Below are 142,053 nucleotides of genomic sequence, written 5' to 3' on the forward strand. Positions count from 1 at the left end.
GATCCGTATTACTAAGCAATATTTGCTATGCTCATAATAAATTATTATCATATAATAATAAGCCATTACTTTGAATAAACTTATAAAACACCCTGTAGCTATGTGTTAGCGATTGGTTAAAGCTTTAGATTTTTTTTAATGCTATAAAAGTATTTTTTTTGTTTAATATTTTAATTATCCTATATGACTGAATCAGGAAAATAATTATGAAAATGTGTCTTTGCATAAAATGTATTATTCAATATTACAAAAAATTTTGAAGCATTTTCTTTATTATAGCCTTATTTTGCAAAATTTTCCGTCTCAAGTCTGAACTATACATATAGAAAATTGAGTTCTAACCTACAACTTTTATAAATTTTTTTTATTTAAAAAATATCCAGCTATGTTTTATAGATTATTTTTACGTCAAATCAGATATTTCAGCTTTCCAAGACTGAAAGTACAATTTGACTATTAAGTTTTCTTTACACTTTTACAATTGTATGCATCGGAAAATCTCGAACGCCTTTCTTACATGAGGCAACGTAAATCTTGGAAACCCACAATTTTTGTCGCTAAACGACTTACTCAATGGACGTTCGGATACAGGCACGCGTCTCCGACATTTTGTTTAATCGAAAAAACTTGTCGCTTGTAACCTATTTGTCAAAATCGTCGCGAAAAAACGTTGTAAATTTGAAAAAGTCGGAGCAAATGTGTATAGTTGGAATGCAGTCACTACTGCCTTTACTGATCGAATAGACTCGCGTCGACGATTCAACATAGTGTCTACGGAGCGCGCGCAACGCGATACTCGCGACTGCAAGGATACTATTTTAGTATCGAAGATTTACGTTGCCTTTTGTATGAAGAGGCTAACTCAATTTTAGTACATGTCTAGAAATGATAGTTATACTTAAAGATTTTGTATTACAAGGTACTTATTTTAATTGCAAATTATATTATGGTGCTTTAAGATTGTGTGTAGTGTAAGTAGATTAATTGTTCGGATTTATACTAATGTAATAATAGCTTATTTAAATTCAAACTTTCGTGAGACATTATAATAAACTTATATAAAAACGGCTAAACACTGACGTACCGTGGCGGCACCGAATAGTTTCGAGCCCATCGGGGGCCCTTCATCAGGGTGGGTGGGACTGGTATTATTTCGCGGACGCGGCCCGTCGCTCATTGCGCGCCTGGGCTTTTAGGGCGGGGGCGGGGGGTGCGCCGGCGTCAGCGACGATGTTGATACCAAAGCGGAGGTGGTGTTGCTGTTCAAGTTTCTTGAACGTCCGCGAAATAATACCAGTTCCACTCGCTCTGATGAAGGATCGCCTATGGGCTAGAAACTAGTCGGTGACGCCACCGGACGAATATACGTGTGTGCTTAGCCGTTTTTGTATAAATAGCTTATTTACCCAAATATTTGCGTAAAACTTTCTTTAAGAAAAATTACGAATGCATCTGATTTTTTTTCGAATACATCATTGAATGTCCGGAGTTTTTTTCTGGCAGTATTCAAACAAAATCGTACTAAAGAAGTATTAGTTAAAAACATTTTTAGCGAACTTTATAGTTTTAAGTACTAATTGGCTTTCTCTTTGATTTGGACTTCTGTTGATACGATCCGGACCAAATCGATTTTTTTAACTATGTATTATAGCGCTGTGATACATATACTTATATCTGAAGTTAGACAAATTTATTTATTATTAATAAAATTTTACATTATTATTATTTATTATTCAAAAACTCAAGATAAATAAATGTGTGTTTTTGGCTTTATTATAAGTACAATTATGATTATAAAGTAAAAAAAAACATGAATATGGTAACCTGTTTTCTGTCCTAAAGAAATTTTATATTTATTAGGCAAAGAGATAAAGTTCCCGTTTATTTAACTCAATAGAGATAAGATAAAAAGCCATACAAATAGTATTTATTATGGTAATGGAAATTATAAGTGAAAAAAAATTATTGTGACATTTTTTCGTCATATCTACGATTGTTGCAGTTTATATCAGTATTATTAAAACTATTCAATAAATTGTATTTAATTTGTAAAAAAAAATTGTTGATAAAAAAATTGATAAGCAAAAAATAATATCTGAAAAGGGTTAAAAAATGTGGGAACTTTTTAAAAAGTAATTCACCAAAGTCTCATTTTAATTCTATTTTTGTCCAAAATATAAAAAAAATAAAAATATTGAATGTGTTAGATAATTTAGTGCTAATGAAACCATATTCATGCATAAAAATAAATGTTACTCATTAATTTAAAATAATAATGAATAATTCGAAGTATAATTTGTGGCGGCTGTAAATCAATATGATTGTGTAATTTTGTGATATGATTTGTGATGTGTTTGCAAGCAACAAGAATTTATTGCCTATATTTATTAATTTAAGGTAATTGTCACTATAATGAATGACGTTCCTAATTTTGCCAGTTTTTGTCACAATGTCGCCAGTTTTTAATAGAATTCATACTTAAAGTTAAAAAAAATATTTTTTAATCTTTCACCTGATCGCATAAGGTTCTGTTCAGAACGGGGTAAGACCAGAGCGGATATAATCACAAATAAAATTGACCCTTATGCAGTTGAAATAAGGTTTAATTTTACTTTGAATAAGCGTAAAAGAGACGTGTATAGTAAAATTAAAGCTTGTTACAATTGCGTAAAGTTCAATTTTATTTGCGATAAAAATTTGTTCTGCTCTTCGCCTTTCGGTCTGTGTGAATGGGTCCTTATTTAGATAAATTTTGATTATTTAATTTGATGATGGCTTTATATGTGATACCTTTATGCAGGACATACTTATTTTGCTTAACTATATTTAATAAGAAAAACCTTCGTATGTATGTATCGATGTAGGTTTACATGATTTATAATAAAACTAATGTACTTAACAAATATGTTTTATTTTTTACATTAACGCTTCGATAAAAATATTGTAGGTTTTCACGATATAACGGGTGACGTTTACCATCTTTGTAATAACATAATTTAGGCGGTAAAATACAAGGGCAAAGTACTATTAGTAAAATATGATAAATTTTATATCATATTTCAAGTATTATTTTATCAAATTTTTACTAACTTCACCTAAACTTTCATAAAAATTTACAGCTAATTTTAAAACCAAAATGTGAGTATGAATACTCAATTAAAAAAAAATGCACAATATAATACGCTTCATTTTGCCTAATTTGCAATCAGATGATGATGTAATACGCAAAAAGTGGAACTTGATAACTATGGCGTTATAAAATTACATATATTTACAGTACAAAACATTTAACCTATTTACAATTGACCAGTATGTTCCTATATCTTTGTATAAAAACAAAATTAGAATTTAAAATCGTTTAGATGTTAAAATTCATTCTACGATAAAGAAGGCAATTTTAGAGAGCAAAATTGTCCTAAATAAATAAATGTAAACACTTTTTCTAACGTTGACTTCATTTAATTACTTCTATAAAACATTAGTTACAAAAAATAGAGTTTGCCTTAATAAAATAATAAAAAACAAGAGCACTTACAACTAAACGACTGATATACATATATATCTCATACAGAATCCGATTGTATTATCAAAATTTGGTCTATATCACTTTTACAGCCGCGCAAAAATAACACAATTGTGCGCACATATCAATAGGTATCCAAAAAACAAGAGTTAATATGTAATAAACACTTTTGTCAAAAATTTTGACGCATGTAAGGAGAAAACTGGAACGGAGGTAAACATATAAGAAACGTTGGTTCATATATCCGTAGTTTCCTTTACTACTAGAAAAACATAATTATCCCTCCCGCATAATCTCCTTAAACAAACTAAGATAACAGTAGTTTCCGTACGTCTGCTTCGACTCCAAACTCAAAGTAATAAAACTATAACGAACATACGGCACAAAACAGAGAGCAGACCGTAAATTATATTAACGACCAATCATGAGATTAGTGAGTTGACTACCTCAATAGCTTTTTCACAACACCGCGCCCTACAAGGAACTTTGCTGGATACCTTCCCTTTGGTATTTAGTGAACTGCAGGAATATCTGCTCTAGTGTGGTCTGCGATATGCTGTAGTCTTCCACTTCCAGCTCTCGCTTGGCTCGCTCGATGACGCCGAACATTCTAGACCACGCCATACTTCTATCCGGTAAGTAGTATGTCAATAGACCTTGATACTCTTCCCTGGGAATAAAAAAAGATATGATGATACAGACAGACAAAAAAGTTATGCCTAATGACAAAAATGTTTTTTTTTTAATGGACAACTTACATGAGTTTTGGATCGGTGAAATTACAATTGATGAAATTCTTCACAGACACAACTGTGTTCTCATTTGGTGTTCCATCTTCATCCATTTTCATTTTTATTGTCAGAGTGAAACCTGGAAATAAACATTTTATAGAACACTTTGTAAATAAATCGCAGCTAATTTGTACAATTTTTTGATAAAGGCAGATAATAAAATTTATTATTCTGAAAAAAGATTTTGCAATTAAAAAATTCTTTGACACATTACCTACTTTTAAAGCAGACCAAGGCTGCACACTTAAGATTCTTTCTTAGTTAATCTAGGTAAATACATGGCCCTGCATGCCGCAATAGATAACGTTTGATACTATGTCGTAGTTTTTCTATTAATTTTTAAATACTTTCAGAAAACATATTAAAATGTGTATCTCATAAGAACCATACTTATTCCGGATCCTATTATATTATAATACAACATGGAATTGTCTTTATTTCGAAAAGACCGGTCATATGTTAGATAAAATTAAATAAGCTATTAATAATACCTTCAGAGAACTTATTCTTGAGATGTTGAGGCGTGCCCAGGCACTTGAAGCGTCCGTTGACCATGATAGTGAGCCTGGAGCAGAGCGCCTCGCACTCCTCCATGCTGTGGGAGGTGAGCAACACGCCGCGGCCCGCTCGCCGCGCCGCCTGCACCGCGCGCCACACCTGCCGCTTGGCCGCCGGGTCCACGCCGCTCGTCGGCTCGTCCACGAACACCAGCCGCGTGCGTCCCAGCAGCGCCACCGCCGTGCTCAGCTTGCGCTTGTTGCCGCCCGAGTACTGCTCCACCTACAGCGACAATCATATTTCCGGTGACTAAGATATGAAATGAGCGGCGTATAATTCAACCTTTTTGGTTCCGCCCGCTTCGCAAACAAGGGGATGTTTGTGGTAGAATTACATCTCACAGCGAATCAGTTACTTAAGTGTTTCATATAAGACTTGCAAAATATTAATTAAGAAAGTAATAAATAAACACTTTCTAACATTCGGTGTTTTATATTATAAAATAAAACAGTTTTCTTATCTGAGTCTTTGTTTCAATCCGAACGTGTAATATTAAATTATACAAGTTACCCTTTTATCTAAATGTTTTGTAAAGCCGAGCGACGCCGCAAGCAACTCGGCTCGTACGTCAGAGTTCTTGTAAGGAAGACCGCGGAACAGAGAGAAGAGCAACAATGTTTCTCGACCTGTCAGCTCTCCAAACACAGCGTCAAACTGAGGACAGTATCCTGCGAATAATTTCAAAGATAATTAGACCTTCGAACTACAACAAACAATTTTCAACCACATAATATCGACCATCCATACAAATTTTAAGTGCCACTTTCGCAAACTGTTAATCTGCACCGTGAATCGTATTATAGTTGAAGCTCTTACCAATATTCTCGTAGACTTTGGTGATGTCTTTCTTAACCGAATAACCACTGACGTACGCTTCGCCGCTGGAGATAGTCTCATCGCCCATCAACATCTTGAACGTACTGGTTTTGCCAGCACCGTTTACACCAAGCAGACCGAAACATTCACCATCGCTTACACCTAAAGAAAAATGACGTAATATATATTTAAAGATTTTGTTACTTGAATAATAATTAAAAATCATTTAAACATGGCTTTACTCATGCATTCATATATGCAGATTAAATATATTTAAATAGATTTTACAAAATTACTTTATACAAAATGATTAATTAATGAATAATGAGAAAGTTAAGTTCATGACACAATTTATTAGAATGAATGAACTACATCGTATGACCAAATTCATCGTTCATTCATTCAAATAAGTACGTGATTATAATTACGTATGCTTACTGAAGGACACTTGATCAACAGCCAGATGCTTCCCGTAGTATTTAGAGAGGTTCCTCGCTACAAGTCCGTGCTGGGCGAGCGAGGAGCCGCCGATGCGTTGCACATGACGACCCTCATCCGCCACGTCTTCGTCCAAATCACCCTCGGCCACAGCAGGCGGTGCTTTCTCACGAGTAAATATCTACACAATAAAGAATTGACTGTCACACTCACAGTGGCTGTATCACTAAGAGACACCATAGGGTCGAACAGTTTGCCGTCGTGAAGAATTAAATCCATAAACAGAAAAATACAAAAGTTATAAAGAAATTTAGGTACTTACTACATTTTAGTGTGTAATTCAGTGAATATGGTTTACCTTTTGAATCAATTTGTATTCGATCATCATCAGCAGAAGCCAAAAGACAATACCCGAGATTATCATGAACACGAGATATCGGAGAATACCCGGCTCCTCCCAATCAAAGTACGGGTTTTCACGGACTGCAAAAAAATTGATTACACAATTAACAAGTTTGGTGCAAATTAACTTTGGTAATTGAAAATCATAGTGGATTTACGTGTAAAATTCCGTTTTAAATTAAGTCTTATTTTATGAGTACTCAATATTTTCAAGACAATGTGACTCACCGCAGCATGATTCTGAGAAAGATTCGCAAAGAATCTCCATCGTGCATTCTCTCATATTCGGCAACACAGCGGCCAAATAGTCGCAGCTCTGCATACAAGTATACTCCGTCAAACCAATTTGATTCAAACTCCTAAAATCGTAAAGTTATTTAAGTCCTAGTTATATTATTAATGCAAAGTAATATGAATTTGTGATATTGATCAGAAGTCATGAATTACCTGACAGACGTGACAAGGCTGTACAGGGGGAAAAATTGTAGAACTTTATCCATAACATCGGCCACTTCCTTCGTGTCTAACTGTGGTGAAGCCAAAGCTTGAACAATCTGAGATCCCATCATTCCTAGAAAATTATTAACATTATACCAAACAAAAATTAATTAAGACATATGTTCGTTTTGTTTAATTTTGTGCAAAACTTACCAAACAATACATTAATAAAGAACATAATCACGAAACCCAGAGCCGGTCCAGAAAACACGTGGGAAAGGAGATAGTGCATCGGCAACATGGCCGCCCCGTAGATCATCAAGCAGAAGTACAAACGTCCTACGCAAAAACAATCATTTTGTAATACAGCAGTTTCATTTTAAACAAAGTTATCATAAGTAAAAAAATTAAATAAAGGTGGAACATTGTATTATTATACAAACGACATGTACAAAAGACCTAACTTAACATTTTTTGTCGCAGTCACATTTTTTTTAAAACAAAGTGGTTAAGTACCTAATTCCGTAGTAGTTGATAGCCCAATGACATCGAAGGCGGCGCAGGAAATTATAATGGTGACGGCTATTAGCAGATACCAAAACCAATCGAAAACCGCGGCGGCGCCCCACAGCACGACGGGTTGAACACCGGCCGCCTTTTGCAGTAACTTGGCACGTGACACACGCTCCTGTAAGTACATTTATTTTAAAACACGGAAGTATGCATACATAATAATAAACAAGGAATCAAACCTGTAATTTACAAGAGTACGCGGAAACTTTGCAAATCTCGAATGCGATTTGAATTTCTCCAATGATACATTTATAAAGAATATCGTAACTGTTGTATGAAATAATAAAATTACCTTAACGTAGAACATAACAAAGGCAGCGCTTATTATGCCCAAACTATTTCCAACACTGCTAGCGATTTGCATAGATAACAAAGTGATCATTAGTTGTAAGTTTCCCTGAAAATACGAGAAACTATTATTAATTACATCATATTACTTGAACCTCAACCTCAACTAATTTGAAACACGAAACCGAACAAAGCCGCACCAGACCTTTAACTTCGCCGAGTGTTTCTGCTACAGCAAGCGACAATACAATTTTATTCAATTCGTTATTGTACATTGTAGCCTTATTTCAGTCTATATATAACAACTTGTCAAAAATCTCATCTTACTAATATTTTAAATGCGAATGTTTAGATAGATGGATAAATGGATGTTTGTTTGAAGGTATCTCCAGAACGGCTGGACAATTTGTCATACATATAGAGCATAGTCTAGAAGAACACATAGGCTACAAATATAATTTTTTAATTCCGCGCGGACATTGTCGCGGGCGACAGCTAGTCTCAATAACAGGCGAATAATCGGCTTTTTATCTATGCGAAATTATCATGGATGTGATTTAACTTCAATACCTGATCTCTGTATACAGCTCTGAGGGGATGATTAAATACGTTGATATTAGCTGTGGTATTCCACGCCTTGAGTATAGCAGAGTGCATTGTGGCGAGCGATGTGGCCACATCGTGGTAGCCGAAATTACTGAACCAGGCTGTCGCTGAATCGTCGGTAAACGACGCACCGATTAGCATACGATTGCGGATATAACCACGCGTTATTGAATTCTCCATCTGTAACAAAAATAGATTAATTTTGATTCCAATTTGTCTTTATTCTTTGGCTCTCGTGGAATTCTGAATTGTTGAAACACCAAAAATTAAGGTTTGAAATAAGCCACAATTGGGGTTATTGGAATTGTAATAAAAATGTGCTGATATATGACAGTTGAAGTATTATGGGAACATTGTCTGGCATCGATTTTGTTTGCAGTTTCAAAACAGGGTAATTGGCTGATAAGTGGTAAGTCTTTGACTTGCATTCGATTGCAAATATTCCCTTCTAGTTGCGCAATAACCAATGGTTAAATGTACTAGCGTCGACTTTAAAGTGGTTATTTTAATTATATTTAAAAGATAATCGATTTATTATTATCTGAAAATATAAACATCATCCGGTTTTGATATATATTAATTGATTGGATTTATTATCGTTATTTACGAATAAAATACGGTCAAAATGTTACCATTTTATTATAGTAAAAGGTGACAAACGAACGAGCGCCCACCTGAAATCGCTGAAATAGCGAAGTGACCGTTGCCCATAGACATACGCAATTGCATATGCGTTGCTTAAATCGACGGAGGAGAGGATGCACAGAAATAAAATATTTTCCCTTTCCATGCATCCTCTCATCCGGAAGGTCCACTTCCACTCCCCATCTTTTCCTTATAAGAAAAGGGTGGGAAGGGAAAGAGGCCTAAATTAGGCCTCCGGGACGCACACTCATCAGACGAAACGCGGAATTGCTTCCACTTCACGCCTGTCTTCTGTATGGTCGTGGTATTTTACCGGGCTGGCCGGGCCAATTCGTGCGAAGATGTTAAAGCGGGCTCTACCACTGTTAGAGGCCCTTTTACTAATATTTTAGACATTAATTAGAAATGATTCACTATTTACCTTTATTTATGTTTAAATTTTTATAAAATTCTTATCATTTTTATCTTACTTCTTACTAATATTATAAATGTGAATGTTTAGATGGATGTTTGCTTGGAGGTATCTCCTGGAGGGCACAACAGATTTTAATTAAATTTGGCAGAGATGTAGAACATAGTCTAGAAGAACAAATAGGCTAATTATTAAGTTTTTTTTTAATTCCACGCGAACGGCATCGCGGGGTACAGCTAGTATCAAAATAAAACTGGGTGATATAGATTACAGACAGACAGATAATGAAGATTATTGTTGACGTAGTTAAGTAAATTTAAATCTCACATTTAATCTTCAATGTACTGGGAAATTGATAAAAAAAGATAATCATTTGATTTGTTTTATAATATTTGTTTTGATGATTAAATTTGCTTTATTACGACAACTTCAGTACATTAATATACAATGCTGAAAATATACTAATACATTTCTGTTTTAGTGCTAAAGTAGCGCTAACCTAAGCCTCATTTTACATGTCTACTCTCTACCATCAACACATCTGTGCTACATTCTTATATAGCACTGTAGTCTGAAAGAATTAACTCTTATTTACAACTACCCCATGTATGTCAACAAAAGACAGTGTTTAACATTACTTAAATTGCTTGCTCGCTTCCCTTGTTGCTATGAAAATATTATTAGAAGATGTGGAAAAAAAACTGTATCAACTAACTTGTTCCATATAGTAATCGTCGATTGTTTGGTCGTCGAGTACTGTGAGTGCCATCGTGTCTGACTCACTAGTCCCGAAGAACAACTCGTATCCCAACTTCATCAGTCCACCCATTGTCGTTTCTGATGTTAGGTTGTAACTTAACAACGTCTCCGTCGGTAAATATCTGTATCAAGAAAATGATTTTAAAAAAACCGTTATACCGACAAAAAACGTATCTACCCACAATCAAATTACCAGCAGTTGTCCCTTGCAAAAACTTAAAGGTCAAGACAGTAGACTGTTGTCACACTGTTGTCACTGTTATGTGAATATCTATATATTATATATAGTAGAACCCTCGTTGTTAAGGGTGGACTTCAATCAGTTAAGATTTAGCATAGCAAAGGGACTGTTTCAGTAACTATAGAGTATGGCAGTTAGGTACACATTTACCCTTCAGCAAGAGTGAGTGCTCGGGACTGTATAGCTGGTACAGTAGAGACGATGTACTGCAGCACGCCGAGGGTCGCGTTGATCATGACGAGCGGGACCAGCACTTGCAGGACGAGCACGCCCCACGACCTGCTCCACACCCACCACAACTTCTGCCACACTCCCACGACGTGCAGCCACATAAGACGGTGGCCACTCAAGTTCTCTTCTTGTTTATCCACTGTAAGTGAAGATTAAGTAATTATTTTTATGAATCCAACCAAATAGCTAGAATCTTTTACCGTAAAAAAGTACCCTGGATGGGTATAAAACTAGTCGTTGTCGATTCTAAACTAATAAGTAAGTGTACCCGTTTTTAAATAGTTTACTTTTCTTTTTTATAATGAGGGCATGACTTATATTAGGACGCTATAGATTAGGTTCTAGGCCGGTACGATTAAATTGCTATTTCCATTCAATTTTAACCTTCTCGGAAATTAAATAGAATTATACTCACGTTGATCAGTCGAAGCCGTTCCCCACTCGTACCTCAGAATGTCTTCAATACCACTGGTCGATGTACATACGGTCGCAGTGTCGTCCACGTCTGATTGAAGCTCTACATCAGAACCCACCCTAAAATATATTTTATTTTTAAATACAGACTTAAAAACATATTTTGTATCGGTGTTATGGCTGTGTAAACACGGCAAGGAAAGTAAATAAAAATATGAAAACCTACGACATGAAGACATCTTCCAATGTGGTCGCAACCAATCCGTAATTCTTGAAATGTATATTCTCAGCGTTTCTCTCAAGGTCGTTTAACATATCCTCGAATAAATACGAGTAATTATTCGTTAAAGCATATGTTACTTCCGTACCTGTAAACAGAAAAAACTTTATAATTGTATTTTAAAAACCTTCGTACCTAGAAGTGGTCAAATATGTCAACGTGGATTCAATTAGAAATACATAAACGGCTCCTTACCACGGTCTTCTTTTATTAATGTATTCGGTATATATTTATTGATGATATCCGTGCACATTTCTGGTGAAAAATCTTCTTTTTTGACGACGACCAGTGTGTATCCGACGCCGTAGTGTTGCTTGAGGAAGTACGGTGAGCCGACGCACTGCAGCCGGCCACTAGACATGATCGCCACACGGTCACCTAAGATGTCTGCCTCGTCCATGAAATGCGTCGTCAGGATCATGGTACGACCTAGTAACAGAAATTGGTATTCATTCATAAAAGTTTCATTAACCTCCATACTATAACTATTCTGTTTAATACGCTTATTTTGATGATCCTGCAAACTGGTAAAGCAAAGATTATATCCTAGCATAAGACTTATTAAAATACCTTTCTTCATTTTCTGTAACAAATCCCAGAGCGCTCTACGCGAAGCAGGGTCCATGCCGGATGTGGGCTCGTCGAGCAACACCACGCTGGCACCGCCGCTGAGTGCGATGCCCACACAAAGCCGTCGCTTCTGACCGCCTGACAACCCGCCCGCTAGGTAGTCGCGCTATGAAACAATTGCATGTTATAATATTTAAAAAATTCTCATCGTCTCGTCACCTCTCCGTCTAAAGAAGAGAAAATAAAACTTATATAAATCGCGTTATTTAACAAACTTATGTGGGCTCGTTACGTAGGTTCATTAGAAGCGCCAGAATTTGTATGTGATGATTGGATATCTTAGTGCGTACCATTTAACAAGAGTTTCCAATCAACAGTTGGAAAGATTTATTATTTTTAAAGACTTCAGTCACCATCTTATCGATAAACTCAAATAATATGTTAACTAGTGATCAACGTGGAAGCGAATTTATTTATAATAAAATCAAATTACTTTGTCTTGCATTTCCAAATTGCTTATAAGCATATCCACTTCATCGTGGACCTGTTGCCCCGTGTATCCTTTGAGTCGGGCGTAGAATTGTAGATGTTCTTTGACAGTAAGCTCGTTGAACAGTACATTATGTTGTGGGCACAGGCCGAGGTTAGCGCGGGCTTCATTCAAGTGCTGTCGTACGTCGTAACCCGCCACCCATACTGTACCGCGGGTCACCTCTACGTTACCTACAAAATATATTATAGATTAAGTAATTTAAAGCAGATGGAATCAGTTTAGGAAGGTGAGATGAATAGACTACCGTGTCCTTTACTACTTAAAAAAAAATACTTTTTGCTTTTATGTTTTCATTTAATCATGAAAAATTGAAAATTAAAAGTTGAAATTCGGGTTAATTTTGCACCAAATCTAGGTATTGAACTATCGCATTTCCTCTTCACGCGATAACATTTCAGAAAAAAACATAGTCTGATTAAAAATTAGGATGTGATAGAAACATTTAATATCGTTTATCTATGTAAAATATACTAGTTATTGATTTGTTTTATTTGTAGCGCCCGTATCGGTAAATTAATCATTCCTTATCATTTTCGACATATCGATACAGTTATTATAAATCATTGTCACCAGTCTATTTTTGTATGAACAACTATTATTATTGTACTTACCAGTAATCATAGAAATTGTAGTGGATTTCCCCGCACCATTATGCCCTAATAATACTGTAATCTGGTCTTGGTATAAGTTTAAATTTAAATTATTTACTGCTACGTTGTTGCCGTAGACTTTCGTTAAATTCTGAAAATGTAAATGAAAGTTGGAAGTCGATAGACACATTGATAATTATCATAAATTATTTACGTAAGATTTTATCTAATAAAGATCTTAAGTGCTATAAGAATCTAAATATTTAATTGTTTTTCAATTTAGGTTTGTAAATTTTATAGAACCAATATTGCATAATCTAATTGCAGATTAATATTACTACTATTAAAAATGCGAATGTTTATTATTAGGTGTCTCCAGAACAGCTGCATGGATTCTGTTGTCATTTGGCATAGATGTAGAACATAGTCTAGTACATACTGGCTACTGTTTAATTTAATACTGTATGGACAGTGTCGATAGCTTGTTAAATAACAGTTATTATAAGTGAAGAGGTTAATTTATCACTCACAGTAATTTTTACTCCGATTTCGTGACCAAGAGGATCTTTCTCTTTTATTATATTACTATCCTCGTCGATATGATCATCTGAAATTAAAGCAAAATTCTCAATGTTTAATTTTGAATTAATGCCATTAACGCCTTTATTTACATTAAGCATTTGTTAGTATTTGCTGAGATATTAGTTTTATTAAAAAATATATTAACATACCAAAGAACAACTCTGGAAAAAAAATTATTCATCATTATTTTATTTAATTTACATGTTGCATGAAAAAACACATTTATGACTCCATGCTATTTTTTTATATTTTACTCTCATGTTTAAAAGCTGGCAACAATTTTTTTTTATTAAAATGGCAACACTTAAGTACCTGGTACATGCTTTTTCTGGGGGCACCAAAATTCTCGCATGAAGGGAAAGTACCACGGCTGCGCAACGCCGTACGGTCCGGGTAGCACCTTCTCAAGGTACAAAGCAATTAGCATGTAGAGCAAACAGTCGACAAGTAACATGATGACGACGTGCCCAAACACGAAGCGCGAAGAGTCCACCGCGTTGGATGCCATGAATTGACCCCATTGGATGCCTAAAGAAGACATTTTTTAATCTCTTATATGCAACGGGTACTTATATCACTATAATATTCAAGGAAGCCCCAATAATTCTAATCTTTGCAATATTGTCTCCACGTTGCAGGTCCGTACTACTTTTAACATCAAATGAGCAGTTTGTATATCTTATACAATTATACCCTTTGACTTACACAGAATTAAAATCTAGAATATAAGCAATTTAGACTAATTTATATTGAATGATATCGATAAAAACGTAAACTCACCGCCGGTACTTTCTTTTGCCAACATTAATTGAAAGCCATAAGACATAGCTGTATTAATACTGAAGCAGGTCAACACTTGTACTGCGGTGGACACTTCAAAATCTAGACTTAAGAGTACAGCAGGAACATAACTCAAGAACCAAACAACACCAGCGAAAAGAGCCGCTGAACTTCCTACAATAATTAAGGTATTTACGTGTTAAAAAATGAAAGTATAGAATATTAATATATTTTAATAATAATACATACCTCTAGAAAACATGCCACTGATCATAAAGCAGAAAAATATCATGCAACTTAAATATAAAGTGATAAAGAAAAATAAAACCGTCCATGGCGTATGTGTGAACACGGCGTAATCATTGAAACCTTGTTCATTTGTAAACCAATTCACCTGAAAATAAATTTATTTTATAATAATGCAAATAACATTTAAATCGTATACCAATAACAAAAGAAAATCGAATAGCTGACCTTTAAAAGCACGACTATGAGTATCGTTGAAAACAACAAATAGAGAAATTGTTTACAAAACCACGCCGTCCAATGTAACCAAGTTGGTAAACCCATTATTTTCATCGATTCCTAAAACATACTACAACATTTCAATATGAAGAATTACTCCTTTCATCCAAATTAAACACTTTAATAGCTGTGTGTACCATAATGATGAATTAATACTAACTTTTAGTTGTAGTTCTTTTTCCACGGTAACCGCTCTGACAATGTTAACAGCCGTGTAACTGAAGCTTAGTATAACAAACATAGGAAACAAAAGCTGCAAAGCTTCTATAACAAGGTCCTCAACATAAGGCGGGTGTGGATATCTTTGCAAGTTAACTGTGAACCGACGCAGATTGTTGCCGGTCATTCTCGATATTAATTCCATTGATACAGCGTGTTGCAGTGCTATGAATATTTCATTAACGTATCCTAAAGAAAAAAAAATCGTTACTGACTCAATTCGCGCACTCGAATTAATGGCTGTTAGTTTCAGAGAATCAAAATCTTAGTATCTAAACTCGAGATAGAGTAGACGAATGATGACTGCTAACCCTCAATTTTAGCTAAAAATCTATCTAAATCTAGCGTCGCGTTTGCCGTTATACGTCACATTATCTTTAACAGAAAAGATAAGATATTTTGCATATGTAATTCAGCAGTGAAAATTCAAGTCATTAACTTACCGGGATCATTGCCTCCTTCCCATGAATAAGGAAATCTTGGTCCGGGTAATTCGAAAACCGGGAAAATGGCATCTGTCCGCCATGTGCGACCTCCTTGTAGGTAGAATGAATTCAGTCGCGGCCTTTCGGGAAATCGTAACGCGTACGATATATTTATCGGCAATTCAGTTGCGTCTAAAATTTAAAATTATTTATTTTGAACTACTTGTATTATTTGCATTCGTTGAAAGTGAGTGAAAATTTAAATTTTTAATTGAGAATATGTAATTAACATTCATGATAACTAAGTACCTTTAGCCTAAATACGCTCTAGAATACGTATCGTATTAAATTTTAAAATTAAAAGAACATTTAAAATAATTACACTGTAGTTAAAACAATAAAAAATAATGTTAACAAAAAATTAACAAACCTTTTAGATTGTCATCAAATTCAATAGCGGCTAAAACTTTTTGAGTTTCTTCTTCTTGTCCGTAAATACCTTCTAATTCTGTGCTACTATTGTAAGCTTTAACTTTGACAAAGATCTTTAGAAATTCAAAAATAATTGTCCTGTTTAAATTTCTCGGTCGTAGCTCCACGTCAGCCAGGTCCGGAAATATGGTCGGCAATAAATCTCTTATATTCAATATTAACAAATTGACAACAGCGCTCCTTACAACATCATCTAACATCGGGTTCTCAGGAGAATATGCGAATGATAATTGGGTAATGTTCATACCGATCCTAAAACAAAAATATAATATGAACACTTTAACACAAATGTAAGTCTAACAAAAAGTGTCAGGGATACTAATTTTTATTAATCTACCTTCATAATAAGTATCAGTCTTTTTTTACTTCACTTATTCATTTATTAAACTTATTTTTAATATATTACATTTCATATGAAAAATTAAAAATTATACAAAATATATTATATTAAAAATAGAGCACCACCAACAAAACAACCAGTGGTCAGGGCTGCAGAGACAGGAACCTTCTCACGATGCGTGCGGTTTCTAGGATAACAGCCTTTTGTATCGGACCCTTAATCCAACTGTTTAGCGAGAGCTTCTTGAGATGTTGGTCGAAACTCTTAGTCTTTATTATTATTATAGTTTTTTCCAAGTTTCATACTTTAATACTGATAAAAGTTTGATGAAAGCAAACAATAATCTTTATGCAATTTCTAAATTACGTGAAAATAACACGATTGAAAATGTAGTGGATACTTATATAAATTATTTAGAAGACAAGAACCAGACATGGAGAGAACAGAAAAGGTATAAGATTAAAATGTAAATAACACTTACAACACCGGTAAAGAATAGTTGAGGGTATGTGCTCTAATCGGCGGATATATCTTGGTGTCTTGTACCACTGGTTCTATCTGTTGTCGTAATATTAGCACTAGCGCCATGGTGGCGACTGGCAGAACTAACTCTATGAGGGTTTGTTTCTTGTGTCGCCATTGGTGCATGAAGTTCTTCCACATGAGCAGCCTGAACTTCGTCCAGGCGCTTGCCTGTGTCGCCAGACTTCCTCTCATTCTATCATATGGCCTGAAAGGAAAATCTTATAAATACGCAAGTTGGATGCATGGATGTATGTTTGTAAATATCTAAAGAACCGCTCTACGGATCTCACTGAAATTTGTCATAAATGGCTATTTTTTTAATTCCGAGCAGACGCACTCGCGGGCGACAGCTAATACACATAAAAACCTCATAAAATAATATAAGCATAAACTATACCACAGTTGTTTTCATATTTAATTATCGATGTAAATCGGAAATAAAAGCATCGCATTAGTATAAAATACGAAAATCGTGACTTCTCTATCATAGTGATTTACTACTGTGTAATATAATAAAAATTCTATATCGTATAAATATCACACTAATAATTTTAATTTATTTTTTGGATTTTTACTGTTTCTTGTACAAAAAGTCTGTCAATCTGTCAACATTTTTGTCAGCTGATTATAGGTAATAAATAATCTGTCGAAAATGGAGATGTGTTTAGGTAACTGAAACGGAAAACTTTTTAAAGAAATCCATCTTATAATACTAATATTATAAATACAAATGATTAGATGGATGTTTGTTAGAAGGGCTCAAATGTTTTTGATGAAATTCAGGACAGATGTATAAAGTAGTCTGTTAGAACACATAGGCTACTTACTGTGTTTTTTTTTAATTCCGCGCGAACAGAGCCGCGCACGACAGCTTTTAGAATAATTTTTATCGACTGGTTTCAGTAGTGATAAGTGTTAAAAAAGTCTAGTTGATTTTTTTTTGACCTTTGTACTCTTATTATTTTAAGTTTGATATTTGATAGAGCAAATGATTACAATGGGGCAAAGTTTGCGGATAATTTTATAAGTAGTAAGTGTAAGAACTAATGATAAGTAAATAGAGATATTGTATGAATCATAGTATTTCAAAGGAACTAATAAATTTAATCAATGAAAACACACATTATGAGTCATACAGACTGCATTTTTTTAATTTATTTTTAATACCAATAATATAATAAAATAAAAAATTCGGTGGAAAGAGATTTAACACGCTATCAAAATATTAAGAATATCAAAACTATTTAAAAAGAAAAATAACATTTCAAAATGTTACAAAAATAGAATTCTCATTACTATTATAAATGCGAATGTTTGTATGTATGGATGGATGTTTGTTAGAAAGTATCTACAGAAATGCTGCATGGATCTCGCTGAAATTGCAAAACATATAGAACATATTCTCTAAGAACACATAGAACAAGTTTTTTTTATTCCTCGCGGACTGAGTCGTGTGCGGCAACTACGTTTATTAAAAAATGAGAACATAAAACTACTTTTTGTAGACAACTCATCAAGAGCCATACAGAATATGAAAAAAAATATGATGTTTGTTGAACAAGACATACGTACAAGATAAGCAAAAATATTCGTATATTATATGTATGTTAAATATGTGCAATACATTCATAATAATCTAGGTGTCGCCCGCGACTCCGTTCGCGCGGTTCTAAAAAAAACTTTATTAGTAGCCTATATGTCCTTCCAAACTATGTTCTACATCTATGCTAAATCTCATCAAGATCCGTCGATCCATTCATCGATCTACACTTTCGTATTAACAATATTAGTAAGAAGTAATATGTATTGTTATTTACATAACCGACTTGTTTACGTCGAGAAGGTATATATGAAGATTTTATGTATTCTTTATGTTAGTATACAATACCTGTTGTAGTATCACAATCGCACAATAACACGAGCGCTACAGCGTATATTTACGGCAATAGATGTGCGTCAAACGTTACTGAATGTTCTTATCATTGTTGAGGTGTAGATACCTAATATCACAATTGTCGCAGTCAAATATAAAAACTATATCACGACAAGTCATTATTGAACACATAAAAACTATAAATCATATAAAATTCAAGCCACTAATATTACTAATATTATAAATGCGAATGTTTGGATGGATGTTTGTAAGAAGATATCTCCAGAACGGCTGAACGTATCTCGATGAAATTTGGCATAGATATAGAGCATAGTCTGGAAGAACACATAGGGTATTAAGTTATTTTTACTTCGGCGCAGACATAGTCGCGGTCGTCCACATGTTACGATATAAAGTTTTATTCCATTGATAACGATCGATGATTTCTACGCGTTAAACCTGTTAGATTTAAAAGGTTTTTCATGTTCTGTTTTGTAACATATTCTATTTATATGCACATAGATTTTTATAAAGAAACGTTGCTGCGGTTGTATGAAAGACATTGAATCAGTTTCCACTGCAAGAAAGATAAGTGGAATGAAAATGGTGAGGTCTTTGTGCAGATTAGGCAGTAACCTACTGTAAAAAAATTCTCGGAATATTAAATTTTCTTAATAACTAATATAAAAAAGGGTCTTGACAGATGGACGGACGGACAACAAAGTGATCCTATAAGGGTTCCGTTTTTTTCCTATGAGGTACGGAACCCTAAAAAGAAGGAAATAATTTATACGTCATTGTTTTAAAGTAGAGCAAATTTTCTAATCAGGTCTAAGTAGATGGCTATTACTTAAACTTTTACTAAAATCTCTTCTACCATTAATATATATATCGTCGCCTAACTGGAAACATAACGATACTGCAGCTACTGCGTGCAAAATTGGCAATTTGACTAAAAGGCTAAGTTTTCATATAACTATAACATTTTGTTATCGCATTAATGACCATTCCTTTTAGTATATTGATTTAGTGATAAGTGCCTAAATTATTTGAGTTACTCAGAAAGGACAGTACATTTTATTAATAAATGAAAATAAAGTTTGTAGTTTTTTTAGTTAAGGCAATATTCACGGAAAATATATAATATTTGAATTGGAGTCTCTGTGTCTGATTAAAAATCTTATATCTCCTAAACATATTTGCATGGAATTTTTAAAATGTGCTTGGAAATATAATGTAAAATGTATATATCTTCTAATAAATAGATTATAATATATATCGCGTATTATAAACAAATATTATATCTTATTGTTTTTAACAGTTTGTAACAGATGGCGTGAGAAATACAAGACAGATTTTTTTTGTAGAAAACGCAACAAATATTGAAAACATTGTGCCAAAGGTCAAATCTGAAAGAGTAATGCTTAATAAATTGTACCACAAATGAACATTGTGGTATAGGGCTATATTTACTCGCCTCTAATAAATTTTTCAAAATATTAAGTACTTGCAATTTATATCGTACCACTGTTTAAAGCCTAAATAAGGGATGAATGTTCGTATGTATTATAAAATAATTTTGTTTCGAAACTGCTTAAAAATTTGCAAAAATAATACAAAGAAAAATTACGACAGGTAATATCCTATGTCTTCCGATAATATTTTATCATCATAATTTGTTTACGTATTCGATTACATATCTTACTAATATTATAAATGCGAATAATATCTCTGGACGGACGGATGTTTTTTTCAAAATATTAGCAGATTTTCCTTAATTTACTTATATTTCTTGTATTTCATTCCAACTCAACTCTAGGCTTGTGCTAGGATATGGTTTATGACAATAGTCGGATAGCGGGATTCGAACCATCGACCACGTGATCGGAAATCCGTACCCTTAACCACCGGCTATTGGCCTTTCAATTGGCATTTGTTTGAAGGAATCTCCCAAACGGCTGCATGAATATAGACCATAGTCTAGAAAAACACTTAGGCTTATTATTGAGTATTTTTTTTAATTCCGCGCGGACGGTGTTGTGGTTGACAGCTATTGTCCAAAAAATTATGGCTCCATCACAAAACATGAATATTCCCAGACTGAAGCAGTCGATCCTATTATACTTAATCTTGATTTGGCATAAATACATCCGTTCTAATGAAACAAAATCTTAAATCGATCCCTTCCTACGTTACAAGAAGGAACAATGTTATTCTGCATAAACTACAAAAACTACTAAAAAGGATTTTATCGATCACTACAAAATTTATTTAATGCAATTAAATAAATGACAAAGGAATAATTATAATATTATATTATTACATTAATAATATATATATTTTTTAATTACTTTGTTACCTGGGTATTTAATTTTTACCGAGCGGGAAACGTAAACAGTTGGCTATTTATTTGTCAGCATTGTAATCAATGCTGGTATTGAATATAAAAAAAAATACTTACCAAACGTCCGCAGTACCCACTGGTAAAAGTAAATAAACTCTTGTTTTTTCTCAACACACTAATTTTACTTTAATTCACTAAACACATGAATTAAAAAAAATTAAAACACCACCTAACCGGCGCAAATGAAGGGCCGTATAGAAAAACATAAAATCAATTACCGATAAATTAAAACGACTACATTCAGGATATTGATTAACTATAATAAGATTAGATAAAGAATGTAAGGACGGATTCGCGTCGACGACAGTCTCACACGACTTCATGTTGTGTCTTACATCTTCAAGCTACGAGTAGCATTTACATAGAAACGTATCCGTATTATTATGTCATTGTTATCTGAGTTTACTATTGTTTCAGATTTTACACGTTTATCTATACGTATGATGCGCCCTTGATCTAAATTATCTTCCAACTGATATAAATTTCATCTGTTTTCGTTTGCAAAAGTATGCTGATTAAACTATCACCACTCAGTTTTTGTCTGTGTTCTGAAACTTAAATTATGCACTTAGGACCATGAAGAAAAACCATACCAAACATATTTTCAGCATTCTTTTCAGACGACGAAGAAAGCGTCTGTAAACATCTAGTTCTGGACTCTCCTTTTTTGGCTCTATGTATTTTGTTGCCTTTCCTCCGAACGTCGGCGCCACTGGCTATGCCGTACGTGACCATCGCTGCCTTGCCTTCATTTAACCTTTGCAAAGTGAACAAAAATAATAAGTCAAAAGGGATTACCAACAACAAAGAGAATATACGATTTTACGGCTTAAGATCGTAAAATAAACGGAGGAATTAGATATGGTTATTTACGATAAAGATATAAATTAAAAAAAAATGCTTTTGTACGTGAGGAACTTGAGTATTTCGGAATTAATAATAAATACGAATGTAAACCAGTACGAATTGTAAGTAGGGCAGACACTTGCACAATAGGTAAATAAGAGGAGTTCGTGATTCAAATCTTAGCATTGACTTACCCAAATATTCATGTTTGTAACACAGTTTTCCCTCATTCTATTATTGTTAAATAAGTCGGCAAAGTGATCATTTATTTGAATCTTTTTAACCTTAGTAAGTAGAAGAGGTATGGTACATATACAGACAAAAATAGAAAATCTTTTACCCGACGCTGTTAAAACTACCCGCATTTTGTAGTCTCCCAAATGTTGACTGTTAAATCCGTTTTAAATTAAACTTTGAAAGTAAATAAAACCATTTTTTTATTTATATAATTCTTTTTATTATAAAAGTAATTATATAGTCAGATCTTGAAAGTAAATATTTGCAGACAGTGTCAGTCGCACGTATCAAAAATCGTTTAATCATAATAATCTTATCTTTAAGATTTCAATATAAAAATACGACAGAAAATATTGTTTAATTATAACCTCTTTTTTTGTGAAATTATCAACATACTTGGAAATATGAAATACAAAGAAATTGCTAAATTATTTATGAAATAATATTACTATTAAGGATTAAAGATTAAGAATAAACATATATAAGTTATAGTAGATTTAGAGACTTAACTTAACTTATAACTTAACTTAACATATATAAGTTATTATAATTATTATTATATTATATATTATTATATTAATTCTTAATCCTTAGAGTTTTACTTAAACTTTATTATACTAACATGTTTTGGATCCATTAATTTTAAATTTTAAGATATTTTTTATTTCCATTCTCGATAATTTCTTATAAGCATTTGAAAATAAAATTGGAAGACAAAAAAACACATTTTGTATTAAGTTTGTTTATTTTAAAACTTAACTAAATTATTTAGTGTACATTTTCTACATTTACTGACAAGTTCTTTTATATTATTTTTTATAGCTGGTAACACAAAGCACCCACTACTGCCATCTATAATGAGCATACGCCCTGTTTGCCTCACATTGTCTATGAAGATCTTGCTTTCTCTTCACCACTTTGCCAGTATTATTAGCAGCATCTAACAGTTCCCAAGCAAATTGTTCAGGAAAATGTACTGTTCTATCTTTATCATTTGCCGCTTCCAGTAACCACTTAATTGCTAAGAATAATGATCTCTTTTCAGTTATAGGTCCAGGTACCTAAAATATAAATATATTAAATTAAATCTTACTAATATTATAAATACAAATGTTTGGAAGGATGGATGTTTGTTGGAAAGTATCTCAGGAACGGCTGAAATTTGGCATAGATGTAGAACATAGTCTGAAAACACATAGACAACTAATGAAGTTTTTTTTAATTCCGCATGTATGGAGTCATGGGCGACAACGATTTTTTATAAGTGTAAGTAATAGCCAAGTCAGTTTTTGTAATTTATCTCTAATTTAATATATGGAATCATAAGAATATTGAATTGCTGAGCTCACAATTTTTGTTCCTATTTATGCTATTCTGCTTTAAAAAAAATACTTATAAAATAGTGAGATAAATTTGTTAACCCTATATTTGTTTATCTTTTACAAAATTTTTATTCTGTGTGTAATAACATACCTGATAGGTTATGCCTCCTCGTTTTATAGGAGATAGTTGTAGTAAGGGCTTACTGTTTTCAATTGCCCTATGCAATATATCTTTTGGACTTAATATTATCTTGGACTTCTCTTCTGGCGTTGTTGCTAAGTGGTATCGTTCAATTTGTATTCTCTTAACATTCTCAAATGCCTTCTCAACTAAACTGCGAGCCAACTGTTTCTTACCATCTTCCATCACATGATTTATAACTTTACTATAAAAGACAAAAGGAATATATTTAAGTACAGGCCTTCTGCGGATTTCCATAAATATAAAAAATAATGTATGAATATCCTTACTTTACAATTGGATCGTGATACACAGATGACGTCTCGTACGATGCTGGAGGCCTGAACGGAGTAGTAGCCAATTTAGATAGGTCATTGTTTTCAATCAGTTTTGCCTGATCTTCCTTTCTAAATATTGGATTTTGATAATAATCTGGGAAACTTGTTGGTCGAGAATAAAACCTGGTTTGAGTGGTCTTCGCGGTACTGAAAAACATATGAAAGTAGTAGTTATTTATAAAAAGAAACATTTGTAAGGTTATGTTTATTTTTGCATTACCTATTGAACGCACATCGGCTTAGCTGTGATTGACATCTATTAAAAAATATTATTTTATTAGTAAGATTTCTCATTATGGACTTAAAGATAATTATAACTCAAATGTTAGATTCAATTTATTCCTTTAATTATTGAAAACAATATCTTATTGAATTTCAAAATGAAAAGATCATTTGACATTAACAAGATTGACAATTGTGACAAACGCAATACGACTTGTTTCACGACTAACATTTTAAAATTGAAACTGTGACCAAGAATGTAGATATTTAATTGCATTGTTTTGAATTTTCATCTTATCCATAATTTTAAGTTAACACAGAAGTATATATTTAAAATTAAAAGGCTAAAAATGTCGTGCAAGCACTGACCTCTATTAATATTTCTGCCATACTTTAAATAGAACAAATTTTTGACATATTTAGACATGAGTCGCTTTGACATAAGTGACATGATATGATGCGAATATTTTTGTAATGTTTTGTTATTTTGTAACATTTGGTTAAATTAATGATTAAAAGATGTCTGCTATTATAAAATTCGAATTAAAAGAGTTGAGGAAACTAGCCAATGATAAAAATTCTTGTGTTGTGGAGAGGAAAGTGACTCAAAATTTAGCTTTACAACCTTGGTGTTTAGGGAACTTAAAAGAGTCTATAAAAAAGTTATTAGATTACAAAATTGGCAAATATGATAAGGAGTAAGTAGAATTTATTGCAATAAAATAAACAAAACATATTACAATAAAATACGCCTCATGAACATAACCATGTTTAGAATGTATCCAATGAGTAAATAGTAAATAAAACAATCTGTAAAGGTTCCATAGAAGATATTATTTAATTTGTCATTCTTTACAACCGGTTCTGTCCTTGCTATATTTTATTTACCAATATTTCTATTCCATTAATTATTGTTATTTTAAATTGTTACAGATTTCAAGGAATAATAATGAGTTACAAAAATTTACGCGTTCTTCAAAATGTAGGAACTATTCGAAATGACAATGGCGATATATATTTTCAAGTACAAGCTGACTACTTTGTATTTCAACCCCGTGTAGGTGCTACTTTGAAAGGCATTGTCAACAAAAAGAGTGTAACACATTTAGGAATTCTCGTACACAGGTAACACATTACCATATTCTTCCCCTTGTTTAAAGATATTTTTTTTCTTCAATTCATTTGAAAATATTAGGTTGTCATAATTTAAATTGGATTCCAAAGTCATATAATTCTTAGTTAAACCCTTATTGTGGCAAGATTTCAAAAAAAGAAGAAAAGCAAAAAACAAAGTTAAAAAACTAAGTTAAAAATAATTTTATAATGATTGTATATTTTTACCAAGTTGTATGTATGGTATACTATACAAAATGAACATAAGGGTTAATTGAATTAGTAATGCTTTGTCCATGTAATTAAAAATCACTTTGTACTGGCTTGTTCATGTATTTTATTTTAATTTCACTAAATACAATAATTTTACTTTGTGTTGAAATAGACAAATTTAGTACCTAAAATTTTCTAAAGTATATTTTAGATACTAAACATAATATTGTTACTGTTGTTTTTAGGAAACTCCTATATTTTAAGTTAGTAATGATTTGGAGACATAGTATATCATCTATTTATTTTATTTTTCTTACAGAGTTTTCAATGTTGTTATACCAAGACCCACAGAAGAACCAGGTAACAAATGGATTGGTACAAATATTGATGAAGGACAGGAAGTTGTATTTCGAATTGTAGTTTTGGATCTGTATGGAGCATTGCCATATATTAGAGGAGAACTTGACGAAAGGTAAAAAAATGTATAAAATGTTTGTGACACACATCTCAACTTAAATTTTGTTTTGGATCTTTTTGGTAATTAAATTCATGTCAAAGTCTGGGTGTATTGCCATATAAATGCTATAATTTTATTAATAGATAATTTAAAATAATTAATATCATTTTTAGGTGGATAGAAAATGAGTACGAGGAAGAAATCATGGATTCAAAACCATCAAAATCTAGAGTCATTGATGTCTCATATGTTGATTTCAACAAAACTAAGCCTAATGTGGCAGACAGAGCCATAGGTGATGGATGTGAGCAAGCAACTTCACAAGCAAAAACAAAGTCTCTCAAAAGAAAGGATAGCAGAAATAAAAATGTGTCTGTAGATGATAGCAGCCAAGAAATAACTAATGGTCAACATGATGATGTGAAAAGTGTTGCCACAGAAAAAAGCAAATCTAAAAGACACAGTAAACATGAAGATGCAGTAAGACAAATTGAAACAAGTACAAAAGTGTCTAAAAAACAGAAAAGAACATAACATTATGGAAACCAAAATAATTGTGTACCACGTGTATTATATGCCTATAGAATTTATAAAAAATCTTATGAAATCACTTTTTTTGTGCACTCATTACTAACATTTCCTAATTTCTTTGATCTAGTGATGGAGTTCGTTAAAATATATGAATTCTTTTAAATAAATAAAACGACTTCCACTTCGGAGTAGCCGAAGAGCAAAAAAGATTCCGTTTTTATTGGGCAAGGTTCAAATCATTTTGGGGGAAAAAGAACAGTAACGTGTGAAATAAAAATGCTATAGTAGTATACCTAAACCAGATTCTTATAAATGTAGCAGTTTGATGAAAAAACCCTTCCTATAAGGTTAAAAGTATGAAGTTTATAGTTATGTTAGAACAGTGGCAACACTTTCAATTAAAAATATCATACATACTTGAAATATCTACTCTTTGCGGGATACTCTGTGAAAAATGTCAAACTTTGCCGTGTGTCTTGTCTATAGTCTGTTTCTGTTGTCGAATTTTAAGGCACCTACGATGCATTATTTAGTCAAAACATCTTAAAATGTGTTATTAAATTGAACTAAACATTGTAATTTAACTTCAAATGGCGAATTTTGGAGTAAACACTTAAAGCAGGGGCCTTGAACATAATTGATTGTTGTTTTGCCCTGTTTATAAAAATGTCGAAGAATGGCGAAGTATCGTCAAGTCAAGGTAAACCTCGATCAAAACATTGTGTTCCTTTTATCAATTAATTCTTCTTATATAAGAAGCTTTACATACTTATATAAATCTTCATGAATTTGTTTTTTACAGGGCCAAGTAGACCAAACATGCCAAAACCAGATTTAAATTTATTCTGTTCAGAAAAACGCAAAATGTTAGATTTACAGCTTGGTGGACCATCAGGTGATGGGGCAGCATTTGTGCCGTTCCCTTCGAATACACCGGGGCCGAAAGCGAGAGTCCCAGCGCGTACTATCAGAGATGTTTTGCCTGACAATACCAGGTAAATATTAAGGCAAAACAAATATGTTTATATCGAAAATCATTACAAATTCAATTTTAACATATTTCGCTAAATGGTGAGAGATTTTTCACAGGAAATAACAATTTATCGAAAACATGACATTTACAAGAACTATTATCAGATACTCTTCTTTAAACTTGATTAACATTTCTTTTCTTAATTTATTGGTATATTTCTTGTATTTTCAGAGATAGATGTAGAATTTATCCTACAATGCAATCATCAGGAAAGTTGCAATTATCAGCTACAGAAATATATGATTTTACTGCAGATGACTTACAGGATCTTGGTGAAATTGGTAGAGGTGCCTTTGGAGCAGTAAATAAAATGGTTCACAGAAAGTAAGTGTAGATTATTCTTTCATCTTAAGTAAAATTGTGAATAAATGCTATATAGTGAATATAAATTATTTTAACTTAGTAGTAGTGAAAATTATATGAATGAATTTGTTCAAGATCTGCTATTATGATGACTGGTTATTTTTTTTTATAATAGAACTAACAGAGTAATGGCTGTGAAGAGGATTCGCTCCACTGTGGATGAAAAGGAACAAAAGCAGTTGCTTATGGATCTTGAAGTTGTCATGAAAAGCAATGAATGTGTCTATATTGTACAGTTTTATGGGGCACTATTTAAGGAAGTAAGTACATATGAAAGCATAGCTAAAATTAAGAATATATAATTTTTTGATCCTAAAACTGAATTATAACTCATTTGTAGTGGCATAGAATAAATTTAAAAATTCTTTGTTAATATAATTAAAATATTTTTTTCAGGGTGATTGTTGGATATGCATGGAACTGATGGATACATCTTTAGACAAATTTTACAAGTTCATTTGTGAAAGGATGCAGACTCGAATACCTGAAACTATTTTAGCTAAAATAACTCTTGCAACAGTCAAAGCTTTAAATTATTTAAAGGAGAAATTAAAAATTATTCATCGGTAAGTGATAAAAAGAAATTGTTTGACGTAAAATTGTGTCTTTAATCTAAAATATAGGTAATGCATTCACAAAAAGTCTAAGTGTTTTGAAAGTTCTGTAAAAATTGTGACTTTTATTTCCAGGGATGTAAAACCTTCTAACATATTATTAGACAGAAGGGGGAACATAAAGCTTTGTGACTTTGGTATATCAGGTAAACTGGTGGACTCAATAGCGCGGACTCGGGATGCTGGATGTAGACCCTACATGGCTGTAAGTATAACAAAACACTAAGTTAAGAAAATCTTTTTGTATTACATAATTTTGATAAATTATACCATGATTTCCACCATAATTTCTTTATCATCATCAACCTGCCCTTATCCCTATCGAGGGTCGGCACAGCATGTCCCTTAATTTCTTTATCCTAAAATGAATTGATTCAGCATGGTATGACAAAGATGTTTACAAACAAAAATATAGGCTAATTGAAAATGTATTTTTAGCCAGAACGGATTGACCCAGGTCGTGCGAGAGGATATGACGTGCGCTCTGACGTTTGGTCTCTCGGAATAACATTAATGGAAGTGGCAACAGGAGCTTTTCCATACCCTCGTTGGGGTTCCGTGTTTGAGCAGTTACAACAAGTAGTTCAAGGTGATCCGCCACGTCTCACTAACAAGAACAACTCATTCTCAAACAACTTTGTCCACTTTGTCAATACTTGGTAAGTATTCACAAGCCATTTATAAGTTAAGTCTATAAATAAATAAATCAAATGTCTTTCTTATTAGGAGAATAATTTTTTGTGGGGTCGCTATTAAGTAGATGAATAGATTCACGGATAAGTCTAACCATAAGTTTTGTAGTGTATATGATTTTCATTAAAAAAAAATGTTTAAATAAATTTTTAAGTAGAACATTTAACTTTTTAATGAAAACTACTATATGAAGTTACAGACAAGATACAGGATGACTGTATATGATTTAAAAAAAACTTTACTTACTATTAATTTTTCAGCCTCATAAAAGAAGAAACTCAGCGACCAAAATACAACAGACTATTAGAGCATCCATTCATTAAAGGTATAGAGCAAAGTCGGGCAGACGTTGCGGCGTACGTTTGCGAAGTTCTCGATGCAATGGAGAGGAATGGAGTTAGCCCCTTCACCACAGACCAGCCAGCACAAGCTTGGGTTGACTAATCCTGATAGTACCGACGTGGCTAGAAATTAATTCTAGACCTAGCCTAGTCCTAGATAAAAACCAAACACATAGAACTCACGATAATCAAGTGAATTTATGAAACATTGGGCTATTAGAACCCTTGTTTCTAAAGCTTTTGCCATACAACCAGGATTGTGAAATATAATTTATATCCATCTTGTCACATTAAAGTAGATGCACTTAAATTTAGGTTTCATAAAAACAAGGTAATTTGTAAATTCAACATCGGCTTGCCTTAGTTGAATTAGTAAAATCTTAGAAAAAAGGGTTGAATTTCGTGTCTATTTTATACCTTATGACTATGAAAGAAGCATAGTTTGAATTGCATACGCTAGAACAAGTAGGAAATTTTTTTATAATCTCTTATGCAATCCTTGTGGCACTAATGAAATTTATTTCTTGTCTAATTTTAAATTTTCTAAGTAAATGTTATTGGGTTCCCATGGATATGAGTTAGTTTTTTTATTATCACATATTTATTTGTCAGTTTTTTAAATGCATATTTTGTTTTTATTTATGTTTAATTTAATGAAGTTTGAATTTTTAACAATAATTCGACTCATCATCATTAGCTGAGGTGTCCCCACTGAGGGCTTGGAGCCTACCCTAAGTTAGGGGGAATTTAAGTCATGATCAAGAATTTTTTTTTGTAATCTTTTTTTTTGGTGAAATTCATATAATTAAAAATGTTTTACTTTAATAAAATATGATGGGAGCCTAGTCTTGTTGACTAGAAATGTTAAAATTGTAAAATAAATCTTTTATTGTGGATGTGAAATGCTTATTATTTTATTTGGCTGACTGAGGTACACAAATTTCAAAGGCCCCTTGGGCCTTATGTATAGGTGTAATTTTGTAATAATTTGTATATACAGATGGATAATAATTAATTGATAAGTAAACATTTTAAAGCAACCATTTTATATGGCAGCAATACACATAAATTATAGACAAACACATGCAATTGATTTCCATTCTATTTAATCTAAATTTATTATATTTAAAAAATGGTTTACAATATTGTATTATTTAAGGAATAGAATGACATGATGCATTAATATTGCTTGTTTTTTTTGTCCTTTTTATTCCTGTAATAAATAGATCTTATATAAAATCAATTTTCTTAGTTATTCTAAAACTTGACCTACTTTTGTAGCATTAATTATTTTACCATACTTCATAACAAGTTTATATTTTGTACCATCAGATAACTGTGGTGTGCGAAATAGTGGGTCGGTAAATTTTGGTGGCATGTCATATAATGGAATCCAATCATCTGCATCTATTATTCTGTCCTTCCGCCTCCCCCAGAAGTCAACGGAAGAAATTTTTATTGATTTATTATCTTCACTTATGTATAAAAAGCCTATCAAATTCCGGAATGGAATACTGGCCAGTGAGAAAACAGCAGCTCCAGTTATACCTAAAAATAAAAGTCATTTATTATTTGTATTGTGTAATGTGGATGAAAATATGTTTACAAATTTAAAGACCTCAGTTTACCATTTAATATTTTTCCCCGCACACATATAGTTTGATTGTCAACTAAGAAATCTATGGGTTACTAAGGGACTTCTAAGATACCTACATCTGTAGTGATTATTAACTGACTGCAGCAGTGAGAGTCAGCAGTCTTATATGTTAGTGAGAGAAAATTTACTTTGCATGAATAAGTGGTATGGTATACATTTCAAGATGTATACATAAATAAATAATTACTTACCTACGTACGATGTCGCGAGAAACGCATTACTCGATAAAACATTACTCATTTCCAGTAATCCACAACTAGGTATAGCTATACCTGTTCCCAAAAAATGATATATTTTCAGTCTGTTTATAATTGCTATGTACTTAATTTGCGGAAATGAATATACCGTCTCAAAAGAATTTTGATGAGTAACATTATTTGTAACTTTTTGCGTAGAAAAGTTTTTGCTTACATAATTGAAAATTCTACTTTTTAACATCTTATTTACTTTAACGAAATATTTGAGGTTATGTTATTATTTTTCGTTTGACATGAGAGATTGACATGTCTATGTTGTTTTTATTATTCGCTCGAAAGAGCAGGCCAAGGAACTAAGTCATACAGCCTTGTCTTTTTAGGTGTCTATGACAATGACATGATATACCTTTTTAATATTTCATAAAGATAGAAGGAAAAATAAAGATCCATCTCTGACGTCATTTTTTTGTAGAAAATTACTGACTTAAATAAAAAAAAACACTGACTTTTACGGTGATTGCAGTTAACAACATATTTTAAAGCACCCTCTAGCAGCACTTCATTCAGATGTTAAATTATTAAAAAAAATTCAAAGTATGCATCAAACGAAATGTATCTTTTTGACGTTTTCACTTTTAACACAAGTCTTTGAAAAAATGACATTTTTGCCCACGTGAGGAAAGAAAATAAATATTAATTTAAAATCAGGATACGTACTCCAAGAATTAAGAAGGATTTGTTATCTAAATTCCTATTATATTTAACAAAATGGCACACATGCTAAAAGAATTGTAAGTATTTATTTACACTTCCACTTATTTTTGATTTGCGGTTTATTGTTTTGGCATATTACCGGTCTTTGATTCTCTTTGGGCCGTTTAAAACATTACATATTTTCATTTAATGTGCAATAATTTAGTTAGTACACCTTTTTACAAAATATTTATGAAACATTTCATTTCATCATATCAAATAAATTTGTTTTAGGTATGAAAAGTCTAATGAGTATACTGCTTTCTACACTGGTGGAGATATTCACTGGACATCAGATGGAGGCCAATTTCTTTGTCAATGCGAAGATGTAATTAAAGTTGTTGATATAAACACACTCTCTAATGTTTTAACAATTGGTGAAGTTAATGAAGACAAAGAGGAAGCTGATCAGATTTACACATTCCAACTCTCTAACAATAATGAGGTTGTAGTGACTGCACATAAAAGTGGCTTGATGAAACTTTGGGATAAAAATACAGGAGAACAGAAAAAAGTTTGGCGATCTGGTCACAAAGGAGCAGTGGCACGCCTAGCATTTGATTCTACTGATAGTAATATTGCATCAGCAAGTTCCGACGGTAACATCAGGTTGTGGGATCTAAATCACTATACATGTATTAGTAGTCTTCATGGTGCTATGGGAGTGTTCACAATTGTCAAGTATCATCCAGATGTCTCAAAGCAATTAATCTTTGGTGCAGCTGATGATACAAAGATAAGATCTTGGGACTCAAAATCTGGGAAAGAACTACAAATATACACTGGACATTTTAGTAAAGTGACATCTCTACTTTTTACATCAGATGGTGAACATATGGTCAGCTCTGGTAGAGACAGAGTGCTTATACTTTGGAAATTAAATGAAAGTAAAGCTTTGAAAGTTTTACCTGTCTATGAAAGTATTGAAACAGCTATATTATTACCATCATCATTCAGAATACCTAACTTCAAGAAGAAGTTAGAAATGGATGGTATATATGTTGCTTGTGCTGGTGAAAAGGGAGTTGTTAAAGTATGGAATATGCAAATGAGTCGTTTAATGTTTGAACAAAACAATAGTCTTGTATCACCAGCATCTGAAGAAGGTGGATTAGCTATAACACATTTACAATTCAATGAAGCAAGAAATATGCTATCAGTTGTAACAGTGGATCATAATATTATCATTCATGATTTGGAGACATTTAATTGTCTAAAGCAAATGATTGGTTTTACAGATGAAATATTAGATATAATATTTTTAGGTAAAGATGAGACACATTTTGTTGTTGCTACCAATAGTCGTGACTTAAAGCATTATGAATTAGATAATTTGAATTGTAAGATTGTTAAAGGACACACTGATATTGTTTTATCACTTGCAAATTTCCCAACAAGACCAGATATGTTTGTATCATCAGGAAAAGATAATACAGTTAGAATTTGGATTAATCAATTGAATAATGAAATACAATGTTTAGGAGTAGGGTACAGGCATACTGCATCTGTGGGGTCCGTATTTACGGCACAAACGTCAGATAAGTTTTTCGTATCTGTAAGTCAAGATACCTGTTTGAAAATCTGGGATGTACCTAAAAATCAAGATGTTGTCGACGTAAAGTTAAATGCGACGCATACAGAATTAGCTCATCAAATGGATATAAATTGTGTTGCTGTGTCCCCTAACGATAAAATGATTGCCACAGCATCACAGGATAAGACAGCGAAACTTTGGTCTGAAGATTTAACGTTATTAGGAGTTTTGAAAGGGCATAGAAGAGGAATATGGTGTGTTAGGTTTTCACCAGTTGACCAAGTAGTGTTAACATCTTCCGCCGACAGTACACTTAAACTTTGGTCTATAGCTGATTTGAGTTGTCTTAAAACATTCGAAGGTCACGAAAGTTCAGTATTGAAAATAGAATTTTTAAGTAAAGGTCAGCAAATTATATCGAGTGGTGCAGACGGTCTTTTAAAACTCTGGAACATAAAAACTTCTGAATGTAAAATGTCGTTGGATAATCATGACGGAAAAGTATGGTCTATGACAGTCAATAGAGATGAATCTCTTATAATAACAGGAGGCTCTGATTCCAAATTAGTCAAACTAAAAGACGTGACCGTAGAACGGCGTGAAAAAATGGCAAAAGAGAGAGAAGAGTTAATTTTACAAGAGCAAGAATTACAAAATTTATTGCACGATAAAAAATTGGTAAAAGCTTTGAAATTAGCATTACGAATGGAGAGGCCCTTACATGTCCTTAAAATTATAAATGAAGTTTTAAAACACGGACACAATAAGCTTTTTGAAACACTAAAAGAAATAAATCATACACAAAAAGAAACACTTTTAAGATTTGCCGTGGAATGGAATACGAATAACAAAAATTGTCATGCAGCTCAAATAGTATTTAATATATTAACTCCTGAAATTATTTCAGGCAATCTAAAAGTGGCAAATTTAGAAAGTTTTATCGAAGCATCACTCCCGTACACTGAGCGTCACTTCGAAAGGCTAACAAATTTATTACAGGATTTAAATTTTATAACATACACCGTCAATTGTATGCAACCACATGCAGTTAAACATTAAAATTGGAAAATCACAAACAAAGTGTTTTATTTAATTTAAACCACTATATGCATCATCTTACCAATATTATAAATGCGGATATTTGGATGGATGGATGTTTGAAGGTATCTCCAGAACAGCTAAACGAATTCAGCTGAAATTTGACATAGACGTAGAACATAATCTAGAAGAACACAGGCCTCTAATTATTTTATTTTTTTATTTCCGCGCGGGTGGAATCACGGGCGACAGCTACTAGTTCTATATATTCATGTTATCTGGTAAACCTATCTAATGACGCACGTAATATTGTTTAAAATTTAATTAAGCTACTGTGTTCATTTATCCGTTATATGTGTAAAAGCTCAAAGCAAACAGCGCGCGCGCAACCTCCAACTAAGTGGTACGGAAAAATAGCTTCCCTAACAATTGCACTGTTCAGAGATCAGTATTGGTGCAACAGTCGCGCGGCGTAGACGTCCTTTGGACATCTAACGCAAGTTAAAACCGCGTTGCTATGTTAAATTCTTCAAAATGAGCTTAAAAACTTTTTTAATATGTGCGTTGACAGTATTAATTTTTAATAATGTATCTGGACAAAAAACAACGTAAGTTTTATCTCTTATTTTTATGTAATGTTTTTCTGTGTTGTATAGTTTGTTCAACTGATTAAATTTAAAGATTGTTGATTATATTAATTTATTTAATAATTATCAATCGAAGGAGTATCTTAAACATTTTAGAACAGATAGTTCTTAATACTTTACCACTATTCTTATTGGATCCCAATGTTTAGCTTCGAAATACATTAAACTATCAAAGTAAACAATAGCTTGTAGACGTGCTATATATGTATGTGCAAGCAAGATGAATTAGGAACCTTGCGACGCCATTATTCATTCATAACCGATCGCACCAATAGATAAATATACCGAACACTTTTTTATGTGTTTATCTGGCGTTTTACAATCGTAAATATTACCGTAACTCTAAAAAACATAATATTGTAATGTAAACAGTGGCAGATAATAACTTTTAAAGTATGAAAAAGCTATTAAAGTCAGTATTATAGTGAGCTAGTTTATTTTTGGGATAAAACATTTTCAGTGCAAGATGGATCTTTGTAATACTACACTTTTTATATGAAAAAAAATGTTCTGAAACAAATTTTACAATTTTCTTAGAAGAACTCGGGATACCCCATTTCTTATGCTGTTACGGTTCTATATTCTTAGCCATTCGATGTTTACTCAATAAAAAGGCATTTTAAACTAAAAACTAGACGGGTCAATTGCCGCTTTTTTCTACTGCGAAAATCCACAATTAAGTAGAATGTACGGGAAAGCAATATTACGTAGATTGTTGTTATAATTTTTTTAAACTACCTACGTGATATTCTTGCCAGCTTTTTTACATTTGGGTACCTTGCATTAGTTATGAAATTAACATTATTTTATGTAAAATACTAAAAAACCTACAATCTACGTGATTATATAAACGATATCTATATTGAATATATGCGAAGATCTTAATTTGATTCGATTTTAAAATCGGTACTAATGAGTAGAACGAATGCGCCTATTTTTATATTCATTACGTACTCAATTATGGTACGTTAAGATATGGATGACTAAAATTTTGTTTGTATATAATCTTACTTTTTAATATTATAAATGCGACAGTTTCGATGGATAGATGGGTATTTGTTTGAAGGTATCTCTAGAACAGCTCAACGGATCTTCATAAAATGTAGCATACTTTGGAAGAACTAATTATGTTTTTGTTTTTTCAATACTGCGGGGAAGGAGTCGCGGTCGACAGCTAGTAATCAATAATTGTATTTGTTTGGAAGCGATGTAAAGTAGCAATTAATCTATATTAATTATCTTATATCTTTAAATGAGCAATTCTTGTATATATTTATATATATAATTGGAATCTCGGAATCGGCGATTTTCATAAAAATTAGTTTATAGGGGGTTTCGGGGGCGATAAATCGATCTAGCTAGGGATCATTTTTAGAAAACGTCATTTTATTCGTGTTTGATCGATAATCAACTTAAACATAAACTTAACTTTTTCTACCGGTAAGGTCGAAAAATATTATTCATATTTCATAATTTTATTAGTAATTCGTATTTAAATAATATAATTTCCAAAAAACAATTAAAAAAAAATACCGAGCAAAGCTCACCAGTCACCCAGGTACTAAATGTTTATTATAAACAAATATAATTTTCCATCTTTATTTGGTTAATAAAAAAAAACGAGTATGTTGAAATATGACTCATAATAAAACTTTCTCTTAATCGATAACGTATTTAAATACAGAGTGATAGATATTTCCTTTCTCTAGATATATCGATTTAATGTTTCAAATAATTAGAGTAAATCAATATTACGTTCTAATTGTCACGTACATTATATATTTATTTTATCTATTAGTAAATGTAATTTGAATATGTTAATTTAATTAACAACATTTGAGCGCGTATGTTACTACAATGTCTTGTTATTTGCTACCATTGAATAGAAGATTTTGTCGTGCAAGTTAATGTTGGTGTTAGATTTGAGTAAAGATTGCGTGTCCACGAGATCTATACAACTTATTAGCGGAATTCTGGTAAATCCTTTTATCACACTAGCTGTCGTCCGAGACTGCGTCCGAGCGGGATTAAAAAAACAAACTTAGTACGTAGTCTATGTGTGCTTCCAGACTATGTTCCACATTTATGACAAATTTCAGCTAGATCCATGCTGATTTCTGGAGATACCTTCTAACAAACATCCATCCATCCATATATCCAAACATTCGCATTTATAACATTAGTAAGATTATTAATTACGCGACTCTGTAGCGAAATGTTTAAAGCAAGATATCAGATTTCTATTTTTACTAAAGCATATTTTTAAAATTTCGAATATTTGTTTTTAATAAACATTCTGCTTCGATTTTACTTTATGATAAGGTATTATATTTTAATTAGTTAACATATTTGCATAAGGATTTATTAATAATTGTACTTTATTTAAATATATCAGTAAGGCAAGAGATATGCCGAAATATGCGGCCAAAGTTTAGCTAGTGAAATTTATTTTTCATTTAATCAAAGGAATATTTAGATAAAGGACATAGAAAACCAGTGTCCTGATCATATAACACATATTTAGTCTTTTTAACACACAACAAAAGCGCACCTGTAATATTGGTTGTTTCAAATATCAATACCAAGAGACGATCATAGCAGCAGATGAACAGTTTTTCTTTTTTTATAATAAAAAGCCACTTTCATTTCTGCAGTCAATATTTTTATGGTTTATAGTCTTTATGAAGATTTTATCTATCATTTGCATGTCTACAATTAACGTTTGAGGCATTTTATCCTAGGATTAATTAAGTCGTGAGTTTAAGTCCTTATCTTTAGTGAGATGGACTAATCTTTTGTGATAGCATCGACCAACACGACATCGTCACAATACATTATAGAGCCATTGCTAATGTCCAAAAATTTACGTTCAAATAGTTAATGTGAAATTTCTTCACTTTTAAATATGATTTTTTATTAAAAACTATTTTGTATCGACATCGACAAAATTTATGAGAGATTTGAAAAGTAATTAAGATTTTTCATAACCCAATTTTTACATAGTAGTCCCTGCCAAGAAGAATATTATAAAATGGTCCCTGACCTACAAAAGGTTGAGAAGCCCTGGTCGCATCCAACGGGATCTTCTCATAAGTTATTACGTTTTAACGATGTGATAAAATATGACAAATAATTACTAATAGTGTAACTTAATAGTGTCCTTCTGATAATAAATTCCAAATGTGTTTTACAAATGTAAAACTAACAAGTCCTAAAGTACATAGATTTTCCTCAATTATATTATTCTTATGCTAATTTAATATAATTATTTAATATAAAAGATATATATCGTTTTCCCTTTTTATAAATAAACATATAAACATATTCGATAAGCATTAAAAGAGTAATAATTTTAAGTAAAGCATTATAGCGAGCTGTCTGATAAAAAATGTTAAGAACGTCTCTGGACACGGTCCGATAATTTGCCATGACCGTGCATTAGCATTGTCTAAGAATTCCGTGTTTCGGATAAATGGGCAACAACTTATTCGTTAAACAATCAGCACAGAATATAGGTCATAAGAAAAGTTTATTAATTAGTGTATTATTTGTCAGTGATGTGACTTCTGCCGAAGCCCTCGTAAAATGTATTGTCAACCCTAACATTCGCTTTCCAAAAAACAGAAAATAATGTGTTCATACAAGTATGACGACATTAGAATTATAATGCACCAGTTATACTTGCGGTAGCAAATTTTTTGGAACAATTAAAATAAGGAAACGCGATAAGTCGGACAAATCTTTTTATTATTAACATTTTACTCGGATTATTTAGATTTCAAGTCTTAAGAAATCTAGGAATACTTTTATTGGATTACATTTATAGTAACGACATATTTTGATTTCTTTTAATTTTGAGAACTTTAAAGTTATTCGTAAGTAAATTCCTAATCTTCTTAAGGTGCCTGGCCGACTAGTGAGGCTACTAGGTTGGCGGTTAGTTCTCCATACAATTCCTAATATTTAACGTAAACTTTTTGTTGTTATTGTCCAATTGTCGAATAAAAACTAGCTATATTGTATCAATACGGTGGCTGGGAGCGATAACCCTTTTAAAAAATACTACCATTATGTATTCAATAATGTTTATCGTAAAAATTCTTGATTCTCGTTGTGTCTACGTCATTAGGTCTAGGATAAAACATATGCAGCAATTGAGAAAGTTTCAAATAGTTTATCACTAGATAGTATGATGAAAGTTTAGGTCTGCATGTTTAAAAGAAATGAACGCCAAGGGTTACTGGGAACCTTAACATATTACGCCGGCATTATAGCCTGTACAAAGCCAACAAAGTTTTTAGTTAAACATAATTCGCAGACATAATTATACAAATGAATCAATTCCAATAACATTCGGGCCAACGTTCTACATTCGCAAATAATCTTACGACAACCACTTGTATAGTAATCATAACCTCACGATCGCACTTTAGTGGACTGTTTACTCGAATCAATAACTTTTTAAGTCATGATCTCACACAGACATATCTCTTTTGTTAAAAAGTAATTTGTTAGTCATGGTATTTGCAGATGTCACCGGCAAATCTTGTACATCGCCCGTTTCAAATTTATATAAGCAAAATCTAAGACTACGTAATTTGCACATTGAATGAATTTGTCGATTTTGAATTCGCATAGTTCACGCTAATCCGGTAACATTGATACACTATCTCTTTGTGTTGGAAAGTACCTCATTAGGTCAGATTATTATTACACGGATTGTTCGTTAATAGTTCAGTGGCGCCATGGAAACCGTTCGTCATTGAATTTACTTAACTACTTGCAGTTTTTGTTTAGTCCAAGTAATCTGTGATTTAAAGTGGGAAACAAATTTACTGTTTTTTCAATATTATCAACACGATTTGTATTTTGCTGATTAAAAAATTAAATGAATTTCCAAAAGATGCTTACGAGTATATAAATTTCAATTTATGTAATATTTGATTTCAATTTATTTAACTATTTAGGCGTCACCTCTTAGAAAATTCTGATAATGAAGGAAATGAAACCGGGTCATTAAACATATCAAGCTTGTTCCGATTGAAGTGATTCGTCTCTTCAGATTTCTACGAATCCTTGATGACACTTGAACACAATAACAACCACTTTAAATTAGTTAAATTGTATCGGTTTCCTTTTTGATAGCTGCCAAGGAGCCGCGAACGGATGGCGCCCTCGATATTATTATCTCGTATTGGCGGTTTATCAAAATACATGGGCATTTTAACCAACATCCACTAAATAGGCATTCGTGAATGTTACCTATTTCGGAAAAACATACAAATTACAACTAGCAGATGCCCGTAACTACGTCCGCGCGGGATTTAAAAAAACTAGTAATAAATACAGCCTATGTCATCCCGGGTTTGTATAGCTTCCCAACATTGAAAGAATTTTTCAAATCAGTTCAGTAGTTTTGGAGCATATTCAATACAAACAAAATATTACAATGTAAAAATCAAATTTTTAATATTTATAGGATGAGAGGAGTGTAGATAAATAAAAAAAAACATAATAAAATAAATTGTTAATGTACCACTATTATATTTTAACCATGCGAAGTTTAGTTTGGCTTCTTCTTATATCATCTAATTTATAAAATATTCAAATGCATTTGATGTTTAACGTCTCTATAAAAGTAATTTAATCCCCGATAAATTGACGATTACATTTTACACTCAACCTTAGTCAAGTCGTGCCTCGCACTCGAATGAGTATTCAAGGTACCACCGGCCTTTTGTTTTACCCTTAGCAATTAAGTTAATGAATGCGTTAAAGTGACATACGTTACCGTAATTCTTACGTTTGAATATGAAACTGTGTAAAATATAAAATAACTAAATTATTTTCACTGCAACAATAATTTTTGGAACTTCTAACACTATAAGAGATAGATTTGAACAATGGCACAACACATAGTCACAATTTACAACTAAACATCAAATGTTATTATATTTGTAAGAAGGAATCTACTAGTGTTAATCTGTAACAATCTGTGGTGAGTGCAGCAACAACTATATTTGTTGGATGCCCGAATGGGCCCGGTCGACCGGTGAAACATCTTGAACGGAAGACAGGCGTGGAAGCAATTCGTCGTCGACGAGTGTGCGTGCCGGAGGCCTAATTTTAGTTCACGTTCCCTTTCCACCCTTTCTTTATAAGGATATAATGTGATAAGAAAGTGAATTTGCAGAAGAGAAGAAGGACACATCCACATTTTGTGCAGAATGTTCCTTCTTCCTATGCGTCCCCTCCTCCGTAGATTGAAAGTACGCATCTATAACTCCATCTAATTGCAATGTATAAATCAATTTTTTTAAGTTGATAAGTGCCAGTGAATACTATTTTATGTGCATTTATGTGATTCTTAGCGTCCGGTGTAAACAATTACGCTTCATTACTATTACGAGTACGCTTCTGCTGCCGATGACACTTTTTTCCGGCGCATTGAAAAATCTCAATGACAGTGACCCGAGCGGCATTGATCGATTTGTGATGTAATGTTGAAGTGATACATACCAATATTAATTCACAAATACTAGTTACAAGAAGTGAATTTTTTTACAGCTTTTTCCTACATACGTATTTTAATTATTTTGTTTTTCAATATAAGTAATAACATTCTATTTAAAACGCGATTTCTTAGGCATTCCACTTTTAGGAATTAACGTAGCCCATACCATATTACCTTAGGCTTCAAATTTTTAGTATGATATTATATATATACATCCAAAGCATGAAGACACGAATTGTGTTACCTCGATTAAATCTATTATAGCAGTAAGAATCACTTACTAGCATGGGGTAATGGCATTGTGAATAACTAAACAAGTATTAAAAAGTCTTTGATTTTTCATCGAGATTGCAATTGATAGAGCCGCTCCTATCGCTTCGACGGTCACATGACCGTTCGAGACCGTTGCCGCACGGTCAAGGTAGACCTATTATCGACGCGAATTATTTAGAAACCCTAATTATAATACGATATGGTTCAACTTCGAAAATATTTAAGAACGTCTCTTACGTTCAAAATACGTGACTGCCAGTTACAATGACACTATTTTAAATAATGACTATTTAAGTTAGTCTTTGTTAGAAATTATAGGATCCAATTTTGAAGTATGTTTGCTAGTCATTGTCTTATAATGACTAGTTTATTTTTTACAATACGCATTCGACACTTTATGCGGCTAAATATTTAAAGGCTTACCTCTTTATGTGTAATTGTTAAAAATAAACGATAGTTATAAATATGAAATGTGTAATGTATTCGTTATATGATTAACGCTTGCAACTTATTACCATAATCATATAATTACTATAACAGAGTTTAGAAACAATAAGTTGAGAATCGGCCATTTTGATGCATATCGCGACGTGCGGTGACAGTTGACAGGACGACGTGGCCTTGTAAAGGCGTCACGAACGAGCATTCTTTAATACGAAGCCAACTAATGTAAGACTATTTCCAAATCGACTTTCCTTATCAATGGCCTTGATTTTAAGGTAAAATAAACTCTTTATTGACAAGTGACGATTGAACTAAAAAAAAATTGAAAGAATTAAGTACAACATCTCATAATTTTTCAAACAGAAAAAAATACGTAAGACTTGGTATAATTCCAAAAATAAATGCGCGAAGATCTCAAAATTCATAATAACACAATCTATTCTGCTATCGGCTTATTATTTATTGAAAATAAAATGTAATTTACACCGAAAGATATATCACAGCTGCGACATCATTAGCGCAATAGAATTATAAAATATTTGTTTACATGTTTCTGATGTATGATGCATTATTGTCTGATATTATCAGTAGATTTATGTCTTGCTTTACTGTAAAAATCCTAACTACGGTAAAGTGTACGTTTTACTGGTAAAAACTAACTACTAACTTTTACCAGCTTAGTTACGTCAAATTTCAAATATTTTCGAGTTTCAAAATCTTTGTTTATTTTGAGCATTTCCCATTATTTAATTGGTACTACACTTCAATATTATGTCCTACGCAGTATGTTTCTTGCAAACTTTCTTACTTATCAAATTATTTTGCTAATTGAAATTTGATTTTTTGTTGTATGGAGCTTTGAAAAATGTTTACGTAATCTTTCATTAGTCACGCAATAATTTAAGTCTTTATATTTTGTGATTACATCAAATCATAATCCTACTTTAATTAACTTATTGTCTGTTTCAAAGTCACCCTTTTAATATTATAGTTAATTCCGTCAGTAAATGAGTATCTTAATCGTAATTACGATTGTTTACTATTATAAAGAGAAGCTTAAAAACACTTAACTGATTATTAAAATTCGTTCTCAAAGAAAGGTTTTCTATTAGTTTTATATAAATTTACTATTTTTATTACGTAAACGAAATGGAGCAATGACTGTAAACAACCCATTTGTAATTATTTATTATAATTTGTTGTTTATACGTCAGTAGAAACATAAAGAGTATGTTCAAGATATAGCAAAGATAATATTTATTATTTGCGAAGACCACTTTATCCAGTGTCGGCATTCAGCTTAATCAGGTCGTAGGCGATAGCTCGCCGGACACTTTTATAGCACCTACGTAGCCGTGCTCGTGATAAAAACATGTAAATTTACTTCTCAAACGAATTGAGATAGATTAGGCCATAAAACTTTAATAATTCGAGTTTATATTAGACCCCTTTTGCTATCAAACAAGTCTTATCAAGATAATAATTAGTAAAGATGATTTAGGTACATCACGTTTTTAATAGAAACAAAAGTACAATGTTTTTTTTTTCAGAAATTGTTTATGATTATTATTAGACAAAGGAATAATTGTCCATCGTCATACGCAGAATTTGGCATAGTTTACAGATTTTAAAGTCTCTAAACTGGACACAACTGTCGTAAAATACTTAATAACTAACTTGAAATTTTTCGTTATATTCATTCATGAATATGCGCTACAGATTATGTTTATCTTTTTTTACATACAATTTATAGTAAGATTTGTACATTAGAACATTTCGATAATTGAATACTATTTAGGCTTTCGCAATCTTACTATTTTACTTCTTACTAATATTATAAATGCGACTGTTTGGATGTATGTATGGATGGATTTTCGTTAGGAGTATGTCCAGAATGGCTGCATGGATCTCGCTGAAATTTGGCATTGATGTAGAATATAGTGAGAAAAAACACATAGGTTAGCATTTTTAATTCCGCACGCACGGTGTCTCGGGCTACAGCTAGTCGTTTATATTTTCATTTCCATATTTCTCATCCATTTCTCAGGAAACGTATCAGTGTTATTGTATTTATTATACGATGGTATCACGTACGATTAAGTTTACTGCGACAGTTAAATAAAGCTAAATGAATAATTGTTCATATTTACAAGACATTATCTAATTGTTCATAAACACTGCATCATTGTTCATACCAATTTATCTTATTTTGATAATTTTAAATGTAAAAGTACACAAAACGATGCGCCAAATAAGGCAATTGTACGGCGTTTTGTATAACAGTTGATTTTATATAATAATTTTACGTGCATATGATAACGTTAAATCGTCAGCTAAATGACGTAACAAAGAAATGCGGATTGATTTACGATGTTACTTTTATTGTTTTATTAGGGTGTTTATAAACTGGCTGGAATAAATCGATGATGAAAAAATACTGGTTGGTAAAGGTTTGGTAACAACCAGATAAAAAAAATTGAATATTGCTGCGAGTCACTTGCGAGAATATTAGTGACAAGCGACTGTACTAAAATTTATACAGCGCCCTATATGGAATCATGTACACCAGAACTCTCTTACTAATTTTGACGTAATTGACGGTGATTATACGAAGTATAATGTCACAAATTCATGCTAGACCCACAGTGCTACATAATTTGTCAGTTTCGCTGGTAATGTTAACATCTATGTCAAACTTCCTGGTTTAGAAGGTATTCGGTCTACGTCTGACATTAATTGATCGACACACGTTGATACGAGCCCTGTCATAAAGCCATGGTTGTGTGACATAAAAATTTCTAAAGCCTTGAATTTTTAAACAGCGAGATAATGATTGACATTGGTCTGACGCATTAGTCTACGTCATCGCAACGCGGTAGACTGTTAAAATTTTTCTTTTTGAGATTTTACAGTGTAAAATTTATGATTAAGATAGCTGTCGCCCGCGATTCCTCCCGCGCGGAATTAAAAATGTGTATGCTAAATTTCATCAAGATCCGTTCAGCCGTTCTGGAGATACCTTCAAAGAAACATCCATCCATCTAAACATTCGGATTTATAATATTACTAAGATTTAAAAGTTTTGCTTACCTAATTTGAGGTCTAGAAAATATTAATAAAGTATTGCATTTTCACTGGGAATAGGGACACTGACGTCACCATGATGTGGGCTAGTTATTCCTCGTTTTTTATGTTAATTTACTTTTATTTCTTTTTGTACGTAATGTTCGTAATTTTTAGCCCATAATTTGGTATAAACTGTAGATTTAAAGTTATGTTGTTTTGTTTAACCTTTGGTCATACAATTAATTTCATAAAACCTAGATTTATTCTTTATTTTTTGTAAAGAAAGAAACTAGGTTTTATGTACTAGAAAAATGTTGCAAGTGTTTTCGGTTATACCTAACTCGTTAACTTACTCGTATAACGTATATGTTCTAATAAGTGAAACCATAATGTATTCATAAAGATCTGGACTAAGGTAAATAAAAATTGTTAGTTACACAATTTATTAGACCTTACTTCCTACTTCTTACTAATCTTATTATCGTACTAATATTATAAATTCGAATGGATGTTTGTTGGAAGATATCTGCAGAACGACTAAACGGATCTCGATGAAATTTGGCATAGATGTAAAACACTGTCTGGATAAACAAATAGGATGTTAATAAACTTTTCGATTAACCGGTCGGGGTCGCGGGCGACAACTAGTAAAACTATAAAGTGAACTAATATTTAATTTTGCAATGCGTTTTGTCATTTATGCATAACAAAACCATTTTATTCGTCTCTTAGGTCTCTTAATACCGGAAAATGTTATGAAATTTATTGCCCACTGTTTATACATGTTAAGCTTTTAATAATATAATGAGTTATTAACATTATACAAGGATTGCAGAATAAACAACTTTGTGTTAAATAATGATAGTGCATGATTTTGTACGCGACGCCGTTGTGTGCTAGTTTGATGATTAAAAAAAATTACATCTTAGGACAAGTTTTTATTAACTTGTATTACTTGATATTACTTTAAATTAATAAAACTAAAAGTCGGAGCCCTATACCAATGAAAATACTTAACTTTGTCATAATCAGCTTACTATACGTCCCCACTGAGAGGCTCGGAGCCTATCCTATAAGTTAGGGGTGACTAGGCCATAGTCATAACCACGCTGATCCAGTGATAGTTGGTTGATTTCTCACACATCTTTGAATTTGTTCTCAGTTATGTGAAGGTTGAATCACGATGTTTCCCTTCACCGTAAGAACGTTAGATAAATGTACATAAGTAAATCGGTAATCGAAATACCCATTGGTATACGGCAGGATTCGAACCTAGGACATACAGATTGCAAATGCTTAACCCCTGAGCTACCGATACTCTTAAAACTCTGTCAATATTAAAAAAATATAACTTAAGATTCTTTAAATGTTATTCGATTGTTATCATATTTAGATGTACCTTTATACATTTATAATGAGTTAACAAATTAGCGGATCGATTTAATTGTTTTCGATGTTACGTAAAGTATTACAGCATACAAGTATTTTGAAGAATTGATTAGTTATAAATGTAATAAAATTAGAACAATGGTTCCATATTATTAGCCATATTATATAGCATTATTAGCCATAGCCATATTGAAAGCGTCAATGGGCTAATGGTTAAGGATACGGATTTCCGATCACGAGGTCGGGGGTTCGAATCCCGCCATTCGACTATTGTCGTAAACCATATCCTAGCACAAGCCTAGAGCTTAGTTGGAATGGTAAAAGAAATATTAGTAAATTTCCAAAAAAATCTGCTAATATTTAAAAAAATATATATATATATATATATATATATATATATATATTCTTATGTATCTGATTAGTTATTTCCGATCTTTGTGTGAATTGAACACTCCTTGACCCTGACTTTATTCCACATAATCTTTGTACTATAAATTAGGATAAAATTTCAAATAAACCTTCGCCTTCTGCGGCATCTATATTGTATTGTCCAGTTCTAAGATAAAGTCGTGGACTAAACACATTTTGTTTGCTCTACATCTGTTCCAATTACTTTTATTTAATTAATGTGTTAGTGTTAAGATTATCTTTTGTTTCGTTAAAACAAACAATATAACTTTACTTCCACAAGGTAAAGGAAGCGTAGTTCTTTTTGTTCATAGTTATATATATTTAACGAATACGTAGGTAGCGGCTTAGCGGGTTAATCTGAGAGCAAATCTGTTGCTATCACAACGATTTGGCTCATAATGTTATCGGTGTACAAATATTTGCAGCATCTCTGTCGGCAGTTACGACCTTGTTCCGCAATGAATCTGTATTAACTTAAAATAACGAACGACTGCAAACAAAGGTATCGTTATTTAGAAAAGAGCTTTAAGCGGTATTACAATTGCAACGTAACTAGGGCTGCAGCGTATTCTTAACATCGATAACCATATTTGGAATTTTGATAACGTTATCATATTAGCTAAACTGTTCTTTATATTTTACCAGTATTTGTTAAGTTGTGTTTAATACTAAATTAGTATACTTTGCTGTTTTTATTTGGATAACGAAGTATTCCAAGGACTCTTTTTGCATGAAGAAATATTTGTAGTTATGTCGTAGATTAGTGATAGTTCCCGGTTGTGATATGTAAATGTAGGTAATAATAATAAGTTCCCGGGAAGATGGCAGCATAATAGTGTTTTGTGTTGCTTGAAAGGGAGCATCCGCTCAACCTGGTAGCGTGTAGGCTGATTGCAGTAGGGCTACTGTGCTTGCTGTTCCTGCCGGAGACACCGTACCAAACGCCGTTGCAGTAATAGATACCCACCAAGAGGGTTTTAGGTTAATAAACCAAACAATGACGCTTCCCCCCAGAAACAATTATTGTTAAGAAATCCCCCTCTAATAAAAAAAGCATATTACATGTATTTTTTTTGTAATGCAATTAGTTTCCTTGCCAATATTCATGTCTTTCTAAGTACTTTCAGAGTTAGTTAAGCTATAAAAATTTAAATAAATGTAAACGTAGTAATATATCGATATTTTTCGCTATTGATATGTAAAATAACATCCCTAACAACTAACAGAACGTGACAAAGTAAATGAGCGTCCCAATACCTTTCTTGCGCGTTTGCATACGTTTTACAATAAAGTGCGCATAATGTTACTGTTAATAAATGATAAGAGATGCTATTGTTGAAGCATTGTTTGGAAGCATGGTTTACTTGTAGTCTGCATGCTCGCGCGTGATGAGATTCAATTGTGGATACTTTTACGTAATGATTTCTAGACAAATAATATTTTTTATTTATGACTTAGATAATTTTTAAGTATAATACTGAATTTTTATCGAATTGAGGAAAATATAACTATCTTACTAATATTATAAATGCGAATATTTAGATAGATGTTTGTTTGTAACTCAAAAACGGCTGCACGGATCTAGATTAAATTTGGCATATAACATAGTTTGGAAGAATACATAGGCTACTAATTATGTTTTTTTTTTTAAATTCTGCGCGGACGGAATCACTGGCAACTGCTATTTTTTTAATATTTTCTCTTAATACTATCCAAAGACTACAAAAATATTTATATTATTTTTGTCTATACACGATACGTTAGAAACCCAAAGTAACTTGACGTAAATGGCTTGCCCAATTTGGTGTGATAATATCACGCGCTAATGAATTTGACTATTTTTCGAATCTATTTGTTTTAATTTTAACATTCCTAAAAATAACTTTAATACGATGTATTAATTTGGTCTTTCAATTGACTACGCCTAAGTGAATTTTCCTTGCGATTTAAAAATATAGTAATAAGCTACTAAGTTCCTCTTTTAGGATTAGGAACAGATCGCTATAACGCGTCATCAAACAAAATACGTAATTATGTAACTAAACTTTTCTTATAATTTAATGTTATCTACTAAAAAATATCGTTATGTATTGACCAATAAGCATATAAAAAGCTTATGCGTACATCCCCTTAAGTTTTCCGGCTATTCTAAAACTGTTTATTTCAAAAACCGAAAACTGCAAAAAACCTTATTATGTAAGTTTATAAATTGTTATAAGGGGATTTATTATTAATTCATATGAATAAAATATATTTATGCTTGGTGTTACATCATCCTGTATCTTTACTTATCGGAGGCAATGCTAGACAAGGTGACTGATCTACACAGCCACCTTAAAGAGGCAGATGGCCTTGAATATGTATATTATTCGCAAATATTTTACACTACATGTAAAATATACTAAACTGTTACGTACTCATACAATATTATCATCAGTAATTTAGAAACTATTTGGCATATGTATTCTTATCTCTTCAAACACGGATATGTTTCAAAAACGAGCAAGTCGCAATAGCACCCTTACCAACAATTAAATATTAAATGGGTGCAAAATGTTAGGAAGAAAATCCGACACTGTGCCGGTGTACTGTCGCAACACTAGCCTTACTAAAATTACGACGTTTATGTCCCCTCACTAATTATTCTGACACTGGACTTTGTAACAAAAGCGCGTCATGGGCGCCATAGGATTCTGACAAATAATGTATAATATTACTCTAGCGATCTAGTGAGGTGCGATTCATAACCAAAATAAAACCATAAACCATAAAGAATCGACTGGTCGATAAGGAAAAAGAAGGGTCTGATGACAGAAATTATGAATCGACTGATCGATTAAATAAACGATAGCCAGTTGTATCGATTCTTCATAAAACAGATCAGTGTATAGAGATGTTGTAATTGCCAGGGTAGTATTTGAACTTGACTTTTAATCGTTGCTTTCTAATGTATGATCAATATATGGTTTCCAGACAGAACCTGGCGTTGGAGTGTCCGTCACTGGAAAAGGGAGATATATACACGCAGTCGGAGTTCCTCTCGCGGCTGTCTCACGAATGCCGCTACGACCGCCTGCTACTGCCCACGTACCAGACCGGTGAAGTGGTCTACGTACACGCGAGTGCTTACGTATACTTTATACAACCCGCTGAAGCACACGATTTGGTAAGACTTTGATTGTTATTTTTTCTTAATAAACGTTGATACGGGACTCATAAATCTTAATTAGTTTTGAAATTCAGAATGGGTCATTGTCGTGCCTCAAATGTCACAATAACATTATTTATAAAGAAAAGAAAATTACTGTGTGTTATGTAGATTTTTTTAAGAAATCCTGAAGGAGGCTTGAGGCTTTTAATTAGAGATTTTTGTTAGGTGCTACTAGCTTTATTTTTGTTTTATGTCGTCTTTACTAATAACTTTCAATTATTCAATCTTTTTTATATAAGCTATTAATGCATACCTGACTTTCATATTTTTCAGAATTTCAAATTGCATTTCCTTCTACAACTTCGCTGGACGGATGCGCGTTTAGCTTACGCGCTCTATTCTCCAGAGCGAACGAAGATTATCGGAGAGAGTGATCTTAGGCAACGTATCTGGGTGCCACACTTATATATGTCCAACGAACAATCGTCAAGCCTTATGGGTACTGATAGCAAAGACGTCCTCATCTCCATAGCACCAGACGGTGAAGTGCTATTCAGTAGGCGTATGCAAGCTGTACTTTACTGCTGGATGAACCTACAAAAGTTCCCCTTCGACGATCAAACATGCTCTATGAATCTTGAAAGTTGTAAGTGTTATTTAATTTAAAATGTACTTTAAATTGAGACAAGAACAGGCGTTAACTCATGTGATATCCTTATGCAAACAGAAACATCCCAGAATATTGTCTACTATATTGGTTTTATCAGAATAATTTGATGTTTTTAGTTGAAAAATGATTAAATCTATTAGAGAAGCAAAGTACACGGTATGACATAAATTAGGAATAGAAGGAAACAATTTTTATAGTGTAATTCTAAAACAATATTCAATAACAATATCAGAAAATTTTCGATTGCAATCTCTATGAAATCTATAATCGAAAATCGAAAAAATTCTTAATCGATTTTACTCAACCTATGTCTAGTGAATAGTCAAACTAATCTATCTTAAGTACTATCGAGGGTAGTTTAGATTTATAATAATTAAAATGTTTAATTCTATTTCCAGGGAAATATAACGCTTCGATACTTCGTCTAATGTGGGAGAAGGACAATCCAGTTCGGCTATCATCAGAATTACATTTAACAGAATATTCGCTATTAGATTACTGGACGAATGAATCAGTCGTACGAGGCGATATTGTGAACATGCGTTTGGGAGGAGGTAGATGTAATGTCTTTTATGTGTTAGTGCCGTTTGTCTTATTGAAGCGCGGCTTAAAGTAGACTGTTTATTCAAATATTTATTGCATTTCAGCTGGAAACTACAGCGCCCTTAAGTTTACATTTAAATTGGGACGTGAAGTTGGTTATTACCTGATGGATTATTTCATACCTTCCATGATGATTGTTGCGATGTCATGGGTTACATTCTGGCTACAGGCAGATGCCTCCGCTCCGAGAATTACTTTAGGTATGTATTTAACATGTTCAAATCCTATAAAATACAAAACAGTGAATACTGGACAAACCCGCAATGGGTTTATAGATACTTTTATTGTAACGTGTATATTGTTCCTTGTTTATTTATATAATATATGTTATATTTATATAAATAAAATAAAAAATACTAAAACTCCATAAATCAATTTCTTTGTTAACGCTTATTCGCTATATTACTTTCGTTCGTGTTTATTAACGTTTATATATTTTATTTCAGGAACAAGTACAATGTTATCATTCATTACCCTGGCTTCATCTCAAGCGAAGACCCTGCCGAAGGTTTCATATATAAAAGCCAGTGAGATTTGGTTCCTCGGCTGTACTGGATTCATCTTCTCAGCTCTCGTGGAATTCGCCTTTGTTAATACTATTTGGAGAAGAAAGTAAGCACTTGTTATAATTTAAGTGTCCCTTAAAATTAAACAATAATTACATGGTAAAGTAAAAGTGCATACAACTTACTTAATAAAAAAAATCAAATAAAGGCCGAGCTTGTGCAGTATAAAATAAATTTACTTAAATAAAACTGCTTACAATTCGAATAATGAACATTACTAACATAAAGAAATGATCGTAACATATTTCTATCAATTTACAGGAAAGTAGTAAATTTGAAAAAAGTGAATAGCAAGTACATATTGAAGAGCACATTAACGCCGCGGCTGGCACGGCGCGAGCTGCAAAAGGAGCTGCAGGCGTCGCCACAGCTCAGCAAATCGCGATCCTGTTCCTCGCTGCAGCAGGAGACAAGCAGTGACCCTGCTGGACCAGGCTACAACAACTACCTCACTGTACACGTAAGTCATTACTTCTATTTATTTGTAAGCATCAGTTTGAACGCAATGTCTTTTTGTGCATCTCCTCCTAGATCGATTAAATGTAGGCTAAAATCTGTACTTGTGTTGGATATCTATTGATAGCGGGACCGATTATCATTTAGGATTCTTTTTGTACGGCTGAAAATATATCTGATTGATGTATCGAATAGGTTTAAAAATTATAACTTACCTCATTCGCAAGGTTAAGGCTACCAATGAGTTATTTATTTACCAATAAATTGACTCAGTGCACGATGCTTAATTGATAAAATTTTGTGATGTTTGAGGTCGGTTAGATAATAAATTTTAACTAAGTCGTTTTTCTTGATTTCAAGCAACTGGATCGGGATCATGGGAGGTATTTTAATATTTTAGTCCAGTTTTATTACGTTTATAATTAATTTTTTAGCAATCATAATCGTGAAGGGAATTATTTTTACGCAAAGAATTGACTGAAATATTCCAAATTTTAGGCAACAGGAATATAATAAAATACTGATAATTTATTCCTTTTCTTTCAAATTTAGGGGTGTCAGTAATTAATTTAAATGATGTTCAGGGTTGTTACTAATATATATATATATATATATATATAATAAAATATTTCAGAGTTTCCCGTCAGCCCTGAACTTGCCGACTATAACGACGCAGAGCTACGACGACTTGATAACAGGGCAAGGGGGTCAAAGAGCGGGAGGCAGCGAGGGGTCAGACGAACCCCCCAAGCACCACACGTGGACAACAATGACCCCACAAGAGATCGCCACATGGATCGACAAACGTTCGAGAATCTTATTCCCTTTAATGTTCATCTTCTTCAATATCGTTTACTGGACTTTTGTTTACTGCCTGTGATCATGAACTTTATTTCTTGTGTTTTATTTAAAAGATGCTGGATATCTCTTCGTGCCTTGTAAATGAACAAGTGTGTCTGACTGCAGAACCCTTGTACTAATTCAGTCATAAAACAATCTTAAGAAATCATTCTAGAAATAATCCCTACGAAAATACTATAGAGTAATAAATAATAGAACGAACGAATTTGATATGATGTCTTCTTGACAATTAAATTTGATTTTTTAGTGTAAAAAAAGAAAGACGAAATGTGAGACGTAAACGAAGCGCTAGTAAAAAGCGTACATTTATTTTTAAGCTATTATATTTATATTTTATCTTATAAGTCGTAAGTACGAGTACTTGTTGATCTTGACTTTATTTAAGATGACTAATATAAATTGAATTGACGGTATAAGATTTGCTCGATTTATAAATTGTTTCATAAGCATTTATGAGGATGCCTTAAGCGTGAAATATATTGTTAAATTATTTTTGATTTTTATACGAATGTCCAAAATTTGAATATAAACATTGTGACATTTGATTAACATTGATAAAGTAAAATGTTGCCACCATTTAAAATATGTCTATGTCTAAAAATTATAAATACTTAAAAAAATATTTAAATATTCTTGTTACGTATATCGTAGACGTATTTAAATTATAACAATCGAATAAAATAATGAACTATATAATAAGTTAACCTGTAGTTAGTTTTTTTTTTTTAATATTTTTTTATGACTTAAGTTCAGTTGTAGTATTGAATAGCCAAATTCATTCTAGTTCGTATGTCTTTTAACAATAATATAGTCAAATTATTTTATTTTTAGTCAATATATTTATTTTTTAGGAAAAAAACAAAATAATTAATAAGTTAATATTGTGTTAAGTAAGTTTTAGTCAAATTATTAGATCTTTTACAATTTCATTTTGTACATACCTGTTATATGTTAAGTATAGTAACATATCATAGAAATATGATTCGTTTCATTGTGAATAAAATATAAGTTATGTCTAAAGCCTTAATGTTTTATTACTTTACCAATAATTGTTGCTCTTAATTAATTTAAATTCTTAAACTCTAGTTAATTAATTTTCGTTGTGACCCGCGATTCCATCGAGCGTATTAAAAAAAACATTAATACGTATGTCTTCTTCCAGACTATGTTCTACATCTGTGCTAAATTTAAAGATCCGCTGAGCCATTTTGGAGATACCTTCAAACACATAACCATCCATCCACCTAAACATTCGCATTTATGATATTAGTAAGATTATTGGCTTTTCTTGATTTTAGTGTACATATCCTGACATCCCTTGTCTGATAGAAATCGCTCTTACCAGTAAGGCCGTTCTTTCATTTGTTTGTATATTGTAATGTGAGCAATAAAGTGTTTATCTATCTTCATGGCAAATCTTATAAACAAAATACAGGTAATATTTTTCAATCTATTATTACATACCTTGACACAAAACTTTGTAATTATCATATATGAGTACATGCACAAAATATTATCAGGAAAATGAATTATTACAAAGAAAAGAAATTAGCGGCATCAAAAAGTTAAGACTTTTTGATGCCGCTAATTTCTTTTCGTTCGTTCGTTCGGATTTAGTTTAATAAAACAAATAATATTTGTGACAATCAATCTCTTTATTTAACGAAATGTTCAAAACATTATTCATATAAATTTAAAATTATGACAAAACACAAACTTCAACATTACATTTAAAATAAATATTTGTTTAACTCAAATAATGATGACTAGAACACGCGATAGTTCTGGTCCGTTCACACCGATCGGGGTGAAGAACAGAGCAAATTTTCATCGCAAGTAATATTAAGCTTTAAACCATTGAAACAAGGTCTAATTTTACTTTTCACTTTCTTTACCATTGCTCTTGAAGTGCAAAGTATAGTAAACCTTGTTTCAATTTCATAAAGCTTAATTTTATTTGCGATAAATCTCCTCTGCTCTCAGCTTCGGTCTGTATGAACGAACCCTGAAACGTTTAACTGCAAACCAGAATACACGTTATTTTTACTCTTTTGATCTAAATGAGGTCTTAAGGAGTTACATACATATTATGAAATCACGTATTGAAAATTCCAGAACACAACACTCGCTGGGAGAAGGCGTCAAGTCAAAATTGATTCACATAGGACAATACGTATACGATGTATACCAACTTCACACATCAATACGATTGACCTTAAACTGTGAGTTTCAAGGAACTAGTGGTCTCAAATTTAATCCATCTCTCATATCCGGATGTCTCAAGGTGCCGCTTCGCTTCGACGAGGTGCCGCGATAACCAGGCTGTCATCACTCGCGTATCGCTTTAATGTCGATGCACTAGCGTTACTGAAATAAGAAAAAACTGTTAACGGCGAGAAAAATCCTTGAACAATACAATAATAGTTTAACACTCTCTTGTTCTTTAAACAGGCTGCATATACAGGCTGATAGAACTTGCAAAATGTCGTCGATAATATTGCCAATTGGTAGACACCACAACAATCGTTTGAATATCTATATAATGGCGGTTTTTCACCGTTATACTTAGAAGTAAATAAAAAATACTCTTAATGCAGTGAAAATTACAAATTGCTGCGGCAAGACATACAACACATAGTTTGATAACGATATCCATATTCATCGGTGTACAACGAAAGTGTTTATATCTCTTACCGTTGGTTTCAGAGACCAATATCTCTATAAAATTACCGACATTCCTTTGACAAAATAGAGTTAACAATTATGTTTTAAATGGTGGTTTTGGTCTCAGAAATCCACGGTTAGAGATCTCATGAGATGGTATATTTCCTTGCATGAATTTTCACATATTTTACTAGGCGTCTACAAAATACCTGTACTTAGTGCGTGGGCGCGGTGTAGGCGCTAGTCGCGGCAGGCGCGCTTCGATAGGTACGGTGCCTCCCGAGCCCGAACTGGAGCCTCGCGCGGACCCACTAGAACTGCCTGACCAGCCCAACTCCGACATGCTACTGTTATATTAGAATTTACTTTTGGTATTATTACAGTTACTGCTAATGATGAATTAAATTGACGATTAACAAGTCTCTAAGAAAAAAAAATACAGTCGAATTGTTAACCTCCTTTTTGAATTCAGCTAATTAGACGTCAACTATGATATAGAATATTTCACAAACATAGACACTTAAGTGTTTAATAAAAGTCTCTTTAAATATGATATTCCTTCGTAGTAAATTTTACTTTCAACTTAATACTTTGTAATTCAAAAGTTCAAGGATCAAAGAGTATACTATTCAACTTTGTAGAAGTTTTCGCTTTCAGATCACAAGTCAGTGAGGTCGTGTGCCAACTTAATATTCTTTGCACCGTACATATTACATGTCCGAATTCATTCATACGAATGGGTATTGTTTGGTTGCCTACATTGATGGTGGGTCATTAAGATACGTGATACGATTAAACGTTGCGATTAATACAACCTTGTTACTAATCTATAGATATATTAATAATCTAAGCAACAAGAACCTCATATAATTATAAGGTCGCGGAAAATAATAAGTCGTTTCCAGCCTGTAATCTGTTAAAAGTGTTTTTTTTATTTTTAATTTACTGAAAGCGTTAAAATTCGAACTCCTTTAGTATACAAAAACATTGACGTTTGACGCATTGATAATGATGAGTCGACGATTACGTTTCAAAATATTCACAAAGGAAATGTAATAATGTGTGACCTGGCGGAGATGGGCGGCAACATGTAGGGCGGCGTGTAGATGTCGTTGGTCTCTGTGTAGGTGGAGGCGTGGATCTCCTGCTGGTACAGCTCGTACAGCTGCGCCAGCTCCGGCTGGATGCCCACTCCCACTTCTATACGATCAAAAAAGAAATCTAGTCAACCTCTTCGCTCGTGGACCTCAAAACCAACTTGCTCAAATTAATATTTACGTTTAATAGACGTAGAATTGATTGATGTCCAGTTGGTTACGTTCCATAAGTATAAATTCACCATGCTTCGCATTTCTATCATAGAATACCTTCAAGGGCACGTCGTTGTCTGGTAATAATCTCGTCGGTAAGCCGTCGTTGGGCGTCGCGTCGCTGCAGCGCGAGGTCGCGGCGACGTAAGTCATGGGCTCGCGCCGCCCGTTCGCCCTGCAGCGCTAGCTTGTCCGCCTCCAGCTCGTGCACTCGACACACCAGCGCCAGCACCTCCCGCTCAGGACCGTTGCCGATGTGAGCCGGCAACTCCTGAAACAATATTTAATCAGATATATTTTTTCAATTTAATGCTGCTATACAGTCTCTTACATTTCCATTATGTGTTAGGTAGTTGCTAAGCCGACCTGTTCCAGTTGTGCCCCTCGTAGTCGTACTTGCTCAAGCTGACGCTCGACGCGCGTGCGCTCGCTGCGGGCGGCCTCCTGCTCGCGCTCCACGGCCGCGAGCTCCGCCCACGCTTGCTCCACAGCTACCTCCGCCTCCGCGCGCTCACCCACACTAGACACGCTGGAGGCCACGGACGCGCCCGTACCTCCCCTACAGAATGCAACATAAATCGACCATTATAGATGTATGGTTTCCTGATGGTAGTAGGGTTGAAAGTTGGAAGTTTATCCTGTGATAGAGATAAGCTGAATCAAAAAATTTGGCGGCTGTTTAAATCACAATAATATACATGAAAGCTGCGTCGTATTTTCTCATCTTAATTCATTGTCGTTGTCAATGTAAGTGTCGCCTTTTTGGGGTTTAATGTATCATAATTGAACAAAGAGTGATAGAGTGATCTGAACCTATAAAAACATGCCAAATTGTCATAAATAATACCTCAAATCACACCTTTGTGTTCCTTAATTTTAATTTTAATTCCTTAATTTAAGTACTACGAACCTGTAACTTTGCTGTGTGCTAAGCCTGGTGCCGATACTGACGGGCTTGTAAAGCCTGTTGAACCTCGCCTCCCAGTGCGAGATGGCGGCGTGCTGGCGCTCGGCGTCCAGCGCCAAACCCAACAAGTGACTGTCCAATTCCATGAGACGCCGCCGTAGTCGCATCTGCTGCTTGAACGTCGACACGATAGCTTCGCGTAATGATTTCAAGTGTGACGCATTCGCGGGCTCTTCTTCATTTGTTTCATTCCCCTCTATCTTCTGTTCTTCTTTGTTCCTGCTACAATAAATGGATAATTATATTAAGGCAAATGTTGTATCCAAAAAATATTTGGAATTTTTTGGATTATGCGTTCCGGAGGCCTAATTCTAGTCCTCCTTCCCTTCTCACCCATTTCTTATAAGGAAAGGATGGGAAGGGGAAGGAGGGGACATGGAGATGCATGACAAGAGGAAAAATTCCCTTTTTAGCGTGTCCTCCCCCGTCGATTAAAGTTAGATAACTCATCTGCAATTGCGAATGTCCATGGGTAGCGGTCGCTTCGCCATTTCGGCGTATTCAAGTGGCTCCTTATAATAAAAAATAGTTACTTAGTTACCTTGATCGATCATCTTTCATTTTGAATTTTAGACGCGCGATTTCTTCTCGTAGCTCGTTGATTACCGTCCGATATTGTGACAAATGCATTGGAGTCTCCACTATCTCACGTTCCACCTGAACAAAAATAAACGGCAATGGATTCACTGGTGATTTTTAAGCCCAACGAAAACTGTAGGGAACCGTATGTGATGGTGTATACTCTATTGGTGATGGCTGCAGCGCGCTGTGCGTAGTGCAGCGTGGAGCGCGTGGTGTCGCGGTGCGCGCCGCCCGCCGCCGCGTGCGCCACCATCACCGTGCGGCAGCGCCCGCCCAGCACTTCGCGCAGAAGACGCGTCAGCTTAGAGTCGCGGTAGTTCACATATCTGACCACACGGATATTGTTTACTCAATTATGTTTTTTTATTCATATCAATCGTTCATTCATCAATGTATTCTTTACTTCATTCGTAATTATTATCATTTATTCATTGCGTCATTGTCAAGCCATTCTTGCTCGTTCATATTTTCATTCATTCTTTCTTTAATTTTTCGTTTACCATTAGTGTCATTCGTTGGAATATTCATTTATGTATTCGGTTTTCATTCACTCAATTACTTTTATTATTATTGACATAAATTGTGAGAAGTTACCTAGCGCCTCCAGAAAGCGCCATGATACAGTTTCCCAAAGCCAGAAGGGATCTATTTATATGTGCGCCTTCCAGTCTTCTCGAGCGCAGTCCGGCTCTCTCCGAGCCGGCCAGGTCGATGAGGAAGAGACGTCCGCGCTGTATACCACCTTCAACCTTTTTACTCACTGAAACGCTGCAAATATAGAAGATTTTTTTTCGCGAAATCAAATTTAAATAAGGAATAAGCCTCACTAACACTTCGAATGTATGAGGAACCAACGAGTGAATGAATGGATGGAATTAATAAGAATGATGAACGTTTCTTATTCATCACGAAACAAAAATATATGTAAAGATATATCATTAGGACGTAATTACCTTAACAAAGCGTGACCTCTTGAAGAGTGTTGATTGGCATGCGTGGGCTCCGCGGTGCGAGCGCGGTCACCACGCGTGAGCAGCTCAGCCACGTGAGCTGCGCCTAATGCACGTACCTAAAATATATTTTTTATTTTATTAAGTACAAAACAATAGAATCATAACTCATCAATCGCTGTAGCCATTTAAAGAAAGTCACAACAAAACGTACATACTCGTGAGAATGTTTACATGTTTAAGGTAGGAACGAAACCGGACATAAAGAAAAACATTTTTACTAATTCTCAAAATATTGCAGTAACGTATGTATACTTCCAAATCAAAAGCATTCACTAACAAATCCGTACGTTATAATACAATACTATAATATTTTAATAAGTTCAAGGTTCTAAAAGATACAATGATCTGAAAAGGTTAATTTATTTTCTAAAATGCTGAAACTTGTGTACATAAGTACAAATTCTTAGATCCATATATCTTATCTTCGCGGTTTTGAACTTCGCGCGAGTCGTTGCGTAGAATACAATTGTATATCGGGGCGTAGCTTGATGCGAGAGAAGGCACTGCGTAGCGCGCCGATGACCTAGGGCTCCCAATATTTGAATAAAACTATATCACGATACAAACACGTACCTCACTAAGTCCTGCGACGACGGGTGCTCCGTTGCCGCCCTCGTCACGAAGTTCAAGAGGTCCCGCCCCCGGGTTGAGCAAGTCGCGGATATTCTCGTTGTAGATTTCAATATACGACATCTTTACCTACAACAAATAACATAACTACAGTAGACATAGTGATATACCAATGTATTCAACACGTCATGAAATTATGTGCTTATTCTGCACATAATTTCATTGTAAACTGGATTCACATTTAGTTTTCTCTATAAACTAAATAAACTACATATATTCTAAAGACAGTTCTATCTATTGCAAAAAATTGGTAATGAAGAAATTATTCAAATGACACAAAAAACAATTTCTATAACTACCCTGCAATATTCCTTTAATTAAGGTTATTAGAGAATTTCTAGATTGCATAAACCAAATTACTAGTTTACTTTATTTACAATTTCAATGTACTTTAATACAACAGCTAAAATATTCATAGCTCTACCATAAATTAATGGAAAGTTCCTGAAAACAATACATCATACATTTACAAACATAAATGGAAGTTCGATGTGAAAAGCGTCAAAATCAATCAATATGAGTAGGCTAGGGTCGAGCTGGGTAAGTATTTAAAAAGTGGCGGCTAACGACTGCTAATGATAACCTTTCGGAAGCACCATTAAGCATTTACAAAACAAACGTTTACTTTATTACAAAAGAACTTCATTGACATATTTATATTCTTTTGCCGCGGTATTTTACTGGCAAAGCCTTTGAACAAATACTTTCTCTGGTTTTTTAAATTTAAGAAGAGTGGTGTGCAAAAACGTAATGTTAATCGCCGATAATTTTGATAATACTTATCAAAATCGTATTGCAAAAACTTGATTAGTTTCTCCTTACGTTGAAAGTTTCTTACAAAAATTGCTTTATGATTATTCCACATAAATAGTCGTTAAGAATGCAGCTAAAAATTTGCAGCAATAGCGCAACATTATACAGAAGATATGTATCAGAAATGCCGCATGGCACTATTCGCCGAAACGTATATCGTAAATTTCACTAATGCATGGACAAGTCACGTTATCACGAAAACCGAAATGCTCGCTACATTTAGTGTTAAAAATTAAAACGATATTAAAACCTAATCCTAAACCTTGACACGTTCTACTTTTATAAAGAAAAATTAAGAAAAAATTATTAAAGAAAACAATACCACCGGACCTTTGTTTTTCTTTAATAAGAGGCAGTAATATCTAGAACATGATCAGTAAAGAATATCTTAATGATTTTAAATGATTTCTTTCGATACTGAACATAACTTTGTTATGCTTTTGTGATGGAAAATCAAATAAATCATTCTAACTTTTCAATAGTAGGTCTAGGTCACATCGTCATGTGATTGTATGGAGGGATTAAGCATTGTATTCAAAAACTTTAGCAAGCATATATTTCGGGATTCTTACCGCGTCAAGGCTTTGGATGAAATACAATGTAAGGACATCAATCAATACTGATATTCTTACGTTGAACTATTATTATGAAATGTATGACCATATAACTTATTTTTAGCTGATTTTAAAAAGAACGTTATCAATTCGTCTTTATTTTGTATCGAAAAATTTAATGTAAAACTTTCTATGAGAAATCATCATTAAATAAAGGAAAACATCGTCATGTAACCAGCACATATCTACGAAGAAAGTCAATGATGTGCGTATGAGAACATCCAAACTCAACTATACTATACTAGGCCAACGTCGTTGACTTATCGAGGGTTTCTGAGACCAAAATCCCCGTATAAAACATATTGTTAAATCTATTTTGACAAAGATAATGAGATGGATGATGGAGTATATGTTTTATACAGAATTTGGTCTAAGCAACCAACGGTAAGTGGTGGGGTTAAGCCTCATACTTAGGGTAAGTTCAAGCGCTTCGTTATGGACGTTATAAGCTGAAGACGAATTGATCTGTACAGTATAATTTTTCTTGTATATTAAAAGAATATATGAAAAGTTTTTATTTAATATTACGGTATAGTTTTTGTACAAAGTGCCCTTTTAAAAGTAAAGCTTTTGTTAGCGTGTCCAGTTACCTAATGTTAATCGAGACCGGTCTCTTAAAACAGGGTAAGAATAATTTAACGATGCCCTACTCGAGTTAACTTCGTGACGTCAATGAATTTGACTGACTTCAAGGTCACGCCTCTTGTTAACCGTTACCTTATTTATTACATGACATATAACATATTATATGCATATAGAATTGTTCGTAGCTTCACTTGTGTAATATTTTCTATGCCTGTCAGAACTATCAATTTGTGAAGCGAACTTTAAATAAATCTGCTATCAGACTAACATAAGGTAACTTTAAATTGTGCTTGACAACAATTCCATCAAAATGAAATATACCAAGGTATTATCGTGTTAATTAGGGGAGATACTGATAATGTCAAAAGCGTCCTTTTTGAGCTTAGAATTGTTAAATTACTATGTTTGTAAGAAAAAATAATTTTAATGGATAATTTTCAAGCTAGACGACTTTTGAGTAGAAGCAGAGTCAAATAAAGAAATATGAAAAAGAATACTAAAACAGTGGACGTCGACGTTAATGGCATTTAAATGACTTCGTAGCAATAAATTTCAACGTCCGCCTTGTTCCTGAATAGGCTTTAAATTAAAAATGTATAGCCAACTCCACCTTAGACGTTCAACTTTAATGAATAATACATTATACGAGTAAATTGCAAACACTGCATTGCATATACACATAAAAAGAAACGATACTGGAACTAGCATTGTAAGTCGAAAAAGTAGAGATAGATAAACTCAAAGACGTTGTCAAGGTCATCAGCTCATACATAATGTCCCCAACGAGTTATTCTAAACGCAGATATATGCAAGTTGCACCAAAACGCTTTCCATTACCGTATAAATGTACACATGAAATTGGAAAATCGGAAAACACATTGGCACATGTAGCGGATCAAACTTGAACGTATAGTTGTCGGTCTAAGTCGATTTATTTGATTAATATTATTCTATAATCGGCCTATAATCGAGAGTCGAGAGTAACTTTGACTGACTCGTAATTTTTTTTTCCTAAAGCTATAAACCAAAATAACGAAATAAACGAATCATTGACGAAGTTGTCAATAAATAATGAGTGGTCAGCGGACGTGTTAATACGGGCTAATAGAGTGTAAGTCGATGGCATTAGGTGGTATTAGGCAAGGAGTACGTGTCAATCACACTGGCCTTAGCCAATGACCTTGCCCCCTAGCCCTGCGGGTGGGAACACGTGCCACCCCAACTACTTACTAAAGCTCGTGGTTCTAACAAATCCATTTTGGGCTAATGTATTATGAATAATTTATTTGTTAATATTCTAAACGTACTACATCTCTAAGAACTAGATTTATTATATGTTTTAATTTATATATTATTTAAAAGTTTTTTTTTAATTTGTATTTATTCAAAAATTATTAAATTTATTTTATAATCATACATCCATTATATCAATTGACGCTTGTTTAATTTTTTAGACAAGTTTTTACACCTTTACTTTCATATTTAAAGCAGTTTTTGCCCGCGACTCCATGCGCTGGATCAACAAAAAAATAATGAGTAACCGATTTGTTCTTCGCGAATTCCACATCTATGCCAAATGTCATCGAGATCCGTTGACCCTGGAGATATCTTCTACCAAACATCCATCCGTCCAAGCTTTCGCATTTATAAAATTAGTAGTATGATAAATAAATTAACATAAAAAATTTCTAACAGCGTACTCTGCCTACCTCAGTGAGTTACAGGCGTGTATAAATTTACGACTATTAGAAAACTTTTCATGCAGCATTCACTCAAAACAATCATATCTAAATTAAATCACCTAGGGGTGATTTCATAAAGCGATATTGTTAGGTGTCGACAAACTATTCGACAAATAAAACCACAAAGCTTTATACTAATTTCCGTTTTGCTTTGTAAAGCGAAACACGAAAAAGTTTCCATAGTATCGACAATACAGACCAAAGAATCTTTATCCAAAAAATAAATTAATGTATATTTTGTACACTTCCTTTAGTGGACTCATTCATGGTCACTTTTTAATTATTTCGCAATGCCTTACGGATTAAAATAGCAAACTTATAGATTGACTGAATCTATATTTTATAATAGGCGTCATCCAGTTTCGGTAAACCGTTTGCATGTGATGATGTGATGATGTGATGAATACATTTGCATAGCTTATTCGACGATAATATAATGAAATTATTTAAGTTTATATGTAAGCTCACTCAGCTCACACGAGCTGGACTGGTTGCTGCAGTGGTAAAGACTACGACATAAAATTAACATGCATACAGATAAATTCTTTCGTGTGTCGGTTTCAGAGACCAAAATCCCCGTTGTTATCTTTTTTTTTCAAAGATAATGACTAGTATAACTGGTGGTTTCAGAAACCTACGGTAAGACATATTTAGGAGTTACACAGAAAAGAGTAAACAGAGAGTTGTCGAATTTATCTTTACCGAGGCGTATTCCCATAAAGAAGCATGAGTTTCATAACAACAAAAAGTAAGAGTATAAATCCTAATGAACCAAGCATTTAATTTTATGAAAAGGCGTTAAAATTTTAAAATTTAATTAGTTAAAATAATAAAAAATGAACCGAAGTGCTTTTAAATTACGGTTATTGTACTATGTTTCAAAACTTCCTTAAAACCGCGGAAACCGCAATGTACTATAAACCACATAAATAATGTCTGATTACGTCCGGTCAAGGTCTAGAATATTATTTGCATGAGGGTGAATATTTACTTCAAATTCTTTATACATTCCAACATGTTTTATAAACTAAAAACTAATACTATAGAAATGCTTGTACGATTTTTTATTGTCGCGTCGAATTCTGATAGGAGTACGAGTACCTTGAAGTGAGAGGATGGGAGGGAAGAATGAAAACAATCAATTGAAAAAGTAATCTAGCAATAAATAATGAGAGTCTACAATTCCAATTGAAAATATTAAATAATAATCTACGCGACAGTTTAAAAGGTTTAAAGTTCAAACACCTTTATATTCTTGAACAGTAAATATAAATTGTTACAAAAAGGTTGTACATAAATGGGGCTAGTCAGTGTTCCGTTACGTTTAGTAGACAGACAGGGCACGCCATGGAACGGACATTCGCCAACACTGCCAACTCAGGCAACAAGCTGGACATAAAACTAAGTTATATAAAAACGGTTGAATGAAACGGAGACTTTCCTATATGTTGCTGTTAAACAGATACGTACTACAGATACGTCGTTTTAAGGTAATAGCATCGAATTGCAAATTACAATTTATCAAGCTCTTTAAGAGAACGAGAACGTCGGTGGCGCAGTTGTTAAGCGCTTGACCGAACAATCTACAGATTCGATCCCCGCCATGTCTCTATATGTTTAACAAATTTCGATTTTCATATGCACGTTTTACCCGACGTACTTACAGTAAATGGAAAATATTGCGATACATCTTGCATTTTTCTCCAAAGTATTTTAATTATGTGTGGGAAGGTAACCTGCGCTGCGCCAGGATTGTTGACTATGGCCTAGTCACCACTAACTGGAGTAGACTACGAGCCCCTTAGTGTGGACAAATATGAGCTGAAGATTTTGCCCTTTAAAGCAGTAGTCGACTGATGAATTAATTTCAGAAAAAAATCCACTCAAAAACTTTATCAATTGTTACAAAAATAAGTTGCCAAGATTGAATGTTGCATTTTGCTTGATACATACAAGAGTTTTTCAAAGAAATTTTGGTCTTACATTGTAGAGTCAAATATCACGTATACGACATTAGTCCATTATCAAGTCGATACCGTATCCATTATGTGTGTGGTGAGGATGTGTGGCGTTGATGTCATTGTATGTCGTGTGTTGGCACCATGTGGAACGACCTCGCCAATACCTCATGACCTGACAATTAAAACGCACTAACAATGTATATACACATAGAATCTACGTAGACGCGAATACATACTTTTCAATATGAGGTCACATATTTGCTTGCGGCTGATGGCCATGAAATAATAAAAATAAAAGGCATTTAGCAAGAACGAAGATGGAGGGCTTCTAAACTTTTACTGCGGTCGTTAGGGTTGGGATTTTGCTCCATTAGGAGGTCGCAAAGTTAGATTATTTAGGCGTACATGAGCGTAGTAGGCCTTTTTGTTTTTACATAATTTCATTTTAGGCTATGGTGTTCAGTGTCTTTTGCTTTTAGGACGTCTATTACTGATATGATGTAATTAAATGCATTTATGTACTCAGAATATGCTGTGACGTGTGACGTACAATGGGTGTGGTGCTATCAACAAACATCTTTATCATATTGGGTGTAAATATTGACAATAATACCACAAATATTTGTGATATTTATATACAAAATGTTTTGCTACTCGTTACAAAATAATTGTCGTACAGAGAGTAATGGACAACGCATGACCGTTTAATAATAACAACAACGTCATAAGTCTGCATTTAATTTTAGCAAAGCTGTGACCTTCCCTGCAACCTACATAGTTCACATTTAATATTTGTTTAAGAAATGGAGAAATGTATTTAGTATTTTCTACGTAAAATCTTAATATTATTTTTCTTGCTGAGATTAAGCTCATTTTTGTGTTAACATCATTTGCTAAACGAAACAAGCAGAAATATCTGTACCAAAATGTTGTCGTAAGAATCTGCAGAACATATTTTTATATCTATTTTTTCACGGAGAATGTGAGAAAAGACAATATTTTTATATAAGTACTTCAATAGTACAATACCACGGTATGTTACTGACCTCATATGCATCAGGGTCGTCACTATCAGCGATGGACTCGAAGAGATGTGAGAGAGCCCGCGCCATGAGGCCCGTCATGGTGTGGGTCTTGCCGGCGCCAGTCGCGCCGTACGCGAACACTGCGCCCGCTATCCCGCGTAGCGCATCAGCCACCAGCGGGCCACACACTGTCGCGTATACCTCTTCCTAGACGCAAAATAATTTAAGAATCCAGGCAGAATGAATTTGCTTATGTAGACAAACGTCCAAATGATGAACACTGGAAATTTCTGTTGAACTCTATGTTTTTTTATATCGTCAGGGTAGTCAATACCCTAAAGGACAATCCTTACCTGCCACTAGTAATAGGGGTTCGTGGCGACGACCATTGCATGTTGCACACCTCGGTTACCAATGTAACGCAGCGTCACGATTTTTGAGAACTTTAGCGTTTAGTTGAGCTAACAGTTTTATTTAAAAGAAATAGAAGGCACCATTCGTTTATGATATGGACTACAGTCTAGCGATCGTAGGTTCGATCCTGGTCATTTGAACTATTGTCGTGTTCCATTTCCTAGCGCAAGCTTCGCGCCTAACAATTCTATTTTTGTGCAACGATACAGTTATCAGTAGGGATACCTGTGTACTTTCTTCGCCGAAGACTTTGTCGTATATGTAATGCTTATCGTTGACTCTGCGTTGACGGAGAACATCGCGCCGGCTGTCAGCCTCCTCCTCCAGCACCAACATCTATTGAACACAAACTATTGAAGCATATTTATGTTGTTTCGTTTACACAAGTATCTGAGAAGATTAAATCAATTTTTACATCTAGTCTTTTACAAATTTTGGAGACAATGTGGGTGTTTAAAAATGATTATTATCCCTATCATCTTAAATTCTCAAAAACAGAGAAGACTATGTTCTAAAACATAACTTGTATAACCTTATCACTGACGACATGTACGATCCGTGGGCCCTCATCATTCCGCAATGGCCGCACGCGAACTACGACCTGTGGATAAATCATTCTTAACAATTATTTAGAACAATTAAGAGGAAAAGAATTACTACTTAGGTATTAAATCAATTGATGAAAATGAAATATAATTTAACGTAAAAGTCGAGAAATACTTTAGAAATATAATATCAAAATGTTTAAACTAACAAGCAGATTATTAATAAAAGTTTAATTCGTTCGGTCTTTTGTGAAATTATTAAAATCGTGTTTATTATTGGCACACATCATGCAAGACCTTTGCAACCTTCGCCTTTTTACAATCAAGACCTTGACTACTGGCCCCATTTTTAATATTTTATAAAAAGCATTACTAATTAAATTAACTAAACTGTTTCTAAATTTTTTCACGGAAAAGCCAATGGTTTACTTTCTACGCCACTACATTTTTTTCATGAAAATCAAGTCACCAAACGTCGGTAGCTTTCTACGTGTTAAACAAAATAATTAAGATTATGGTTAAACAGGATACAATAAATAAATTCATGCAGGATAGAGAAATCCTTTTGAATATAAAGTAATAAAATCTATATACAACAAATTCAATTAACCTAATTACATTACGCTCTTTCAATTGGACAAATTAGATTCATAAATCTTTCAGATAACACGAGATACGAACACGCGTCTATTAATATTAACTTACATTTTTATATTACCATAAATTACTAGATTTTTATAGGTAATTTTTTATTATTTTTGTAGATATGTAGGTATGTCTAAAATTTATCATCATCATCATCAGCTCACTATACGTCCCCACCGAGGGGATCGGAGCCTACCCTAAGTTGAGGGTGATTTATACTCCCATATAATATGGAGATATAAATATCAAGAAGTTTGTCTCGAAATAAATATTATAAGGTACATCCATATGTAATATAATGTCTCCTTTCACACATAAATAAAGATTTACAACTCGAAAAAAATCGAATCAATCAGGATAAACGAAACGTAAACAATGGAAAAATTAATTACAAAATATACGAGTTTACGTGGGCAGATATTGAAAATTTTATCTTAACAGATAAAAGAGATAACGTACTCATATTATTTTACAAAGATTTATAAATATTTATGGTTATGACGTTGTATGAATAGTATTATTAAATAATAGATCATTCATGATACAAGACAAATTCCAAACCGTAAAGAATAATAAGTAGTGACCTTGATATCACGTATACTGGGTTTAAAAAAAATTGTATTACCATAAGCTTTTCCTCGCTGACAGTGCGGACTCCGTTATGAAGTTTTTCGTTGCTTGATGTACTTTGAGTCATTGCATCGTTTTATCTATTAGATTAACACGACACCACTTTCACTATCGAAAGTATAACAGAGAAAAATATTTGTCATTAGAGTAATGTAAACGCGTGAGCAATCATTCTAATCGAATATGTTTTGTTTATGAAGTAACAAACGTTATATTTCTCGACAGTTTTTCCTAGTATTTTATGCGGGTAGTTTTCAACTCGGAGGCTCCACATGGACTGCGACTAAACCCAAACTTAACCTTCGCCCGGCTGGTCGCCTAGCAACAGTTAATCCCCACAAATGAAACTTTCATGCAATAGCTTAACCTTTTTGGGAATAACTAATTTAATCTAAATTAAGATTACTTAAAAATATTTAAATATCCATATAAACATTTATAAATAATCTTTATGTTCTAATTTTCTTATGTAAGCATGTTTTAAGCTCAACAGTTAAGCAACACGCTTATGATTCTACGGCAGCGCCTTCGATGCTGCTTGTATGCCTGCGAATGGTACATAATTATATTGTTTTTTTTTTGTATTTTAGGGTTCGGTACCTCGAAAGGAAAAAAGGCAACCCTTATACGATCACTTTGCTGTCCGTCCGTCTGTCTAAGACCCTTTTTCTCAGGATCTTATTTCTTAGATTCCCTGTAGTAACTAATGTTATATAATTCACCATCTCTTTCTTTTTACTTGAATGAAGTAACATTCTCAAATTAACAGGATTTTTTCCCACTGGGCTGATAGAATTTTGGGTCCAACAAAAAATACAGAATTATTCTTTTCTACTGTCCATTTACTATTATTAGTTTAAATATTGTAGAAATAAAACAAAACATTCTAATATACTTTTTATTGGTATTGAAGTTATTACTTTTTATTGGTATTTGAAGGTATATGTTGAAAAAATGTAATCATTATTTTTAAAACAATGTACACTAATATAAAAGTTATTTTCAATTTATAGTTATTGACAAATACATTATTCCATAAATGCAATGTATTACACAAATCTTGAAAATATTACACAGTACCCGGTGCAAGTAGTTTCACACCTCTATCAAATAATTTGTATAGGTATTGAGCCGGTTTGATTTCCAATGAATGCATGTGTTCATTATCAAACTTTTTACCTGGATATTTTATTGTCAAATGTCCTGAAACATCACTACTCCATCCTGATGCGAGATTCTCAACTTCTACAACCATAAATGCTCTATGTGAAAGGAAATTAGCTAAAACATGTGTCAAATCATGCTCACTGGCCACATTAAAGTGACATATAAGTAATGAGTTGTACTCTCTGATTAATTCAATAATCTTTGAACATATTAGATTAATTTCTTTAATATTATAATACATATCTAACAAATGCGATACCCCATCAAATATTACATTTACTACATTATATTTCTTCCTCATATATTCAATTTTATCTGTGATATTCTGATAAATCTGCTCCACAGATATATGTTCATTTTTCAGCAGTTTATCCACATATTCTTCACCAAAATTGTAAAACTGTACTAAACCATCATCTATACATCTGTTTAGGTTATAATTCATTTTCAAACCAACATTCTGATAGTGTTTTATTGAATTGTGAGTAGATATAATAAGAACTGCACTTTTCTTTTTTATTAAATGTCCTAAAACACAACTGGTTATAAATGAACTACTGCAGTTATTAATTTCTTTAACCACTAAAATCCTACTATGAATATTTTCCTTATCTAGTTCCAACGCCGAAATTATGTCTGTAGCCATGCTGAAAATAAAAGCATTATTCAAATATATTATCGTCGAACGTGAATAGAAAATTATGACTTGACATAACAAGAAACACGATAAACAACTACAGCTTGCAACTCATTACAGAATATTTGTAGTTTAGCACACATGGGAGAGTGATTTCTAGCTCGCGTCCTCAGTGCCCGTGTTACTTGCAAGGTTAAAACTCCGGTCCAATATTACATAACTCAAAATACAGTCAGTCATTACTCCAAAGCGGTATAATTAAGACCACTCAAATGTGAAAAAAGTTTCGTGAATTTAATACAAAAAAATTAATAATATAACCAAAACGAGTAAGTAACTTACTTCTTTAATCAGTATTTCTAGTCCAAATATTTTAAATTTATATTCTTGAAACACTATTTATACACACAGAAATTATGTAATAAAGTATTTTATTACGGAAATTAATTAATCAAAACAAATGAATGTCCTTCAAAATTCCTTTGATTTTGACGTTTTGTTTGCTGATTGCCGAGTGCTGACGTTTGTTATCAATTTCGTTTTTCCATCTATCAAAATAAAAAAACCCTAAGAACACAAGTTAAGGGGTTGCTTACTTATAACATTCTGTTTATTAAAAAGTAATTATTATAAATACTTTCATAGTTAATTGCAATAGCAATTATTAGAAAAATCTATGAGAATCTAACGTTACATTACAGCTGTCTAAAACTTGGGATTTTATTTTTAAATGTTGTAATTTAATGAATTGAAGTAAGTGTAAAGTATTGCAATATCAATGGAGAGGTGCCCTCGTAACAGGGTTTTTACTTTGTTGGTCAGGCTTTAAACAATGTCAATGTTATATTTAATCTATGAACCTATTATCACCACTGACAAATGACATTTGACAAAATGCCATTGCAAATTGATATAGCGTTATCACAAATACTGAACACGCTTAAGATCTGATAATGAGAAAATTAAAAATTGATACGTTATCAAATTTGCGTATAAATATATTTTAAAGAACGCGAAACAGCACTTATTAAGAATATATGCTGCAAACGTATATACATTTTAGTATAAGATAGAAGTAGTCCTGCAATTAATGTTGGCAGATAGGTTAATGATATATGATATCCACAGTTTGTGAAATTATTTCAGTATTATGAGTAAAGCAACAGAAATTAGAGTTTCACGATGGTACTTCGGGGGTTTGGCTTCAGCTGGAGCAGCATGTGTGACACATCCGCTAGATCTTTTAAAAGTTCAAATGCAAACACAAAAAGGAAAAAACATCTCAATGTTGAAGCTTACTGGAATTGTTTTAAAAAATCAAGGTATGTTTTGAACAACGAATCATTTACCATTCTGTATTCATTTATTTATCATATTTTTAATATAGTACATTTCATATCCATATGTAATTTTTTTGTCATGTATTAATAATATGAAGATTTATAATTTCTTGAAATAAAAAATTAAATGATTTCACTTACCTAAGACAACCATCAAATTCTTTACTCCTTCCTTAAAATTTCTCTTTTAGATAAAAGTCTTATTAGTACAAAAGTTTGCAATAAACAGTGAATTATGTATTAATAAATACATTATGTTATTTAATAGGAGTAATGGGCCTTTATAATGGCATATCAGCATCTCTCCTGAGGCAACTCACTTATTCAACAGCTAGATTTGGTATTTATGAGATGGCTAAGCAACATTTGGCACCGAAAAATGTAAGTTCTCATTAATTTAATAAAAGAAAGGTTGTTATGAAAGTCATGTAATTCTACTAGTTTGGCTTAAATGTAACAAGTCAAACAATTTTATTTATTTCAAAGAGAATCTTTATATCTATTTTTTTGCTACTTCTTATATTTATAATTAAAGATAGTGCAGATTGTCTCTAGTAATAGTTTTGATTTTTGTTTTCAGGGTCAACCCATATCATTTTTCATGTCAGCATTCCTAGCAGGTCTTGGTGGGTTCGCTGGAGGTTTTGTGGGAAATCCAGCTGATTTAGTCAATGTTCGGATGCAGAATGATGTTAAACTCCCACCAGAACAGAGAAGAAAGTGAGTTCTAAGCTTCCATAGATATTTTTTCACCCAAGATATATTTTACTGATGATCCACACATTCATATACTTTTTTCCTTATCTATTTTCAATAGTTTATCTGTTACCCCCTGTTGTTTCTGTCATTGTAAATAAATGTTTTTTATGTCACATGATACCATCTAATATCTTTTATAGTAGATATGAATTGAGAGAATTTTTATCTTAACATCAACTATCAATTTATCATCGTTACCACACATTATTTCAGTTATCTTGAGTACATTAGATAAGACACTTGATAATTATACATACTATTATGTTATATATAAGGCATTCTTGTTATTGTAAAACACCAAATATAGTAAATTCTACTGTTTAACCAAATGCATAAACACTTTTTGTTATCCCTCTCAAAAATAGACAAGAATATTCAATGTATTATGAATTTGAACCCCTTGGCCGGGACAAATATGATCTGATAATATTGACATATTGTAACATAAATATTATATATTTTTATAATATATTCTATCCCAATAATAAGTCAAACATATTTATGTTTGACTTATTATTAAATGAGGTTTATCTATTATATATGAAAGAATTAATCAAAAATTAGTACATACAAATATTCTACAGTAAATATGACTTGTTTGCAGCTACAAGAATGCTATTCATGGTCTATGGAAGGTAGCTACGGAGGAGGGAGTGCTGCGTCTATGGGCTGGCGCCTCCATGACATGCAGCCGCGCGGTCCTCATGACCATTGGTCAGCTATCCTTCTATGACAAGATAAAAGAACTCCTGCTATCAACTGAGTACCTAGAGGATAATGTCTTCACACATGTTACATCCAGTTTGTTAGCGGTGAGTACTTGATTAATCATTTCCTGTGTTTTAAGGAAAAACAATATTTTGATACAATTGGTAAAGTGATTTAAAATATTAGCTATGTTGGTACATTATTAGTTTGTAAATCACCCATAGTAAAATGCTAATATTTAGAAAATTTTAAATAACACGTTGTTTCTTTTTGTACCTGACTCAAAGGACCAAGTATAAATAAAAATATGGTTTACTGCAACGCTTCATTTTTGTAGTTCCAATGTATCAGATAAATAAATTAATACTCTAAAAACCATAAAAAACAAAACAATTGATTAATATGTCTTAATTTAAATTTTACTTAAAAAAATGTTTATCAAAGTAATTACTGAAATTTGGTAAAAAGTAATTTAAATCATAACCTTTTCAATGGATACACCTTTTTAATTGTTAACTATAGCCATCATATTTCTTTTAGGGTGGTATCGCAACAACTTTGACTCAGCCTGTTGATGTATTAAAGACAAGAGCAATGAATGCCAAACCTGGAGAAGTGAAGAGTATATTGACCCTTGTAGTTGGAACAGCTAAAGAGGGTCCACTAGCTTTCTTCAAAGGATACATTCCAGCGTTCGCAAGACTCGCGCCTCATACGGTACTCACTTTCGTATTCCTAGAACAACTTAGAATTAATTTTGGTACAATCAAAGTGTAATCTTTTTGAAAAGACCATGGATAATTTGAGAAAATATAGTCCCACAAGTTTTTATGGCAATTTTTTGACATTGACAAGTTTTTAGGGTTACCGGTGAACAACCTAACTTCTTTTGAAAGTCCATGTTGCAACTTCAAGCGTTTGATTTGCAACTTATGACCTGAGATTTCATAGTAATTCCTTACTATTTAATTTGATATATTTTGACATATTAGCAAATTAATCTATGTGTACATGTATCATGCATGATATTATTATGAATTTGTAAATTATGAAATGGCAACATTAAAACATACAGTTGCCATTCTCTTATTGGTCAAAACATGATGCTGTCAAAATGACATTGTGAGTTCACATATATTCCGTCTGCCTAAAAATCCTTGTGGAACTACACTTGATTGTTGATATAGATGTAGGTTTGGACTGTATTTTTAGATTTTTTAAACAAAACATTAATCTCAAGTAGTGTAATCTGTATTTATACATATTCAAGTGTTCAAAATATAACAATTTAGAAATATTTAATCATTTTTTAAACTATATAAAATTTACAAGATTTTGTCTTAGAGTTGGTAGTTAGATTAATATGTCCAAATAATGTTTTCAAAGAATACAAGGGTACTAAGTTTTTAATATTGTGGGATAACTGTTTTGCAGTAGTTTATGATAAATAGTAGTGTGTGTTAAAAGATTGCTTATAAAAATGTAGATGATGCTTTGCGTTTTTTTTTCTTAATTTATTCCATTAAGCTTTGCATTTTTTTTTAATAGAATGTATGCAATACATTTTTTTCATACAAGAGTGAGACAATGTTTTTATAAACAATTCGTGAGATTTTAAAATAGTTTGCATTCAGTGTTTTTTTTTACTGACAGAATTTTACCGGCCTGAAAGCATGAGGCCTAAAATCTGTGTTTAAGTATAATTTATTTTACTCTCAAAGAGAATTTATTGATAAGTTATAAAAGTTACCCATAAATTTTTATTTAGACAATTTTATTCGTATATTTCAATTTTTTTAATCGATAATAACTATTGAAAGATCTACATTTCTGATTAATAGTTTGTATTTAATCTTTTATGCTTTTGTTATAAATTAGTTTCAGATAAAGTCGCAAAATTACATTTTTTTTATTATGGCAAGTTTAATGTGATAGTGATACAAAATCCTTTAATTTTATTTATCTGTATGTTGAAGTGATACATTGTGTTTTTTATAAATATAGATCAGTACTTTAGGTAGAAACCTCAGGTTTTAAAAACTTTTATTATTATTAGAGAAATTTTTAATTATTAATGTCTGCTGAAAAAACTACCTAATTTAATTTATCGCTCGACAATTATTTAATTTGAAAGTGCCAAAATTTAAATGAATATGTCACCAAAACATCTCAATATAATGATAATTCCATTTTATAGGTCTGTGGAGAAATGTATCTTATTTTTATATATTTTTTATTTATTTGACATTCCGACATCAATATGGACAATATTCAAATATATGTAATTATTTTTTTATAATGATTTTGGTGCATTTGAATGAATGCGAAATTTTTGACAAGAAACATAGGGCCAATTTATTAGAAATGTTAGGAAACTTTAATGAAAATCTTCGCATTCCTACATCAGGGGGCCTAGCAGGAAAATTTGCAAAAAAATGTTATTAGTGCGCCCGCCTTGCGGCTAAAGTACGACAAATTTCGATGACGTTACGAAATGTTGATCACAAAATTTTCATGCTAGACCTCCAGAAAATGTCAGGTATTTCTATATGTCTTAATTATAAAACAGTGTACCATAATAAAATCTTCCATTTTTTTTAAATCATATACAAAATTTGTTATATAGTTAACTGTTATTCATATTCTAAAAATATTAATAGAAATTGTATACACAACAAGAAATGTTTACATTGTTTTTTGTTCTAGATAAAATATACCCAAAGATTTACGATATATGTAAATCACAGATTTCCAATTTATTAGTGGTTGTTAATTAAAATGTTATCAAAATAAATTGTTTTTCATTTTTATCGCGTCCTAATAGTACCCTGGGATAATTAAACAAGCAATCGTTTATATTTTTTTTTATTTGCAAACATCAAGAGTTAAAATTATCTTTGGCGCGTTGTACAAATGTACATATATAATCTATATTTAAAATACCAAAAATGTGAACGACATTAAATACACATAATTTATAATAATAAGAAAATACATTTTAAAATGTAATATTTATTACAATATTCGAGTATATATTGAAAATGCTCTTAATACTGGCAAATATACCTAATTATAAAATACAAATTACATATAAAAAAAACTTGTTTTGAATATTTGATATGGCCTATTTAACAAATAAATAATATTTTAGGAACATACATTTACATTTATGCATGGGGCTGCATATTGCAGAATAATGGAGAGTATTTTATATACTGATAAAGTAAATTTGTTCAAAAATGCATAAATGTAATGCTAAAGTTTGTTAAAAATCTACAAGTATTACTAAAAGTTTATTAATAATTAGAGAATAATTATTATTAGTCCAAATAACAATAAAATGTATTTACAATTTAAGTATAATCTTTTAAGTCAATTCCAATAACAATATGTAAAAAACATGCGACCGAATACGTTAGTTAAATTAGTACCCATTTTCACTATGGAGTCATATTTCCACTAGTGCAACCACGTTTGCTACAAAAATTGATAGCCAAGCGGTCAAGATTGAGCTTGTTGTTGCACGTGAAAATAGGTGTTACTAAAAAAAAATCCCGACTATCTCCATGACACTTAAGGTACGCGTCCATTGGTCCGCGCCGGACGCACCGCACACGCCCGCAACGATTTTTTTGCTTTTATCAACAAACAATCCGTTGCGTGCCGTGTGTGCGGTGCGTCCGGTGCGGGCCAATGGACTCGTACCTTTAGGAAAAGAATTTCCACATGGATCTTAGGGTAGTTTATCACAAAATCCATGTCAAACTACACAATACGAATATCTTATACTTCAAAATCATGACGTTTAAGCTATAAAAGGTTCTATTAAAATATGAGGTCTTTTTAACCCACTATCAATGAATTGCAACATATTTGATATAATGTAAGGTGACTTACAAATATTGGATACATTATCCAGTATCGGTGTAGTGGTGTGGAGGTCGCAGCATGCAGCACTGGCCATCTGGTTCAATGGTGATGGTGGCGGCAGATTGCATCCAAGGTTCGCCGTCCACCTGCATCGCGCACGACCCTGACAACTCGATCTGGTGGCAACATTATTTCTTAGCACACGACTCTGTTCGCGCGAAATTGAAAACAAAACTTAATAAATAGCCTATGTGTTCTTCTAGACTATGTGCTACATTTGTGATATCTATGTATAAATTTCAGATTGTTGAGCCGTTCCGGAAATAACTTCATTCATCCATCCATACATTCGCATTTATAATATTAGTAAGAAGTAAGATGAATACAGTTCTTTTTTAATTATAAACAAACGATGATGCTATTCGTACCTTGAGCTTTGACGTTTGTGCAAAGCGATAGGGCTCCGCGAGGCCAACCTGCAGCCTCGCGATATGAAACGACGATGAAATACCGACCACCTGTAGATAAAACACAATATAAAAGAAAATGTTTTATGTCAAGAACATATAATAAGTTTGTGAATATACCTCTAATTTTCCATCGCTGACGCTCTGCTCGGGCATCTCACCCTCATTGCCCATATCTTGAGAAAATAAGAAAGATAAATATATCTGAGAACACAAAAAAGTGGGTAGTATATAAGGTCAGCGGGTACTCACTCCAGAGATGTACTCCGGCGCCCCATGAGGGTATATTGAGTGCGACGAGCGCCTGCAGCGGTGGCAGCGCCAAGGGGTCGCGGCCACCCCCCAGCCACACGCGCAGCCGCCGCTCCAGACCACCGCACCCCCCATCGTCTAGTGCCCGTCCCATGCCCAGGAACAGGTACGCCACCTGGACAACACACGGTACAATCGTTTTGAAAAGAAGCCACACGAGCGGTGGTGAATCAGTGGTATATTAACGCCCGTTTTCATCAAGCCATCCAATTCCATTAACCACTTTCAACTTTGATATACAAAGATATCCTTGCAAAAGTTACTATTTAGTGCTAAGCACAGTTATACACAGTAGCTTTAAAGTCTTACGTAGTTAAGTGTGCGGTTTGCGAATCGGTATAGGAACTGCGCACGCGCACGGTGGAAGTCCAGGGCGACTTGGGCGTCCACGCCCACGCTGGCATAATTGTATGCGTGGAGGACGCGCTCGCCACGACCGCGCAGACCAGCGCGTTTCGGTTTTATTGTAACCTTCCATCTGCAGTCGCAAAAACAACAAAAAGACATGACATAAAGAAGTAGAAAAGTGATTTTCTTTCTAAGTCAATTAGTCTAATAAAAGTCATCAAGTCATATTAGTTACACTATTTGTAACTCAAAAATGGCTGAACCGATTTGGCTGAAAATTTTCCTTTTTTAATTCCGAGCGAGCGGAGTTGCAATCGAAAGCTAGTTACATTTAAATATGTTTAGTTATCTGAATAAAGTCCGCTGTTATTGTCACACTCAAAACCCTAAATACCCGCAAAGTTCCAGTAGTTTATTTACTATAAGAAATCTGCACTAAGGCACTGCTAAACAACCATTTAACGAGGTTATTCGAGAGTTGCTAGTCACCTATCCAGAGGCTGTTCTTCGGCGTCACGCACAGCTTTGACGATAGCGTGTGCGTCGAGACGGGCGTCACAACCGGCGCCCCAGCCCAGTACGCGCGATAGATCGTTGCCAGTGCCCATCGGCAGGATACCCACCGACGCCTGCAAAAACAAACTTATCTATCTATAAAAGAAAATTGGTGTGTCTGTATGTATCATCAACCAACCCTATTGCCTAGTGACTTAAAAAAATGATATTTCATGTATTTATTTGGTTTACTTATATTGAAAAGTCGATTTTTAATTATCTTGTCTTGTGTGTAAGGCCTAGTTTCACGGATCAACCTTCTAGAAGTCCCAAAAATAACTAACCCTGATATGTGTAGCCGGTTGCAAGGCATTGAGGACCCAAGCCACTGTACCATCACCACCAGCAATCAGCAACCGACATCTACTTGGCAGCCATTTTATTACTTTTTCCGGAGCAATTGAACTTATATCCACCACCTGATATTAATAAGTCGGAAACGATTTTTAAACACTTGATTAATATTTTGAATGACATCTATCATCATTTAATATTCTAGTTACAACTCAGCAAGATATCTTTTTTATTGCTGTGTTAAGCAGCAACTAAATAAAAAAAAATTTATACAAAACATTTATGCAAAGTCAATAAATTTCCTACAAAGATATTTAGGTCTCAATAAATAATTCTATTTAAATATTCATCTGTCATTGTATTGTTCAAATGTAGAGTGGAATTTAAAATTGTAATCAAAGCTGGTCCATATTGTAACAAATACATACAAATTACCTGTATTGGATTAAGTAGTCCACGGAATATGGATATTACTTCATCACTTCTACTACTTCCAGATTTTCGGTTGGCTAGAAGAAAAAAAACGAAATTTTTGTTGACTCGTGTATGAAAAAGGAACTAATGATTGGATGTTCATAATATTCTTTTTTTTTCGCAAACTTTCTCACAGCTATTACACTATCATTAAAAAACAGTTAATCTTGATTTTATGTAGATACTGTAATTCAAAGAAAAATATAACATTTTTAATTACCAAGAACAATGAGAGGTTCCCAATCATCATCAGTTGGAGGTATAATATTGCTTATGGTTCCTCTATGCAGTTGAACACTTGTTGGAGGAATTATTAGTTTCCTGTATTTGTTAAAATCACATTGCTGAAATTAAAAACATAAAGGTCAAACATGTAGTAGGAAACAAGTGTAAGGACTTTTTCATACAACAATATTACAATTAACGACCAATCAGGTCGTCTGAAGTTTTGTTACAACTATCCATAGACATGCTCAATAATCCAATATGTTTTTGGGGCTAAATTGTAGTAGTTACCTTAATGGTATAAAAGTGACAAAAATGAAGGTTTATTCTTTTTTTTACCTACCTCATTATTGTTATGAAAATTCTCTTTAATAACTTTAGTTCTTTGGCACCAAGAGCAAAACAACTTTTTAAAATTCTCAGTCTGGGTATCATCCTTTTCACTTGTTGTGCCAACTGCAATATTTAGAAAAATATTTTTAATAATTAGCAAGTTTAAAAGTTAAATTATCATCTGTGGCTAAACAAAATTTTTAGAAATGATGCTAAGAATATTGACCTTGCTTTGTTTATAAAAATGTTAGTGATAGCCAGTTGTTAGGATTTACTATATAAATGATTTATAGTAAGATAACTTACTATCAACCCAATGATGATAAAATGGTTTATCACTTGGCCATGATATATGTTTGCATCTAAACTTTTTGTCCAAAATTCTATTGCATTTCTTGCATGCACTTAGTGCACAGCACTCACAAAAAAGGCCAACCACAGGCAGCATTAGTTTACTGCACACAGTACACTGAAAATAGAAGGATTATTTAAATGTGCGATAAATCTAAATAATAATGGGCTATCGACTTAAACTTACGTAAATATTATACGGCAAAGATTTGTTACATTCAATACTTCTCCAAGTATGCCCATACCGACCTCGACTGTATATTGTTTGCATAAAATCATTACCACTTACGAAGGAATTAACTATTCTATAAATCAAATAACTTAAGAAAAAGCCACCTATGAGAAAGTAATAATTTGTTGTAACATCAATGTAACGAAGGTAAGATTCCATTTTAAACAATGATTGGTCAAGTCACTTAGCTCTGGAAAAATACTACAGTGAAGTAAACATTTTTGTTTTCTATATCAACGAAGTTGAAATTTTAATTTTTTAAATACGCTCATCAAATCAAATAATCAAATCAAATCTCTTGTCAATTGACAAACTGTCAAATCTACATTTACTTTTGTTTCCGGCAGTTTCCGGTTCCCTTTCATCAATGCATTTCAAATTCAAAGAGCAGTTTAGTGATCCTTGAATTAAATAACGGCTTAGTAACATAGACTTGATGTAATAAAATCTAAGCTAAAGGATTCGTTAAATAAAATTTATATCACTCTGAGTGCGGTAGTAAGTAGGATGATTCATTTTGGCTTACGGCTTAATGTCAAGCATACGGTTTTCTTTGGTAACACTTAAAATTGTCATTTGTCAAGGTCAAATTACAAAAAACAAATCAAAGTCAAACGTGATTTGTAACTTATTAAATTTCACGTATAAATTATTATATCTATTTATTACTTTTTATTTAAACAGTAAAATCTTACGTTGGATTAAAAAACCTAAACTTTATTAATCGTTGTTAAGCTGCAAGTGCCGACTGTAAAAATATGAAACATAACAAACCAACTATCTAATTAAAATTTGAGACTTTGTATTATATTTATTATTCACTTGGGCATATCAATAACCAAAATGATAGCTTTTATAAATAAGAACAAAAATGACTTAATTTATTTAGGACTTTTATTATTTAGTGTGTTTATAGGTCGATATTATAGAAGTTTAGGCTCAGTGCAAGCTAAGAAATGGGTTGGTTCAATAATTGGACTACTTCTAATAGTAACTGTATCTGGTTACAATGCTATACATCCAATATTTTCAGCACTTCTTGGAATAACGATTATTAAGTTGACAACTGTGCGGTAAGATCAAAACATGCAAGAAACAACATAGCTTATGTGTGACCCTGAGGAGAGGGCAAAGATTTTTGTCTTCCATTTAGTGAACCTGTTCCAGTATTCTTTTATTATGCCTTTCATTCTTTTGTCACCAACATGAAACAAAACACCTAACCAGATTTCAATTTTTTTTCAGATACTGCCATGTTGCAACATTCTTTCTAATGTTTGGATATTTGTTTTTCTTCCGATTGTCAGATAAATTTGGATTACCATTATCATCAGGGCAAACCAATTTGATTGAAATGATAATTGTGTTACGAGTTGTTGGAGTAGCATTTGAAATAAATGGATCTTGGATAACCGTTGGTAAAACAAAGAAGCAAGAAAATGATGATAAAAAATCTCAAGTAAAAGAATTTGATAGAGATGATGATTTTGTTGAGATTATAAATCCATGTTATGCTGATTTATTCCATTATACTTTTAACTATGTAGGATTACTTACAGGTAATAATAAACTAACAATTAGTTTCCACTAAAATATTTGTATAAAATGGTATTGTCATCTCTTTCATTCTCTTTGAGAAAACAGAGATAACAATATTTTTTCATTCAGGTGTTTCAGTAGATAATTGTAATCACAATAAATTGGTGGTGGTGGCTGGTGGCTGCGGCTGCATCTGCGTGTGCACAAAATTAATATACTTAATAAGTAGCCTATGTATTCTTTCGTACTATGTCCTACATATGTGCCATATTTCATCAAGATCTATGCAGCTATTCCCGAGATACCTTTTAACAAACATCCATACATCTAAACTTTTGCATTACATTAATTACCTTTTTCGCTTTTTGCTGATGATACCAAATTTTTTGCTAACCCCCGAACTCACTGGTTGGCCATTCAAGATGACTTAAATGCTATTTATAAGTGGACTGAAGACTGGCTTCTGACTTTAAATGTAGACAAATGCACTGTACTACATATTGGCAAAAATAACCCACAACAAGTATATTATCTCGGTGGCAAGCAATTAACTGTTGTTGAAACACAAAAAGACTTGGGAGTCACAATATCTAACAACCTTAAATGGGAAAATCATGTGCATGCCGTTGTGAAGAAAGCCAACTCTATTCTCTACATAATTCGCAAAGCCTTTAAATGTTTAACGGCTAAGACCTTTATAAAAATGTACAAAACATATATTAGACCTCTCCTTGAACATGCTTACATTATATGGGATCCCTACTTTATTAAGGACATAAAACTGATTGAAAATGTACAGAGAAGGGCAACCAAGATGGTGAATGCACTGCGTTACTTACCCTATGAACAGCGTCTTAAAACTCTTAGCCTTCCTACACTTGAAGAGCGCAGACAAAGGGGCATGTTAATTGAAACATACAAAATTCTTACTCATTATTATGATGTACCAGGCCTCCAAGATATGTATACACTGAATGACAATGAACATCTACGTGGGCATCCCCTGAAGCTTTGGGAAAACTCAGCTAAGAAAAATACTATGAAATATTTCTTATCGAACAGGGTTGTTGCAGCATGGAACAAACTCCCAGAGAGCATTGCAATGGCTCCATCAATTAACGCTTTTAAAAACAACATCGACAAGCTGAATATCTCCAAATTATTTAGCACACATATCAGCTGACCAGCTGCCAGTGTGCAACTACATATAATAATAATAATAATAATTAATAGTGAGATTGTGCTCTATGTTTTTAGGTCCATACTACAGGTATAGAACATTTGACGATTACTTTCATCTGCCATTTAGCAAATATGTGGATTGCACTGGTTTCACTATTAATACATTGAAGATAGTTCCGTTATATGTATCTCTATATTTAGCATTATCTAACCTTTGGCCTTTGGAGGTAAGTGAAATTATATAACCTTGCTTATTTACTAAAATTATTTAACAATATTTGAGTCGGCCAGAAGGATGACACATGAAAGACTGAAAATAAGGTAGCTTGACGTAAAAAAAGATCTTAAAAATATTGATTTTTAGGGCTAGAAACAGTAAGCCATGATTAGACTGATATGAAAAATTCTGGACTAAGCCCAGAACCATGTATAGGGTTTCCGAAGACAATGTTTAGACAATACACTTTCTTTTTCAGTATATCCTAAGTGAAGATCATAATAATAGGAACTTCTTGTACAGAATGTTATATCCATGGGCATTGTTTGCTGCGTTCCGGCAGCGTGTGTACTCTGGTATGACTTTAGCGGAGAGTGTGTGTACATCAGCAGGCCTCGGAGCATATCCTGTGCAGGGCAGGAATAGAACTGGTCATGGACCAACCGTAGGTTATTTGAAGCTTAAAAAAATGTAAGTACTTGACTGAAATTGAGTTTTTTTTAGAAAGATTTAACTTCTAATGCATTTCCAGCCTTTATTGAAGGAAAACATATGAAGTGTAGCATTTTGCAATGTGCAAAGTACCAAATTACATTTTGTATTTTTGTTTTTTTAATTATTTTTTTAAAAATTATAATGTTTGTTTACAGGAGTGAGGAGGAAGCAAAATTGGTCCAATATGATTTTAACACAGTGGAGTCAATGGATGTTTGGGGTTGTGAAACCGTTGTTACTTTACGGGACTCTATGAAAGTCTGGAATAAGGCTGTGCAGTATTGGGTTGCTATGGTTGTCTATAAGAGGTTCCCTGTAAAACTGCTAAAGTAAGTTGTTATATTTATCCTATTAAAATGGCATATACAAGGCATTTGATTTCCCACATCAGCAATAGGAGCACTCTTCTTCAATATATGCCAATTCAGTGGCTCGGTAGTTGTGTGATAAATAGTTTGATAGCTAAGAAAAATATCTTTGTTCTTGTTCTTAAGGAAAAAATGTTTTTTAACATGATAATAGAAAAAACTGGCTAATGACAGAAAGAGTCAAAAGTAAAAAATAATCAAAAAAGGTTTAACTATGACGCGCAGCAGCACTGAGAGCCAAGTAATGATATATTTAATTATTTTCAGAATTCATGCAGCATTATTTGTGTCTGTGATTTGGCATGGCTACCATGCTGGTTATTTCTTTTGCATTTACTTTTGTCCATTTTATTTGATGGCTGAAGATATTTATTACAAACTATATTATAAGGATGCCACAGGAACGGTAAGTTACATTTTCTCAATTTCAACCATGTTTTTTTTTTGGAAATTGCAATTGTTTATTTTATTGCTTTTATATGCGATTCAATATAAGACTTATAGTAACAAGTTTGGTTAGATTTATATTTTTTATATTAGTAGTGTGTAAAAAAAATAAATATTGTTTTGTTTCAGAAAAAGAAAGTTATCGGCTTCATCATGTGGTTCTTACGATCTCATTCTGAATCTTATCAAGCGGCTGCATTTTTACTTTTAACATTTGACAGAATTTGGATTTATTATTCTTCGGTATATCATTATTGGTATGGCGTATGGTTTGCCTTCCTAATACTTGGTTTATTGTTAAACCAAGTGCATAAAATAGGAAAACCCAAGAAAATATTAAATGATACAAAAGAAAAAAATTATAGTGTAAAACAATAATTACATATTTCTAGACAAATTTTAATACGGGAACGTATATTTAGATTTTAGTGATAATAAAGGTTGTAGGGGTGATAGACATAGAATTTTATACTGATAAAAATACAGTAAAAGTCATTTTTAAATTATATCCTACCTCTTAAATAAAAGACAAGTACATGTATTTATGATTTTTTTTAATATTTTTTACTATTAAAATTAAGAGATAATTTAGATAAATAGTTTTGGGAAGATCTGTCTTTGTCATTAGTTTTTCTAGTCCACCTATACTGATAATAGTCAACGCCCTGGGCGGTAGCCCAAACTTGCCCTACATTAACGATTATTGTTGGTACAGATAAAAATAGTTATCTTCATTACGTTTTTGTCTCTTATTAAAATAAATATTTTTGTACAGGTTCTAAGCAATAAAAACTCACAATGAAGAAAAAAACTTGAATAAAATTAAAATTTAATGTTAATTTCACAACATATACATAATATTTGACGGCAACAATTAATCACAAGGCACCTGAATATATATCACAATTCAGTTATAAAAAATAATAATTTTTCTACATATAATTCAGTTGAGTACCACACTGTAGATGTATTGATGTACGACATATGTCAACATGGCCACACTGAAATAAATATAAAATATGCAGTATTAAAATGGCACTGTCTTATAAAAAATAAACATACAGACGTATTGTGAACCTCCTTTTTTTGAAGTCGGTTAGAAATTAAATTGTAAGAGTACAGTGAGTCTTTTTATATAACTTAAGAAAAATTAGCAAACAATTGGTAAAAAAAATGAAATTATTTGCTTATAAAAAAAAATTACATAAAATTATTTGACTATAAAATACAATTTCGGTTATTTCTTGTGGATATTAAAATCTGAAAAGTTATTTTAAATATTTGAGTATTTTGCGTTGTTTAATCTCAATAAAAAATAAAAAACAATAATGAAATGGTGCAATCTAAAGCATAATAGAAGTAATTTGTAGAAAAGTTAGTGAAATATATTAGTAAAGTTGTGATGCATTCCATTTGCTCATTTTTTAACATTTAATTTTGTATAATTTACAAAAATTATGAGTTGTTCTTACATTTCTTACAATAAAATTATTAGCAAATTCCTAATGCGTTTTTTTAAAATAAAATATGGTAAAATATTTAGCTGTTGAAAGCCAATAAAAAGTACTAGAGTACACTAAGTTTGTCAACTATTTTATACATTTTTTAGTATTACATTTAATTTCACTATAAAACAGTGTTAGAATCCACATGATGACAAGCTTTAGCTCGGGTGCATAAATATTCTACAAAGAATATACATTGAAAGTATTTTCTTATAAATCTTAAATGCAAAATAAAAAATAACAAAGAAATAACTGGCAACTTTTTTTTCAAAGTACAGACTATATAAAGCATTCATATTCATATTTATATTCATTGCATTGCATAATTAAAAAAAATATTAAGCCAAAATGCTTGTTTCTAATAATTTTAAACAAATTCTTCAAAAGCGAAGTTCTATTAGTAAAAAAAATCTTTGGTGTCATTTGACAGTACTTACTGGGATGAGAAAAAGCCTTTTCATAGCAAAAATAGTTAAAATATGCAGATATAGTTAAATACAACTTAATATCTAAGATAACCTTAACCATTCTAAATGAAAAGAAAATTACTATCAGAGATTCATTATCAAGCTCTTGAAAATTGCATTTTAGTTTTGTTATTTGTGACAAAATTATAAAATAAAAAGAAACTTAAAATTAAAAGTGATTGTATGCAGGCAGTTCGACTTTGTGAACTGTTGAGTATAAAATTATTTGCATTAGTTGTTAAATAGTATTCATGCAAAGCTAAAGTAATCATCTAAAGCCTTCGTTCCAACTAGAGTTGTATTTACCCGAAGTTCCAGCCATAGGTCGCCGGTTTTCTTGTAGTTCCTGCGTTGTAACGGGCATTACTTTGACCATAATTCCTGTTCTGACTTGGAGCTTGGTACGCGGGCTGGCCTGATGGATAATTTTGGGGATTAGCACTCCTAGAATTCGAACTGTGCGATGCATAATTAGGATTCTCCATTAAAGGCCTAGTGTTTAGGAAACTTGTCAAACCTCCGTTTTTGGATAAATTTCCTAGTATATTTCCGAAGATGTTGGATAACCCTTGACCACCGGCTCCTGTTCCTGTGCCTCCGCCATTGGCGAAGTTGTTTAGTGTATTAAAGATGTTGTCCAATGGACTCTTTGTTCCTGTTGGATTGGAGCCACCGTAAGGCGAACTTCCTCCGTAAGGGTTATTTCCACCGCGGTTGGGTGTTCCTCCATATGGCGAACTGCCTCCGTAAGGCGAATTGCCTCCGTATGGTGAATGGCCGCCTGTTGAACCGCCATACGGAGAATTACCACCGTAAGGCGAATTTCCGCCATAAGGTGAACCGCCTCCGGTATGCGAGTTGCCTCCATAAGGCGAGTTACCACCGTAAGGCGAGTTGCCCCCGTAAGGGGAACCTCCTGTGTGCGTATTGCCTCCCATGTTTGGAGAAGGCGGTGCTGGCGCAGGATAATGAGGTGGGGAATCGAAATCGCTCGTGGGAGTGTGCGGCGCCGGTTTCGGAACGGAAGGCTGAGCGGGTTCCGAATGGGAGCCTGAAAAGAGAACATTTTGGATGTCTCAATTCGCTTTGTTAATAATATTAATATCTATAAGTTGTTTTAATTTTTTTAAACAATTATAAGACTTATAAAAAAAACAAGCGATGCTTATAATACACTGTTGCAAGTCCGTGACCTCGGATGAAAAGATTAAAGTAAATAAAGCGGCATCCGCAGACTAAAGCAGTAGGTAGTGATTGCGGATTTCCGGTTTTTGCGGTCCTGGCATAACTTCGTTGTTACTGGTCATTACATGTATTTGGAAAAACATATATCTTTCTGTTTTCGTTATATTGGTTGGATGTTATCAAATGTGTTCCTTTGTTGATTAGAGGAATAAGTACCTTCTACTTTAGACTTCTTCTTGCAGGTAGGGTACGTTCCGCAGTCAGTGGAGTGGCCGAACGTACAGGGGTCCTCGGCCAATACGCACACCTCGCTGTTCAGACATCCTATATCTTTACACGTCCTTCCGTATTCTGTTAATAAAAGAATATATTTAGATTTATCACATCATATACACGCTGAAAATACAGCTCCGTTTCAAGAATCGGAAAAGCTTAACATCAAATTTCCCATAAATACTACTCGGGAGTGGTTTTGTATGTAAAAGATGCAGTGCAAATCGTTGTCTACCTCAAAACAGATAGTTATATGACACAGGGCCGTAGAAAGAGCCAGTTATTGATATAATAAGGTGTTCGGAAATGTAACCGCGTACATTCAATGAATAAATTTTATTCATGTTACTTCGGGAATTGTGCCCTTTTTTATAACCCGAAATCGTGACCGGATAAAGTATTCGGTCGTAAGGGGAAAGGGTCATTTGAATATACAAGGTTATGTACTTAGATTCGGTTCACAGTGGCCCTTGAGAGTCTATACTGAACGTAATATAAGGCGAGAAACTTTCCACCGCCGAATTGTTTTCCCATCCTTTGCGCTTCGAAGTTATAATATGCGCTAGATTCCCCGGTTTATTGTTACGCATTCCAGTCTTACAATAACAAACAAAACTTATAAGAAGAAAAAAAAACTTATACAAAAGAAAACGGCATGATAAAATGGAAATGAAGTATGGGCTTTGGGGGAAGTTTGAGTATGTTCCATTCGGCGTTTTTGTTGTAACGGGTACGGGAACTGATATTAAACTTTCTATATAAATAAAGAAGTTTTTAACACAGATATCCCTTAAAATGGAGCAACACAATTTTTCTAGTAAACTTGGGGATTTTGAAGGAAGTTTTTAAAAAAGCATTGCAATGTTACTTTTTTATTAATATTGATAATGTTACTTATAAATTTAGTTAAACCAATATTTGTGCAAAAGAGAATGTATTGAAAAGTGAAATAAGAATATTAAATAAAACCTATATTTATATCTTTAAAATCTTAATGGGAATTATCTAACACCCATAAATACATGTGCATTTATGCGTTTTCCATGCAAATGTACATAGCAAAGTAACAAATGTTGATCACATAGTCTTTGACCAGGCTTTAACGTTAACGTATGTTCTTCCTCTCAGGCCGCGGGCACGGAATTAGCAACACACAAATTTAAACTTTTGTTTATCACCGCGCTCCGCCCGTCTCGCTCGCAAATTTCGTGCCCGCGGCATGATTCTACTCGTGGTTATTTTTTTAAGAGCGATGTAACAGCCAAGTATGAGAAAATTTTATAGCACTTGTGACTTTAGATGCAATAAAGTGGAGTAAAAAGCGAGCCGTAAGGTCGGATCATAACTCATTGTTTTGTTATACTTCGTTGGGTGCGTCGAGTTTATGAGTGCATTAGGTAATGAAAAGTACATACGAAGATCTAGGGTGGAATAGGTCTTGCTAAACGTAAAATAATGTTTGTTTTAAGTTAAATAAATTCAAATACAGTAAATTAATATTTCTAGATGATTGCAATTTTTGCTGAAAAGTGACTTTTTCTATAAAAGAAGTCTTTGTGTATTCTAGAGTAATGTGCAAATATCAGTAATTTGTTTTATTATAGTTCTAGAAAAAAATGAGGTACAGCGCGGGATTTTGTATTCAGATTCCGAATTCTATCAGGTGAATGCCCTCCTATACGCCTCGTCTCATTTAGGTAAAAATACTAATCGAAATTCCAGTTTCATACAAAATATTAGAAGACGACCGTAGCCGGTTACGCAGGCAGCTTAAATTTTTTTAGCCTTTTTTTTAAATAATATTAGCATTTTAAATCTTGACAATAAAAACAAAAAATGCATTATCTTATAAACTGTAAACAAACCTACATTCATTTTGTAGTACATTAACCATATTTTATTTGTTTATAAAAGCTATATAATAATAATACTTACTGGAAAATGCATCAACATAAAGTACTAAACAGAGCGCCACTAGACCTGTCCTCCAATCCATTGTAATCTGAAATCATACATTAAGCATATAAAAAAGTAATCAAAAACATTTTTTTTGTTTCTAACGAATCGAAATAAATTACGCGAAAAGTAAAAAAAAATCTAAAGACTTTAATAACATATATTTAATTAAGATTATTTTGTAACTAAAACATACAAATACAATGTTCCTAAACAATTTATTTTAATAAATCCACTCAATGACATGGTCAGACACAAAGCAAAAGACAGGGAAAATGTGTCTGCGAAATCAACACACCATAAGGCCAACAAAGTCGCACCGTGCACTTAATAACTCGCCGGCACGTAATATAATAGGAAGCCGAGAACAGGTGCCGCTTGTCCGACGTTCCGTCCAAACTTTATGACACCCGAGTACATTCCCAGAGCAATTTCGCCCCAAACTGTTTCATATAACCTCGTTACCAACTACTGCGCCAGGTGAGTAAACGTACGGGGGGCTTATGCCGTAACTTGTGTTACCCTTTATTGAAAACTGAAATGCAACGTTACCGTGACTCGTTTACACGGCTCACGTTCCAGAATCAAAGCCGCTAACAGACTTACACCTCCGTGAAGTTAGCTAAGGAATTAATTCTATTTTGCTCTTGTATGTTTCATGGTTATGAAACGAGTTGGCTATGCTTTGAAGTCTAGCAGAGGTTAACAGATAAATTTACTCTGCATCATGTCATACGTTAATGTTATAGGGGTAGTAAGACCAAGATTCTTTACAGGTTACTTTCTTAATTTTATTAGAATTTATAATTTCTCACAAAATAGCTTCACGATTTTACAGACAATATTTATTCGTTTCTTGTTATCAATATCTCAAGAATTGCTCATCATACATAGCAAAGTTTCTGCTTTATTTGGAGCGATGACCGCGTTAACATTGTGCATAGAAAAAGAACGAACTAAGATAACAGAGGCCCGTTTGTAGTATAATTTTATGTTGATGATGTAATTAGTTAGTCACTGGTAATTTATAAAAAATATTTATAAAAGATACGTACTTGTTATTATGAATAATTGAATCTTAATTTTATAATAACAGTCATACTTTACTGTAGACAGTAAATTTCCTTAAATGAAGGTAAATGATGTCGATTGTAAGTAAATCAATTATCAAGGGGTTTAGCAGGGGAGACAGGGGCGCGTTGGAATGGCAAAGGTCAGACGTTGGGTCCGGGGTGACCAAGTCACGCAATTCACTCCCAACTTTAGGATATTCGACGCACGATAATTTGCAATTAGGCCTCCATTTAATGCCTCATTATGACAATCCCCCTTTAGAAACAATTCGGATGCAATTAAACCGGAAAGTTAGGTTATCTTGAATTGTAGAAAATAAAGAATTGATTTTCAACGTACAAAAGATTATAACTATACTTCAAAAAATTAAATAAAGTACATCGTTGTTTGAAACCTATCAATGAAAATTTACTAATAAAATTGGGTGAGCGATGTAGACCGATGCTATACAAGAGTAACAACATTTTACTAGTGACAAATTCACAAGACACCCAGTACAAAACAAAATTCATGAGCGGTCGATGGCGAGCAAGTTAGATTAATTTGAAGCTGCTCGGCAAAGTAGCGACTTCGGGGACGGTCAACTTTTAAATCGCTCTCTTAGCAAAATGTTGGCAAGTTAAGCTGCCGCACATTATTACGTCGTTTTGTAGTGCGACGCGCGACCAGACAAATAGTCGTCTCTGCTTCTTACAGTGTTTCGCTACATTATTTTTAGAGTACACTTCAGAAAGTAAATATCGGTGGATTTTCGTTATATTTTCTAAAATATTTTTACAGCAGAAACTCATAAAACATTTCTAGAAGCTCTAGTAAATAGTTTATATTAAGTCAAGTTAATAACTACACACAAAAAAATAAAATGGGTACCCTATTCGAGCAAGTAATTAGATGTTACGAACATAGAATCACAAAGCACAAAGATACTTTCTTATCCCTTAGGGATTACAAAAAAATCTTTCCCAGCAAATATACGGTTATAAGACTGGAATTAATGGTCTGAAATTAAAGGCCGAGGCAAAAATTAAAAGGATCGCAGTGGGATATTACACGCCATAGAGCAGAAATTGGATAGAGATACGAGAGATATATTGCCGGGCATAAAGCCGCGCTCGGCGATTCTCTATCCATTTCTCGGGCCCACTTGTGAATCGTATTTCGGAATGCCTTTTATCTTTTTGCTCCACGTGAAGTGACAGCGGCGTGGAGACACTTAGTGGCTCGTTCATCACTCGCTCGGTAACGGCCGCTTTAACGGTTACACTGTCACCGCCATACTTCACTTGTGAACGACTATAACCCTCCGATGACGACGTTCATTGTCTATTGGCTTTCGATAGCAGGGAATCGACTCTCTATGTCTATTCTACTATCTCACCTATTGATTTATTTAGGATATGAAGTATTATATGCGATTACCAATACTGCTCACACTTTGATCAATCAGAAGTTCGTTATTAAAGTGGCCTATAGTTCTTTGTGGTACAATTAAACAGAAAATAACCGACAACATAACAATATTACAGCATCTATTATAGCGTGAATAAGGTGGTGCGACATGAGGAAACTTCTAGTTTTTTATGGCGTAAATCTCCATGTATATTTTTGGTGTAAATTACTAGCATAATAACTAAATTTTGCTCATAATTTCCTGTTTATTTGTGCATGTTTATCTATGTGAATTATATATAAAGTTGTTTTAACTTCCGATGCTATGCTTATATCGACGAACTAGCATTAGCAACGTGAAAAGCAACTCGAAATTGTATGTGAGCGGTTTAATTCCAATATTTCTCGATACAAAAGGCAGCGTGCACCTCAAACAATAGCCGGGCCATAGACAAAACTAACTAATGCTAGGAACGTCGCAAACAGTCGTAATGTTACGGTACTTTAAAACACCAGGAGCCGTGTATCACAGTCGGCTTTTCAGTGCAGAAATTCACGGTTTGCCGGGATGTGGCGCGTGTAAAGTGAGGATGTCGCGTGCCGGGATTTATAACGACGGAAATCCCCGCCGTGTTTTCGCATCGGAGCTAGTGTTGTCCGATAAACCGGAGCTTGGTTGAAAATGCATCGATATTTGACGCTGTACTCACATATTGAATATGCATAGAAACAATATTGAGTGCGTGAATGATTTAACAAATTGTCATTTTAAAATGTTTTTGCTAAACGATCTCTGCACTGATAGAGTAAATTATTTTTGTTTGAAATGGAAGAGACGATGTCAAACCACGAAGTGTTGGTATTTAAAAAAACTGTATGTTTACCATATCGTTTATCAGCAGGAAGATTATAGAATTTAAGCTAAAGCTTCTCCTTGATATTAACTTATCGATATAAATCGGACAGCTCTACTGGAACGAAGTGCAGAGACACTAAATAAAAATATTCCAATGGTGAAATCTTGCACATTTCCACAGATTTGCAGCCATATCCTGGCACTACACAGAATTTTTATTTTTCTTTGCAATTTCTGACTACTTCTCTCAAAGAATTTCTCGAAGGTTCTTTATGAAGCAGAGCTCCAAAAGAATCCTGATACATACATTTTCTATATTTGCAATAGTCTCAAAAATTTGTGCTCTTGTTTACAATACGTTTGACATATTATGTTTTGAAGTTCACGTATTTTCCAGGCAGAATCCGATAAATTTTAAGATTATGTAAATAATAAAAACCACCACCATTTATTAACAATCACTATTACTTATCATTAGCGTCACTATACGGTAAATTTTAGCATAACAGCATATTGAAATAAAAAGCCAATATTTAAAAATTCCCAATTACAATTCTAAGAAGTTAATAGGGTAAGGTCGACTTACGTTCAAGATAAGATTAAAATTAACGAAACAATTTAAACAAAACAAACACACAAACCGTAATTAAAACAATCAATACTGCCGATTGATAAAGAAGTGTGTGCGCACAAACTTGTTCAATAGACTATGTTACTTGATACGGAGGAACTATGGAATCTGTTTGTTCATAACGCAAGAGATAAGGTCGGGTAAAATGTATATGAGATCATACTGTCGGTTCGTCGTACGAACAGCTAAACGTTCAGAAATGTATCTTTTGTTTGTCAATAATATTAGTATGTATAACATAATATGCAGTATTTAAAAATAAATTAAAAATTTAACCATTTCGTTTGACAGAAATCATTACTTTTGGATTAAAACCTAATTTATCTATCTATCTATTTATCTATTCCCTAGACGGTACATATCTTACTAATATAAATGCAAATGTTAAGATGGATGAATGTTTGTTAGAACGTATCTCCAAGACGGCTCAACGGAATTTGCTGAATTGGCATAGATATAGAACATAGTCTGTAAGAACGCACATGGCTTCTTAGTAAGTTTTTTTTTTTAATTTGAACACGTACAAAGGTGAAGATAGAAGTTTGTCTAAAAGTCCGCAGTGAATTGTTGCTGAGCAGGAGGATTTGTAAAAGTATTAATTAGTCATGTGTACGTTTTCAGTTGTGAAACATATTAATGAATAAAGCCAGTTTTATCTTTCTATGTAAATTGTACATTTAAACAATGTTGTAAGGATAAAGGTACAATCAAATAGAAGGAGCGGTTTGGGGAATAGGGTCTCTATATCAATAATCAAGCAGACTTATCTCGACTTAGTGCAAGAGTAAATCTTCGGAGGCGTCCAAACTAAGCGAACGTATTAAGTCAAGCGAGAACTGATTGAATTTGTCCTAATGCGATAAAGTGGCGCTGTTCCCATGTTTTGGACCGCAGCCAAAACATAATCGGCAGGATAGAGCGAGGGTAATATTTTTAGATAATCAGTTATATATTATGTGCAAGGGTGATCGGGAATGGCGAAGAGCATATAGGCGTGTGTTTTAACAGGTGAATAAGTTTATACTATATTTTTGTATTAAAATATACAAGCAGACACTTTTAAACATGGTTGGGTAAACAAAATAATCATGAATTGTTTTTAGTAAAGTGTGTTTCTGGTCCACTAGCATTCAGGTAAAAACTCACTATATATTATTTTGATATATGAAATCAATTAAGATTTTGAGGGATAGATGAACGTTTGTTAGAAGGTATACAGAAAACCACTCAACGGCTCTCGATGAAATTTGGCATAGACGTAGAACTTAGTCTAAAAGAAAACATATGCTACTAATTATTATAAGTTTTCTTTTTTTTATTCCGCGCGGCCACGCAGGCGACAACTAGTAAACTAAATAAGGAATCTAAACTCAAGTACTCCGTCAATGTAATAAAACATTGATGTGAAATTTACCGTTCAATGTTTAATGTATGAACAGAAATTAGATACCAATTTCAATAACACGCGTTTACATGATTTTCTTTGCACCTTGTGAGAATTAGATTCAGGTTACGATGTATCGTGAGAAACCGGTTATTTTTAGTTTTTTATATGTAAATAACCTTGACTACATCTCAAGAACTTCATTGAGAACGTTGAAATAGAGTACGATTGCAATGGACGTCATAAATAGTTGCTAATGATAATTGTCTTATTACGCTAAAAGTACAGGAAACTTCCATCAAACGTATTTGTTTACATAATTATCGTAAAATTATTGTGTAATTAACTCGCACGCAGTTAATAGTAAGTAACCGCAAAAACATCATATTAACAGCTAGAAGAAAGCAACATGTTTTTAAGGGGTCACATATTTAAGTCTGGTAACCTTAAAATCTTGACTATTCCCGAATTAGATTTACTGTGGGGATGTTTGTTGTTTTACGGATAAGTGTTTATTTAGTTTGATACAAGCCAAATGCTGGCTATCCTCCATAATTGTTCTTGGTAGCCCAGTGGGCTTTTGGATTTCTCCAAAGGAAGTTATTCCTCATATAGCGAGACGTCTTTATGGCGAACTGTTCACGCATGACGAAACTTTTTAGAATGAATGGGCCTATAGAGAATATATCAAGTTAATGTTGGTCACTACTGAGGTTCATATTTGAGTTAATATGTGTATTTGTATTCAATGTTTGGCCAATAAATGCTCATGAAAAGATAATTGATCGAGCATTTACGTAACAAATAGGGGTTTTATTATGACAGTTTTATATGAGGTCTATTTGTAGTATAATAGTTTTTGGCAAAGTTAATCGGTGTATAAATCCTTTTATAGACATTTTTGGTAAAAAACTTATCTGCTAACATGTGAAACATATCAGTGCTTATTTACATATTTCTATGTATTTTGCCATTTTAAATCTAATGCCAGATGTTAATTAAATCGTATAATAAAAAAAAATTACCTTGACCATTAAAAAATAATAGCAATAACAGTTTTACATTTTTTATCTGTATTAGTGTTTTGACAGTAAAAATGTGTGGTTAACCAGTTTAATTATTGTGTCGCTTGTTAGTTCTTTAATGAACACTCATTAAATTAGAAATTTATATGCAAAAATCATATTTTACTGGTTAATCTCTATGTGGTGGCACAAACATAACAAGATTGCAATCAAAGGTCAATCTCATGGCCATAGCTACTCTATAGATTTAAATCATGATTTTACTGAACTTTAAAAATAAATTAGTTTCTTTATGGTTCACTACCTGTCAACCGTGACTCCTTCCAAGCAGAATAAAATAAAAAAAACATTATTATAATTAAACATTATAACAAAAACAGTTTTTCCGGGCTATATTTTACATCCATGCCAAATTTCAGCAAGATCTATGCGGCTGTTCTGGAGATACCTTGTAACAAATATCCATAAATCTAAACATTTACATTTATTTCATTAGTAAGATTATGTACAAGTAATAGTTAAATCGAAATAAACTATAAACAAAATAACAGTAAAACAATTCATGCTTCGGGCAGTTATGATGGAATGGGTGTGTCACAACATTTTACAACTTTTTGAAGATGATATGTTAGTATTGTTCATAGTTTGACACTATACGGCAATTTCATCAGTACAAGGTCGTAAACAAGCAAACAAACCTCATGTTAACTTTTTCCTTACATTTATGACACTTCTTTTCTTAGTCTCATTATTGTTACAGTAAATTGATGTATTTTGTTATGTAAATAATATTGGTAAACAAATAAATTGAGACACCAATATGTCTATAAATATACTCCTATTGAATGATAACCTCTTGCAAAACTAAATTGTTATAACAATTTAACAAATAACAGGATGTACCACTTTAGACGACTGAGGATAAAAATATGTAGATGTCACAGTACTTGGCAAAATGAACTTAACATATCAGTTCCTATTGAAACATATATTGTTATCCTTCTTATTGTCATTGAAAAGACAAAGACAGTATTTTAAGTATTATAGCAGTGAATTTTCATAGTTTACGATAAAGGAATACAAAAAAATAATGCTTCTCATTAATTGCTAAACTTTTATTAATAGATATATAAGATTTATAGAGTGAAATAAATAGGCGGGATAATTACATTTAGCTCAAAACATTATAAACAGTTAACTTATTACTATTTCAAAATTTTGGAATTAAAAATAACTAAATACTGAAGTTTTGTTTATGTAACGTATTAAACATACAAATAGCATATAAATGAAATTACGTGACTTTAAATTGTAATAGTACAAAGCTATGAGCATAGGAAAATGTATTAATAGATAGGAAATTTAAATTCCTATTATAATATGTTTTTCTTTAACTATAATAACGTAAATCTCACACAACGCAAACGTTTTGAGGTTTCTGGATTAAAAAGGGAGGAAATATACGTAAAGATGCGTCATAAGTTACTAATTAATTAATTTGAATTACTAATACGTAAGCAAAAAGTAGGTGTAATATTCTAAGAAATATACCACAAAACTTACATTGATATAAAATACAGGATTTGCTCCTCTTGTCCCACTTGTGTTCAACTAGGACCTATATTTCCTTATGCCGTCGCACTAACAACACAATAATACACTGAACTACTGGCCTGTCGACTTACACAAGGTCAATAATAATCGTCAAAAGGTAATACAACAGCAATGTTACTCGCTTTCAAGTTATTTCGTATTTAAGATACAAGGAAATCGTAGTAGTGGGTGACATTGACAGTAGACGTCAGATAAAAATATAATTTGTTTTAGGCATCAAATTCTAAAGTCACTTTGCGTTACCTTCTCCTTTGTAGGGAGAAACAAAATTATACCTTTAATGATTAAATACATAGTTAAAGCCAAATAAAGTTAATGATTATTGATTTGTTTTGCGTCTTCTTATATTTAGTTGTTTTTTTTATTATACGGTGGCATACGACCCAGCGGCCACTTCCAATTCCATCGTTTCCTTATAAGAAAAGGCAAGGGAAAGATGACTAAAATTAGACCTCCGTAAGCCACAGTCATTAGACGAAACCCGAAATTACTTCCACTTCGCGCCTGATTTCGACGGGGTCGTCATCGAGTCGGGTCATTCGTGCAACGGCTATTGTTGGCATCTACCACTGTTTATTTCAGCTATGTTATTTGCTTTGCAACAGTTTGATAAATATTTTCATTACGTAAAATTAGTGTCAAACTAAAGTTAACCTGCAGCGCAATAAAATCTGTTGAATAAAATTCAGAGTTGGTGCGAAGCTTTATCCTCTTGAGAAATTAAGTGCTCCATTAGTTTTAATTTACTCAACGTTCGTGCAGTCTGGTTCATTATTTTTGCCGCTTTGTGTGTTAAATGCATTTAAGGATTTCTGTTTCACAAAACTAGAGGCACCTTCGTTGAGCGTAGAAATAGTTCCGATCTCTTTGAAATTCGACTTAGATTTAGAACGTAGCCTTTAAGAACACATAGGCTGTTAATTATTTTTTTTAATTACGCGCGGATGGAGTCGAAGGCGACAGCCATAATAGATAAAAGAAAAAAAATATGTGAAAAGGGTTATAGAAGAAGTAATATACAAGTGCACCCATAGCAGTAAGTAGCTACGGGCCGCTCTGTCACTCCACATGGACCAAAAAGATAAGAAGGATTTAAAATACGATTCAGGACCGGACCGGGCGGGGCAGAAACTCGAGTTTGGATAATATATTTCACCCTATCTTCAACAAGTTTTACTGTATTATTTTTATTATTCAGTGAAAAATTAGACGTTTAATGTTCCATTACTTCTTTATGAAAAGTATAAGTTCTAAACGTTCCTACATATTTTTACCACGTATATTAATTCTTGGTTTAAGAAAAAATTAAAAAAATATTAAAAATAAACAAAATGAAAAGTATATGTTAATATGTAGTATGAATTCTAATTGCAAAAAAAGGAAAAATATAAATTAAAAAAGTCAAAACCATATTATAACGTTATAAATTTACTTTTTGCAGTAATAAGGAAGTATAACCCGTATAATCCTAAAAAATATAAAAGTCTAAAGTGTGTTGACATTATTTATGATTGTAAAAAGAATCACGGGAATGATAAAACCGGAACGCGATAAAATCTGTTTGATACAATACCGCCAGTGACGCTGTTTCCTCTTGAGAAATTAACCGCACCATTACTTTTAATGTATAGTCAACGTTTGCCACGCTTTATTATTTTTTATATTCCATTTTTAAAATGCATCGTACATATGAATAATAGACCGTAATATTGAATAATATCATCATTATTGCCCTATCCGTATAACACTCTCAGTGCGATCAGTTCACGACTAGTTCTCGTCCTTTAAATCTATTAAAATTGTCACCTTGTTTATGTCACCTATCTCGCAATCTATTAAATTATAGTTTTTGTAGTTCACTTGTTCATAAAATTTCATATAGTGGCAAATAAAAATACTTTATACACTTTTATCTACTACTAAATGTAGGCATATCTCATGAATCGGTAAAGGTAAACGGTCGTTCTCATCCAATGGACCCACTTAACCTCACGTGGGTTCATTTTGTGGAAACCTTACCCTTATCTACGCTGCAGCGCCCTTTTTGTGTAGTCAGCCGTTAATTCTACCAATGTTTGCCCAAAAGTGTTACTTTTCTTCACTCCTTTAAAATATTGCTTCCTTTGTGCTATTCTTACTTTATGAATGTCACAGTATTTTTTTTAATCAGTGTCATAAAATCTGAATAAAAATTATAAAAATAAAGAAGTTTAAATAAATTAGGCTTGTTCGTAACTTCGCGATGGTGTAGTTCCACAAACTTGTTTCACAGATGGCTCGCCCTGTCAGTATACACTCCACTGTAATGAGGGTGTGGCTCGCAACTTTACTCTACGAGGGACGACGCATCAAAATGTAATTATGAACTTTAATAACACCACAATTTTGTCAATATTCATTTTGTCTACACCGAATATGACCATGCGATAATGCATTAAACCCCACCGAGAGAATCGGGGCCTACTCCAAGCTAAGGGTGATTAGGCCATAGTCAGCCATGCTGGCCAAGTGCGGGTTAGTTGACTTCACACATATCTTTGAATTTATTTTCATATATGTGCAGGTTGCATGCAGGTTTTCCTTCACCGTAAGAACGTCGGATAAATGTACACATGTAAATCGGAAATCGAAAAACACATAGGTACATGGCGGGTTCGAACCCAGGACCTGAAATTGCAAGTCAAGTGCTTTTTATCATGTTTAAGTTTTAGTTAATCTCATAATCAATAAACTCGACTGACTGTCTCCATAATCATCTATTAAGACACTGGGAAACTGAATGACAACTTACTTTTCAAAACTAGACAAGTCGTTTGGTATAAAGTCTTGAGACTCGGTCTGTCCTGGACTTAATATTTTATATTATTAAATAAAAATCTTGGAGGCCTCTGATCACGTAGGAAAAAAATATACAATTCAAGCCACATGAAGATGATTTACAACCAAACTGGTGGATCTTTTGCGCTTTAATAAATTAAACAAATGTCTAGATCTATGTCCGATAGATATGTTAGATTTATTACAATTTAGAAAGCTTTGGATCTTGTACAAGCTGGTATTCCGGTCCGTCGAATGCACCGGAGATGGTCCATTCATTCTATAATACAAGAGTCGTGTCTGTACTTTTGCTAGGAATCCATTGCTAGAGACGTTGGATCTTGAATCACTTTGTGGGTCGGAAATGTTGCTTTTTATTGATATTCGTTTAAAAAGGTATTGGTTAAATCGTTTAAAATTATTTATCGTATGTATTTTAAACTTACAATTAATGTTAAGTTAAGCATGTTCGTAGTCCGTCTAGATTAAAAATAAAGATAAAGGAACCAAGATATTATAAACATATATCCGTATAGGTATTTTTAGGAAGAAAATCCGAAAATGATCCAGTGTATTGACTCAACACTAGCCTTGCTAAAGTGTCGACGTTTGTGTCCCCTCAATATTCATTCTGACACTGGACTTTGATACGAAAGCACGTCATTCGCGCCAAAGAATTCTAACTAATAATGTCTAAAAGTATATCCGTACATATTAAAAATAAACGTAAGAGAACATAATGTAATTGCGATGGTATATTCAATTAGCATCTACAGTATTATGCCTTTGGTTCCGAACGTAAAGAACACAAAAAGAAATAATTAATGAGCATTACTTCTGTTCATTATTTCATATTTCAGAAACAAATAACATTTGAAACAAAATAGCGATTTGTATGAAATATGTTTTCTCCTTTGCAATATTTACCTGTAATTACTTTTATTATTACAATTACGAGAGATGTTTTCATTTCGATGAGAGCTTACAAAGTTGTAAATAATTTGAATAAAAGTCTCAAAATACACGTTAAAATCGTTTTTTATGCTACTGAAGGCCACAATGATATGAATAATAAAAAAAAATAATTAAAAATACTCCTCATGATTTTCAAATCATCAATCACTGCAATATGGAGAACTGATCGCCAACCTTCGCTAGTCGGAGAGGCACCTCAAGAAGAAGAAGAATCACTGCAATTTTACATTCTATAAACAATGAATTAAAAAAGTAACGATCACCAAGAATTTAACGTAAGCTAAATTCTATTTGTGAATTCTTAGCAATGACTTAAATCGGATTCTTTCAGTGTTCTCGTTGTAAAGAGAATGTCAACCCTTGTCAACATGGCAGACGTGGATTCGAATGGAAAATATTGCTTGTTTTCTCCGTGAAATGATACCATTGTACGCGATGATATATTGCATTGTATAAACGCTTAAAATTATTATATTATTATTGCTATTTATATATTATAACAAATACTATCTATCAGAAAAGTTGTCCTGTATTTTAGCTTGAGACAAGATATTCTTAAAGTATAATTTTTGATTCTCCCTTTTCTCTTCTTTCATTAAATTTTCCATTAAACAACTTTAACCTATAACCTATCAAAGTCGTAATTGTATTGTTGAAGGAGCGAGCGGAGAAAATTGTCTTGGAGTTTCGACTAAGTTATCTACTCGACATCGCGATGTATCGTCTGGAAATTTTTCATACTTACAGTTTTGAAAGTTATAAAATGTGAAATTTTCGTATAATTTTTCTTTACACACACAATAAGAGAAGAGAACGTGTTTTTGAGGTTATGTTGCATTTGAATGTCTATTACTGTCCTTGTCGTGTCATAAAAGTATTGAACTACATAAAGTAAATCAACCTTCATATGTTTTTAAATAATCACTGGTTTGAAAATATTGTGAGTACATTTAAAAAGAAAAAAGTTAAATTTAAAATTTTAAATAGGACGCCTTGCGAAATCCTTTGAGAGTTTCCGTAGCACGTTTCATATGAGCGCAAAATTTACTTGTATAGCTGTCGCTTTAAGTACATACTTTTTAAACTTTCTGTAAAATAATACCCAACTTAGGTCAGCTGGATGTTAAAACTTTGGAAATACGATTAAATTAAACATCGACGTAGGTTTTATCTAAATACTAACTGTCGCCCGCGACACCTTCTGCGCGGTATTAAAAAAAACTTAATTAGTAGCCTATATGTTCTTCCAGAGTATGTTCTACATCTATGCCAAATTTCACCAGGATCCGTTCAGACGTTCTCCTTTAAATAAACATCCATCCATCCAAATATTTATAATATTTTATAATGTTTATCCAAGGAATAGTTCCGTCTTACTTTCTTTGACTATATTTTATACTGAATTATTGAATTCACCGATGGTAATATACAAAGAGTCAAAGGTTTAAATCAAAGTCTAGATAATATTGCGTTCTCAGTTGGTATTCAAATCAAAGAAGGCAACGTCTCGTTTTTATTTAAATAAAACAACTGTCAGATGGATCCATGTAGAAAAAAGGATAATAGGAGAATTCTTGCAAAAGGGTGTCGAGAATAAAAATTGCTTGGTTGATAGAAAACTAGCTTCGTCCGTTTCTATACTTTGTTTACTTTACTTTTTATCAATACATAAACATAAACAAAGAAAACTGATTGTTACATCTCAACTAAATCAATCTTATTAATTTTATAAATACGAATGTTTGGATGAATAGAGAGATAGATGTTAGTCTGAAGGTATCTCCGGAACGGCTCAATGGCATAGATGGAGGACATAGTCTAGAAGAACACATAAGCTACTAATAAACCCTTTGTTTTAACACCACGCAGGCAGAGTCGCGGGCAACAGCTAGTTTATAATAAACTTATTGCAGTATAGAATGAAGTGTAAAATTTTGTCAATAAAGTATAAAGAAAAGAAAAATTTTCTAACATATAAAAATAAATTCATTATTAAAAAATCTTTAATAAAATCTTTTAAAAAAAAGCTTGTTGAATTTCAATTGTCCATAATGCCAGTGAAATTTCCTTCAACTTAATACGCATTATGTGTTGGGTATAAAAGTCTCTAGTGGTATTTAAATTTTCTGTGTAAAACGAGGTTAAAATCTATTTCGTTCTCTGTGCTCGCAGCAAAAGTTGACTAAAAGTAGATCGTTAACATTTGCGTCGACAAGTTTGAACCGTTATAAACTATATTTATGAGCCATTGTTGAACTCGAAATGTATTTAATTTAAAATTGAATCTCTTTGGTAAAATTATTGGCAAATATTTGTTTACTCACTATGAATAATTAAATTTAATTTTGTATAATTATGTGCGGTACTTTCTACATTTGTATCATTTGAAAATCATGGTTAGTAATTAAACATTAGTTACCGGTTTGGGACAACATTTAAAATAACCTAAAAATGAATGAAACTTCAATATCCAGTAGTATAATAAAATGATCTATTGATGGCTACAAAGGCAGGGGAAGACCAAAGAATGCGTAAGTAGGAGTAAATTCTGATATGACGGCTGATAGAGTTGTATGGAGTAGTACATAATGTGCCGACCCTCCGTATGGATAAAGATGATTATGAAAGATAAAATGTCATTCACACAATGGGTACAATGAAGTATTAAAAAAAAAACAAAACTAAAAAACATGAAGCTTGCAATATTTACAAATATCTGTATAAATATATTTACACACTGTGAATAGACGTACATAGATAATACACACCAGTGCCTCTGGTTCCAATCGAATATGCAAGTTAAGAGCATTACAGCTAGGAATCCCATTAGCAGGTGAGCTTTGAACTCGGATGATCACTAAGCCGAGGATTAAGATTCTATTTTGCTTTTCACTATTGCATACTTCAATTGTTTCTACGTATAGGCGTATGTTTGTATTCTCAATTTTACGTGACAGAACTTTAGATACTGATCCTTTAAAATTGTTTTATAGAACTAAGGGGCTAACACGACAATTTGCGATACGCGCCTTTCGTAACTTCATCGATAAAATATATCAAAGTTTGTACGAGATTTGTCTGTGTTTTTTTATGCCCATTACATTACATATTTTAGTACAAATTCTGTCGATAAGTTACGAAACTGTTCTCACGAATATTCGTGTTAGGCCCTCAGATACAATGATTCGTCATTTTACGATACGAAATTGACTGGAGGAACACAGAATTTTGTCTTTTTATTATTTGGATTATAGTAATATTGATTCGTACATCTATAGAAGTAAACTTATATTTGCCAAGGAATACAAAAGGGTCGTCGGCCCTTTAGCGACGGATATCACGAGTTAACTCGAGCATTACAATAATGAACTATTGTGAATAGAAACCGGGAACAATACTAGCTGAAGTATTGTTAAGAAACTAGCAAATTATGTTTATTTCACAAGCACTCAAATAGGAAATTAACTTGTATTTTTATTGATTACTATATTTATGTACATAGTATCACCTGATGTTTGACATTAAATTTGATCAGTGGATCAGTGGGTAAGTGTACCGGTTACTGATTGAGCTGAAATTTTGTATACATGTGCAAATCGCGTGATAATGCATAATTATGATGTGATGATATGAAGTCGGAGCTGGAAGGTGGCCATAGGAACTTCGTAATTAAACGACACAACCACATTAAGTTGAGGTTCGTTTAAATCGTCGTAACGAGTAGTTTGTCTTATCTGTAATTTTTAGTTATTTTAATTTGCTTATACCTCAATATATTCTCTTTTCATTTCGTAGTTGTGAACTTGTTTTGTTGTGCTTACTGTAATATTAAATTAGTAGTAAATATCCTTTATTGACTGGAACAATTAGTCGAGCACAAGTTGGAGGCAGCCCTCACTATAAGAGACGAAAGGGTGTTGCGGTGATTAATGGCTTTCGCTTCGCCTCTCGTCGGCTATATTGCCAAGTTTCTGTTGGGACATTGTCAACCGAAGTCATTTAGCTACAGCCCTTTTGAATTCAACTCGCAAGGTTGACGTATTGAATAAACTTTGAGATGGTTGCAAACATAATAGTGGAAGCTTGTTAGGAAACCTCTTAATGTTTGTCACCTAAAGTTTGTTTATTTCTGAATAGAGAAATATAAATGTTACCATCTTTTGCCTTAGTACTTTAACAAGGAGGTATAAATTTCTCTTGTTGCTATTTTTTTTCATCTCCTACACTTGTGTTTTTTTGATTTTCTGAATTTTTGTTTCTACTAGCTGTCGCCTGCGATACTGTCTATCCAGAATTAAAAAATAACTTAATTAGATTCCTGTGTTCTTTCAGACTATGTTCTAGACCTATGCCAAATTTCAGTGGGATACGTTCAACCGTTTCATCCATTCAAACATTCGTATAGTATTATTAAGATAAAAAGAAATCTTCTTATGTAGTTGACTCTGACTGTTTCTGGTAAACATGTGTTTACATTTATACGTAAAAGCTTACAAAGTCAAGTTGCAATGGTCGAGACTGCCGGTGGCGACTTTACGACCGCAGCCGATACATAACAAGCAATAAACATAAACGCGGCGTTACGTTCCCGCCATTAAATTACAACATTTTATTTTTTTTACTTTATGTACTTACATTTTTCTTATTAAAAACGGAACCCATGTGTAAACAAACTTGCAAAAGAATGATGAGAAATGTTGGTAAAAGATTAACTGTATTACTGATTAACCAAAAAAAATTAGTCAGACACTGTTTAAGTAAGAAACTTATCAACGTCAAATTGGTTCAAAAAACTCGTTTCGCAAGCCTACATGATTTGTCAAAAATCCGCTCCGGGCGTTATAGTCACGGTATAAAAAGGTTCACGTATTTTTATGCTATTTAATTGAAACATTGTCTATTTGTTTAATAAGGCCTTTAATTTCTATTTCCTATTTAGAAATTATTTTGTAACGATATTAATTACGTAACTTTTAAACAGATACAAAATTAGAACGTCCCATTTCTTTCGTTAATTGGCAGTTGTTAGCTGAAAATTGCCCCCAGCGGAGAGAAGGACTGCCGCAATTGGTGCAATTAAAATTATTTTGGGTGAAATCTCTAGTGGCTTGATGGTGTTATTTACATAAATTGCTGTTCCGCTCGCGAAATACAACTCTTTTGAAATATGACGTCATAAAAGATTCTATGCGTCACTGAGCAATAAACAACTTTTCCCTAACTTTTAATATAACCAACCTTTTGCTTGTTCCAATTTAATTACTTATTTGATTATTCTAAATATATTGCATATATTTTTTTTAATTCAACTAGATTAACATGAATGTTTGTAATCAAAACTAAAACATTATTATCTTATAAATCAAATGCAATAAAAGTTAACCGCTCTATACTTCCCAAGACTGAATAAAAGTGTTCTACGCCAGATAATTTCTCATGAGAATTAATTTTATATTGCCTCGAGCGCTCCTTTAAACTCTGCTTTCGACAATTAAACTTATTTTAATTAACCTTTAATTATCAATTTGACTTTGAAATTTCCTATTAATACTTTGTGTAAGAAAATTAGTTTTCATGTTAATCTTTAAAGACATTTATCTCTGGTTATATTAATAATACTATAGCCATATAATATGTCTAAAATATAAGTGGTAATAAATATTACAGTATCCCAAACTATCGTTGTACAATTTTGTCATAATATGTTAATATACAGATGAGTATATGAAGGAATACTTATTTTGACGGCAAGTTACATTCGTAGATTTGTAATAAAGTCACTTTGTCATATGTTATTTACTTGTTATGTAACCGAGAATATGAAAAAAGATTTCGTAAGATTGAAAGTAATAGAAGAAGACATTATACGTTCCGGAAAATTAGAAACATAATCTGTGTTCCACACAAGTTTTAATTTTTAGGATTCCGTACCTCATAAAAAAAATGGAACCCTTATCGGATCACTTTGTTGTCCGTCCGTCTGTCTGTCAAGACCCTTTTTCTCAAAAACGCGTGAATGTATTTTTATTTATTGTATTCAAATTAATTCTGTTATATATTTTTATTTATCAAGAATCATTATTAATATACACTTATATTTTGTTTGTAATCGTTAATTAAGAATAAATTACTAAGTTATCGTTGTGGCATTGATAGATTAATTGCGTTTTAAGATAAAAGAAAGTCTTAGAAAGCTATGAAAGAAAATTTCTTCCGGGTAATTAAGTTAATTTCAAGAGTTACGAGATTTCAACGGCTGAATGAATTTCTGTTCTCTATTAAGATATTACTACAATTAAGACGACATTCGATTTAAGATTAATTTTAAATTACGTGAATTTATTTAATGATTTGTAGAAAACGTTAATATCTATAATTAGTACAGGAAAGTAAAAGTAATTAAACTACTTCTCTCTGCTGCTATTATATCATTAACAATAATTAAAGTGTAAAAGATATTTCCAATAAGCTGGATGACGCTTAGTATGTAATAATGTTTAATATAGAATGCACTAGACCTTTCAACTTGAGCAAAGTGAATTAGGGACATTTTTCCTCATTTCTCTTTTCACTCCTCGTGTAAGCGGCGACGGTGTAGAGAAAGGAGAATTATTGAATTTTCTTCACTTTACGGCTTCGCGTCGCATCGAATGAACTTTTTGATTTTCCACCTTCAATTCCTTTTCCCCTTTGATCAAATACATCAGATTTCTATTTTTATTGAACGACTTCATGTTATTCATTACTATAATTTTATTTTGAAATATTTTTGTAACTCCTTAAACTCACGTCCATAGCCCCTAGGTGGTGTCATCGATATTCCGAATTTCTTTTCTGTAGGATCCTGGAGCCACTTTATTGATTCTTAACCTATATATTGTACCTTTAAAGAAAAGCTTTTGTATGTATTGTCAATAATAGGGATTAATACTTTAAAGTTAATAATGAAATTCTTTTTTACCCGTGCGCGCAAACTTTACCTAACAACTAAAATAAAAACACAAAGCTTGCGTCTTTACAGTTACTGAAAATCAATAGAAAATGTATGGGTTGTAGAGCATAATGAATACAAAACTTACACGTCAATGATAAAAAATAAAAACATTTAGCATTTAACATTTTAACATAGATTTTAGGGGAATTTCGATGTGCCGCTACACTGCCCTCGCTATCTGAGTGCGATGTTAACATAATGTTTGTTAAGCACAGGTGGCGCTCTCCACTACACCGACGATATTTAGAGGCTGGAAATGGCAAGTAAAAATTGTATCTGTTATTTATTAAAAAAATGCAAAACAATATGTTATACTCTTTAGTATCTAAATGTCAATTTATCGCCTAATATTATTACATATTTTGTAGTTGTGTTTCAAAATACACACCGCTAAAGACAGATTATACCAAAACGATTATCAACATTAAATTTTTTATATATGGTCATATTCTCTCATAGTTCTTCAAATACTTTCGAATAATTTAAATTACTACGTATTATGCACATAACCAAGGAAGTTCATCATAATTTTAAGCGGAAATTATGTAAGCTATGCCGTATCTAGAAAATTATTCGAAGCATTGAATAATTATGTGAGCCGACTAAAGTCGTTCTGGCAGCCGTTGCACATTTAATCTTTCTCAATATCTATTTTGTTTATGAGTTCGACCATTTATTGGGAGCGATAAACGTATTTTCGAGTACGATTCTGTGCAATTTTTGTTACAGACGTCAATAAAACATTTTTATGTAAAAATAAAGTGAAAAATAAAAAAGTACCACGTAAAAAACAAATTTAGTTTAAATATGTTTAAAAATTAACAATGGACCACAATCCCAGATATGTACTGGCGATGTGATTGAAATTTTATGTAATATATTAGCATATTCAAAGGCCAGCAACGCATCTGCGGTTCCTCTGGTATTGCTGATGTCCATGGGCGTTGTTGAACACCTCGGTGTTCCCGCTGCTCGTTTGCCTCCCTCTGTGTTAAAAAAAAAACAGCCTATTATTGTCCTGTTGTAATTAATTGTAAAGTTACATTGAAGCTACCGACTTGTTTCAATCCCGTACAAATCCCTGCTAAGAATTTACGGAAATAATATCTTCACACTTTGGGAGAATTCAACAAAATTATTTTAATCGTAGCAATTATGAAAGTCTTTGGTCTCCGATGAGAGTAATTTTCCGGCAGCAGACAGTTAACGACAGAAATTAGCACTCTAGAGAGCCAACCGTTGTTACTAACATCAAGTCCACTTCAAAACAAAAGAAAAATTATATTTTAAAACATACTCCAGTTTAAAAATTGTATTTAGAAATCGTACTTCGTACGTCTTATTATATTTCTTAATAATATTGTAAATACGAATGTTTAGATGGATCGATGGATGGATGTTTGAAGGTATCTCCAGAATAGCCAAACTGACCTCGATAAGATTTGGCATACATATAGAACATACGCTGGAAGAACAGATAGGTTACTATTTATGTTTTTTTTTAATTCCGCGCAGACGGAGTCGCGAGTGATAGCTAGCGTTTCACTAAAATTACGAACAGGTTTTTCTTTGAATAAACAAAATTATTATAGTATAGGCTTTTGAAAATAATCTGTTAAATTAATATTAATCTAGTGCCTATTACAGGCAATCAATTTATGGGATGTTTCAATATTGTCGATCTATTCTATGCATACTATAAACTAATTATTTTTTAAGTTGCAATAAAAAAGAGAAGTTGATTTAGCTAAGATTAATGCTCGTGCAGGCAAAATAAACGTTCTTTTACCTTTTACGATTAATCTTGCTACCGATTTAATCATGAAGTGAATCTGACGAATTGTAACGTAATTAATTAAAATAAATGAACATGTTTTTACCTTTTCCCTACTGATAAAGGGCTTACTGTCGATTACTAGAAATAAAATATAAATAAATATTTTTAATAAATTACTTAATAAAAGTTTACATGAAATGCCACAGTTTTATTTGTAGTTCTAAACCTATTTATGAACAACTAAGATTTTTCCCCTTATTCCTTTTATACTATTTTATAGGTGACTAATAAATAACAGCCGCGGGTGTTAGTAACATGTTACATTGAGCTGGGAAATGTATTGACGTAGCGAATACCGAAAACATCGTCCAGATATTTATAGCGTTCATGTTTACAAGTGCAATTCGAAACAGAAATATTGTTTGAAATAGAAATATGCTTTAAGTTACAAAAACATAGAATTTTCCTAATAAGGTTAGTTGTTATAACTTTTACATAACTTATTATAGTAAACTTCATTTATCAAAGTATAAACACTTTTTTACAGCGAAACTCTAACCGTAGGTTTCCATTAACGAAAAATTTGTTCTGAAAACATCTCTAAAACATCTGGTTTTATTTTTAAACAGAGTAACAATGTCTTTTTGTACATATGTTTCTGCAGTTCGTATACACTTTAATGTTTCACCATTCGAACCTGTCAATTACTAAAGCTAGATAGCATGAATAGACAGGATGGGGTGACGTTGGCCATTGTTTTACTGATTGACGTACGATATGAAATCACGCAATTTTATTCTAAAGATTTTGAAAGACTTCGCATCCCAGTTAAGTATAATAAAGTTGTATGCATTCAACATACAAAAGCTTTAGAAATTTGCAGTAATCGTTGTATTCTCTAGAGATCAGTGCACTTGTGCTCTTCGTTAAAAGCTCGCTACATTATTTATGATACAAGAACACTTCCCACAACGTTATAAAATAATAATATTTTGTCTAACATAAAATCTGGAATTATAATTAAAATGTTTAAACTATTTACTTGAAATGTAAAGGCATAAAGATCGTAATGTTAGTCGCAAAACCATTCATATAATTTTTTGATCTATCTTAAGGATGAATTATTGGGCTTTATGTCTTCTCGTTACAACCGTATGCGATTAGAATAAAATTATCCTCTCGATAATATCGTAGGTATCCATTGTAAACCAAAAAAGTATTAAAACAGATTACGTTACTAACCATCAAATATAAAAGAAGCCAGTTATCTTTTTACATAGTTTTATTTGAATGTTAAATATTATCTTAATTTTATGAAGGTCATTTGAAGTGCCACTTTGTGCCACAAGAAAGAAGGTGCTGCGGAAAGCTTAACCAAGATCTCACTGCAGAAAACTAAAAAGACAATTTGTAGACGCCATTTTATTACATTCCCTGTTAATTATAAAAAAATAAATGATAGTTACGCTAACTAAAGTTACGCGTAAATTTTATATGAGAAATTTTCCTTTTAATGTTTATCTAAGTTAAAGAAAAACCAGTTTTAACTTGACAACTATATGTAATAATTAATTGTTAAACGTAAAAGTTTTTCTATAGGTTTAATTCTATTTGGATAAAAAAGATTGGCCGATTTAGATAAATACTTAAACTACAATCTTGTATTGAAACTTTATTCTAAAAGGACTTTATGAAAAGTTGTATACGATTATCATATTTTGCTAGGGTAGTGATATTTTCTCCAGCAAAGGCTTTATTTCAACGTTATACTCCCACACAGGATATGCTACGGTCCTAATATGTTCTCATTATCCCGTAAGATATTATACTGCTGCATGCTTGGTAAGATGTTTTAGTTGTAAAACATTAAAATGATCAATTGTACAATTTTAGTGCTGACTGCAACTGCTAAGGCTACAGACTAAACATATTAGAAAATTAATTTCATAACATGGTAGCCACCATTAAAAAAATATATTATTATAACCTAAAAATATGTCATGTCAAGTATATCGTTAGATCTGTCGTAATGAATTTAAATGTTCAGCCACAAAATTTTCGTTAAATATTGTACAGCAGTCTCAAAAAGTCTCCCTCTCACTGGAGATGTATCGAGTAGTCACAATTAAACACTGGTTATATCTTGGTGCAATATGCGATCGGCAAGTCGATAAATATACCAAATAAATCAATAGTAATATGTTCCGCCATCTATTGATATAATAATGTAAACTAAATTGACATAGCGTTTGACAAATATTGTGTGTTATTTTGCGAAGTGTTGCCATAATAAAATAAATAACATTTATGTAAAAATAGTATTATCTAATAGAATTACGTCAGTGTAGAAATTAACTTTTTCTAAATGTCTGATACTAAAAAGTTGCTTAAGAAAATTTAAAAGAGGACGTCAGTGACAATAAAGAGTACCACAAATGTTCTATAAATTGAAACTAACGGACGCGTTAATTTCTCGAGAGAATAAGCATTGCACGGCCTGAATTTTATCACACTAAAGAAATGTATATACTAAATCCTTTGATAAAATTTAGGTTCTTAGGAATATGAATAAAAAATCTAGACTTTACTCAGCATCGAACTTATATCTCTAATAATTTCCTTTTAAATTTAATAAACTAATTATACTTAAATACTCATTATAGAATTTATGGAATACTTTAATATGATAGTAAATTAAAGATCACAAAAGCAAAGAATTATAATTATGTTGGTATTTTCTAGCGGTTATTGTAATTTTAAATATTAAGCATAAAACAACTGTCTCAGGCCGTGTTATTTTTATTCTCAGTTTGTACACGTGCCACGACTGCTTTAAGTTTTTTTTTTTAAGACAAAAGCTTTCGAAACTTTAAGTGAATTAATTGTTATTTCAGTCAAAAAAGTTCACTGAACGTGTCAGGATTTAGTTGTCTTTAATTTTTTTTTTAGTATATGGCGTTGAGTGCACAATTACGTACCCGAACTCTTTGGTGGACATAGATTAAACATTCTGCCAAAGATGGCATACTGGCCACCGAGAAACTTTGCCTTTTCGATTAAGAAAAAAAGATCGGTGAAAAAGACAGTAGAGGATCGCGCGCGAAGTGTTAACAACGGAATGTTGTGAATAGTTTTATGGAATTTTTAATGTAAATATGTATGTAGTTTAATAAGTATTTTAAATATACGCATTTTGGCTGCCAAGCTGCTGTTTTCAATTTAATCACATTGAATTTGGAATAATGAAGTCAGAAAATCCTGGAATTATACGTCCACGGCCATGATATGTAAGTATTAAATATTAATAATATTAATGTTAAGAACACAAACAGAAAAAACGGATATTACATCATTTTTCTCGTAAGTTACTAACAATGACAAAAACAACAGAACAGTTTATGCAAAACATTTGAATCAGAAAAACAAGCAGAAAGAATAATAAAAAGATATATCTTTTTATCAGTACCTACAATAATTCACTTCCCCACACACAGCGTCTGAATAAATCCTTGTTAGTGTAACTTACGTGTAACATAATTTTCTAAGAAAATTAAGAGCAACACCGTTGTGATTTATTGCTTCGTACGTGTAATATTAAATATGTTACCCTCATGTTCGCAATATTAATTGATAATATACTCTAATGACTTAATTATAGAAGTGGTAATACTTTAACAATTAAGATTATATTTTGAGAAACAATTCGCAGATTATACGTTGCCAATTGTATTACTGTTAAATTGAATAAAACTCAAAGTACTTGATTTGGTACACATTAGTTATTTAAATGCAAAGTACGTGTTAAATTAGCACATGTTAACAACCTTAGTATTACCGCAGTTTAATCAATTTAGGAGCCACTCTAGCATTAAAACAAAGCTTACTATTCACAACTAAAATATATCTTGTATATTTTAGTGACGGACATTGGAATAAACTTAATTTGTCCTTAATCCAAGGATAAATATATTTTATAGTAGGATCCTTACACGTAGATATAGTCAATGTTGTACATGGACGATGTTTCTTTCAAATGATAAAATAATATTTTAAATCGGTCCAGTAGTTTTTGAGTTTATTCGAAACAAATAACTAAAATATGAATCTAACCTTAACATTAGTGAAGATGTCAACGAATTTTGAAATTCATTTGTTATTTTATTATAATACTTAAATAAGCTGTAAAACTATTATTTCTCATCGTATTTAACAGTAGCTTGATCTGCGTTGTAAGAGAATCCTTTTATCTTTTTTCCGGTACGAGAGGATAGCGGCGCGAGCCACTTAGAAGGCTATGTATCACTCTGGTGCTAACGGTCACTTAATGGCCACACTGTCACCGCCACACATTTCCTTGTCTACGTACTTTTTGATCACCTAAAATTGATCTTTTCACTTTTTCTAAGTCATTACAGTTGTGTATATGTATTAAGTCTACTCAAACAATAATTGTGATGGCTGCTAGGATAAATAATCGAAAGTGAACAATTAGTTGTTTACATAAAATTTGATTTTTTTTAAATCAACTATGAAAAGTAATATGAAAAATGGACTTCTTTCTTAATAGCCAAAGGTTTTTTATATCGATGCTGTCGCAAGTTCTAAGGGCCTAGCACGAAAGTTTAGAAAAAGTATTCGAAATGTCATCGACTAATTTTGTATTAGATTGGAGCAGCGCCCTCTATTGGGAGTAAAATACAATGATCTATTCAGTGGTCCAAATCCAGGTCATACTTATTTTTCTTATTTTCGTACAGTTATGAATATGGCATACAGCTGCAAATATAACCAGGGAACAGAATAATTATCTTATCGTAGTCCGGTAAAATGGCTTACAGGGTTTAATGCGGTCATAAATTTCGAAAATGGCGTTATCGCTTACAAGAACATCGCTTCTTAAAATTAATGGTGCATAAAACAAAAGATAAATAAAATATACGGCGATGTACAATAATATCATAGATTTTAATGAAAAGCCGTTATTGAAATTTTTTATTGGTAATAAACAAATTACAATTACGCTCTGGAGGCGGATATTTTTGATAAAACAAATACACGTTTTTTACTACTTTTATTACAATTTCGTTATTTTCCTCGTTTCCAGTTTCCAATATTAAAGGGTGATTCTTTAATTACAATATCTTAGAATAACAATAACATTTTCATCTAATTATGGTTGTTTATGTTTCTGGCTTATTACTTTACTTCAGTACTGTTGCGTGTGTGTATAATGTTAATTGAGTCTTAATCTATAAATATTCAGGACCATTAAATAAAATGTGTTATTTAAAAAATTTAAAGTTTACTCACGTAATATTTTAGAGTTGTTTTCCAGCAGGCTATTGGCTTAAAGATACTCAGAGCTAAGTCAATTAGCAAGAGTGGTCGGTGAGATACATTGAAGAGGTAACAATAGGATGAAAACAAAGGCTTTATCTTATTTCTAAAGCTTTGTACAAGACTATTGAAATAAAATTATTTCGTGGAAAACTAATAACATAATGTCTTATTGTCTGAGATATTTGATATACCCTCTTCTAATCCTAAAAAAACATGTAATTGCTTAAGTTTCTTTTGATTTTTTTATTTCACAAACGTCAATATATCTAAGTGCCTATTCCAGTGTAAGCTACCATACGCTAAAGTATTAAGCAAAGAAGTGTATTATTAATTTGAAAAATAAAATAAGCACGGTAAAGAAATACTAAGATAGCTTTAAACATACTAAATCACTAGATTTAGTGTTTCGTAAAAAATGTAACATTGTGTATTCAAAGAGGTTTCGTAAACCCGCAATTCCCGCAGCTGGAAATTCGTCACGTCTCGAAGCGAATTAGTTCGATACAATTTGGCTGATACAAATGAACGCCTCAAAAGCTTTGCTATTCCAACGAAATCGAGGTTTCTAAGATATATACAAGGCGTAGAAAAGTGTAATGTATGTGCATAGTTTATACAACTTATTGATTTATTTTACATTTTAAATGAAAAATTATGGCGACATTTTGAACTACTTTATACCGATGGAAATGTGGGTACACAGATAACTATTTTTTTATAGTAGAAAGCGACAAATTGGCCACCCAATTTTGCTAAAATGACGAATTGATCGCTATGCATAGCCACAAGTTAGGAGTTATTGCAAATGCTGTAAGTTGTAACTACGATATGCGTTTAAATAACTTGACATTTTAAACCTTCTAGCCTCAGTTTAGTTTGCAATTTTGGCTTGTAAAAAATTGTGTGAAGCCGGAATTTCACCGGGAAAGACACACCAATAACATAAACAGTCGTAGAAGGATACGATACATTGAAACTGCAATAGCGCTGGTTGAAACGCAATATGCGACGCTTTCATACCAACTTTCTTTGTTCATTTACCGTGAAGAATATTAACACGCTTTTATAGAATTTACTTTTAAAATACACAAAAAAAACACAAATGTATTTTACATGTTTGAACCTGGATTTGATGATAACCAAATTTTACTCCAGTTGTTTTTGTGCTGAATTTTATCTCTAGGGAAAATAAATAAATTGAAATACGAGTACACAAAAGATTAAAAGTAATGGAGCGTTTAGTTTCTCAAGAGGCTACAAATTTATTTAGACTCTGAATTGTAATAAGCAGATTTTATTACGTTTTCGGTCTATTATCTTTTTATCAAAGAAGCTACTTTTTATTAAAAAGATGAATAATTGGTTTCTAGATGAAATTGTAAAATAAATTCCGTTTATAAACTTGGAGCAAAGTTATTATTTAATTAATTAATTCTCTTTACCACATTCCCATTTCACATTGTGAAAAAGAAAATTACAAAAAAGTTAAAAATACAGGCTAAAATCCTGACAATTTATTTAGTCACCGCATACTTTTAAACATAACTCCAATAATTATTTGAATACACATAGAAACATGCATAAAAGGGTGAAAAACAGAACCATTCTGAGCCGGTAGGTTAAAAATTCAAAGTAAAGAAATGTAACATAATTCAATATCTTTAAGTTGTGGTTTTATCATTCAGCTTCAGTGCTCAACTAAGTACGGCATGATCTCCCACGATTTAGAAGGGTATCTATTATTCATAGAGTTGCCGAAATTCTTGACGCCTCAGGTCCGCGCACGCTACTTGGAATAAGTGAGAAATCTTGAATTAATGAGCTTTGTTTTGCAAAAAATGTTTCCACCTGTAAAATACAAACAGTTCATCTGTGAAGTACGAAGTAGTTCTTTCATTTATTCATTAAAAAAAAACAATGTAATTTTTACAAAGTAATGTTTAACAAAAGTTTTAAGTAAAGATATTTGTAGTAAAAATCATCAAATTATTAAGTAATCATAGAAATACTAAAGTAAAAGTCTAAAGTTAAGCAAGCATTCATAATATATTATTAAGCCTGTGTAGATTTAAGTATTATGTATTAATATTTTATTACGCGGCCCCTTAGTTTCCAAAGTTAACAGACATGTTGTAGGTTTGATTTCGAGGCGGGCCACGTCCGCGCAGTACTGCTTCCTAATCCGACACCGCTGTAGCCTTATTCAGTTTCAGCCTGTTACCGAGCGTTCATTAATGTAAGTACCCAATTTGTAATACAAAACGTTACATAGAAATACGCCTTATTTTTAACTAAATACAAATAAATCATATTGGGTTATATTTACAGATACGATAAGTTTAAAAATAAAATATCACTTTTTTGTCTTACTACCAGAGTAATTCTCATTAACCAATTAATTTTTGTTTAAGATTGAAATATAAACCTTATGCGATATTAAAAAAGTAAATCCGCTTTCAATAACCAATTTTTAAAATATAAAAGGTTAAACAGGAATTGTTTGTGAAAGAATAAAAGAGAATCGGTAGTGTTAGAGGCGCTGCAGAAATCAATTTACAGCGTCGAGAGGTTTTATTGGTTTTACCAAGGTTTGAGCAACATGAGAATGGGATTGGAACGCAGCATTAAATCTATAGACGGGAAATGGGATACAAGAATTTCAATCACTAACCACGACTTTCTTTTAGTACTGCACACGATAGGGTTCAATTTCGCATAAATTTTTAGTGTAGAGTTTGATAATTCATCCGTGAAAAAAATAGTATTTTTATTTATTATTCTTTTAGTTCTATTGACGAACTTTACTCACTCCGTTATGAATTCATTCAGGCTTCGAACCACGAAGTATATACGCCATTTTTTTAACTAAATTAATACTAATTTTGTCGAGCAATAGATAATAATCCAGATTCTGTGATTTTATTTCACATTATAAGTTTATGTTTGACTAGATTTGTAGCTATGGAGATTTCCTATTAAAACTATCCAGTTATCGTTGTGAGTCTAATTACATTTCGGACTAATTCTCCAATGTGACGTTGTAGTTACGCAACTCAATTAAACAGTTGTTAAGAGGAAGCTGTGCCTAGATATTAATTTGTCAGCTCCTCTTTAAGTTGCCTTCCTTTGTCATCCGGCAAGTCGTAATTTAAGAAAAGTTATTTACCCAAACAATTCGTAAAATTTCAGAAAAATCTTTTAAAGCCCGAGTCTTCTCATTACACTGTAATATCTTAATTAATTTTGACGATTCTATGGTTGAGTTAAATAAAAATCTATTTCTATCACTTTTTGTTATCTGTAAATATCATCATTTTAATTAAAATTGTTAGTCGTTGACACCTATCATTGTTTTGTGTTGTTGATGTTTGCTTTTGTCTCGTTCACTTCATTAACTAAGGGTCGATTGGATTTGTTAGGCTTCGTTGAGAGCCATTTCATCTGCCACGTTTAATTAGAAAATCACTCCAAAGCAATCAAGACGTATTCGTCGTTTAAAACGATTTAACTAGATACAGCCAAATGCTTTTGTGATTCCGTTTATGTAAGAACAATATGAAGAAATGATGTTGTTATTTAAAAAATTGTAATATTCGAATTAGTTTTGTTACTTTTTTTTTGTTATTTATCGAGATTATTAAAAATAAGTCAAAGGCAACATAAAAGCTACGCAAAGGCTACGATAAGGTAGAGCTCGTAGCAATTAGTGAGGCCCAATTCAACAAGTATTAAAGAAAATATTTGTGCTCACAAAATCATTAACACGGTTGTTTGGTCTTCTATCGATAAAGAAATTTTGCTCGAAGCAATTTATTAACAACTTTTCCAATTAACCGTAGTAAAGTATGAAAATATAATTAAAATATTCAGCTCTTTAAAGTTGTAATCTCTTTAACAAGAAATAATTGAACAGCCTATAAGGTATTATCCGTTTCAGCAATAATTAAAGTTTAATTCCTTTAAAATAATATATTAAAAAAATTCTGTAGTGAATACAAAACAAAGTGAAGCAGAACCTCAAAGATAAGGAAAGTATAAAATCTTAAGATTGTAATCCAAAAATATGTTAATATTTCAATTAAGTTTCAATCAAGAGAGAAAATCTGGATTCGTAATAAACATTTTGGATACGTTTACTCCATTCCTTATGACGTAATTTTATAATATGTGTTCTTCCTCATGTTACTTTGCAATCAAGATTGAAAACTACTCTGTAAGTAAAACAGAAAGTTGAATAAATAAAATCGATGTGGGGGATGTTTGAACTCTTTTTGAACCAGTTGTTACTTGAAGAACTCGTTTGTTAGAGTAACCGGTCTATTAGAATACGAGCTTATGTATAATTATACGATGTTTTTAAATATCCGTTTGCTGTGACATTCTACAGACGAAGAGTTTATAAAATTTTGTATAAATTTTATTAAAGTAAATAAAAACGGCTAATATAATATAATAGTTGTGTAGTTGTTTTTATTTTAGTTTAATATCTTACGAAATTTTCAATCAATCTAATACTATTACTATTAGTTTGTTAAAACTTTTTAAAAGAAGACCAAATAATAATTCCTTTATCGGTTTAATGGTCGAGTTAATACCTAATTAAAAATATATCCTGTTGATTACAAACGTATACGTGTTACGTAAATAGTTTCAGGTAAATTTTGATCGCGTAGTAGTGATTCTAGTTAGTTTAATTTTACTGCGCATGTTGTTAAAGTTAGTGGATTCCATTACATTGAGAGACATAAAATGGCGGGAAACTTTGTTCGTGTTCATTTCAAATGTACCTTTGTTAAAAACAGTAATATGTATTTTTTATTTTAGTTGCTCCGAATTCATTGGTAATGTTACCAACTTAGAGAAATAATTATTGTAATTGTTTCAGAGTTGTTTAAAATTTATTGTTTGGTGGTAATCCTATTGAGTTTATAAAAACTTTAGTATTTTAGGCTCAGTTACACTTTCTTAATTTTATTTTCTTGTTCGTATTCATATTATGTTATAATTCTTCTTAATATATTAAAGGCAGTCTGAAAGTAGAATCAGTAGTAGAAAAATTGAGAAGTAAAAGGTTGGCGTTGTATGGGCATGTAATGATGAGGGAAGAATTACATGTGGCAAGGCGAATTATTATATTGTGTGATGCACCGACAGAGGTAGCCCTAGAAGAGATGGATGGATTGATTGAAAGTGGACATGATTAAAAAGGGATTGACCACTAAGATGTAGGAAGATTTGGATTGATTTGGAGGAAACTTTGTGCGCCGACCTTACGTAAGTGGGACAAGGATAGAGAGATGCTGATGTGTACATAATATGAATCGTATTCAAATATTACTGTTCAAACACCATGTTGTTCTTATATTGCGACCTAAATGAAGATATTTATTATTCATATATGCCACATTTATTTACTATAATAACATAAGAGTTATTAGATGTTTAATTACATTTAGAATACGTTTGTAAATCATTGAAGTAGAATCCATTAACAAGTTTCTCTCAACAGTAGTTTAATATACTGCCGGCAAATGCGCTGCGCTCTGCGTTCAAACTCACATTAACGTAATTACAATATTCGTTACTCCAATGTAAATTTATCAAGAACATATACATTTACATTGGGCTAAAGATTTATAACTATGAGTCGGAAATTATTTGATACACTTCCTTAGTTTATATTAATATTTTTTTATTGATGGTATTGACTTATTTTATTTATTATATTAATTATGGTATTGCAATGTATAAAAATACATAGCATATATTTCAATCCTGATTTTACTATTTTAACCAGACAGAAATTCACCTATGTTTTTTCGTTAAGGATTTACACGATAAGAAACGTCGCTAAATCCATCCATCTATCCATACATTATTCAATATTCATTTGACTTACTTTACCATTTAACTTTTGCATTTAAATTGACAGAAATATATCATAAATTTGGATTTAATAATGTCAATAAATATGTTAGTGACCTTTTCATCCATATTGGGTTAAGAGTATTCATCTCGGCTTTTAATTATTTCTGTTATGGGACATAGCACATAAATAATTTAATTAAATTTTCTACATAGCTCTCCATTCCCAGGGTACCTTCTGAATATCATGTCCTTCATTCCTTCGAAATATTCTGATTAAATTTTAGTTGGGCGTTATTATGTATTTTTAATTCTATCAACCTCTTTCTAAGATAAATAAGATTAGACACCCACCATCCTAACAGTGTAATGTTAACCATTAAGTTGTTTAAATAAAACATTTTAAACCACAAAGAAAGTCTTCAGAAGATAGTCTTCAGATCTTTTTTGCAGTCGGTAAAGTCGTTATAAGATTACCAAATCAATAAAATTACAATATGTTTTTGTACACTTTACAGCTGATATTTATACGAGATAGATACCTGTTAGTTTCTTACTAAAGAAGAAACCTATTAAATGAATGGAGCTCAGTTAGAAACAAAGTTCGATTTCGGAAGACAGCAAACATCCCGCATATCGATTTTCATTGCTCGACAAACACACACGAGATAGAATAAGTAAAGTTTTTAATGAACACTATTTCAAACGACAATTTAAAATGTTTGCTTTTTATTAGAATTATGAAGTAGAAAAATAATTCTCGATTGACAAATTCCGAGACTGTGAAAATCTTTTAGAAATGTTTTGTCATAATAGACGCGGTAAATTCAGAACATTTGAAGGTAAAATAATGTGAAAGACGAGAGTTGAGGATATATTTAATGATGGAACAGAAATTTTGAATAACGGGAACGATTAATTTAAAGGTTTGTTTGAACGTATCTTGAAGGCATCATGGCAAAAGTCCTTGAGAATAATCGTAACGAAAAGAAACTACATATTCTTTTAATTTTTTTATTTATTTATTTAGGGTGTGCTTGTGATGGTACAAATTGAAAAGTAGAGTTGATTTATTAGACATAGAAGTTCAGCTATTATTGCGCCAGTAGTCAATAAAAATTCATGTCGTCTGTTATAGATCGAATAAATTGTCAATTTCGTTCATGATAAAAAATGTTAGGTTTCCAAGTACGCTTTATTGCTTTGGTCACCTAACTAACTAACCTAAGATTAGAGACGACAATAAAAATGTACCTGAGGTAAAACAGATACAGCTTATTTTGTATCGAGAATTGTTCTCCATTGGACTGCCGCCAAGATGTAACATGTTTCAATAGGCAATGTTCAATAAACGAGGACGTGGTCGCTCCGTAATAGATATACACCAATAAGGTTTAATGGAGCATTGTTTAGTTTATTGCAGGAGACCATTCAAACAAGGACTAATTGCTTTGTCTTATTGTTACATTACTTTAGTAGATAATATTATATTTTATCGTAAGTGATCTCTGGATTAAGAAACAAAAGGTTTGATTGTCAAGCGAGCAAATTCTCGGGAAAAGCAGTGTTTTTTAAAGATTTTTTTAGAGATATAAGACACATATTTCACAATAAAAATTTGCTAAAAAATGATCTAATATTGCACAAAAATAATTCTAAATGTTCTATATGTTGTGATAAATCTTCAGAAAGCTGTTTAAAGACGCAATCGGATGCATCGTAATCGTCGTAGCGCAATGCAGAGACACGAACGTCTTTTGGCGGTGACATCAAAGGGTTAGTGCTATATATCGAAACAGTACAAAACTAATGATACGAAAATATCGTGCAAACCGTTTCTCTGAAATTTTTAAATCACTTCATTAGCTTCTGTTTTCAAATCATCTTGTTGGCACTTTTTTAGGTAACAAATATAATTATTCTAAACTAGTAGATATCATTTTAGATTGCTTTTGTGCTATCGAGTTGAATGTTTAACATCGTATTAAAACCTGATTATACCATCTAACGATTGTTTGCAAATAAAAAAGCAAAACATAAGTTTACTAACAAAATTTTAAATGTTTGAATTGAAGTTAATATTTGTCATTGTATCGAACCTTCTAAAATGTCTTGTTCCAACTTCTATTACGATCAGTTAACGTGACATAATCGCACCCTGTCGTATAATAAATCATGAATTAGCATTTCCCTTCCCTTTGTCACATTGATCAGATATTGGGGAATAAATATAAACGTGTGCATTTACTTTATATGTTTTGAATTATTATCAACCATTCTATAGCAACTCGATGCTGGTTATTGTCCTTCACCAACGTCTATAGTTTTTGTATCTCTCAAATTGGCCTTTATAATGGCAGCTGCCCGCCATTTCCGATTCTTAGTGGAATTAAATAAAAACAAATAATAAATATGTACATGTCACCCGGGGATAATGAGCTTCACAACAGTAAAGTTTTTCAAAACGGATCAGTAGTTTCAGGACCTATTAAATGCAATATACAGATAAAAAATAGTTAAGTATACACTTTCTCAAAAATTGTCTAGATTTGATAACAACTTCTACTGTTTTTCTCTAACTTACTATCAGATATATGCAATATTGAAACTTGATAGATTTTTTTGTGAATGCCAAGAATCTGATATCGTTTGAAAGGTTTATGATGTACTTAAATAAAGTTAATGGCTCCCAGGAAGTTTGAGTACGGTCCCTAACTTTACCTTTAGCCCATTACACGGTGTAACGATTGGATTTATACCTCATTTAAAGACTTATTGCTTCGGAGAAAAGGGTTTATTTTCTTCTAACAACGGAGTGAAACGAAGTCGCTAGATCGCGTCGTTTAGTGTACTTTATAAGCACTGTAAACTTCCCTGCAAGAATGTACTCTTTTCTATTTTTTATATTTTTTGCTAAATAAGATTTTTTTTAAATAACATAGATTTATCTGAACGTATATTTGGTAAAGGAAATTATTATAAACACTTGAAATATAAGGTCATAAAAGGTCAAGAAAACGATGACAAACTGATCAGACTTAAAAACAACAGAATCAAATCTGATTCTGTGAGATTTTATTCTGTTGTATTCAGTTAACTAGCTCTGCTAGTTAGCAACTAGACATACCAGATTTTCATTTTTAACTGATCAACTTTGTCACAACTACAATAACTGTATAAAAAAATCACAAAGTGATTTCTTTCATCTTGAGATAGTGATTTAGAAGGGAGGAAAAGAAAGCTCGTTTGCAAGATGAATGAGCCATCTCCAGCGCAGTTGGAACCGAGTGAGTAGTTTGACGCGCTAAGCTCGGAAGCTTTCTAAATTGTAATAAATCTTTTAACCCATCGATAGTTGTGGTTAAACATTTAGTGATTGTTAATTTATCTAACTTCTGACTAATATTAAAAATTTTGAACGGCTCAACGGATCTTGATTACATTTGGCACTAATGTTAAACGTAGCCCGGAAGAATACAAAAGCTACTTACTAAGTGTTTTAGTACCGAGCGGACGGAGGCGCGGGTGACAGCTAGTCTAAAACTAATAAATTAACTTGTTTCAATTCCATTTCATGTCCACACAACCTTTTAAATATCATATGTCATATTTTTATTGTCGTGATTGTATTTTTATTATCGTAAGTATAGCGTAATATCGTAAGCTTTGTATGGTCATAACTATAGCTTATTTAAATCAATTATTAGCTTGCCAAGTGTGTGGTTAAATAAATGTGAAAATGCGGTAGGCATGTCCAGAAAACTGATTGCCGTGGTTCGTGCCTTTAGTAGGTACAGTCAGCTGCATAAATATGTATATATTTACAATACTTTAGAAATTTGTGTAGTCGGTTTCAAAAATAAATATATTCGACAAGAACATGTACTCGTGGACGGAAGCTTAGGGATCGATTAGTCATACAAATTTTTAAAACCAAAAGCATATAAAAGTCTCTGAAGCTTCCTAATTGTATAGATATTTATGTCGCTGACTGTACAATAACCAACGTTCTCGGACAATCCTCGAATCAAATTAAGGAATATCGCGTCGTGGAACGTTTTACCGAAATAAAGGGTCTGTCAGTCGGCTCCTTGCAGTGCGAAGGGATAATAAAGGAATGTTTCGCAGAAGGGTACCGTTGATAAGAATTCGTTTGTACAAAAATAGCTTAGTTTACTATTATTAGATGTCCTAAATGCTTCTTCACTATTTTTCATATATAATTCTGTTGTAGTTTTCATTTAAAACAAGAATTGTTATCGATTAACAAGAATTTGTTTTGAAAATTACTAGAATTAAAATGACATGATCATTTCCCGAATTAAAAACAGTGGTCTCTTAATGACGGCAGGTTAGACGTTTCTTAGTTTGCCAGTTTATCACATAAATATTCTGCAAAATTAAAATTAAAAGGTTTTTTATAAGCATTTTATATAATAACTTGAAATGCATAGTAAAAAGAACTTTTGAAATCTTGCGCTGCATTTTCGAACAAAGCGTTACTTTGATAGTCATGAATTTACAACTTTATTGGGTATGCATATGCAAAGCCTGTATTCTTCACATATTTCGCCGTACGTATATTTTTCGTTAAAGAAACGTTCTATAATATTTTTAGTCTAAAATATAAAGTAAAAAATACTAGAGAGAACAGTCAAGAATATCTCGTTATTAGTAAAATAACATATCAATATGTTAAATTAATATCACGTTTAAAAGAAAAATGAGAAGCTTAAAATGTCCTGATATATTTCATAAATAATGAATACAAGTTGTGAAGCAGGCATGACGCGGATTAATGTGTACATACAAAAATAACCTCAATACTGCAAATAAAGGTTCAAGTAACACTGTTATGTATATTACATAATAAATATTAATGGAATTATGAAATGTCAAACAAATGTTTCCTCATTTACCATCATTTTGTTGTACTTATAAACGATGCAATTTTCTGCTTATTGTGCAAATAGAAAAGATTACAATTATGCCTGCAACATATTTTCCAACTAATTATATTCATGATAAGGGAGTCGCGTCTGCGCGCGATGGTGCAAACCATTCTTACTTGATCTCCGGCAAAGAAAAGTTTTATTTTATTTAAGCATTTGCTTAATGGCTTAGTTTATTAAAGATTATTTGTTATCTTAATTTTGACATAAATTAGAAATCCTATTTCACTGCAGCAAATATTAGATTTGCGGTTTAAATGTTTCAACATCAACAAGAAATGCAAATGGATTAGTGGCGGATAGAGCGCTATTGCTAAGTAATGAAACAGGGAATGATACTCTACTAACAGGAATGCTTTTTCTATACCGGATACTATCAGTGTAACGGTTGTACTTTTATTACAAGGTTTTGTTAGCTGTTTGTTTATGTTCATTTATTTAATTGAATACACTACTCTTCAAAAGAGCTATTTTTTTTTTAATTTTGTATTATTATTACTATGGTACCAAGTATGGTAGTACCAAGAATATAAAAACGCTCGACATATTACGGAATAAAATTTATACTAATTTATTTGCCTATGTTACCAGCGATGTAATGAAACGGCGATTGAAGCGCCCCCTGGCCTGGATTTTTAAGTTATTGATGAGGTCATATTACAATTATATTATCTTGTCATTTCTGATTATTCTTTAAATTATTATTTTTTCTTCTATTGTTTATGTATTAAAAACTTTTTTTATATATCTCGCAATACTTCATACCTACTATAATACAACTAAGTGATTTATAATTTTACACGTCTGTACCATTATGTAAAATTTTCTAAATATTCGTTTAATATTACATGAAGCATGAACGTATTTAAGCTCTCCATTTATAATCCGATAAGCTTTAAATCTCGTTGTTGTAAATTGATTTTGACATAATACCAGTGCGGGATATACAGTTGTTATATGTCTTTTATCAAATCAATATTTTACAAAATCTACATCTGAATAAACTCTTTTTTATAAATGTGAATGTTTAGATCGATGGATGGATGCTTGAAGGTATCTCTAGATCAGTTCAACGGATCTCGCTGAAATTTAGCATAGTTGTAGAACACATAGGCTTATTAAGTTTTTTTTCATTATAATTCCGCGCGGACAGAGTCGCGGGCGATATCTAGAGTACAATAAAATGATGATTTTAACACAATAACATTTCAATTTCAAATATTTTAATATGAAAACGTTATTTAATTTTATTTTCATTGAACGTTAAGAAATAACAAAAACAATAGCGATGCTTTATCAGAATATTCCTGATAATAATAATTGTTTATTGTCCAAAAGCTACTTTGTTATTTCTAAAATACGCATTGTTTATAAAGGGAAAGATAATTGTATTCAGAAATATCAAATAACTTGAACGCTTCATAGAATTGTTTTTGTTCTATTCAGTAAACGTATTTATTATGGTGTTTAACGTAAATTGTTTTTATATAGGCAATGTTCTGATAAAATATATTAAACAAACTATGACAAAAGTTCATAAACGTGGTTGGGAATATTTCTTACTAATATTAAAAATGCGAATTATTAGATGGATGTTCGTTTAAAGGCACAAAGGATAGAAATATAGAACATAGTCTGAAAGAAAACACAGGCTACTCTTATAATTTTTTTTTAATTCGCGAGAATGGAGTCGAGGTTGTCTTGTCTTGGTTGTTGTGGTCTATTTAAAATAAAACTCCAATTACAGAAAGACTCGTTATATACAGAAAAATAAACAGTTTTATTTTTATCAATGCAACTAATAAACAAGCTATATGACTGTTGATGAAACTAACTATCACATCCCAAAGAGGAAGAGTATAAATGTCACTGCATTTTTATCCTACTGTAAGTCGAGAGAAAAAAGAGGATCTGTCCATTGTATCCTTTCAGTGGCTTGTATAGAATTTGAATATACGTAAATTTGCTTATTTGTTTTTTTTAAATGTACTTCGTTTTTAAAACTCTCCGCGTTTTCGAGCGGAATATTTTTAAGGTCGCTTTAAGACACAATAGGGAGACACGATAATGGAAGCTTTAAGCTGCAAACTCAATATCGCCACGCTCAGCGGGGATCACGACGTCCGTGGTATTACGCTGGTTATATCGCATAAAGTGAAAAGTGGTCTGTATCCTTTGAAATAAATTTAGAAAAATTCTTCTAAACTTACTATTACTAAATATTTACGATGTTAATTACTTGATATATCTACTAAAACCTATGGATTACGTTGGATTTAAACACGCGTAAGCCATAGTGTTTAATAAAATATTAAATTTAATTAATTATATTTATATTTTCTAACTGTGACAAACATAATATGTTATCTTGGGTATGACGTTAATGTAAATGATCGATAAAATTTGTAATTTTAACAAGTATCGGCTAAAGCCGCATATAAAAACAGGACCTATTATACTTTGTACCAAATACTTCTTGCCCAATCAATTTATTGCAAAGATACTAACTGTTGAACAGATATCCTTTTCTTTTAAATAATTTATTCAATTTAATCATAACGTTAATTGATATCAAGTTTCAATGTTTCAACGAATACTAAGTTTCCTAAGTAGTAAGAAATTTGAATAATATTAACAATTCAAATTTTAAACTCCATCTCAGTCTCATTAATTCTTTAAGTGATATCCTAGAGGTCAAAGATCTTACAGCTTAATTGTTAACTTTTACCTGAATATTTTTTTGTTTAAAATTAAAATAAGACATGCTTTAAGACAAATATGTAAACCATAGATATAGTTAGCATCCAGTTATTTTTTGTCGAGTTGAACGTCGTGTAACGTTGAGTTTTATCAAATTGATTGAAAAGCAAATTGTCATTTAAACAAAAGTAGATATGTGCTTCAATTCACTTTTGAATTCAGATCAATTCGCACCATATATTTCTCTTTGTAAAACATAAATTCACCGAGTGCCAGAAGAGACGGGAAAGCAGTAAAAGATTCGCTTCCGGGAATATATCGATGAAAATCTTGCCTGTATTCCCGATTTATGCTCGTACTATTGGGATAATGGTTATAAATTTTCCAAAAATGTATGTAACTTTTAGTATAATACCGATTCATAATCATCTTTATACTCGATATTGAGATATAAGAATGGTATTACGAGAAACCCAACAAGCTTGGTGAGTTGATGAGCTTACAACCTTAGATGTGTAAGAGATATGTGTGCTAGGGCCGCGGCATATGCAAATCCGCAATCTCTGTTCCACTCTGGGTTATTTTGCAAAAAATGTAATGTCTTTTTTTTTAAATAAAGAAAGGGACAACAATATGTTGTTTTGTAAGTATAGTAACATAGATAAAATAGTGCACGCTGACAAATTTAATGAAAAAAATATGAGAAATTGGATTGGAGACAAATAGTAAAGGGATATATCCTTGTGCGCCTCCTCCTGCATTTAGTAAAGGGAAGAAACGCATTTGCAATAGCGTATGCTAATGGTAGCGGTCTGTTCGCTATTATATAAAAATATACAATAATCCCAGAAAATATCTATATAGAGCTTTAAGCAAAAATATTATGTAATAAAACTAATCAATATTTTTTTTCGAATTTGATATAAAAAAAAACAAAAACACATCCCAATTTCATCACAATCCCCGTCGACGTTTAACAAATTGTATTGTTTGTGCAAACAATATTTGTTGCTGGGAATCGCGCTAACATTTATATCAACGCTATAAATATCAGGGCACGTTGTCGGTACGTCAATACATTTTTCCTAATCCGTTGTGCCATGTGGCCCGCACTTGTATTGGTCAGATTTTCCGATTTTCTATGTTGATGTGAAAGATACGAAACATTTTGTTATACTTTTTGACATTGAATTTGAATTTTCACAATGACTTGTGTAACAAAATATATAAAAAACGTGATCTGTAATTTTGTACTTTATTATAAAGTTAGTGAGATTATGAAATAACAAAATTCAGTATTGGTTGATGACATATCCTTAAAATTATAACTTTTAATGTATAAAAATTGTCAAGCGATATTGTTTAATAAATTATTTTTTAGTATCGAGGAATATAAAAGCGGTACCATAGATGTGCCAAGAAAGTGGATGTTATTGATTAAAATACAAAAAAAAAATAGGAAAACATTTCAGAGGCACTTTCCATTTTCAAACGGATTCTTTGTATAAGAGAGAAATATTACGCGAAACATAGAATGGAAAGATGTTGAAGAATACAAACAGAACGTTTAATTCCGGTTAAACGTACATTTCCAGTGAAATATGTCACGCCGTTTATATTACACTCACTTTCGAGTCATGAAAAATGAATAATACTGTCGCATGGAAATATGACATAATGTTTTGTTTAATTCTTTTCTTTTTTAACTACAATTACAAATAAAAAAAATAGGAATCAATGTTACATAACCTTTTCTTTACAAATATTGAACTATTTAAATCGATAGATAGATCAGAATAGTCTAGAATTTTATATCCTAACAGACCCAAGTTCTAGGCTGCTCAACGCTAATTCAAATCTTTATTCTATTATCATAACATCTTGTCGTTAACCACGGTTTCTGAGACCAACATTTTCGTTTAAACTATTGTTTATTTTTTTATTTATTTAAAAAACATTCGAAGAAATTGTTATCTGTATTTGACATGATATAGATGATGATGTGTTTGATATTTTGGTCTTAGAAACCAAGGGTTACTATCGTTAGATTCCAGACTAATTCAAATGTAATGTTACAATATTTAAACAAAATAATAAGAAATTTATTCACTTCACACTTTAAATTTCAATATTTCGGTCAATAAAAAACAAGTACAATATTAGGTTATTTGATTTATAGTCCACATGATACAAGACATTGAGAAGCAACAGATGCATCTCCTCAGGGAGAGACAACAATGGTAAGAACTGTCGCCTCTCCAGTAAAATAGTCTTTGTGCTAGAACATTGATGTATAATATAAATTGATAAAATCTATTTTAGATTATAATAGATATTTTGAACTAAAGAGAATAAAAATGTAACATACATCTAAGCATCATAACCTATTTTTGATAACTAACGTAATATTTCATTCTTACTATCTCTCTCTATATTGACTCATATGAGCTAGTTGTATGTCTTCAATTTAAAACAACCGACTCAAGTCTAGTTTCGATTTAGTGAGAAGCATAAAATAATAATGAAACCTTTCGACCTTCCTTCCTTTCAGTTAAAATTAGAAGGGAAATTTGATGTGCCTGTTAACGGAAGCACTTCATTTCCTTGTTGCTTGCGTCCGTCTTGTGAAAGAAGTAAATGATTTTTACTCAAATAACCTCGGCAATTGGATTTATTGTGACGCTTGACTTGTAACTTAAATGATTGTAAGATGACAAATATAAAATCTTGAAATTACTTATTACAAATATTCTTTTAATTATAGCAAGAGAATTAGTATACAGTTAGTGCGATAAAGAGGTATGAGAAAATATTATAATAAAATTAATTTAATTACCAGAAAGATTTATTTATAAACTAACATTTTAATTAGCGAATTACCATAGATCTAGACATTCGCATTTATATTATTTGTAAGATTAGAAAATTTTTATAGGTACTTAATCTAAAATAAGATATTATTTCGATCAATCAAATATAAAAATTACTTATGTTTTTATTTTTATTATAATACTAAATGTCTCACGATAAAATGTATCCAACCATTTTTGCTCTGAATTCTTTCACACTTTGATTCAACAGTTTAACGATTTTTTTTAGTAAAAGCCATTTAAAATTTTCGTTACAATGTGTTCATTAAACGGAAAGCTCGGCTGGCGGCGTAACTGCACGCTTTTAAGCTCGCAGCGACTATCCAAAGAGTCGCCATTACTGTTCATATTAACTGAGGAAAAAATGACGCTTTTTTTTATTATAATAAAATATTTATAAAAGCTCGATAAATGTAGATATTTTAGGAAATGTATTGTTCAGTTTTTCTGTTTGTACATTTTGTTACTACGACTATTTTTGTTACGTTAAAAGATAACCATTAATAAATATGAAGTGTAGTTAATTAATCTCTTTACCGCATTTCTGAGGCCTAATTTTTAGTCCCCTTTGTTTTATAAAACAATGTTGAGTTTAATTACTTTTCAAGTGAATATAAAAAGCTTTTTCATTCGTAAAAGAAAGGCAATCCATTTCAAGGCGTTAAGGAAGACCTCACAAAATCCTGTTTAGAAAATTGCTTTCTTTATCACGTTCGCGCCTAAACGTTCACCTTCAACCTTGTCTCGAATAGACAATTTGTTTTCAAATTATTCTTTAAAACTAAAAGATAAAGAATGTTTATTACTTTTTAAATAAATGTTGGACAGCCTCATGTAAGTGGATTAAATCGATTACATCACATTTTAAGACTCTATTATTTTTTGCTATTATTTTAATTACAGTTTTCACTTTTAAAGAAAATATTTAGAATGTAAGTGGATAGCTATACAGTTAGAGGAAGACCCAAGAAAGTACAGGTGAATTTTGTGAAAGAAGAAAAGAGTTAATTTAGGTAAAAGTCAGATAGAGATACATGGAGAAGTAGCACATACTGCCACCCCAGTCCGCCCTATAAGGGGAAAAGGCAGGCTGATGATGAAATCTGACAGTTAATATTTACGAACATTTATTAAGTTGTAAAGACGTAACATATGAAGACAAGTAAGGACAAGCACATTTACGCTTACCGGAAATTCGAAGACGTGATCATATTTATGTTGTAACATGAGAAACCGGATGCACGCTTTGTGAACGTTAGAATTTGCGCGACAGATCTTCACAAGAGTGAATAATTTTATCTTATTTATTTGGATTCTTTTCCAAAATAAGGGCTTAACATAATAAATGATATACAACAATATTATTAGTCTGATCAGTGCACAATGTCAACGGAAATGTAAATCGCAATATATAACAAAGAAAAAAAAATGTATATAAAAAATATCTTGTTATTCAGCGTGTCTCGGGGTCCTAATCGGCTGCTGACCGGCCCAGATACAGCTGGAGAGACGGCGTGGACATTACTTGCGGAATCTTCAAGCGATGGACTAACCAGGAGATGGTGCAGGACAGGCGACTTTGGCGATATCTTTTGTCAGACCAAGACCCACTTTGGGTCGCTGCGCTAGCGGAGTAAGTATCTTGATATTGGTTTGTAAATTGCAACTTCAACTAAAAAGCGTCTTTTAGAAGGTCTTTAAAACAGAACAGTTATTATTGAAACCGGGAAAAAATTGTAATGACAATCGCTAATAAACTTGCGCGATACATGTCGTAGCGGTTGGTACACATCTACTTCCCGACATTTCTGTACTTTTTTTAGTATTTTCTTCTATCCCTATTTCCAGCTATTTCAATTTTTAATTATATGTTTATACTTAGAAGATATTCGTGACTATCAAAATGTTAAGCAGTTATTTGAAACGAGCAACTTTCAGTTATGACACCTTAGAAATTCTATTTCGAAATTAAATTGGATACAATTTGAATTTAACAATGGTTCGTAAATAAACTTTATTATTATTTGAATTTGTCGACGTAAATGTTAATGGTCCAGTTTGGGGAAACTTTTACAGCGGCAGTATAAAACGAGATTAACTTCGTGTAACTTCTCTCTGATTTTAATTTTTCTCGTTGTCACATAGAAACTGTAATTGGGAGCAAAAGCCTTATTTTTAAAGTACCAAACTTTTCAGAGATTTCTTCATTAGTATTTTCTGAAATTTTATAATATTTTCCTTAACAACACAATTTTTCCACTGAAAAAGATAACGTTGACCTATTATTTTTTATAATTAAACGGTTAAATTAAAATTCCATAGTAAATTTTGATCTGTGAAAATGCTATGCTAATATTATATGCTATTAAAGGCTTAGAGGTACAATGTTAAAAGGATTAGCGTAACTGCCTAGTATTGTCTGCACTAAAACACTATATTAATTTAATGTGAAGTGCTGGCATTTAATACCATTATGTAATAAAAATATTTATGAAATAATGAATTAATGATTTTATCGTTTACGATGCTTTTTTTAAATATTTAAGCCCAAAAAAATATCAGCTATATTTTGTGATAAGTAAAGATATTATTAAACGAAAGTTTGTAAAATACAAATTGATAAGTTCTATCTTTAAAGCAGCGTTGGAAGTTATTACATTATGGATGGAGCGAGTGGAGAAAATTGCCTTTGACGTTGTAACAATGTTAACACTTGGCCCCCACTTTACCTTCAAGTTCACGTATTTCATCTCGTTTACAGAGAAAAGTTAAATATAAAAATTGCTTACAACAGAACAAACAATAATCTTTTTTGAAAAGAAAACAAAATTAGTCTTATAAAACTGTGTGAAATTTAAAATGCATGTTATTTTTACATTAAAGCAATCTAGTATTTATTACTGGAAGTTACATGTAATATGTTATGATCAGTTGAATAATTAAATTTGATTTCCACTTAGGCTGAATATAGCACAGTAAACTGTAAATAAAAGAGCTATAATTTAGCATTTTAATGGAAGGAGATACCACAATAACATCTTTTGCACAAATGGGTCGGGTTGCCCGGTGCAGTATCACACAGAAGACAGGCGTCAACTTCGCTATTTTGACGAATTCATTTTTGACACACGAATTAACCGCAAGCTTGTTTATCACCTTATACTATACAAACATTGCATTTCGCTATGAAAAGTTTTCGACATAATTGCATTATGCTAAATGAAATTGAGATAGGGTAGGAAATAAACGACCTCGACTGTCTTTATTACTATTATATATTACTAAGTTGTAGAAATAGTTGCAATCGAGTTGCGCTCGATTTAATTTAACTTTGAGCTGTTAATTTGACGGTGCGCACTTAAATCCTTTGTATTTATTAGCGATACCTAAAATGCAGGTAATAAAGCCATCCGCTCATTATTAATGGAGTTAATTTACGAGAGACGCGTATGTTTCAACTGGCTCCGCTGAACGTACAGAGAGAAAGCCTTTGTGCCGCAAATTGAATTATAATTCTAACTGGCAGGTGTAATATCGTCTTATGAAAATGTACACGCTTTTAGTTACGCATTATTACAGTAGCTATTATATAAAGAACCTACTGATAATTAAAAAAAAACATGAAATATGACATAACCTTGGTAAAAATTTATGCTTCCATTTTTATTTAAAACATCCAAAGCGTGTCTGTCTATTACTATTATATGTTTCGATGTCTAGATAGTTTGCGATAGTCAAGTTGGCAATTTAAAAGTCAGTTTGTGTGTGAAAAACATTTTACACTGTGTAATTTACTAAAGCTCCCTTAATTTTTGTTGAAAATTAATAACCTGTTTTGGACTAACTTGAATCCATTTAAATACATAAAAAATTAAATAAAGTGTGCACTTATAAAAAAATACAAATAAGGCGGACCTGACGTATAGAGTTTAATTGTATTAAAATGCTTTTATAGAATGTATCAATATATGTTGGTATTATAGTAACAGAGTAAAATGGATAAATGCATGAAACTAAAGTGTAAAAAGATTTAAATTCAGAAAGCAAAGAACAAAAAAAACACCTTAATGTCCTTTCGCAATACGCTCAATTGCAGTGTAACGCAATATTTCCATTTTAATTTCGCCTGGAAAATTAAATTAACAATTCAAATTTTAAACAAAAACATTTCTCTTCGTGAAGTGAAAAAGTTATGAGGTGCTTTTCATTTTATAATTTTAAATTTTAATAAAAGTAAGAGGATAAAGATTTCTTAATGAATTTAAAACAGTTAACAGTTTTTGTTTTTTAGACGAAGAAGACTAAGCTTTCTATTTAAAGTACATGCTTAAATATAATAGTTCTTATCATCGTCATCATCACCATCAGAACGTGTCAGACCAATGCCAGACATAGGCCTTCCCAATTATCTTCCTAATTTTATAAATTTATAACGCAGATACATCGACTTAAAAAAAAGAATCAATAATTTATCACATCGCACAATTCTCACCCATACAATTTTCACCTATGTAATATATTTTATGAAAGTATTTGTGTAAACATAGAGTAAGTCGTCTATCGTCACTTCCAATAAACTACGTTATCTGTGCGCAGTAAACTGGAAGCATAGTAATGATACGGTATTAGAGGAAAGTCAGACATATAACTTGAACAGACAGGAAATACATAATCAGTGTGTATGTAATTAAGAATATTCTTCTTGACGTGCCTCTTGTGCTAGCGGACGTTGGACACATTTATCTTATATTGAGCTTTGATAGTAAAAATATTTTTATTTAAACAAGTCTGAGACTGACTATGAGACTTGGTGGAAAAATAGGTATCGAATGACACTTCACTTACTAACCGTGGGTTTCTGACACTATATCTGTATAAAACATATCATCATCCCTGTTATCTTTGAGAACACATAGGTAACAATATATGTTAAAAGGAGATTTTGGACTCAGAAACCCACGGTAAATCGATCCATTTGTTTAGGCTACAGGAGTTCGAAATAGAATAGACGTACAGACGTACATAAAAAGTGAATATTTATTCTCATCTTTTGTTCTTTCTTAGTAAAATAAATCCTTCATTCCATGATTAAGTAATTAAACAAAATTGTAATAATCTAGTTTTTCCTGGTCACATAAAGTACTTATTATCAATTGATGGCTCAAATTATCTATATAACATCAATGAATGGTTTCGTTTCTATTGCTATAGTAAAATATAATCCGCGCGATATGATCATGCAATAAAAAGCAATCGAGCGTACCATTCTAATTCTGAGATACGGGATCACACTACGGAAAATTGCTTTTTGATTTAAACATCAACTGTGGTTTGAATTTAACACCAGTAGCTTCGATTATTCCATATAACTCGTATAATTAATGTTTTTATTATTTAAACATAGTGCATTATGTATTTTGACAAGTAGATTGGAAATAATATCGATAGATATAGATAATTGAAATGTATTATAGTAAAAAGTAACACCATTTTAAATAATATAGTTCTGTTCATTTTTATTGCTTTGACATTGACTTGAACAGTTAACTATTTCAATTAAAATGTAAAAAAAAACTTTACAATTTATTAATAATAACTTTTTAAATTTTCTTATTTAAATTCTAACAGGGGAAGAGGCGAAACGATATTGAATTAATATCATTACTAGTCATTAAAGACACCTAGTCTGCTTGAAACTTAAAAATTAATAATGACATGCAAAATAACATTTAAACAAAGCTTTAACCTCAACATAGAAAATTCTACTTATTTCTTAATTGCAAACCAAGAGCTGCGCACGTTTTAATAACGCCTTAAATAAAGTGGTCCCAAATTGTACAAAACAAATCCCCTACTAACCCGCAACTTGCGAACTACTTAAGTTCAGAATTTAATTCTGTGCGCAACTTAAACCTCCACTTAATATCTAGTATTACTTAGTGCGGTATGGAGGCACAGTTTACTTGCATATTAATATAGAGAGATTTACCAGATGAGTGATCCATTCGAAAATTATATTCATGTCGTTCAGTTAATTTAGAATAAAGTACTTGCTATTTAACAACACCTTGTGTGCTTTCGGTTGTTTATTTTTTGCAGACTGCGAAAATCCGGATGTCTATTCAATTAGAAAATACTAAAATAAATTTCGTAAGAAATGGAATTCTTACTCCGATTAAGCTAGGAAAAAACCACGATAGAAAATTATAGATTCAAATCCTTATGACTGCCAATCTTAGTTGGTTAATAACTGCTTATGTAAATTACGAAGAATTTGTACAATTTAGATTAACAAATTAATGTTTTAAAAACAATAATTTTTCAGGTAATATTTCATAAGGAAAATATTAAAAATTAACAAATAAATATAATGGTGAATCACGTGTGCCAGGATTTTTTACGGCTTAGTATTTTGTCGGAATATTAACATTTTCCATTACGATAACTCAGTCTCATGATTATTTATTATCTTAACCCTACTACTGTCATGTAGATTTGTTACCGTATAAATTTATATTTGTTATAAATCACTGTGACATTTTTCTGTTTATCATATTTTGCTAATATATGCCATTTGATAAATGAATTAAACAATTAATTTTTAAAATTGCTTTTTTAAAAAAATTCTATTCGATTCATATCTGCGTAGTACATGCGTAGAGGCAGGCGTAGCAAATTCGTAGACCTTGTTAATAGTAGACTAACCATCTCTAATAGTATTTTTATAACACTACGCGACTTGTAGTTAACTTAATCTCAGATAAAAAACATCTTCGAAATTACAATATGACATGCAAAAAGGTTTTCTTGTTAAATTATAAATGAAGTGTCTTAAAAAGTTTACTCTTGTGATCATGATAAAATTCAGTCTGTGCTCCTCTTGAGAAAATGATGACTCCATTTATTTTAATTTGCACAACATATGTGGTGTACAATCTTGTTGATATTTTATTTTTATTCTATTAACAATAAGATCATTTTCTGATAGCAGGAATTTCTGATATATGGGATGTTTATACAGTGTCTATCTGTAGGTCTCGGTAAGGGAGAAAACTATGTTTCAATAATGGAAAACTAAAATGTTTGCAATGTTTATTGCTTTAGTTAAATACAAAAATGTTATTCAAAATAAAATTGGTTGCGAAATCAAGTTTAACTTTTTAGAAAAGTGTTTTATCCGAAATACATAAAAGAAAACAGTTATCCAACAGATGTTCATCTAAAACGATTCACGTGACTTTAAACAGATGCTGGAGTTAATTTCTCCTGAGAATTACGTTTACAATGTGTGACATTTACACTACGAAAACACAGGCACAATAACATATTGTCATCTCTTTTATTTCCCTTGAAGAAACAGGGATAGAATATAATTTTGTACAGACAGCGACATATAGATCGTAACAGACAAGATATGCAAATATATAGGTACACCAAAAGTAATCAATTACATTGGTACAACAAAAGTCCTCAAATTAATAGATACATTCACCCTGCTCAAATACATCGGTACACTCACAGCGTCAAATATATGAGTACATGTAAGGTGCCCATAAATATCGTAGCAGCCACAGCGTCATAAGTAACGAAGCAGTCAAGGTGTGCAAAAATATCGTAATATTTGACAAATATTTCACGCCTGTTACATATAGGGGTAGGCAGAGACAATGAACTTTTATTTGGCTTAGCCAAACGAATCTTCGCAATAGGTTCCCAAAATAGTTTGGCAGACGGAACGTGGCGTTGTTGTTGTCGTCGACGTCGTCGTCGTCGTCGTCGTCGTCTTCGTCGTCAAGTCAAGTCAAGTCAAGTCAAGTCAAGTCAAGTCAAGTCAAGTCAAGTCAAGTCAAGTCAAGTCAAGTCAAGTCAAGTCAAGTCAAGTCAAGTCAAGTCAAGTCAAGTCAAGTCAAGTCAAGT

The 142,053-nt window shown here is 32.3% G+C and overlaps 13 protein-coding genes across 21 annotated transcripts; 6 read left to right on the plus strand and 7 right to left on the minus strand.

The window, feature by feature from the left end:
• Positions 1-3,386: 3,386 nt before the first annotated feature.
• Positions 3,387-21,494, minus strand: LOC106119104 (ATP-binding cassette sub-family A member 2). Of its 5 annotated transcripts, none has more exons than XM_013313975.1 (32): positions 21,351-21,494; positions 16,973-17,221; positions 16,090-16,403; positions 15,678-15,851; positions 15,176-15,423; positions 14,965-15,075; positions 14,740-14,884; positions 14,491-14,664; positions 14,023-14,238; positions 13,860-13,871; positions 13,659-13,735; positions 13,150-13,279; positions 12,479-12,708; positions 11,986-12,151; positions 11,611-11,844; positions 11,362-11,503; positions 11,137-11,255; positions 10,641-10,860; positions 10,206-10,371; positions 8,398-8,613; positions 7,832-7,936; positions 7,483-7,654; positions 7,180-7,305; positions 6,976-7,099; positions 6,757-6,887; positions 6,485-6,609; positions 6,127-6,307; positions 5,689-5,850; positions 5,383-5,540; positions 4,806-5,094; positions 4,282-4,393; positions 3,387-4,193 (listed from the first exon to the last, which is right to left on the minus strand). In XM_013313975.1, the coding sequence occupies exons 2-32, from the start codon at positions 17,206-17,208 to the stop codon at positions 3,998-4,000; spliced, it is 5,211 nt and encodes a 1,736-aa protein (XP_013169429.1). In that variant the 5' UTR covers positions 17,209-17,221; positions 21,351-21,494; the 3' UTR covers positions 3,387-3,997. The 5 variants fall into 5 exon arrangements, with proteins under 5 accessions (XP_013169429.1, XP_013169428.1, XP_013169430.1 ...); XM_013313974.1 differs by lacking the exon at positions 21,351-21,494 and adding an exon at positions 18,905-18,989; XM_013313976.1 differs by lacking the exon at positions 21,351-21,494 and adding an exon at positions 17,414-17,565.
• Positions 21,495-23,102: 1,608 nt separating this feature from the next.
• On the minus strand, positions 23,103-24,631 carry mRpS7 (mitochondrial ribosomal protein S7). The gene is made up of 4 exons (XM_013313608.1): positions 24,438-24,631; positions 24,170-24,364; positions 23,850-24,084; positions 23,103-23,437 (listed from the first exon to the last, which is right to left on the minus strand). Exons 1-4 carry the CDS (start codon positions 24,509-24,511, stop codon positions 23,219-23,221), a joined length of 723 nt encoding a protein of 240 aa, XP_013169062.1. The 5' UTR covers positions 24,512-24,631; the 3' UTR covers positions 23,103-23,218.
• Positions 24,632-24,880: 249 nt separating this feature from the next.
• On the plus strand, positions 24,881-26,832 carry Polr1F (RNA polymerase I subunit F). Its single transcript, XM_013313941.1, has 4 exons — positions 24,881-25,137; positions 25,373-25,564; positions 26,085-26,237; positions 26,396-26,832. Exons 1-4 carry the CDS (start codon positions 24,959-24,961, stop codon positions 26,754-26,756), a joined length of 885 nt encoding a protein of 294 aa, XP_013169395.1. The 5' UTR covers positions 24,881-24,958; the 3' UTR covers positions 26,757-26,832.
• A 378-nt stretch (positions 26,833-27,210) lies between these two features.
• Positions 27,211-30,938, plus strand: Mkk4 (dual specificity mitogen-activated protein kinase kinase 4). The gene is made up of 8 exons (XM_013313940.1): positions 27,211-27,453; positions 27,556-27,748; positions 27,958-28,110; positions 28,265-28,409; positions 28,546-28,715; positions 28,839-28,968; positions 29,202-29,422; positions 29,717-30,938. Exons 1-8 carry the CDS (start codon positions 27,420-27,422, stop codon positions 29,898-29,900), a joined length of 1,230 nt encoding a protein of 409 aa, XP_013169394.1. The 5' UTR covers positions 27,211-27,419; the 3' UTR covers positions 29,901-30,938.
• Positions 30,939-30,975: 37 nt separating this feature from the next.
• LOC106119083 (transmembrane protein 186) lies at positions 30,976-31,954 on the minus strand. Its single transcript, XM_013313942.1, has 2 exons — positions 31,646-31,954; positions 30,976-31,345 (listed from the first exon to the last, which is right to left on the minus strand). The coding sequence occupies exons 1-2, from the start codon at positions 31,890-31,892 to the stop codon at positions 31,050-31,052; spliced, it is 543 nt and encodes a 180-aa protein (XP_013169396.1). The 5' UTR covers positions 31,893-31,954; the 3' UTR covers positions 30,976-31,049.
• Positions 31,955-32,301: 347 nt separating this feature from the next.
• Positions 32,302-35,008, plus strand: LOC106119143 (transducin beta-like protein 3). The gene is made up of 2 exons (XM_013314030.1): positions 32,302-32,442; positions 32,639-35,008. Exons 1-2 carry the CDS (start codon positions 32,420-32,422, stop codon positions 34,995-34,997), a joined length of 2,382 nt encoding a protein of 793 aa, XP_013169484.1. The 5' UTR covers positions 32,302-32,419; the 3' UTR covers positions 34,998-35,008.
• Positions 35,009-35,382: 374 nt separating this feature from the next.
• LOC106118832 (glycine receptor subunit alphaZ1) lies at positions 35,383-54,485 on the plus strand. 2 transcript variants are annotated; one of them, XM_013313585.1, is made up of 8 exons: positions 35,383-35,584; positions 50,694-50,886; positions 51,205-51,517; positions 51,940-52,101; positions 52,189-52,344; positions 52,591-52,756; positions 52,972-53,170; positions 53,801-54,485. In XM_013313585.1, exons 1-8 carry the CDS (start codon positions 35,511-35,513, stop codon positions 54,044-54,046), a joined length of 1,509 nt encoding a protein of 502 aa, XP_013169039.1. In that variant the 5' UTR covers positions 35,383-35,510; the 3' UTR covers positions 54,047-54,485. The 2 variants fall into 2 exon arrangements, with proteins under 2 accessions (XP_013169039.1, XP_013169040.1); XM_013313586.1 differs by having other exon boundaries at positions 35,384-35,584; positions 51,940-52,095.
• Positions 54,486-55,799: 1,314 nt separating this feature from the next.
• Positions 55,800-70,424, minus strand: Kif19A (Kinesin family member 19A). Of its 2 annotated transcripts, none has more exons than XM_013313610.1 (15): positions 70,163-70,424; positions 68,880-68,948; positions 68,573-68,683; positions 67,955-68,140; positions 61,137-61,262; positions 60,504-60,619; positions 60,145-60,318; positions 59,711-59,876; positions 59,510-59,625; positions 58,912-59,190; positions 58,368-58,560; positions 58,059-58,272; positions 57,759-57,891; positions 56,901-57,035; positions 55,800-56,394 (listed from the first exon to the last, which is right to left on the minus strand). In XM_013313610.1, the coding sequence occupies exons 1-15, from the start codon at positions 70,232-70,234 to the stop codon at positions 56,307-56,309; spliced, it is 2,178 nt and encodes a 725-aa protein (XP_013169064.1). In that variant the 5' UTR covers positions 70,235-70,424; the 3' UTR covers positions 55,800-56,306. The 2 variants fall into 2 exon arrangements, with proteins under 2 accessions (XP_013169064.1, XP_013169063.1); XM_013313609.1 differs by having other exon boundaries at positions 56,901-57,038.
• Positions 70,425-71,121: 697 nt separating this feature from the next.
• LOC106119056 (Elongator complex protein 6) lies at positions 71,122-72,526 on the minus strand. Its single transcript, XM_013313900.1, has 2 exons — positions 72,314-72,526; positions 71,122-71,981 (listed from the first exon to the last, which is right to left on the minus strand). Exon 2 carries the CDS (start codon positions 71,978-71,980, stop codon positions 71,237-71,239), a length of 744 nt encoding a protein of 247 aa, XP_013169354.1. The 5' UTR covers position 71,981; positions 72,314-72,526; the 3' UTR covers positions 71,122-71,236.
• Dic1 (Dicarboxylate carrier 1) lies at positions 72,033-76,321 on the plus strand. Its single transcript, XM_013313899.1, has 6 exons — positions 72,033-72,300; positions 73,118-73,293; positions 73,580-73,692; positions 73,892-74,031; positions 74,675-74,882; positions 75,319-76,321. Exons 2-6 carry the CDS (start codon positions 73,122-73,124, stop codon positions 75,553-75,555), a joined length of 870 nt encoding a protein of 289 aa, XP_013169353.1. The 5' UTR covers positions 72,033-72,300; positions 73,118-73,121; the 3' UTR covers positions 75,556-76,321.
• Positions 76,322-78,408: 2,087 nt separating this feature from the next.
• On the minus strand, positions 78,409-82,519 carry Dgkepsilon (diacylglycerol kinase epsilon). Its single transcript, XM_013313901.1, has 12 exons — positions 82,195-82,519; positions 81,963-82,125; positions 81,667-81,779; positions 81,319-81,442; positions 81,060-81,133; positions 80,615-80,749; positions 80,265-80,404; positions 79,737-79,905; positions 79,368-79,542; positions 79,236-79,291; positions 79,077-79,166; positions 78,409-78,824 (listed from the first exon to the last, which is right to left on the minus strand). Exons 1-12 carry the CDS (start codon positions 82,396-82,398, stop codon positions 78,690-78,692), a joined length of 1,578 nt encoding a protein of 525 aa, XP_013169355.1. The 5' UTR covers positions 82,399-82,519; the 3' UTR covers positions 78,409-78,689.
• Positions 82,520-82,829: 310 nt separating this feature from the next.
• On the plus strand, positions 82,830-87,018 carry frj (membrane bound O-acyltransferase domain containing farjavit). Its single transcript, XM_013313826.1, has 7 exons — positions 82,830-83,312; positions 83,485-83,798; positions 85,036-85,187; positions 85,437-85,648; positions 85,828-86,001; positions 86,308-86,446; positions 86,617-87,018. The coding sequence occupies exons 1-7, from the start codon at positions 83,083-83,085 to the stop codon at positions 86,863-86,865; spliced, it is 1,470 nt and encodes a 489-aa protein (XP_013169280.1). The 5' UTR covers positions 82,830-83,082; the 3' UTR covers positions 86,866-87,018.
• Positions 87,019-87,286: 268 nt separating this feature from the next.
• On the minus strand, positions 87,287-100,022 carry Mnr (Membrane-bound Notch regulator). Of its 3 annotated transcripts, XM_013313828.1 has the most exons (6): positions 99,796-100,022; positions 91,853-91,919; positions 89,861-89,995; positions 88,977-89,510; positions 88,766-88,874; positions 87,287-87,488 (listed from the first exon to the last, which is right to left on the minus strand). In XM_013313828.1, the coding sequence occupies exons 2-6, from the start codon at positions 91,911-91,913 to the stop codon at positions 87,431-87,433; spliced, it is 897 nt and encodes a 298-aa protein (XP_013169282.1). In that variant the 5' UTR covers positions 91,914-91,919; positions 99,796-100,022; the 3' UTR covers positions 87,287-87,430.
• Positions 100,023-142,053: the final 42,031 nt, after the last annotated feature.

Source organism: Papilio xuthus, unplaced genomic scaffold (genome assembly GCF_000836235.2).
Source record: "Papilio xuthus unplaced genomic scaffold, Pxut_1.1 DF827542.1, whole genome shotgun sequence".
NCBI classification, from domain to species: Eukaryota; Metazoa; Arthropoda; class Insecta; order Lepidoptera; family Papilionidae; genus Papilio; species Papilio xuthus.

Bases quoted from the DNA above. Each gene is read 5' to 3' on its own strand.
- LOC106119104 (XM_013313975.1), bottom strand. From the start codon at position 17,208: ATGAGAGGAAGTCTGGCGACACAGGCAAGCGCCTGGACGAAGTTCAGG. The intron at 12,152-12,478 runs GTAATTTGATTT...ATTGTTTCATAG, and splicing joins ATTTGGAAATGCAAGACAAA to CGCGACTACCTAGCGGGCGG. The intron at 11,256-11,361 runs GTAGGTTTTCAT...AATATATTTTAG, and splicing joins TTGGAAGATGTCTTCATGTC to GGTGGGTTCTGATGTAGAGC.
- mRpS7 (XM_013313608.1), bottom strand. From the start codon at position 24,511: ATGAGAAATCTTACTAATAAAATAATATTTTTTAATAGATGTCAATCA. The intron at 24,085-24,169 runs GTAAGGATATTC...TGTCTTTTATAG, and splicing joins TATCACGATCCAATTGTAAA to TAAAGTTATAAATCATGTGA. The intron at 23,438-23,849 runs GTATGTTATTAC...TTTATATTTTAG, and splicing joins GAGGAGGCATAACCTATCAG to GTACCTGGACCTATAACTGA.
- Polr1F (XM_013313941.1), top strand. From the start codon at position 24,959: ATGTCTGCTATTATAAAATTCGAATTAAAAGAGTTGAGGAAACTAGCC. The intron at 25,138-25,372 runs GTAAGTAGAATT...AAATTGTTACAG, and splicing joins ATTGGCAAATATGATAAGGA to ATTTCAAGGAATAATAATGA. The intron at 25,565-26,084 runs GTAACACATTAC...TTTTTCTTACAG, and splicing joins TTAGGAATTCTCGTACACAG to AGTTTTCAATGTTGTTATAC.
- Mkk4 (XM_013313940.1), top strand. From the start codon at position 27,420: ATGTCGAAGAATGGCGAAGTATCGTCAAGTCAAG. The intron at 27,749-27,957 runs GTAAATATTAAG...TTGTATTTTCAG, and splicing joins GTTTTGCCTGACAATACCAG to AGATAGATGTAGAATTTATC. The intron at 28,969-29,201 runs GTAAGTATAACA...ATGTATTTTTAG, and splicing joins GATGTAGACCCTACATGGCT to CCAGAACGGATTGACCCAGG.
- LOC106119083 (XM_013313942.1), bottom strand. From the start codon at position 31,892: ATGTTAAAAAGTAGAATTTTCAATTATGTAAGCAAAAACTTTTCTACG. The intron at 31,346-31,645 runs GTAAGTAATTAT...TTTTATTTTTAG, and splicing joins TCTCGCGACATCGTACGTAG to GTATAACTGGAGCTGCTGTT.
- LOC106119143 (XM_013314030.1), top strand. From the start codon at position 32,420: ATGGCACACATGCTAAAAGAATT. The intron at 32,443-32,638 runs GTAAGTATTTAT...AATTTGTTTTAG, and splicing joins GCACACATGCTAAAAGAATT to GTATGAAAAGTCTAATGAGT.
- LOC106118832 (XM_013313585.1), top strand. From the start codon at position 35,511: ATGAGCTTAAAAACTTTTTTAATATGTGCGTTGACAGTATTAATTTTT. The intron at 50,887-51,204 runs GTAAGACTTTGA...CATATTTTTCAG, and splicing joins CCGCTGAAGCACACGATTTG to AATTTCAAATTGCATTTCCT. The intron at 52,345-52,590 runs GTATGTATTTAA...ATTTTATTTCAG, and splicing joins CGCTCCGAGAATTACTTTAG to GAACAAGTACAATGTTATCA.
- Kif19A (XM_013313609.1), bottom strand. From the start codon at position 70,234: ATGACTCAAAGTACATCAAGCAACGAAAAACTTCATAACGGAGTCCGC. The intron at 61,263-67,954 runs GTCAGTAACATA...TATTTGTTGTAG, and splicing joins ACGACCCTGATGCATATGAG to GTAAAGATGTCGTATATTGA. The intron at 57,039-57,758 runs GTCACACATTAT...CTAATATAACAG, and splicing joins TTGCCGCCCATCTCCGCCAG to TAGCATGTCGGAGTTGGGCT.
- LOC106119056 (XM_013313900.1), bottom strand. From the start codon at position 71,980: ATGGCTACAGACATAATTTCGGCGTTGGAACTAGATAAGGAAAATATT.
- Dic1 (XM_013313899.1), top strand. From the start codon at position 73,122: ATGAGTAAAGCAACAGAAATTAGAGTTTCACGATGGTACTTCGGGGGT. The intron at 74,032-74,674 runs GTGAGTTCTAAG...ACTTGTTTGCAG, and splicing joins CCACCAGAACAGAGAAGAAA to CTACAAGAATGCTATTCATG. The intron at 74,883-75,318 runs GTGAGTACTTGA...TATTTCTTTTAG, and splicing joins TTACATCCAGTTTGTTAGCG to GGTGGTATCGCAACAACTTT.
- Dgkepsilon (XM_013313901.1), bottom strand. From the start codon at position 82,398: ATGGAATCTTACCTTCGTTACATTGATGTTACAACAAATTATTACTTT. The intron at 80,750-81,059 runs GTAATTTGTATG...TATTAATATCAG, and splicing joins GACTACTTAATCCAATACAG to GTGGTGGATATAAGTTCAAT. The intron at 79,292-79,367 runs GTGAGTACCCGC...TATTTTCTCAAG, and splicing joins CGCCGGAGTACATCTCTGGA to ATATGGGCAATGAGGGTGAG.
- frj (XM_013313826.1), top strand. From the start codon at position 83,083: ATGATAGCTTTTATAAATAAGAACAAAAATGACTTAATTTATTTAGGA. The intron at 86,002-86,307 runs GTAAGTTGTTAT...AATTATTTTCAG, and splicing joins TTCCCTGTAAAACTGCTAAA to AATTCATGCAGCATTATTTG. The intron at 86,447-86,616 runs GTAAGTTACATT...GTTTTGTTTCAG, and splicing joins ATAAGGATGCCACAGGAACG to AAAAAGAAAGTTATCGGCTT.
- Mnr (XM_013313827.1), bottom strand. From the start codon at position 91,913: ATGGATTGGAGGACAGGTCTAGTGGCGCTCTGTTTAGTACTTTATGTT. The intron at 89,996-91,852 runs GTAAGTATTATT...TTTTATTAACAG, and splicing joins TTATGTTGATGCATTTTCCA to AATACGGAAGGACGTGTAAA. The intron at 87,489-88,765 runs GTAAATACAACT...TATTTATTTCAG, and splicing joins ACCTATGGCTGGAACTTCGG to TGTGGCCATGTTGACATATG.